This window comes from Acartia tonsa, chromosome 9 (genome assembly GCF_053477335.1).
Source record: "Acartia tonsa isolate MP-2025a chromosome 9, ASM5347733v1, whole genome shotgun sequence".
NCBI lineage: Eukaryota > Metazoa > Arthropoda > Copepoda > Calanoida > Acartiidae > Acartia > Acartia tonsa.
The window spans coordinates 21,017,238-21,161,416 of NC_137268.1; the positions used below are offsets into that span (position 1 = coordinate 21,017,238).

The following is a 144,179-nucleotide window of genomic DNA, read 5'->3' on the forward strand; positions in this document are numbered from 1 at the left end:
ATTGAACTAATCTATTTTTTAACCTCGGTTTATTAAAAATTTTAAACTTAAATATTTTGTCACACAAAAAATATGGGTTCATATATACCTTTAGAATCAGAAAAATATTACGAATCCATTCTAAGCAAAATTGAAAAAAAGTAAAAACTTAAAAATATAAAAATGGCCTAAAATATTACATTTTTACAGGCAACACTTAATTGTAACTATTAAACTAGCCAATCAAAAATCTCAAAAACTGACAAATCAAGAAGCTTCAACTCAAAACTTAACCAATAGAATTGACAAAAAAAAGGATAATGTTCATACAATATATACAATAGATACTACAATAAAAATAGTGATACTTACATACAGGGGCGTCCAAGCTTTTTTTTTGGGGGGGGGGGTAATTCGTGTTTGGGGGGGGTAAAATGGCGCGCGAAGCGCGCCGAAATTTTTTTTTACCCCCCCGAAATTTTTTCCCCGGGGGTAAAATTTGATTGGGGGGGGTAATTACCCCCCCTAAAGTCTGTTGGGGGGGGTAAATACTCCCCCCAAATCTGTTGGGGGGGGTAATTACCCCCCCCAAACTAATTTACCCCGGGGGTAAAATTTTTGGGGGGGTAATTTAATTATGTAAAAAAAGCACCACCTAATCTATTAAGTTAATAAGTACTATCTTATAACATAAAGTAGTAAGTAAGGTTTATTTGACTATAGCTTCAGATTTCATTACTTTTAATACTGAGTTCTCCTTTTTAGGAAAGCTTCACATAGATCCCATGATGGTTCCACACTATTATAGGTCAATCCTTTGAGTGGTTTTAGGCTATTTTTCTCCTCACTTTTTTACCCTTTAGAAAACACGAGTTCTTAGATGCTAAGGGCGCCACTACTATTCAAATATATAGTAGTATCTCATTCTTTAGAACATAAAAATACAATAATCAACTCACTAACCAATGAACCAATATGATTTTACTTTAAAGTGAAGCGTCTTATAGGTCCTGGTAAGTTTTATAACTAGTTTTGAGACACCCTGACATCCTCCCAAAAGAAATCGCCTATAGAAATTCTTTTTCATTATTTAATGAAATATTTAATTTAGTTAGGTATCTATTTTATGGAATCTTCAGTGCTTTACAATTACATCATAGATCCCCGGGATGGTTTTAGCCCTTATAAAGGCCCAAGCAAATAAAACATGATCAAACTATTAAATTTTTTGTTATCATGGTTAAGAACTATTTTAACTGGTTGGACAGTAAAATTTTTTTTTTAAGAACATTCAATTTGGGGGGGGTAATTACCCCCCCCAAAATCGTTTGGGGGGGAGTAAATACCCCCCCCCAAAATCGTTGGGGGTGCCTACGGCACCACCAAGGTAGGGGTAATTTTTTTTTGGGGGGGGGTATTGTTCACAAAATTTTGGGGGTGCCTACGGCACCCCCAAAATCGTTTGGGGGTGCCAAATGGCCCATTACCCCCCCCCTTGGACGCCTATGCTTACATAACATGTAAAGAATAAAAAATTATGAACAAATATGCTTCAATCTGTTTATAAACTTCAAAACAATGCAGTTAAAATTGCATTATTGTTTCTTGTGTTTAAAAAATATCTGTTACAGTGTATGTACATTTGTTTAGGTTTTGTTCAGGTTTTGTTCAAGTCAACCCTTTAAAGCCAAAAATTATGATTCTTAAAATAAACTTATAATTTTTATTATAATTTTATAAAACTTTTTCAATTTTGCTTAGAATGGATTCGTATTATTTTTCTGATTCTAAAGTCATATATAAACACATATTTTTTATGCCTGTGAGAGAAAATATATTAGGTTTAAAGTTTTGATTAAAACGAGGTTAAAAAAATAAATTTTTTTTAATAATTACTCAACAGAATTTAAAAAGTAAGGTGTCAAATTAAAGATCTTACTATTTTTGTTCATACTGGCAATTTTCTTCTTTTATTTTGTTGCGTTTTAGTACCTTAAAACCGACTTAATTATTTTTTTTTTTTAAACTTAAATTACTTCAAAAATAAGAGGTCTACAAAAAAAACCGATTTCATATCTGAATTCTATGGAAAATTTTACATCTACTACGTACTGAAAGCACCGGCTAGCTATTCTAAATAAAAAGCAAAAAAGTTAAGACGCCTTCTTTGTAATTTTTTCTCTGTAATAATTAAACTGACTGTTAATTTTGTTGATTTTATGGAACTTTTTAGATTTCAGACATTCTGAAACAACCAGTGGTCTTGAACATAAAGCTTAGGCCCATTAAAAGGTCATAAAATGATTTGTGTAGCATTCCCCCCCCCTGCCCTTAAAAAATTATGCCTTTTTCAAATTGCTATGAAAAATGTTATTTAAAATGTTATCTTGAACAACAGCCAACAAAATCACATTTTCCCCACAATGTTATGGACAAACAGCCAGACAAATTTAATATTAAAGTAGCCTCAATGTTAATACGAAGTTCGGTTTCCAGGGCTTACGATTATTCTACTGTTATTTTTATCTATCACGCAGCAACATTAATGGATATAGAATACGTGGATATATTGACAGAGGAAAATGTGTCAATTTAGGTTGCTTATGTGTACCTCATTTATTGGCCAGTTCGTTTATCCAATAAAATTGGAGAGGATGGGAGTATCGTTATTTTAGTCACCTGCCAGTATCGCTTTATTCGAGTACATGAAGATCTGGTACAACATCCATTTAATAATATATCTATATATGTTACATGTTATGTTTACATTTTTATTTGATAAATAGTTGCAGCTTGCATTTGGGGATAACTAGTTATAGAGTCTTGTGATAGTGATAGATAATGACAAGGATATTTAGGTTCATACAATCAAACAGTTCAGTAATAAAAAAACAGCTTTATTTTGTCCTAGAAAAGTGCACTAACGTCAAATGTTGTAGTATAGGACTGCCATTTACACATCCAGCAAATTTACAGTGGATGTGTTTTCGCCAGTGCAATGGATGTATTTATGACAAACTGAATTTTTACAGTATAAATGACAGTAAAACCGATTCTCTTGCCATGCATAAATACATCCAACACTGGCATTTACACATCCATACTTTTTCAATTATATGTCATAAATACATCCGACACAGACATTTATACATCCATAGAAATTTAATGTAAAATGATAAGAAAACAATACATTTGTACATTAATTGTATATTATTTGAGATATAATATATTTTTATCAGGTTAAAATAAAAAAGAAAATAAAGATTTAAATTATAATATATTGGTCAGGTTGAAAAGCATTATGTGATGGATTGTTGTGATGATCTTGATCTTTTAAAGGTTTAAATAAGGCTTTATCATAGATTAACAAGAATGAGCATATCCGTAATATCAAAGGATATAAAGACACACTTATATCCTCTTACTTAATAAAGGATATAAATTATATAATATGTAGAGACAACCATACTAATAGGAAAACAGCGGTGCTATTTTAAAAGTTTAATTAATGCTATATAGAGTAACAAGATTAAGCATATCCGTAATAGCAAAAGATATAAAGACACACTTACAGCCTGTTACTTAATATAGGATGTAAATTAAATAAGAACTAACTTTTTATCTTTGTGACATAACAAAAATGCATCTCTTTTTTAGGGGTTTCCTTTCCCCCTCCCCTCTCATCCTATATATAGGTCGACCAAAATCACCACTTAATAAGTAAATCCCTGTACTGGGTATCGATAATACTTCTTTCGAGAAAAAAAACATCATCTTGTATTTGGAATAAGTTAGTTCCACATCTGGATTTTCATTTAAATCAAAACATGAAATTTAAGTATCAAGTAATGGAGCTTCTACATTTGACTGCTATGTGACTGGTGCTAATGTACAAATATGTCTCTTAAGATAGGCATTACTATAGTACTATGAACTAACAATGAATATCTAAATTATCATTTTATATAGAAACTAGCGGCTACGCTCCCTAGAAGCCTCTAGGGGCACTGGTAGGAGGGGGAAATGTCGACTTCCTCCTATTTTAAATTTGAGTTTCAAAAGAGTTTTTGAAAAATATTTTTAGGGGGGAGGGGGTTAAGACACCCTCTCCAAAAATAGTTTAAAACCTTCCCAGGACCTATAAGAAGATTCACTGTAAAGGAGAACTATATCGGTTCAGCGGTTAGCGAGATCCTTCGGGACAGACAAAAAACGCTTGCTACTTTATATAATAGGATAATTTGACCACTTGCTCAAAGGTTTTGATGTTTTGTTGGGAGCAACTTGAGAAAAAGGGAAGGGAGTAAATAGGGGGAGAGTAACTAAAATAGGGCATAACATTTTAAACTATACTGTACATAATCTAATTGATTGTAAATAAATATTCATAGAAATTAATCTAGATGTGTATTTGCCAGTGCTGGATGTATTTATGACATATAATTGAAAAAGTATGGATGTGTAAATGCCAGTGTTGGATGTATTTATGGCATGTGAAAAAGGAAGAAAATATTTTGCCAAAAATACATCAACTGTAAATTTGCTGGATGTGTAAGTGCTATAGCCCCTTTCATAAATATCAAAATGAAAAATTATAATATTAAAACCAGTTTTATGATTTGATTTTATTATTCGTGGAAAATCGTCTGTAATACGATGTTATACATTATTTTTCAGTGTCCAGTTTTAATCCAGCGGATTTTAATGTTGAAAAAATGTTGAAAAGGATATTGTTTAAGGACATACTTACATTTTTAGTGCTTGATTTTAGATATGCTTCGCTTATAATATTGTACTTAGTTGTCCTAGGAACCATATTCAAAATAAAGTATAAATTTGACAATTATATCATACATATATTTAAAAGTTGTTGTAAAAAAGTTAAAAAAGAACAGTATGTTGAAAATAGACGTACGAATAACGATTAGAAAGTTGCTATGATTTCTAAATGATATAAAACTATTACAGGAATTATCATACAAACAGGGGCGTCCAAGCTTTTTTTTTTTTTGGGGGGGGGGGGGGTAAAATGGCGCGCGAAGCGCGCCGCAAATTTCTTTTACCCCCCCAAAATTTTTACCCCGGGGGTAAAATTTGCTTAGGGGGGTAATTAACCCCCCTGAAATCTGTTGGCAGGGGTAAATTTAGTTTACCCCCCCAAAATTTACCCCCGGGGTAAAATTTTTTTGGGGGGGGTAATTTAAATTTTATTAAATATATAGTATTAAAAATGCGCGCGAAGCGCACAAAAATTTTTTTTATTAGAGATTTTTTATTTTTTTTTGGGGGGGGGGTAAATACCCCCTCCTTAATGGTTGGGGGTGCTTACGGCACCCCCAGGGTAGGGGTAAATTGTAAATGGGGGGGGGGGGTAAAATGAAAAAAAATTTGGGGGTGCCTACGGCACCCCCAAAATCGTTTAGAGGGGTAATCGCCCCATTACCCCCCCCCCTTGGACGTCTATGCATGTAAAGTATGAAATATAAAGGACAATTGTAACATGTTTACTTTAAATTAACAATAATAGCAATCCGTTAAAGACGGACAGACCTATCCTGATTATAGAAAAGATTCACATTAAAAAATAGTTATCAAGTACGACGACATTTTTCTACAATTTATTTGTTTTCAGATAAAAATGTGTCAAGAATCTACTGCTGAAAAAATTCAGGTATTTTTGCATTTGCAGAAGCTTTCATGGCGTTAATTGAGTTTAGTTTTTTTTCTGAATAAAAGATGGTAACCCGTCATTTTTAATTTCCAAATATAACCCGAGCTTTGTAGAATTTTGTAGGTGAAGATTTTTAAAAAAGAAGTTGTGGTTGTTTTGTCTCATTTAAAAGTTAAATTTGTGTAAAATAGTCTTCCTTCAGATAAGCAATCCCTTGTATACGTACAATTACATCGTCATTTACATACTTAACAATCCGATGAAATAATAGAAATTGTAGAGTACCTTCGCTCCCAAAACTTTTTCTTTTTAGATTGTTGATGTATCAAGAATAACCAAAGAAAATCCAACCCAGGTTTCTATCATATCAAAGATGTTTAGAGAACATAAAAAAGAAAAAGAGAAAAAAAAGAAGAATAAGAAAATGAAAAAAAAAATTACATATCTGTAATAAATGTCTTTTGTAGCATAACCGACAGACTGACAGACAGAGTAAGTTGTATCTTTGATGCTCTTTGGTGAGGGGACTATAATTATAACAAGGATGACAACATCCATAACATGGGCATATGTCATAAGATTCTTCACTAAAAATTTCAGCTGTCTAACTTGTATAGGGGCCGAGAAAATCACATTTCCCCTATAGCGTTACGGAATGACGGACTGATGGACGGACAGACGGACAAAGTGAATTTTAGAGTAGCTTCGCTACTAAAAAGAGGGGGAGTAAAAAAAAACTGAGATGATTTTAAGAATTTTAAGAGATAATAATAACTGCGTTGCCACTTTTACACATTTGTTGTTTGTGGAGCTTCGCTGTTATGGATGGTGTCATTCTTGTTCTTATTTAGGAAGATTACAAAATTGTTGGAGAATCTATACACAAAGCATTTGTTCATTTAGGTAAATTTTTAAGGACAAAATTATAATTGAAATGTCTTGCAGTATGAAGTTTTATTGAAATAATATTTCAGTTGCTATGTTAGATAGTGAACTGAAATTTCGTGTAAAGTTTTTTTCTGGCTAAATCATATATGATAATTTCGTATAATTGTGGTATCCGCCGAGGATAAATGGCAGACACCGGAGTTCAATTAGATTACGGCAGTGTGACAGACGTGGACACCTTACTATAGAGAAGCTACGCTTCTCTAGCATTCACTAGATAATAATCAACATCTATTTCAGTTGTCACTTTATTGAAGGTTTAAAGGATACTAAAGCTATATACAACAAACAATAATTACATGGATAGGAATAAATAATCATAACATAAAAGCACTATAATACATATACAGTGGTCAGTTTGGGGCAATAATGATCCCCCATCCCTGAAAAGGGTGGGGGAGAATTAAGAATACAGTTAACCATAATAAACATGACAGATTCAATCATTAATTTTAAGCATAGGGAGGGGGTCATCAGACCCCTTCCCCAGGACTCGGGGGAGGGCCATTGACCCTCCACCGAACCCCAGATCAGGGGTGCCATAGGCATGGCTCACGGTTGCCGAATACCACAACTCTCCCCTCGGAAGGCTGGGAGAGGGTTTCCCTACCAGACTTCCGACAGTGGTTGAGGCCTTCGGTCCGCTCCTTAGGGCTAAGATATGTACAAACGATAATGATTCAATGGAATCCTAGTGGTGAGTGTTTCTCAGGGTTGATGGGCTCCCAATGTGGGATAGAAGGCAGAGGCTGGCTTGGGTTGGACACGTTGGTCAGCGCCAGCAGGTGTCAGGTTGGCTGGTGGCACAGGTGTTGCTGGAACGGTCAGCAGTGGGGCCTGCTGGTTGTTGTTGGCAGCGGCTGGGGCGCTGGCTGCCAGGTTGATCGTCTGGGCAGCGGCCTGTCCTCCTGAGGGGCCGCGGGGTCGGCCAGAGTGCGGTCCTGGCCTACCTGGGCGGTCATGCCCGCTATCAGTCGATTGCATAGACACCATCTCCTCGGCTGCTTCCCTGCCAATGGGAATGGCATCCCAGTCCACTGAAAAGTCCCGGGACTTGGCATGGGGGAGCCTGGCTCTAGCCATAGCTTTCCTATACAAAGCTGGATGGTACAGGAACACTTGTGACATCGCATTCAGGGCTGCTCGGATGCCTCCTTGTGCTGCTGCCAGAGAAATGATGGTTAGGTCCCCCAGCAGTTTGAGGATCAACAACAGCAAGCACAGTATGGCTGCGCCATCTCCCCACTCGTGGATAGCTTGCCTAAATCCAGCCCAGACATCCAGGGCGGCCTCTCCTTCCTCCGCCAGTCGGTCAATGTTGTAGGACACTATCCCATGGTCTCCTGTGGCCAAACAGCTGCCTTGCTGAACGCAGGAGCCATAGGATAGGCCGGTCAGCATGGCGCTCTTGTATGCTGGGAACGCCAGCAGTTGTTGCCAGTCGTTCAACTCAGCCTGCAAATACAAGCCCCCTGAACTGAAGTCATCTAAGGGCTCTGTCAACAATTGCTTAGGCGTATCCAGCGGGGGTGGCCTCTTCTTAGGAGCGGGGGTTAGCTCTATCCAGCCTTCCTCCGCGTGCACCGTCAGGGGGTAGGTGGAGGAGCAGGGAATCTTGGTGGCGTGTTCACTATATACTCGTGTCACAGCGTCTACAAATCCTGTGGGTTCTACTGGCACTTTGTCCCAACACTCCTTGTGTTCGCGGACAACGTATTTATGGCGTTGGCAGGTCAGCTGCAGCAGGATGTCTCCCCTCAGTACTGAGAACGTGCTCCCCTGGACACGCACCGGGTGGGCCGGGTCTAGTTGCTGGAGCTTCCAGCAGTTGGCCGCTACTTCTTCTGCTGCTGTGCTTTTCATGCGCGTTTCCAGGGTAAACCCAATATAACCTGCATGTATTTGGGCTTGTAGGGGGACGTCAACATCCCTGGCCGACACTCTGGGCAGCGCAGCCGCTGCTGGGTCAGCTGCCACGAACAACGCTGGATGGTTGGTGGCATGGGCCTCGAAGTCGCAGTTCACAATCGAGGTGGGGTTGGTCATGTTGATGAAAAACTGGGCCTGATGGTCAACCAGGTATGCATCCATCACTAGGCTGGGCTGGAGGCTGCGGATCAGCCTCAAGGGGCAATCTCTCCCCAGGTGGTCCCACACGTAGGTTGCTTTCCCAGTGATGCAGGACAGCTCAGAATGGGGACACTCCAGGGTCAGGTGGTCAGATTGGGACTCCACCCGTCCATCCTCTACCACATAGGTCTCTTCCTTGACCAGCAGCCGTCGCTCCTGGAGCACTAATTCATTGCGGTACAGCTGGCCCTCGAAGTGGACGTCCTCCCCTTCACAACCAACCCCCTCAGGGCTGTTGACGAGGGCGCCCACCATGTCGATGGTGAAGAACAGGGGATGGTTCAGCTGGAACGTCAGTGGCTGGGTCTTGCCTGGCAGCGTGTAGACTCGGTTCCTGGGCCCAGTCAGCTCTACAATCGGCCGCCGTGTGACCGTCATAGTGGCAACGCTCACACTTGGCAGAACGGTCACGGCGGGGCTGGGTGCGTCTCTCCTCTAGGCTAACTTCCACAGGCGTTGGGCAGTCTCGAGCTCGGTGGCCTCTCCCCTGGCAGCGGAAGCAGCGGCCTGGAACCTTGTCATCTGGAGCGACCTTCCCCATCTGGTGGAGACCCGGAGCCAAGGCGCCAATCTCCATTGGCTCCGACTCATCATACTGGGGCAACTGGATGCTGGCAGATCCAGTCAGCCTGTCAGTAGAGTCCACTAGGCACACACCTTCCTTCAGTTGCTTAGTGATCATGGTGACGGTAAACATGGCCTTACGAGTGTACTCAGGTACACTCGTAATTTCATGTCCCATCATGATGCGTTTTACATTGGCGTTATGAATTCCACGATTTAATTCGTCCACCAACAACTCAAGATCCTCATGGCTGTAGGCGTCCCGATACAGGGCACATTTAGTGGATATGTACGCCTGTATCGGTTCTGTCGAGTGTTGCTTGTAATCCCTAAACGCTTGTTTAAGCGTTTGGGATTCAAAAGCAGGACGAAATAGCATTTCACACTCGGCCTTGACCTGCTCGTAGGTCAAGGCTTGGCCTGCCTCGCCAAACAGATGGGACGCCATTTCCGCCGCTTGCCCTACCAGTGACAGTAGGAGGGCGTTGCGGCGGTTGAGGGAATCATGAGGTGGCACGCGGTAAGCCGCCCATGACATCTCGAGTCTGCGGATATGTGACGACCAGGATTGCTTGGGCGGCCCTCTATACTCCAGCAGATTGCTCAGCATCAGCTTGCGGTACTCGGCTGGGGCCGGCTGAGGGTCATCCTGGAGCCATCCTGGGGCTTGCGGCTGGTCCATCGGGTCAACGGTTCAACGGCGGGACACAAAGTTATACAGTACTAAAAATGAATGGTTTGTCACTTGAGGCTTCCTAGCCTAACAGCCAACACTGTTTGTATCACTAGGTTGGTAGTTTAGTTACAACTGTATAACTTAGCTGTACTTTGGCACTAGTTGGGTTCTGAGGTTGTAGAATAGGTAGATGTTGAGGGTATGAACTGCTGTCAGGAACTGATTGAGTTTTCCTTTATCACACTAGAGCTAGAGGGAGGGAAGCTTGTAATTCTTTATTTGCTAAAATTACCCCTGTTGGATGCTATGGAGTAGCTCCGCTCCGGTGTGTGTGTGTGCGTGAAATCTCCTGTCCTCGCAACGCGCGTACGCACCGTCAAATCCGCGCACACGGGGAAAACGCGCACTTTCCCTCAACTCGCTCTCTCATTGGTCCGCTTTGTCCGTTGAATTTATGATATTTCCGCACTCTGTTGCGCTACCCGTGAAAGGCGCTCTGTGTGCCCGGTCGCTAGCCCCACACTACAGACGGACTTAGTCTAGTGTGGGTAGGAAGGGGGGAAGCGCGTGAGGGGACGGGGGTAACTCCGTCCGTTCTCCCTGTGAGGGAGGGGGGGTAACTGTGTGCTGGTGTAATAGTGCCTTTTCTTCTTAATCCTAGGCTTATCTATTATATCACCCTGATTGTATTTGCCTTCAATGGAGGGGGGGCTCCTCCCCTTCCTCTGGAATAAGGGGTGTATTGTTGTTGTGCTGGAGGTTTGAGGTGATTTGATTGTGTATCAGGGTCTTTATTATATTACATCTAGCTTCTATTTTTGTCCTTATCACAATTACATAACAGATTTGTTTACTAACCCTGTTCTATTTTTAGCTGTTATCACAATACACAATAAATCCAAGCCTGTTCTATTTTTAGTTTTATCACAACACAACAATTTGTTTGCCAAGCTTTGCTCATAAATCTATTGTTTAGCCATCACACCAGGGTGGTAATCCCTGCAAATGTGATATAATATCTGTTTTTCTAGATGGGCGGCTGCGTTGTAGCCTCTCAGGATACTTGGAGTTGACGTAGTTTTCTCTGTTTTGGTGCACTACACTCGTATGTTGGCTCGCAGCTCGCAGCTATGTGGCATGTTTCAGCCTATCAGCGGCAGGGAATGTCCCGTCCTGCTAGCGCCGCTGATCCAAATCCGGCTGATGGCGGCAGGGAATGTCCCGTCCTGCTAGCGCCACTGGTACGGATCCTGCTATCTCTCTCAGTAAGTTGGCCTATTTTCAGCCGTTTACACTTATTTGGCTTGTTTCAGCCGGTCCGCAGGCCTGTTTCAGCCCTTTGAGCGCTCGATTCTCCGTTAGATGTCGGCGCTTCTCGCGGTTCTTTGTCAGGTTTCGCTGTCTTGCTTCCACAACTGCCGGATGCAGAGTTAGACTTTGCTGTCCAGGGTGGGTAATTCAGGTTGCTTGTGTCAGTTTTGCCAGTTTCACTGCTGGGAGTACCTTGGCCTCAGATGCGCGTCTGCTCTACACTTGTGGTTTGCCGTAATCTCACACAGCTGTCACCAAAAGTTGTGGTATCCGCCGAGGATAAATGGCAGACACCGGAGTTCAATTAGATTACGGCAGTGTGACAGACGTGGACACCTTACTATAGAGAAGCTACGCTTCTCTAGCATTCACTAGATAATAATCAACATCTATTTCAGTTGTCACTTTATTGAAGGTTTAAAGGATACTAAAGCTATATACAACAAACAATAATTACATGGATAGGAATAAATAATCATAACATAAAAGCACTATAATACATATACAGTGGTCAGTTTGGGGCAATAATGATCCCCCATCCCTGAAAAGGGTGGGGGAGAATTAAGAATACAGTTAACCATAATAAACATGACAGATTCAATCATTAATTTTAAGCATAGGGAGGGGGTCATCAGACCCCTTCCCCAGGACTCGGGGGAGGGCCATTGACCCTCCACCGAACCCCAGATCAGGGGTGCCATAGGCATGGCTCACGGTTGCCGAATACCACATAATGACATGAAACTATGAGTGGACCATTTAAGTCCTCCCAACCCTTTTTATTTAATATCGCAGAATAAATGTGTTCCTAACCATGGATCTAATGGGATAAGACAATAATCGATAAATTGATGTACATCCCCAATGATGATAAACAAATTTACTATTCTATAGATTGTGATTAGTGTTTGAAACGTTTGGACCCTCGACTTAATGAACCAATCAATCAAAATTCAATAAAATCAAATTAAAAAGGGACTAGTGTAATAAACAGCCCAATTTGCTAGCCCCTACAGTCCCCTTCTATTCATTGCTTAACTTAACCAAAAATAACTCTATTTATATTTTACATTTACGGTTAAAGTTAAGGTACCAATAATGTTTTTAAGGTTTTGCCTATATTCAAAATCATGGAGTTGAAAAAGACACAATAGTAAATGCTTTTAGGTAAGATTTTTTTTCCAGTAGATTAGAACCGGTTCTCAGCTATACTGAAAATAATATAAAGCATCGTATTATAGACATGTTTCCATTAATATCAAAGTAAAAAGAAATATTACAGTTCTGTTAGCCTTGGCCTTCGGCCCCTTGGGCCTTAAAAATTGCTAATAGCATCGGTAATTTAAATACAGCTGAGTCGCTACAAAAGTAAAGAAAACAATTTGCTGGCAGACGAAAAAGGTCCCCACTACATGAGCCAGATAGTTGTCTGGATTATACATCTATACTTATACATTCATTGCTAAAAAATATATTATTGTAGTTGTTCTATGGATTTTTTCAATCTACCAACTGAGGTTAAGGAAAGAACTTCTAAAGGATTAGATCTGCAAGGTAATATTTTAACTACTAAAGAAACCTTCTCCATAAAAAATCGGCGCTCTTACACAAAGTACACTCTTCAGCACAACCCCCCTCCCCCCCCCCATCCTTGTTTCAAAATAAATAAAATAAACAAGGGGACAGGGTATTTTTTTATTACTTCAAGTCAAGTAAGGTTAGGTTATGTTAGGTGATGAAAAGCCCCGTAGGGTAAGGTCACCGCAAGTATGGGTACCGCAGAGTTAGATTCCCCTGAAGAGTTTAGACAAAGGGTAAAAACTACCCCAACCCCTGATTTTATTTTTAACAGGAAGAGGGGGTTTTTGAGTGCCCGACCTAAATATCAGTATTTTAACAAGGACATATATTTGCAAAGGTTGGGTAAAAGAGGGCTCAGAAATATTTGATCAAGATGAGAATGGACAAATAGCAGAACACGAAGTCAGGTATACATTCACAGAGGATCACAACAACTTTCAGTGGTCGAAAAACAAGAACACATTATTGGAAAACACAAAAACTTTCATATGCATTCTTTATGTTTTAATATTTACTTGCGGCTTCGCCCATAGCCTAAAAATTTTTTTGGGGGGAGGGGCGGGATATTCGAACTTCCCTTCTTTGATTTTAGTTTCAGAAATTTTTTTGGCGGTGGTATTTTTCATTTTTTAGGGGGGGGTTGGGGGTGTCCCTTAGCTTAAAACATTCCAGAACCAGTAGGTATGTTCCCTAAAGAGTAGAGCTTAATCGGTTCAGTGATTACTGAGATCTTAAGCTTTAGACAGACAGACATCGTTCTACTTTGTATTATAGATAGTTTTATAGAAATACTAACAGACCGATTGATCTAATTAATCACACAGAAAATCATATTTTCAAATAGCGTTACGGACTGATCCAGACATACAAAGTGAATTATAGAAGGACCTCATTACTAAATATTAAAAAACAAATATATTTATGTCTATAAGTAACACAGCATAAACATCCTTATAACATTAAATTTTAATACAGTAAAATAATTTAGTTCTTTTATTTTGTATTCAGTGAATGTAAATTGGAGAAAAATTTCCTCCACCGATATTTTAGGGTTAAATGAATAAAAAAAGACATATTTTACTCAATGTTTTCTCTGGCTTCGTATTCTCCGTTGTAATTTAGATTATATGTTTTTTTTATTCTGAAGTGTGAACGCAATCTGTACTTCCAGCCCCCAATGGCATTCTATAATTTTGGAAATAACAATTTGCTGATTTTTTTCCTTTCTTGCAGGGAGACCTATGACATGAAAAATATTTCTGGTGGAGGAATATTTCCTGACACTGGTTGCCCGACACTAAGACCTGCACTTACAAAGGTGATTTCATATAACCTGGACAATTAGGTACAACAATAAATTAATAATTTATAGATATATAACTCAGACAACTACATGGGAACCTTTTTCGACTGCTGGCAAATTGCTTTCTGCCCATTTGTAGCGACTTGGCTGTGTTAGTATTTCTGACTATATTGGCTGATATTCAAAGACCAAATTGAAAGTCGGTACAGGGTCCACGGGTTGGGGATACATTTTTTTCTTTAAAATCTTCAAAAATTTATTTGAAATACTTGTTGTTATGAGAAAAAAAACTTTGGGGACCAATATAATTCCTTTAAAAATAACTTTAAAAAAAATAAAATATATCTATTTTTATTATTAGTTGACAGAAGCTTCTGTAAGCCTAACATCCCGACTGTTGAAAGCGTTGTCCGTGGCTTTGAATCAAGAGTTGGACTATTTTGACAAGATGCACCTTGGCATGATGGCTCAGGTCAGGGATAGGACAATGGACAATCAATTAAGACCTCCCCCTTATATTTATCATTAACATTATTGGTGGATAAGCTTGAACATTTAGAGAAAAATGTTTTTCTTATTTTTTAACATTTCATAATTTTTTGATTTAAATTTTAAATGAAGGAGAGTTCAACATTTAGTGGCCGCTAAATGGGGGGGGGGGGGTTGAGGAGAATGAGATATAAAACAGATCTATAGCACGCCAGGCTACAATTGAATCAAGACAAAAGTAAGTGCCGAGCTCTGGGACCTATGTATGGTGAAATTAGACATAAAACCATGATGATTCCAGGTAAAACCAGAATATTTCAGCGGGATCTTTTTGAGAAAATTAGATTTGAAAATTTTAGGTTCAATTTTCACCCCCTAGGAGTTGTCGTATAATCATGACAAGAAAAGCAAAGATTATTTATTTAAAATTTTTAACAACTTTGCTTTTATGAAGTCTTTCATAAAACCTCTCTATATATGATTTATTTAAGGCAGAATTTCCGTGACCTTAGCAAAGCAAGTGATAAAAATGGCCATTAATTAACTCCCTTCAGGAGTGGTTTTATAAAGAACTTTATAAAAGCAAACTTGTTCAAAAATTTAAAAAAAAATCTTTGCTTTTCTTGTCATGATTATGCGGCAACTCCTAAAGGGTGAAAATTGAAATTGAAATTTTCAATTCTAATTTTCTCAAAAAGATACCGCTGAAATATTTTGGTTTTACCTAGAAACATTATGGTTTTATGTCTAATTTCACCATACATAGGTCCCAAAGCTCGGCACTTACTTTTGTCTTGATTCAATTGTAGCCTGGCGTGATAATATAGTTGTATATACAGATAACCACCTCCTTTCCTGTTTCAATCACCTTTTTCGTCTGCTATTAAAAGGTTTTTAGCTTCTTGGCTGTGTCAATACACACCACACCATTGGTTGATTTATAATGACCTAATTGAAGGTCCGCACAAGGACACTGCGATGGGGAGATACATTTATTTAACCCTTTCTCCTTCTAGTGTTTATTTAATGATATTAATATAATCAGGCACTTTTCATTAAGACTTCATCTACCATATAATTGAAATAAATTGATTTGTTTTAATTTAGGGAAGAATAGATTGTCCAAATGCAACAACATTGAGATCTCTGCATTATCCACCAATTAGGAATACCAATTTAACAATTAAATCTAAAGAATGAAAATTATCTACATCTTTATATAAAAGTCTGTGCTTGTGACCCGAAGGATCTCGCTAACCGCTAAGCTGATATAATAGGTTTAAGTGGCATAGACACATAAATAAGGAAAAAATGCATACTAAACACAATTTTTAACGTCCACAGTTTACCTAAAAAACGAGTAAGCCGTAGAGAAATTACGTTTTGTAACTTTTTGTAACCAGTTGGATTTACAAATTTATTCTGCAATCCACCCGTTCTTTTTTTAAATGTAGAATTATTTCTGGGTAGAAATGTTAGGGGGGTAAAATGGCGGTAAAATGAGGTTTCAAAGGTCTGAGGGGGTAATATAATGCTGTTTTTTTTTAATTTTGAGTAGAGTAAAATAAGTGGTATAACAATTTTGATTTTAATGAGTTTCTCGACGGTTTGATTATTTATTTTGGTTGAAAAATTGCGTATTTCTAGTTCTGAAATGATAAAGCCAGGTATAATAAGGTAAGAATTTTTTTAGTTGTAAAGCTTCTCTATAAGTCTAATAGGTCTGGTTATTATAATCTGGTTAAATTATAATAACGGTTAAAAAGTTACTTAATTACATCTTCAAAAAAATGTAAAATTTTAGGGTTATATCACTAGCCTCGATACTAAATAACATTATTGCCAGGGCTCTTAAAAGATAAGACAGCTAAGGATAACTTGATATACACACCAATGATATTCAATAAATATACCATTTATTGGATTAAAATTATTGGTTGAGAAGCTTAGAAACTACGTGTTCAGAAGGAACCGATCTAAACTCAGAAAAAAAAGTACACAATTTTTTTAAAGCCAACGAATAATATAATATGATCATAAAACATTGAGTACCAGTGTACCCAATCCATGATAATTGATCATGTTATTGCAGATGTGGAGAACATTCTGATTATGGAACCATCACCCTATTGTACCAGGTTATTTTCCAGATATCCGGCCGGTTACTGGATATTTTACATCATACACGGGCGGAGCTACTGTCTATAACACTTTAATGCCAGGTCCAATAACAAGGATAACTAAGGGGAGCCAATCTTTCCCCTTCTGTCCAAACACCCGGGTTAAGTAGCACCCATTAGACAACCAACTCTTAATGGCACACCCATCCGATCTGTGCATCAGAATTAGATGCGACAGTTTTCGGCCAAGACACTCCAAGACATTACATTAATAATTATGAAGGACATCCAAGCTTTTTTGAAGGGGGTATAATAAGGGGTTTCAAAGTTTAAGTGGAGTAAACACTTTGTTTTTATTATAAAATCAATATGACTTAACCCAAAGTAATATTGATTTTTACTAATAGTGTCGTCTTTAAAAACTTGTTTTTTAGGATAGTATGGGAAGCTTGGAGGTAAAATCTGTGGAAAATAAATGGGTACAAGCAACGCCTATTCCAGGTTTTATTTTTTAATTAAATACTTTGTAAATCAAAAACTAAACCACAGAGGATCAAATATTAAAAGAGAAAGCAAATTGTCTTGGTTCTCTGTTGAACAAGGAGAACAACATTCATGAAAGCGAAGGTCAGCAAAGCAGACAGACAAACGAACATGGATAAATAAATATAAAGTTTATTTGAAATTCATCAATATATATAAGTCTAAAGAAAAACCTGTAAATTTATTCTATCCTTACTTGTATACTGGATGCTTTATACGAACATACTTACATTTTAGGACGTAGAGATGATTCGCTAAATCTGCCATGTACCCGATTCGCTCATAAATTAGTGTCTAATTGTATTACAGATTACTGTTATTTCCCATATGTCTGGTCTTAACCAATGGACAGAACATTTTTTATCTGTTTAAAATTATTTCACTCATGTTTTAACATCGTTTTTTTTAGAAACAATTTTGATCAATGTCGGGGACCTTCTTGAAAACTTAAGGTTTTTCATCAAACCAACTAATATTAATGTAGCATTTTTTAATAATCTTACTGTATAACACTCTACTGTTCTTATTAAAAACTACCTGTCTTGTCTGTTTCCGTGATTTTTATAATCTACTTGAAAACTAATTGAAAAGAGAAACCCTTCCGTATTCAAAAAAAAAATAAGTAGGACTATTTTTCTTGTGCTTGTTTTTTGGCTTAAGCAAAGATAGAAAGTATTATCCACCCCCCCCCCTCCCTCCCTTATTTTCATTTTATTTTGAAAAAGGGTTGTTATTTATGCTTCCTAGGCACTTTAAGGGAAAGCATCAAATTTAAATATCTTGCAGAATGATTGATAGACAATGGCTGATAAATTTATTTACATTCTTAATTATGATTCACAAAATTAACTAACCAATCTAAATTCAATAAAAAATCCCAAGGTTGTTAAGCCGCCAACGAATAAGGAAACGTTATTATAAGACTTTGGGGGCTAGTGTACTATTATCAGCCTAATGTCCCCTGTCTTTTCTGTATCCCAACCCCTTAAAGGTTTGATTGAACATAAAATGTTAAAGCGGAGGAGAATACCCAGCTACAAGGCACAGAGTTAGAATACCCCAAGAAGAATTAAGGAGAGTCCAGATTTTAAAAGACTAAAAATATGCGAAATGCCTTTTCTCAAAACAAGAACAATTTTATAAATAAGTCACTTTGCATAACCAAAATTAAAACATTCTATTAAGGTATTTTGTTTTTTAAAAACAATTTAAGTTTTTTAATTTTTTATTTTTGACAATTGAAAAATCTAAGGATTCCTCCTATAATAGTATTGTTATAGTCTCTAATAAAGTAAAACTTGTAGCGGGCTAAAATAACACCTCCTTTACCCCATCCACTTTCCCTCTACTGAATGAAAAAAACTGACCAATTAATAAGGTCCATGTTAGTATTCGTAACTGACGACAATAATTCCCCTGTCGTAATATCCACATATATTCTACATTCAGTATTAGTGTGATGTTAAGTAATAAAAGACTTTTAATGATTTTAAAAAATCTTTTAAAATGCAAACTACAGGAGAAAATGTCGACGACAATCAATTGCATTTTTTGTACATCCAGATGATCATGGTAAGTCTTAATCATTAAATTGGGGCTAAAATAGTTGTATAAGTATAGATATATAACCCAGACAACTATCTGCCCCAAGTGGTGGAGATCCCTTTCATTTGCTAACACATTGCTTTCTGTTCTTTTGTAAGGATTTGGCTGTGTTGTGTTCATTTTAAGACGCTATAAGATGATTTCAAAGACCCAATACAAAATCGGGACAGAGTCCAAACCCTGTGGGCAGAGTTACTTATAGCTCTACCCCCTCTATTATTTTACTTTAATATATATTAATCATTTTATATCCACGGAAAGCTGTTTATAATACGATGCGAGAAATAACTATTCTATCATATTTAGTTTTGATTGAGCCGTTGGAAGGACCGAATGAGAAATATAAACCGATCACTGCTATACAACATCTAGGTAAATTGAGTAGGATTTATAAATAAACAAAATCAATACAAATATAATAATATATCAATAGTAGTCTGATAGATAGATATACACAGGGGAAACAATTCTAAGTAAAAATTTCCCCTAACCCCCTTCCCTTTTTTCTCTCCTTCTTACTCACTCCACTACACTTACATTTTTATATTCGAAGAAAACTGGATATAATACGATGCTAGACATAATTTTTCGCATGGATGAGAACCGGTTCTAATCCATTGGATATTAATCGGTTTCAAATCAATAACAGAAATAATATTAGTTAATGATAGTTTCATTTTTCAGCTAACAGATTTGCAGCAACATATGGAGATGATTTCAATCTTTCACAAGAAAAATAGATCTTTCATTGTATGCAGCAGATGTGATTTTGTTTCACTTGTCGAAAAACTTCCCGTACAAATTATTTCAAGAAAATTAAAATACATTTTTTATTTCTGTTATTTACTTTTTTGTACTATTAAAATATAAGAATAGATGGGGCACGAACTATATGTAACTCTATCTACGGGGTTGGGACTTTCGAATATCAGCCAATATCGTCGAAAATATTAACACAGACAAGCTTCAAAAGAGCAGAAAGCAATTTGTTAGCAGACGAAAAGGGCCCCAACAACTTGCACCAGATGTTGTGCTGTGTTTAAAATAATTTAATCATCTTACAGAAAGAATCATAAATATTAAAATAATACAAAGGTTTAAAAACCAAAAAGCAAATACAAATAGCTTATAATAATTAGAGTTAGTAACATTGTAAATAATCTCACAGTGAGTTAGGTAGATAAGTTCAAAATTAAAAATATAACAAGTTGATAATGAGTTGGTGATCGGCGGATTTTCAATAAATTTTAATATATCATGTAGACATGTTAGATAAGCTTCAGTTTAAAATTTGAAGTCTGTAATTAAGTCACAAATTTTAGAACTAGAAATACTTCATCTTGATGACATGGAATTTAAATTCAAAGGTTTTACCGAACAGAAATTAAAGAAAAAAGTGAAGTGAATGTAAATAATTTCTTTACAAGTGAAAAACTATATGTTTACATTTACACTTTTATAATTCACTAATTATACAGCATGACCCTCAAAAAAGTATTTTTAAGCATCTGCAGCCCTTATTTCTCAATGAATTATAAAAAAATGCATATGTCCTTGTTCTCCACGTAAGTAGATATAAAAATATTTTTTTTACCTCCATTAACACCGGAGATTTTTAGAGCTAAAGTTTTGAAAAAGTGACTGAGAAAAAGAATTTTTTTTTGTTTCTCTTATTTTTTGGATGGTTATATTATGTTTTTCTGGCAACTGAATAATGAGACACAAAGAAAAACAAGTTAACTAATTATTTCTTTTTTATTCCACAAAAAAATATAAATTTTTAATGGCAAAAAATACTACTGAATGAATTGATTATTTGCAAATTTTAGGTTATTTATTAACCCTTATTTGAGAAAAGGATTAATTTTGACAGTTGCTCCGCCTACTTTTCTGACATCTCAATAATTTAATAGGGGGTTAATTAAGCTTTTTAGACAAAAAAATCATTATGTTTTAATTTTATTTTCTTCATAACTTTTTTGTTATTAAAGTTAGGATTGTGAAACAAAAACAATTTTCCTGCTATTGTGGTATTCGGCAACTGTGAGCCATGCCTATGGCAACCCTGACCGGGGTTCGGGGAAGGGCCAAAGGCCCTCCCCCAAGTCCTGGGGAAGGGGTCTGCCGACCCCCTCCCTATGCCTAAAATTAATGATTGATTCTGACAGCCTTATTATGGTTAAGCTGTATTGTTAATTCCCCCCACCCTTTCCAGGGATGGGGGATCATTATTGCCCAAACTGACTATTGTATATGTATTATATTGCTTTTATTTATGATTATTTATTCCTATCTGTGTAGTTATTGTTTGTTGTATATAACGTTTGTAATCCTTAGACCTTCAATAAAGGAACAACTGAATAGACTCTGTTTATTATTTAGTGATTGCTAGAGAAGCGCAGCTTCTCTATAGTATAGGTGTCCACGTCTGTTCACACTGCCATAGTCATTTGAACTCTGGTGTCTGCCATTTATCCTAGGCGGATACCACAACTTTTGGTGACAGCTGTGTGAGATTACGGCAAACCACAAGTGTAGAGCAGACGCGCAGCTGAGGCTAAGGTACTCCCAGCAGTGAAACTGGCAAAACTGACACAAGCAACCTGAATTACCCACCCTGGATAGCAAGGTCTAACTCTGCATCCGGCAGTTGTGGAAGCGAAATCTAGCGAAAGACCACTAAGTGTGGCGGAACCCGAGCTGCGGAGAGTAGCGAGATCGGACGAGAGACTGCGGAGAGCAGCGAAACTTGACGGAGAACCGCGAGAAGCGCCGACATCTAACGGAGAATTGAGCGCTCAAGGGCTGAAACAGGCCTGCGGACGGGCTGAGACAGGCCAACTAAGTGTAACCGGCTGAAAATAGGCCAACATTTACTGCAAGAGATAGCAGGATTCGAACCAGCGGTGCTGCAGGACGGGACATTCCCTGCCGCCACCAGCCGGATTCGGATACACGGCGCTGCAGGACGGGACATTCCCTGCCGCCGACAGGCTGAAACAAGCCAAGGATTCGAACCAGCGGCGCTGCAGGACGGGACATTCCCTGCCGCCGACAGGCTGAAACAAGCCAAATAGCTGCGAGCTGCGAGCGAACATACGAGTGTAGTGTACCAAGCAGAGGAAACTACGTCAACTCCAAGTATCCTGAGAGGCTACAGCGCAGCCACCCATCTAGAAAAGCAGATATTATATCACATTGTAGGGATTACCACCCTAGTGTGAAGGCTGAACAATAGATTTATGAGCAAGGATTGGTAAACAATTTGTTGTGTATTGTGATAAAAACTAAAAATAGAACAGGCTTGGTAAGCAAATCTGTTGTGTATTGTGATAAGGCCAAAAATAGAACCTAGATGTAATATAACAATGCATTGATAAACAATCTAACCCCCCAAGCCTCCAGCACAACAAATACACCCCTTATTCCAGCGGAAAGGGAGGGGCCCACCATCCATTGAAGGAAATACAATCAAGGTGACATAACAACAAGCCCAGGATTAAGGAAAAGGGCACAATTACCTCACCACACAGTTACCTCAAACCCACAGCACTCCCCCCCCCTCCATAGGGGGAACAGACGGTTTTACCCCGTCCCCTCACGCGCTTCCCCCCTCCTACCCACACTTGACTAAGTCCGCCCACGGTGTGGAGATAGCGACCGGGAGAACAGAGCGCCATTTACGGGTCGCGCAGCAGAGTTCGGGACGCATAACAAAATTCAACGGATGAATAAGACAAAGCGGACCAATGAGAGAGCGGGTTGAGGGATAAGTGCGCATTTTACCTGTGTGCGCGGATCTGACGGTGCGTAAGCGCGTTGCAAGGAAAGGATATTTCACGCACACACACACACACAAGGAGCGGAGCTACTCCATAGCATCTAACAGAGATATTTTTAGAAAACAAGACTTGCAAGCTTCTCCCTCCTATCTATAGTGTGATAAAGGAAAACCCAATCAGTTCCTGACAGCAGTTCAGACCCTCAACAGCTATCTACCCCTACCAGCCTACTCTACAACTCAGAAAAAAACTAGTGACAAGTACTTTGGGTACATCTAAGTTACATCTTTGTAGTTAAACTACCAACCTAGTGATAAACAGTGTTGGCTGCTAGGCTAGAAAGCCTCAAGTGTAAACCATTTATAGTATTGACTTAAAACATTCGTGTCCCGCCGCTGAACCGTTGACCCGATGGAGCAGCCGCAAGCGCCAGGAGGCGACCAAGCCCAAGGATGGCTCCAGGATGATCCCCAACCGGCTCCAGCCGAGTACCGCAAGCTGATGCTGAGTAACCTGCCTGAGTATAGAGGACCGCCCAAGCAATCCTGGAGTTCCCACATCCGGAGACTCGAGATGTCATGGGCGGCTTACCGTGTGCCTCCCCATGACACACTGAACCGCCGCAACGCCCTTTTACTGTCACTGGTGGGGCAAGCGGCGGAGATGGCCTCTCATCTGTTTGGCGAGGCAGGCCAAGCCTTGACATACGAACAAGTCAAGGCCGAGTGTGAAATGTTATTTCGTCCAGCCTTTGAATCCCAGACTTTGAAGCAAGCCTTCAGGGATTACAGGCAACACTCGACAGAACCTATACAAGCATACATATCCACAAAGTGTGCCTTGTATAGGGAGGCCTATAGCCATGAGGACCTTGAATTGTTGATAGACGAATTAAATCGTGGCATTCGTAACGCTAATGTGAAACGTGAAATGTTGAGTCATGAGATCGCCTCGGTACCTGAGTACACGAGGCGAGCCATGTTTACCGTCACAATGATCACCAAGCAGCTGAAGGAGGGTGTGTGCCTAGTGGACGCCACCGACGGGCTCACGGGATCAGCCAGCGTCCAGTTGCCCCACTACGATGAGTCGGAGCCAATGGAGATTGGCGCCTTGGCTCCGGGTCTCCACCAGATGGGGAAGGTCGCCCCAGATGACAAGACTTCAGGCCGCTGTTACCGCTGCCAAGGGAAAGGCCACCGAGCCCGAGACTGTCCGACGCCTATGGAGGTCAGCCTAGAAGAGAGACGCACCCAGCCACGCCGTGACCGTCCTGCCAAGTGCGACCGTTGCCACTATGCCGGCCATACGGCGGCCGAGTGCAGAGCCGACTGGGACCAGGTAGCCGGCCGGAGGCGCACTGCGGACAAGGGCGCTCCCCCAGGAAAGCCCAGCAGAGTAGCCAACATGGAAGGGAGCGCGCCCCCAGCAACACCCCAGCAAGCAGCCGCCCCCAACGCAGCGGGCCGAGCCGACGGAATGCCGCAGTTTGGAACCGTCCCAGCTAGAATCAACGTACTGGGAGGAGCGGCTGAACCCAACCGGGTTGGCCTGGGCTTCAGCCTCAACCACCTGGGGCCGGAGTTTGTGCAGCCCAACAACATCGCCGAGCCAGAAGTCCTGAGGCCCCAGCCCTTCAGCCTCAACATGATGGGGCCTGCCCAACCGAGCCTACCCAGCAAGAGTGGAGGGGCGCTACCCAGCGTCACTGAGACGGTGTACGGAGAGGACCTGGCGGCCGTTGAACGAGAGAAGCAGGAGGCGCTAGCCAGCACATCGGAGTCGATGTATGGGGCGCCATCTGGCGCCGCCACCTGCGATGACTGGGGGGTGCTATCCAGCGCCCCCACCCTGGTGCCTGGGGCGACAACCGTCGCCGCCACCGAGAAACCTGGATCCTGGAACGAGCCAGCAGCCCCAGAGGAAGGGGTGACACCCGTCACCCCCAGTCAGCCAGCGCCACCAGCCCGTAGGGAGAGCCCAGCCATACACCATCCAGCGCCCACTGCCAGCCGAGGGAACCCAGCTGCCCATCATTTCCAGTCGAGCCAGGATAAGTTAAATTTGACAAATGTATTGTATCCAAAGTATTGTAACCCTCCAGCCTTGCCTGTGCCTCCTGCACCAGAGGCTGGGGAGATTGAAATTTGGGGATATAAGGACTTGCCTGTGCCTCATGCACCTGAGTTCCTAGGGCAGGGGAGGGACATAATCCAGGGCGAGCCTGTGCCACACGCACTTCAGCCCCATGCCACTGGGCATGCCATGGACAAGGGAAGGGACCCCTTGGGGCTAGGGGAGCCGACACCCAGGCAGGCGCCAGTCGCCTGTCAGTCTGTCATTGGGGAGGGTATCGGGATGCCCCGGGCACCCAAAGATAACGCTCAATGGAAACTTGTATCTAGCCAGGAGCAACCCAGCCGTGTCCAGCCCCAAGAAGCAGCCATGGCCCGAGCCGAAGATCCCCAGCCGCGTGTGCAAGGTCGATGGCTGTCTGGTAGTTTCTCACACTGGTGGATGGTTCTGTGGGGACTACTGCTCGCAGCCGTGTGGCCTACAACTAGCTACGTCCTGGTAGGGTGGGACTGCGCCAACCCCACCCACGTCACAGCCTACAACAAAGAGAAGATGTGTAGCACGGAACCGCCCTTGGGCCACGAGGTACATGTCCTGCAACAAGTCAAGATTAGGGAAACAACAGGATATAGCTGTCAGCTCACCGTGTCCCAGTGGACATTTAGGTGTGGGGTATGGGGTCACCTCAAGGTGATCTCGGTCCCCACCCTCATGAGGCCAACCAAGATTGATCCAGAAACATGCCGAGACCTGGCCAGGAACCAAGTCTACACGCTGCCAGGCAAAACCCAGCCACTGACGTTCCAGCTGAACCATCCCCAGTTCTTCACCCTCGATTTCGAGGGCCAGCTGTATCGCAATGAATTAGTGCTCCAGGAACGACGGCTGCTGGTCAAGGAAGAGACCTATGTAGTGGAGGATGGACGGGTGGAGTCCCAATCTGACCACCTGACCCTAGAATGTCCCCATTCTGAGCTGTCTTGCATTACTGGGGAGGCCACCTACGTGTGGGACCACCTGGGGAGAGATTGCCCCTTGAGGCTGATCCGCAGCCTCCAGCCTAGCCTAGTGATGGATGCGTTCCTGGTTGACCATCAAGCCCAGTTCTTCATCAACATGACCACCCCCACCTCAATAGTGAACTGCGACTTTGAGGCCCATGCCACCAACCACCCAGCATTGTTTGTGGCAGCTGACCCGGCCGCGGCAGCGCTGCCCAGAGTATCGGCCAGGGATGTGGATGTCCCCCTGCAGGCCCAGATATATGCAGGTTACATTGGATTTACCCTGGAGACACGAATGAAAAGCACAGCGGCAGAAGAAGTAGCGGCCAATTGCTGGAAGCTCCAGCAACTAGACCCGGCCCACCCGGTGCGTGTCCAGGGGAGCACGTTCTCTGTGCTGAGGGGAGATGTACTGCTCCAGCTTACCTGCCAACGCAACAAATATGTTTTCCGTGAGAGCAATGAATGTTGGGACAAAGTACCAGTGGAACCCACAGGATTCGTAGACGCCGTGACAAGGGTGTATAGCGGCCACGCCACCAAGATTCCCTGCTCCTCCACCTACCCCCTAACTGTGCACGCGGAGGAAGGCTGGATAGAGTTAACCCCCGCACCTAAGAAGAGGCCACCCCCGCTGGATACGCCCAAGCAGCTGCTGACAGAACCTTTGGATGACTTTAGTTCGGGAGGCTTGTATTCGCAGGCTGAGCTGAACGACTGGCAGCAGCTGCTAGCGTTCCCAGCGTATAAAGCCGCCATGCTGACCGGCCTGTCTTATGGCTCATGCGTTCAGCAAGGTAGCTGTTCGGCCACCGGAGACCATGGGATCATGTCCTACAATATCGACCGACTGGCGGAGGAAGGAGAAGCCGCCCTGGATGTCTGGGCTGGGTTCAGACAAGCTATTCACGAGTGGGGAGATGGCGCAGCCATACTGTGTTTACTGTTGTTGATTCTCAAACTGCTGGGGGATTTAACCATCATTTCCCTGGCAGCTGCACAAGGAGGTGTACGGGCCGCCATGAATGCGATGTCACAAGTGTTCCTGTACCATCCAACCTTGTACCGTAAGGCCTTGGCCAGAGCCAGACTCACCCATGCCAAGTCCCGGGACTTTTCAGTAGACTGGGATGCCATTCCTATCGGCCGGGAAGCAGCCGAGGAAATGGTGTCCATGCAATCAGCCGATAGCGGGCATGACCGCCCAGGCAGGCCTGGACCACCCTCTGGAAAGCCCCGCGGCCCCTCGGGAGGCCAGGCTGTCGCTCAGACGGTCAACTTGGTAGCCAGTGCCCCAGCCGCTGCCAACAACAACCAGAATGCCCCGTTACTGACCGGCCCCGCAGCGGCTGTGCCCCACGCCAACCTGACACCTGCTGGCGCCGAGCTACGTGTCCAACCAAAGCCAGCCTCTACCTTCTATCCCACGTTGGGAGCCCATCAGCCCTGAAAATCACCACTAGGATTCCATTGAATCATTATCGTTTGTATATATATCTTAGCCCTAAGGAGCGGGCCGAAGGCCTCAACCACTGTCGGAAGTCTGGCAGGGAGACCCCCTCCCAGCCTTCCGAGGGGAGAGTTGTGGTATTCGGCAACCGTGAGCCATGCCTATGGCAACCCTGACCGGGGTTCAGGGAAGGGCCAAAGGCCCTCCCCCGAGTCCTGGGGAAGGGGTCTGCCGACCCCCTCCCTATGCCTAAAATTAATGATTGATTCTGACAGCCTTATTATGGTTAAGCTGTATTGTTAATTCCCCCCACCCTTTCCAGGGATGGGGGATCATTATTGCCCAAACTGACTATTGTATATGTATTATATTGCTTTTATTTATGATTATTTATTCCTATCTGTGTAGTTATTGTTTGTTGTATATAACGTTAGTAATCCTTAGACCTTCAATAAAGGAACAACTGAATAGACTCTGTTTATTATTTAGTGATTGCTAGAGAAGCGCAGCTTCTCTATAGTATAGGTGTCCACGTCTGTTCACACTGCCGTAGTCATTTGAACTCTGGTGTCTGCCATTTATCCTAGGCGGATACCACACTATATTCATAAAGATTTATTAGGTTTTTTAATCTTAAAAATTTTTGCCTAATAAGTAAGTTTTTCAAAATATCATTAAACTAAAAAGACTCAAAAAATATGTGTAAAAAAATGCTTTTTACTCAAAAACTAAATTTTTTATTTCATTTTTGTATAAAATTTCTGCTAGTAACAAAAAAAAAAGGATTTCTACCTTAATTTTGCTAAAAAAGTCGTTTCATGTTAAAAGTTACTTTTTCCTCAGTCACTTTTTCAAAACTTTAGCTCTAAAAATCTCCGGTGTTAATGGAGGTAAAAAAAATATTTTTATATCTACCTATGTGGAATACTATGGAGAACAAGGACATATGCATTTTTTTATAATTCATTGAGAAATAAGGGCTGCAGATGCTTAAAAATACTTTTTTGAGGGTCATGCTGTAAATTGTCATATTTTTTTCAGTTGAGATTTATCTTATAATTGTCATTTTGTACAAGTAATAATAAAATTATAAAAGGCCTTTTAAAAATTATAATACTTATTTTTATTGGTCATGAAAATAAATAAAGAGTTGAGATTTCTTTGTCTTTTTAAAAATATTAATATTATATTTAAGTCTTTACTATTTCATTAAAAATATTATGTAAGGGTAGGTATAAATTAAAAAAACAAACAATACTTCTAAGAGAAGACATTGCCTACACAGTAGCAAAATATGATTTTATAGAAAGAAAATAAAAGTTCAAGCTCCATCCTTTCAAATCTTTAATACATTGAGTGAACTTTATTGTCAACCTCATTTCTTCGACATAAAACGAAAAATATTGATACAAAATAATAGAAACACTCAACAATAGAAATAATTGAGAATCCAATACACAAACCTAAACAAAAATTCAATTAAGTAATTATGTTTCGTTATTTCCTTCCAACAGAAAGTGGATCACAGACATAATTTAAAACATTTATTTTTAATGTTTAATTTAGGCTAGGTTAAGTAAATGTTTTGAGTTCTTCAAGAGGCTAGGAATACATTTTTTTGAAAAATTAGCAATATGGGGGGGGGGGGATATTATGCGATCCACTTTGTTAAGTTAAGTAGCATTTTTTTGTTTCTTTTGTTGGTTATTAAGAATATTTGTGTGTCTGTGTAGTGTGTATTTATCAGTTAGTAGCGAAGCTACTCTAATATTTGGGTTAAATCTGTAAGTCACTATTTTCACCGCAATATTTATGTAAAGAAATAAAATACAGTTTGCAGCAATTAACTTGCACAAAAATTCTAACAGCCCTCACATTGGTAATATGCTTAGACATATTAAAAAGCATATGTCTTCAGTAACTATCCCCCTCCCTCCACTTCATACTTCTTTCTAGTATTGCATCTGCCAATGCTTTAGTTAACCCTTACAGATCGGGGGGGGGGGCTCAAAGAGCCCCCCCCCTCTAGTTTTTTTAGTCTCATTTTTTTTGTAGGTAAGATGGAGAGCTGTAACTTCATGACTTTTTAAGTTTAGTAATTATACGTCGGCAAGAGTTGATTTTATTAAGATATCTGGTCTGTGTCGGTCGTGGTGTCCGGTCAAAGTCGGTTGGGTAGCAAAAAAAAATAGAAAAAATTCTAAATAAATCTTAATTTCTACATTATGACTTTTGTGTATAAGGTAGAAACCTAAAATTTTTTTGGTGAATACTTAGATATCAATGACCATCTGAGAAAAGTGGTGTTATGACCGTTTGACCGCTCCCTGACCGACTTTATGACCGATTTTTGTCCGGCTTTTACTACAGACATATATCATGAATATCGTGGCTTCTATTACAGCTAGAGACCTATAATTTTTTTTGGTAAATCCTTGAGCAATAATAAACAGATAAAAATATTAATTTGCGCCGCCAACCGCCGTTTTACCGCCGTAACCGCCGAAAATGGCGGTTTCCGTTATTTGCCGTTTTTCGGCGATGATCAGAAAAAGTAATTGTTTTGTAATGAAAAATAAAAGTTCGTCCTAAAATTTGGTCATCCTAGCTGCAAAATTGGCCGCTCTACAGCTGTTTTAAAATTTAGCGGCTGGCCGCTAAAAAGCGGCTAAGGAGCGGTCTGACTGCTATGACTAGAAAAAGTAATTTTCTCTAAAAATTTACATGAACCACCAGAAAAAAATTTTACGTCTTTATCTGTACCAGGAGCCGAGATAGAGGGGGGGGGTCTTTGAGCCCCCCCCCCCCCCCGATCTATTAAGGTGGGAATTGGGGCCCGATCTGTAAGGGTTAAATAAGAATTGAAATGAAATTTCTTACCTATAAGACCTCCTGCACTGCCTAACATTTGTAGGATTGATATTCTTTCAGATCTTAATATTATCAAAACTTTATAATCAATTAAAACATACATTCTTAATTTAAATGACTCTAAACGCCATTTAAGATCACTGCCCATGATATAAATTTTAATCTCTTCAGTGAGAAGCTAATCGTTTTTCAAAATATTTGGTATTTTTATTTAAGATGAAATTTTAATATCAAAAGTTGGTTTACCTTGTAATTTGAGTGTAATAAGGATCTCCAATGAATAACTAAAAGATGTATATGTTGAAATAAATTGTAACATGTGAAATAGTTATTTATCGCATCGTATTATAAACAGCTTTCCGAGTATATTGTATGTTTTTATATTCGTAGAAAAATGGATATAATACAATGCTATACATAATTTTTCAGTATGGCTGAGAACCGGTTCTATTTCACCAGATATTAATCGATTTCTAAGCGATACTGAAAAAATTATTCCACCTCTTTATTGATTTATCCAGAGATAATTGTAATTGTATGTTTTTATTTGTTTACTTTTATAAATTTTTTCAAATTATTCTCAAATGCAATATTTTTTTTAAATTCAAAATTATGTCCCTTAGCTAATAGAATCAAAAACGGTCATGTAAAAATTTTGCTAAGCATATTGTTTTTTTAGTATCAATTAAATATTCTATAATTTACCTTTACTTTTAGTAGATTTTTATTTGCATAATCAAACACTGCTTTCTTGTATTCCTGTATTAAATTTATAGTATAGATGTATATAACCATGATTCCCCTGTTAAGGATTTTTTTTGGTCTGCTAGCAAATTGCTTTCTGTTCTTTTGTAGTGACTTGGCTGTGTTGATATTCCCTACGCTATTCCTAATTTCTAAAGACCTAACTGAAAGTCAGCAAAGGGTCCTTTGGAAGGGGAAATACAGTTATCTAACCCCTCCCCCTCTAGTGTTTTACTCTACAATTCCTGTAAATAAAGTGCAGATTTTTTTAACAATTTGCCAATTTTGGTCAATTTTAAGAATATCTGCACAAATGTTTAATCTGCTATTTTGTCTGCCTTAATTTTTCTAAAATTGGCTTAAATACACCTAAGTTTTCTTGCTCTTTTCAAATGTTTCAGCTGAACCGTTTTTACATTAAACAGATATACATCCTATTACTTTAGATATTTGCTGTCAGCTAAAATTGTTACATACCTCATCTAAACTGTTTATATCATAACCAGGATTGGATATATTCTGGAAAAAAATCATTTTTATTGGTCTTTTGCTTATTTTTTTGATTGTTTAAACAATAAGCCCCTATCTTGCTAGCCATTACAACTAATAAAATTTTTTTGGTTTATTTTAAATGGACAGCCCAAGTTAACCCTCAAGTGAATCGATATAATGCAAGGTATAATTTTTTCACACCTAGACAAGATCTTGCTTATTAAGTTCATTCTACAGTCAGACAACCTGCTAGTTGTCTGGAAGTCTTTGCAACCGTAGATAAAAATTGGTTATGGAATTAATTCTGTCGTCGAATATAAGCTTTAATTAATTTATTCTTGACTTTAACAAAGACTTTATCATACAAACAGTCAATGTCTTATATAATTTCTTATTTGAAAGATTTTAAATTTCAAATCATTTTACCTTGCAAATGTTTGGATATCTGCTAAATATGTTGCAATTTTGACCACTGTGAGAATTAAATACCTCTTTTCGGAATTCATTCTAAGCAAATAAGAAATGTATAACAACAATAAAATAGAACGGATGTTTTTTTTTAAGATTTAGGATGTATCTGTTCAGAACGAATAAACTATAAATTTAGGCATTTAGGAGTTTCCTATTTTCAGTTTTAATATTAGGATTATTCCTGTGTCAATTGTCATAATTATAAATTCCATTATATGCATGTTGATCTTTTAATATGATATAATGCTAGTTGTTTAGCATCTCTATAATTGTGTCTTAAAAGTAATTGCAAAATTAGATTTTTTATTCTTGAATTTTAGAGCAACTAATATTGAGTTCTTAAGTTGTTAATGCTTCTGACATGTAGCCGACAAACCAGTGATCTTAAGGGATAAGACAATGGACAATAATTTTATATAAATCAGCAATAATTGATGATAAACTAAATTACCCTCTCTGTAGATTAAAAATATTGGTTGAAAAGTTTAGGACCAACTATTCAGAGATAATAAAAGTACTCAATGTTTTGAGTCAACGAATAAGATAAAGCGGTTAAAAAACTTTGGGTACCAGTGTAATATCCCCTCCCATTCTGTGACAAACAAACTAATATATGATAAACTCACCTTACATATCTCGTCCCTAACTTTCTGTACAACCAGACAAAAAGAGTTGGATCTGTAATTAAAATTAGTTTTTATAGTATTGCAGCTGCTTTATAATTTAGATTGGTAGATTAAAATAAGTCTATTTTTGTACCTTTTTTATACCAAAATTTGGGATCTACTGCAGTTCGCGGTAAAATATTGCTGGTAAGCAATATTTCCAAAAATCTATAAATTTTAAAGGCTGCAAGCTGCCAAACGGCTGAACGTACAGATCATGCCCGCACACTGTTTTAAGCAGCATAAGAAGGCCTACAAATAATCTGGAATAGCCATAAATCAATAATGGATAATTATCTCGCAGTGCAGAGAAATGCGCGAAAAAGACCTATTTTACGCGTTTTTTCTTCAATGAAGCTTTCCCTGTGCATAATTGGATCTTGGCTATTCCAGATTATTTGTAGGCCTTCTTATGCCGCTTAAAATGGTGTCCGGGTATGATCTGTACGTTCAGCCGTTTGGCAGCTAGCAGCCTTTAAAATTCATAAATTTTTGTAAATATTGCTTACCAGCAATATTTTACCGTGAACTCATGCAGTAGATCCAAAATTTGTATACCAAAATATAATTGAATCAGTTATAAATTAAAAATGACATATTTGTTCTGCTACATAGGTAAAAACAATAAAACGATAAAAATGCTGATTTAAAAAAATGGATGTAGATATTCCGACATTGGAAAATTGTCAATATGGATCACTATTTCCCCGTCATTCATTGGCCAGTTCGTTCATTCAGTAACAAGGGAGGGTATGGGGTAAAGGAAGATATTGTTAATTTTTCCCTCTGCGTGTATCACTTTATCAGGGGACCATGAAAATCTGGTATAAAAAACATAATTTCTTTACCTTTCCGGAAATGTTTGTTGACTTGGATAAACTCCACTTGATGTTATCATTGTCTCTGTCTGATATTCACATGCCTATATCACATATATATAATTGGTAACAAATGCAAGACATAAACAAACGTCTGTTGAGAAATCTTTTTGATTCAATTTGGCCAACTAACTGCCAAATGCAAATTGCCTAAAACCTGATCAATACATATTATTTTTGGACAATTTACAGGTTTTGCTTGGGATTATCTTATGGGTTGGTGTAGTAAGTATTTTATCTAAAGCTAAAGATCTTGGAAATTGCTGGCCAGAATGTGCAGTGCTTTTCTGAGGGGCTTAATAGACATTTCGGGTTGGTTTTATTTTCCTGGCCTCCGCCATCCCATCGAGGTTAGTGGTAAACAACTATTTATTGTAATAAAAAGGCGATTTTTTAAAAATTAACTTAACCCGCTACTTTGTTTTCTTTCCATGACCCGGATTTAATTATCACCTGATAACAAGGAGAATCTTTATTAGTTTTTGTGTTATAGGTTTGTTTCAATCCTTTTCTTTCACTTCCCCAATTATTTGTCCAATTCTAAAACAAAGAGGGTCATTTTTTTAGCTTATCATCTGTAAAGTTGTGCTTTAGCGTTTAGTCAAATGCGTTTATTAAGTCAAATGATAGCACACATGTTTACAAATAATACGCGAAATTACCCTCTTTTACTATAATTAATAACTTCTAAAACAGTAAGCTTACAATTTGATAGGAAATGTTCATGTGCCCAGGCACAGATAGAGAGAAAACAATCTAAATATTTTTACTCGTTTGCCTGTTTTAGTTATATTTTTTCAACTATGCTACCAGAACGAGCTGCTGATTTTAATAGATTGTCATCTTTGTTTAATTTACCAAGAAGATAATGCCATTGAAATTAGAACATTTGTGTACAATCAGTCAACATTCTAGCACATTTTCATAAATAATTATTTTATTTTTGTAATATCAAATTGTTTACTTTGTAATTTTAATCCTAGATGCATAGTTTTACATCGAAAATCTTTAAATTTCCTGCCTTAGCAGTGTGGTTATGATTAGGGCTCGGCAGCCACCTGTAAGCCTTAAGAAAATGGATCAATAGCTTTTAAAACTTAAGAAAATCAACCTTTTACAATTTATAATTATCAGCTGGAAGTCTTAACCTTACCCACATAAGGAAATCCCTCTATTAAAAAAAATGTTTCAAAGCATCCCAAGTAGTTATTTAAGGCTTAGTCGCGGCTGCCGAGCCCTGGTAATAAGTCTGTAAATCTGTGAAATATTGATTTACCCTGACACAACGAAGATCTTGGCCTATACAAGCTGAGTAAGTTTTCATCAACTCTGCAGCCGCCTAAATAATATTGTCCATTAAAAGTTCGGGAATTTCTAATTATTTAATCTCATCTTATTATTAATTAGGTCAATCACTCAAAATATAATGCATGTGGGGTTACCTAAAACTCATAAATTTAATATAAGGACAATTTAAAAGGCTTAGGAAAACACCTAGACTACTTCCCTTTTGAGTAACAAAAACTGTAATTGGAAATCAGGTTATATTGTTTTTGTTGAATCTAGCAAGTAAAAGATCTTATTATAATTAATCAGATTTTGAGAAGATTAAGAAACTTGTTATAATTTTTTTTGTCAATATATAGACCATTAAAAGGCGCCTACCCTATTTAAATAAACTAAATAAGGGGGGGAGGGGTATTCTTTTGTTTGTTCATTACGTTAGGTCATATTAGTTTAGGTTATATTTGGTACTGGGTAGCTTTAAAATATGAATTTACCTCATTTTTGGATTCCTTCAAAAACTTTGCAAATGCTGGCCGACACCCACATTCTTTGGTGATTTTAGTGACAATTGAGTCATACATACAGGCGGATATAGTATACATAAAACCAGTTCCCTGGATGAGATTATTTTTTAAATTACATCAAAAATTAGTAACTTTACTCCTATTTCTAGCCCCTACGGGGACTCTAACCCTGCGGGGCCAATTACCTAACCCTGTTGGGCAATCACCTAACCCAATATAACCTAACCTAAAATAACCTATAAAAATGCCATTTTAAAAATACGACGAATCGCCCCTTAAGGGGCGTTGTTACGAAAGGGACTATTTCCTTGAATTTTTAGAAGTAGCCTGGGATAAGACAATAGCTGATAAATAGATGTACATACATTTCCCAATGACGACACACAAAATTACTCAACTAGTAGTTGAAATGTTTAAACACTTACTTTGAACCAACGAATCAAATTCAAAATAAGTCCCAAAAGTTTTGGTGTCATTTTTCTGACATGGCAACAACTTTTACCTATTTTACGACCAATTTATTTTTAACCTTTAGCGTTGTAAGTGCCAAGCATTTAAATTGTAGCAGTAGGAACATTTTTAAAGCCTTCAGTTATGACGCAACTTGGACAGAGAATAATAATACTGTTACAAGTTATTTACATGATTGTAGTATTTAGGTTCAAAATCTTGTGAAGTGTAGCAGTTTCTTCGTGGTGGCGGGTAGGCAAACAGTCCAGAGATTAGTGCTGAAAAAAAGTACATAAAGAGAGGTTAGGTTAGGTTAGGAGTTAGGACCAGGGGCGTCCAAGCTTTTTATTTTTTTTTTGGGGGGGGGGGGTAAACATTTTTTAGGGGGGGGGGGGGGGTAAAATGAAAAAAATTTGCACCCCCAAAATCGTTTGGGGGGGGTAATCGCACCATTACCCCCCCCCCCTTGGACGCCTATGGTTAAGACCTATTTATTTTGGATAAATATATGTTTTATCCCTTAAACATGCAATTACATTGTTTGTAATTAGGTATATTCCCCCCCTGGATATCTGTAAGTGAAATTGACCCCAACTAGACTATTCTTTCATAAAAAAAACAGCTGATCACCATGTTTTTGCTGCGAATTAATGCATTTCAATCTCTTTATTTCAAAATCAAATCATTTCAAAGTCGTAGTGCAATTTTATTTGCCGCGAAAATTTCTTTTTCTTTTTGTCACAAGCCAATTTGATCTCTTTTTAATTACGACCTTTCTTACACATTTATTTTGTAAACCCTAAAAAGAAAATATGGTGTAAAATGACATAAAACCTACCCTGATCTGTAACAACCCTGGTAATCTGCATAACAATTCTACTCTCAGTTCCAGGTGAGATGAAAAATCCTGAAAATTTTTAAATTAGTTCTGTGTATTTTTAGATTTCATTTTGGTTTTAAATTAAATGTTTGGAATAAAAGGCAAAGTCTATTATTTTGTATGCGGTAATACATGTGCCAATTAATTTAAACTTTTAAAAATGTGTTTTTGATGTCTACAATGTGCCTAAGCCGTAGGGAAATTAATGGTTTATGAGTTTAAAATAAGATTGATGCCTAGTCCTTAAATTAATTGGCAAAATTTTGTAAGTACCCAAATGCGTCAATTTGCAGGTAAGGGCTGTCAAATTTAGGTTTCAATTAAGGTTTACTTAGTTTGGGATAGTATTTAGTTGACAACCGCGAATTCGGTTTTAGAATTGAAATGTATGAAATTTGTAAAATTTTTCCTCACTTATTTTTAAAAGCGAAGCTTTTCTATAATTAGGGTCGGTCTGTCCGTACGTACGTCCGTCCGTAACGGATAGCTTTTTTCCGTTATTTTAGGCATGTTAGAATTGTCCTATCGATTTCAAATTTTGCATGGTGATTCCTTTAGTAGTTAGGTACGATTTAGAAAGCGTAGCAACTCTATAATCATTACAAAAATTTCCGTACGTCCATTTTAAACATGTTGACAACAAAGTATATTGTTATAAGCGAAGCAACTCTATAATCAAGTCCTAGATATGTAAGTAAGTCCATAAACATTATCCTGTATAAAGCAGTTTTTCAACAAATTTACTTACAATTTTGCTTCGACTCTTATACATTTATATTCTGATTATTCATTTCTGACACTATATAAGTGTTCATGTCCTTTTGTCCTACCGCTTCAGTGCTTCGCTTTTATGGATGTTGCCATCCTTGTTTTTGTATTTTTAATGTCAAAGAAAAAATAAGAATATTATTTTTGGGACTACAGACTGAGAAACATCAAGGATGTAAAGGTATATGACAATATCCGATAAATTGAAAAAAAGAGCGTTGATAAATTTAAGAAGTTACAGTAAGTATTTGTTTTAAAGTACATCCTTAATGATTATACACAAATTACCCTTTCTGTATAGATTACAGTTAGTGTTGAAACGTTAATGGACCACTAGATTAAAATTCAATAAAAGTCCCCATAAATGTTAAGCCAGCGAATAAAAACGTTATTACAATACTATGGGGACTAGTGTAATAAAAAGCCTAATGTCCCCTCCCTCCATGAAGAAAAATCCTACAAATCATATGAAAGAAGAAATATGACAACACTTTCTCTATCTCATGATATTGTCAATACTGTATTGGCATATTGACAAGGAGGTAGGGGACATTAGACCGTTACTTACACTAGTACCCAAAAGTTATATATTCATGTTTTCTTATTCGTTGCCATTAAACCTTTGGGTACTTTTATTAAGTTATGATTAGTTGGTTCACTACCTGAACGTTTCAACCATCACTTTTAATCCACATAATGGGTAATTGTTTATCATCATTGGGAATGACTTTTAATTTACTTTCCATTGTATTATCCTTTATAATCCCTGAATACTGAATATTTTACCTTTTTGTCTGATAACAGGTCTGTCTCTCACATCAGCTAAAGCTACAACAACCCCTGAGAAAGAAATTTTATCAACCAAATTAAATAACAATAGAGGGAGAAGTGGTTAAATAACTGTATGTTCCCATCCCGAGGACCCTGAACCGACTTTCAACTGGGTCTTTGAAAAAAGCGTTGGAAATATGGATCATATGAAGGAAATGAAGTCATTCCTAAAAAGGACAGAAATTCCCTTCCAAAAAGGACATAAATCATCTTCCTTTTTCTCAGATATCTCAAATATGGACAAAAATCACTCTCCTTTTTCTCACATATCTGAAAAAGAGGATAAAAATCACCTTCCTAAATCTCACTTTATCTTCCTAATTCTAAGAAAATTAACCCAATACCTCTAAGTTCTTCCTTATTCTCAGATAGCCTACCTTATTCTAAGAAATTCTTCCTTATTCTAATAAGATCTACCTTATTCTAAGAAATACTTCCTAATTCTATGACAATCTACCTTATTCTAAGACATTCTTCCTTATTCTAAGAAATTCTTCCTAATTCTATGAAAATCTACCTTATTATAAGACATTCTTCCTTATTCTAAGAAAATCTACCTTATTCTAAGACATTCTTCCTTATTCTAAGAAATTCTTAGTTATTCTAATAAGATCTACCTTATTCTAAGAAATACTTCCTAATTTTATGAAAATCTACCATATTATAAGACATTCTTCCTTTTTCTAAGAAAATCTACCTTATTCTAAGACATTCTTCCTAATTCTATGAAAATCTACCTTATTCTAAGACATTCTTCCTTATTCTAAGAAAATCTACCTTATTCTAAGACATTCTTCCTTATTCTAAGAAAATCTACCTTATTCTAAGACAATCTTCCTTATTCTAAGAAAATCTCTTCCTAAATCTCACTTAATCTTCCTAATTATAAGAAAATTAACCCAATACCTCCTAGTTCTTCCTTATTCTCAGATAGCCTACCTTATTCTAAGAAATTCTTCCTTATTCTAATAAGATCTACCTTATTCTAAGAAATACTTCCTAATTCTATGACAATCTACCTTATTCTAAGACATTTTTCCTTATTCTAAGAAATTCTTCCTAATTCTATGAAAATCTACCTTATTCTAAGACATTCTTCCTTATTCTAAGAAATTCTTAGTTATTCTAATAAGATCTACCTTATTCTAAGAAATACTTCCTAATTCTATGAAAATCTACCATATTATAAGACATTCTTCCTTTTTCTAAGAAAATCTACCTTATTCTAAGACATTCTTCCTAATTCTAAGAAAATCTACCTTATTCTAAGACATTCTTCCTTATTCTAAGAAAATCTACCTTATTCTAAGACATTCTTCCTTATTCTAAGAAAATCTTTTCCTAAATCTCACCTAATCTTCCTAATTATAAGAAAATTAACCCAATACCTCCTAGTTCTTCCTTATTCTCAGATAGCCTACCTTATTCTAAGAAATTCTTCCTTATTCCAATAAGATCTACCTTATTCTAAGAAATACTTCCTAATTCTATGAAAATCTACCTTATTATAAGACATTCTTCCTTATTCTAAGAAAATCTACCTTATTCCCTCAAAGTCTTCCTTCTCATCACATATCCTTCCTTTGTCTCAGATAATTTAGCTAATTCTTGCTAATTAGACCAACCATTCCTGGGATCTTAAGCTTCAGACAGAAAAACCTTACTATTTTCTTCATATTCTACCAGGAGATGAGAACAGTCTGTGTTGCAATAATTTTATGTAGATCAGATTTTTTCATCCAAATAAAAAAGCTAGCTTTTTTTAAGAGTGAAAAATAAGAATGTTTTTAATTTAATGACAAACTAGCCCCTAGAGACCTCTTTAATTTTAGTGGGTTTCTAATTTTTTTTTTTTTTTTGGGGGGGGGGGAGATTTTTCCTAGGGGAGATATTTGTTTAGAATGTGTTAGTACTCTCCCCCAAAATAGCTATAAACCTTCCTTTGTCTTATAAGAAGCTAAACAGTAATGAAGAACCATACTGCTTCTATATATAATATTAAAAAAATATTCTTATAAAAAAGGTAGCTTTTAGAAATTAGTAAAAAAAACGTCCGTCAGCTTGGCTAGCCTGGACAAGAATTTGACACAGCACGGCCGCCTACATGGTAAGGGAGGGTGTGTATTTTTCATGAACGAACACTAACCCACAGACATACATTTAAAATAAGACCATAGACTATGTATATTTAGAATTTTAAGAATTTTAATGGATAATTAATTATATTGTTAGTGTTTTATTTCAAACTAGCGGCTACGCTCCTAGAGACACTTTTAGGGGCACTTTAGGTGGTGGGAATTGAATTTAATATCTCCATTTTCTATAGTAGTTTAAAATGAAAAAGTGAAAAAAATGAAGGGAAGGGGGTTAATTTTTTTTGTTTTGGTGGGGGGGGGATCATACTCATCCCCACATTTTTCATTCTTTTTTTTTTATTTTAAATTAAAATTTTTTGTAAAGGAGTAATATTTTTCAAGGTACGGTGGTGGTACCCTTCTCAAAATAGCTATAAACCTTCTCAGGATCTATGAGAAGCTACAGTGTAAAAGTGAACCATATCGGTTCAGCGGTATCTAATTATTTTTAAAAAACTTTTATATTACATATTCTATATTTATACATTGTCTTTGATATGTTGTCCTTGTCCCATGCCGAAACAGAGAAATCAACCTATAATCAGGAATTAAGAGGGATAGGACAATGGATGATAAATCAATTTACTTAATTTATTAAATAAAAAGTCTCTAAAGTTGTTGAGCCCATAAATAAGAAATTGTTAAAATAAAACTTAGTGTACTCTGTAATAATCCAGGGAGGGAGTGAATATTGAGCTGTTTATTACACTGCACTGGTCCCCAAAGTTTTATAATAACGTTTTCTTATTCAGTGACTTAAAACTTTTATTGAATTTTATTGGTTTGTACATTAAAATGAGTGTCCTGTCCATTAACGATTCAATTCAACCACTAATTATAACTTACAAAAGGGATAATTTTATGTTTAATCAGTGAGGATTTACATCAACTTATCGGCAATTGTCTTATTCCTTGGATCCCTGTTAATAGTAAACGATTTAACCACCAATTATAACTTACAGAAGGGATAATTTTATGTTTAATCATTGAGGATTTACATCAACTTATCGGCAATTGTCTTATCCCTTTAGATCCCTGTTAATAGTATGTTTGCGGAATGAATAATAGAACATATGGGTTAGTGAGGGGATGAGTGATGACCAACATCAGAGCTAAAGAATTGTTGATTTTCGGATATTTTTATAATTATAAATATATGTTCAAAAGATATAAAGGATAATGAATTTTTCTTAATATTCATATTACTTAATACCAAAAAATAAAATATTTCTTAATGTCAAAACTTTTTGTATTTAGATTTTAGTATTGGTCTTTAAAAGCAACAAATTGGGTCGAGTTGGGTCAATATTTATAAGGATGGTTCGATTTTTAAAGCTATAAGTACCCTATCTTATTGACATAGAGTTACATAGAAAAGTTGTCGCCAAATTAAGTTGCTAACCTGTTTATTGGTCAGTTTATTCACCATAAAGAAGGAAAAGAGATAGGGTAAAGGGGAGAGGGGATAGATAATGTTTTAACCATCTACAACAATGATTTTTTAAGAGGATACAAAATTATGGTTCAACTTCCAATTAATTCTATATTTATTCACGTGGATTAATAGTATTTTAGTTAGTTTAGGTTGCAATTTCCCTTCGATTTTATTTGGTGTACCATTTTTCCATTAGGAGGGGAGGGAATAGGGTAAAGAATTGGGTGGGGAAGATCGTTATTTTAGCCCGCAAGAGAGTTCACTCTATTAAAGAACATGAAATGTTTCGTGTAAGATATAAGTAATAATAAATCCATTGTGGTGAATTCAAAATTTAAAAAAAAATTGAAAATTGACCCACTCTAATTGCCCTTGAATTGATTTCATAATTATCAGCTGTTTGATTTTACCGACGAAAAGAATAAGTTGCCAACTTTCTATAGAGTTTGTACCACATAAATAGGAATGTGAAGAAAAAAAACATTACATTGGTTGAGACTAGCAGCTACGCCACTAGAGGCTTCTATGGACACTTTGGGTAATTAATCAAATAAAAATGTCTGACTCTAAGCCTGGGATTTTATTTTTGAAAAGGAAAAGATTTTTTTCTGATGGTTAGGGGGGAAATTTTTTTCTTTAGGCAATTTTTCTTGGGAGCTCAGACAAACATCCTGTTACTTTTTATAAAAGGATTGATAATAACATATAGTTATTGAAGAAAATTATCAGTAAAATATACAAAATATTTTAATTTGTTTTGAAATTATTACTTTTTTGGTCTTGGTCTAATATTTTATGTGTTGGCTAGAGAAAGATTGTAAAGACTACTTGTCTTTTTCTGTTATCCTGTTATTATTAGGTTTATTTCTCTGCAAAATTATGTTAATTATTAATAATTTTATGAATAAAAACATAAACACTAAATGTCAAAAGATACAACCAAAAAATATACTGAATTTTCTATTATTTCTTAAGATAATTTCATACTTCTGACTGGGGTTCCTATTAAAATGTACTTTATGAACATTCCACCTACTAAAGTACAAACAAACATTTCAGGTCAAAAGATACAACTCAAACTTATCCTACACATCTTGTTCTGATATCCCAATTAAGATAAGGAAATATATGTGAGAAAAACCAAGATTTTGAGAGAATAAGGAAGGGGAAAAGGCAGAATTTATATATTCTCTATACCTCTATTTCAGTTATGATATCCCAATATAAATTAGGAAAATTATCTGAGAAAAAGGAAGAATTAGGGGAATTAAGGAAGAACTTCTTAGAAAAAGCTAGGTTATCTGAAAATAAGAGAGAATTAGTAAGGAAAAGGAAGAAGTTCTTAGAATAAGCTAGATTTTCTTAGAATAAGGAAGAATGTCTTAGAATAAGGTAGATTTTCTTAGAATAAGGAAGAATGTCTTATAATAAGGTAGATTTTCATAGAATTAGGAAGTATTTCTTAGAATAAGGTAGATCTTATTAGAATAAGAAAGAATTTCTTAGAATAAGGAAGAATGTCTTAGAATAAGGTAGAATTTCTTAGAATAAGGAAGAATGTCTTAGAATAAGGTAGATTTTCTTAGAATAAGGAAGAATGTCTTAGAATAAAGTAGATTTTCATAGAATTAGGAAGTATTTCTTAGAATAAGGTAGATCTTATTAGAATAAGGAAGAATTTCTTAGAATAAGGAAGAATGTCTTAGAATAAGGTAGATTTTCTTAGAATAAGGAAGAATGTCTTAGAATAAGGTAGATTCTCATAGAATTAGGAAGTATTTCTTAGACTAAGGAAGAATTTGAAGGAATAAGGTAGATTTTCTTAGAATAAGGGAGAATTTGTTAGAATAAGGTAGATTATCATAGAATTAGGAAGTATTTCTTAGAATAAGGTAGATCTTATTAGAATAAGGAAGATTTTCTTAGAATAAGGAAGAATGTCTTAGAATAAGGTAGATTTTCATAGAATTAGGAAGTATTTCTTAGAATAAGGAAGAATTTGAGGGAATAAGGTAGATTTTCTTAGAATAAGGAAGAATTTCCTTGAATAAGGTAGGTCTTCTTAGAATAAGGGAGAATTTGTCTAATTAAGGTAGAATTTCTGAGAATAAGTAAGAATTTGGGTAAATAAGGTAGATTTATTAAGCATAGTTGTAATAGTGAGGAAAAGGAAGAATTTCTAAGAATTAGGAAGAATTTGTAAGATGGTGGACAGAGGTCACCTTCCTTTAGTGAGAATTTGTAAGATAGTGGACAGAAATCACCTTCCTTACAGAGAATTTGTAAGAAAAAGGAAAGTAAATAGCCTTCCTATACCCAAGGAAGGGAATTTCTGTCCTTTTTAGGAATGACTTCATTTTCTTCATATGATCCGGAAATATTAACACAGCCAAGTCGCTACAAAAGATCAGAAAGCAATTTGCCAGCATACAAAAGGGGATCCAGGTAGTTGTCTTGTTATACATCTAAATCTATATATTTGTTATCAAGAAGCTGCCCTATAAGCCTCAGCTGCACAAAAAGTCACTATTAAGCTGCACCAAAGCCTCAAATATGCCATTGTCATACTTTGGTTTTAGGGTAGAAAAAAAGTAATATTTCAGTCCCATAATATGCTTTTCTGTTTTTCAGTTTTAATTAGAGTCCGTGGAACTGGAACCGATTAATTTCCAATGGATTAAAAAAGGTTCAGAAACATATTGAGGGAAAAATACAGTCATTGGCGTAAGGAAGGAGGTGTAAACAAACACCCCCATTAAATAAGATATTATAAAGAACGGATTTCCCTTTTTCCCTCCTCTCCTAAATGTTCAACAACAACCTGGTAAATCGCTGTGCATTTCACTAAATTCAGCATCAAAGCCAATAAAACATATACCAATATATATCTATTTTATTTTTCGTGGACAAGTGTTTATAATGCTATGCAATGATTATCTTTACCTTTTGATCCTCGCGGAAAATAAGAATATTCATAACTTTCCAAGTCCAGTAGAAATTGTATTCCATTAAAATCTCCACTACTGCAAGCAGATAAATATTTTCAATAGATAGAATATTGTTTTTAACATTGTTAATTCTTTATGGCAAATTCACTGGATATAAAGTGTTGATCTTTTTGAAAAAAAAAAACAGAATTTCTTGCTTATTTTAGATGAGGTAAGTTTTTTTTTAATAAAAAATTGAAGGGTTGGGGGTGGGGGGCTGGGAGTCTGTTTGCCAACTCCTTAATTCGAGGGATTATACCAGCTTTTTCAAACAATTTTGTCAGTTTATTTTATGGACTTTTGTTTGGTCTTTTTAGCAGTTTTTTGACACCATGAAGACAAAAAAGCGTTTGATGATCTTCAGACAAAAGTTGGTTTACAAAATAAAATTAATCACCAACCTTGCTCCTCGAGGCGTGTTCAGGTACTGATCCACCGTTGGAGGTACTATTAAAAATAATTCATATACAAATGTTTATAATAAACCTTTATCTTACACAAGTTAAATATAAATTTTTAATTATCTGTTTTTTGTAATATAATATGAACACTGAAGAGTATTTTTATAAGTTGAAAGTTTCAGACCCAATTTATCCGACGGGCAGTACCCTGTCAAAGAAAAACTGCGCTATTAAAATATTTATTTCAAAATTTACTTACTAAATTCTTTTTGGCTTGCATTGAACATAAACTGAGCATACAACCTAATTTATTTAAAAATTAAAAATGGTATTATTAAAGTTTTCTGTGGATAGGAGATTTTAGTTTAAAATTTCTGTTGTTGATATGCCGGAGTTAATGATCTTATGGTTTTTGGTAGGATTTGTATTTTATTATAATAATAATTAGTTCTATTCATCTGATTTTTGGAATAATTGTTCCTTGGACAACAGTGATATAAATGCTGTATCTATATAATCAAACATTAAAAATGTAAGTACATCCTTAAAGAGTATCCGATATTTGCACAATTTTGCAATAAATTTGTGTTTAATTTTGATTCTGCTTATTCAGTTCTGTCGCCATTCAAGAATTGTGGTTGGTTTGTCCTTCCTTCTGATTTTAGAGCTACGCTTTTATGTATGTTTTCGTCCTTGTTAACCCACATCTAATTGAAATATTTTTGCGAAGCTACTCTACAATTAAAGCTTACCCACAGCACATGCCATAGTCAGTGCTTGTCCTAAATAATGATTATATAAAATATTAAAAGTTATTTTTTTATTTACAACTAGTGGCTTCGCCCCTAGCCTCTAGGGGCTTCGCCCCATGAGGTAATGGAAAGTTAACCCTCCAGAATAATTTTATAGATATATTTTCAAAAAAGTTATTCTTTGCCGAATTACTATTTGGTAAAATTAAACCCAGATTGTGCGCCGTATATTTCGTACGGGGTGAGCATAAGCGAGTACCCCCGTATGCGGCGCAAGCTCCGATAGTCCCACTGATTGGACCACATATACACAAAAATTGAAAACTCTCCTCTGTAAATTTTATTTAACACTTATAATTGCAACAACTTTTTAAAGATGTCAATTTTTAAAAGTTACAAAAACCCCAAAAATTTTTTTTAAGGAAAATATTTTTTTTTTTGGGGGGGGGGGGTTTATGGGGGCTTCGCCCCATGCTGCAGTGGGGTTCCTCCAACCCAATTACTGGTTTTTATTTACAAAAATAAAATAAAAAATTTTGAAATTTGGAAATGGGGATTTTTTTATTTTTAGAGGGGTTGGGGTGTCCCACCCTCCTAGAAAAACCTAGCCTAAAACCACCAGAGGACCAGTAGGTATATTCCCAGAAGAGTAGAGTCCAATTTGTTCAGCAGTTACTGAGATTTTACAAAAAATGTTAAAAAAAAATTTGAGGAGGGGTGGTTTTTTTAGTTTTTGGGGGGGTTGGGGGTGTCCCACCCCCCAGGAAAATAGCTTAAAACCATCACAGGACCAGTAGGTATAATCCCTGAAGAGTAGAGCCCAATTGGTTCAGCGGTTACTGAGATCTTAAGCTTCAGACGGACAGACAGACGGACAGACGGACAGACATCAAGCTACTTTGTATTATCTATTATACAAAGTAGAATGATGTCTGTCCGTCCGTCCGTCCGTCCGTCTGTCTGTCCGTCTGAAGCTTAAGTTCTCGGTAACCACTGAACCGATCGGATTCTACTCTTCAGGGTATATACCTATTGGTCCTGCGATGGTTTTAAGCTATTTTCTTGGGGGGTGGGACACTCCCAACCCCCCCAAAAACAAAAAAAATCTCCCCCCCATTTTTTTTTTTTGTTTACAAATTTTACGAATTTTACGAATTTTACGAATATTACGAATTTTACGAATTTTACGAATTTTACGAATTTTACGAATTTTACGAATTTTACGAAATTTACGAATTTCGCGAATTTAATCGCAAAATATTTTCCTGCTGGGTAGGTGCGAAAATTTGTGATCCGTTCTGCTGGGTAAGTAATAGAAGATGTAATTATACCTCTTGGGGCACAGCCCCCAGAGGCTAGGGGCGAAGCCACTAGTAGATGATAATAATTTATCGCAACGTATTATTTCTGCCGAAGGTCCGAGCTAACAAAACAGAGTACAATATATGTATTAACCAAGTCATAAACTGTAAGAATGTCCTTAAACAGCGTCCTATATTTAAGCATTTTTGTAACAAAATTACATTAAATTTTTTCTAACCGTCTGATTTGAGAGCTTTGCTTTTGTGGAATGTGGAAGCTTCCATAAAGGCTAAGTAATATTTTTTAAAACTTAAGTTTATTTTTTTAGATAAAATATAAATTACTGTTGAATTTTCATTCTGTATCTAGTGACTTCATTCCCCTCCTCATTTCTCTTTGCAGCTCTCAGTATAAAGTCAGAACATGGCTGAGATAATTAGAACAGATTAAATATTGGAAAAAATATATAACATGACTCTGAATCAAGTTTTTGTCTTGCTAGAAGGAAACCAGTACCTACCTGTGCTGAAAATCGTGTTGTACGGTTTTTCAGAAGTTTTCAGGGGAAAAAATGAAATCAACATTCACTTGCGGCAAAATTTCTCATGTAATGTTAATAACTATTTTTCCATATAGCTTAAAATACAATTCATTTCTGCTGGATTAAAACCTTAACACCGATTTAAATAAAACTCAATAATGGCTGTGGCCTTTACCCGCTACTTTTCAACCCATATATTAATTTAAGGAATATAAATAAGAAGAATCTCCCCTTAAGGAGCGTTGCCACGAAAGGGACTATACCCAAGAGTTTTAAAAATAGTGGAGGGTCTTCTTTCTTTCAACCACCCATTCCATTTTTTACCTGGGCGGTGACAGGACCCAAAGGATCCGTTCTGTTCCAACTATGCAGCCTCTCCAGATTATCAAGCTTATCATCAAACTAATATAAAAGAACCATTAAATTGATACATTCAATAGGTGTTAGTTAGACTTAAAGGCAGCATTTGATTACAGACATAACTGATTCAAAGTAAAACGTTTCTATAATTATCAAAAGCTGAGCTTTTCTATAATTTGCAAGTTTTTTTTTAATTATATAATTAGGCTATATCTTTATTTCTTTACATGAGTCATTGTTCGATGTTATACCGTTTTCTTTCAGAGCTTCCCTTTTATTGATGTTGTAATCCTTATTTTTTTATGTTTACATCGTAATGTAGGAATAGAAAATATTAATTTACATCAATTCATATTTTTTTCAAATACCAACATAAACATATATTGGGGAAAAACCTACTTGAATTAAGCCTTTGTTTGATTTGATGTATCTTTTTTATATTGAATATTAAGTATTTTTTATACATTCTGTTATTATAAATGTCATAATTGTATCGTAATAGTGTGGTAATACGACAACCAGACGGACGGGCAGTTTACAGAATAAATGTGGGGAGGGGCTCAAACACGCAGCTATCACGCGCCCCTCACGCGATTATACAGCTGCCCCCACAGCCTGTCTACCGCCGGGAGCTAAGCCCTTGCGTCCCACACCCCCTTCAAACCTAACCATTGTTATAATCTGTTGTATATATATAGTAAACATTCATTGTAAATATTATTCAGTTAAATACATAATTTCTGTATGACTAAATCCTGCTAGTTTGTTTTGGTAGAATAATTCAAGGCTAAGGCTCGTTGGACTCGAACTCGCAACCCTGTGAGCCGAAACGTTCGGCTTACCACAATAGTACGATCCATTAATTTTTTAAAATACCTGTTTCAATTCCTCGGATCCATTTAAGGTTACCTAAAATATAATTTTTAATTATTTGGGTAGATCCTCTATAAATGATCTAATCAGTAATAATGTTAAATTTAGTGGTTATTATCCCGTAAAACTTTTGTCATTTGTAAATTAGGTCTTATGTTGTTAGGTCTTATGTTGTTAGGTCTTTTGACGTTATTTCTTTTGATGTTAGGTAATTTGTACTTCAGTTTTTTTTTTATTTAAACCTTGTTAGTAGCGAAACCACTTTTTATTTCTTTTTGTGTGGCAATAACAATATGTGAAAAATTTGATTTTCTCATCATTTTTTTTTATTTAAAGATTTCTTCTAGCAAAGTATCCAGTCCAGTATATATAATTTACTTGGTCTGTCCGTCAATAAACGGTTTCGAGGTTTCGATGTTTAGATCACTTATATTCGATTCTTATGAATGTTGCCATTCTTGTTTTGTTGTATAAATAACAATATTACGAAAGAAATTTGACTAATACTATACAAGAATATGTATCCTTATAATAAAGTAACAGGATGTTTGTCTGTCTGTCTGTACCTAAGGATCTTGCTAATTGATGAATCGAAATGGTTTTCCCTTGTACGATTGTTTCTAATAGGTTTTGGGAAGGTTTATAACTACTCTGGGGGAGGGTTTCACCAACATCCCAAGAAAAATTACCCTTAGAAAAAAAAATAATCCTCCCCTCCTCCAGTGCCCATAGAGGCCTTTAAATGCGTAGCTGCCAGTTATGTATAAATACAAAATTATTGTATCTTCAACATTTTCTGCATAGTTTTATAAATTGTTCATTATTGAGACAACACGTTATGTAAGAATGTATCTTGGACTAGCATGCAGTGATTTAGAAAAAAATAGTAAAAGATTTAGGGTAATTTTCAAATTAACCCTTGCGGGAAGGTCGTCTGATTCAAGAGGCTTTCTTACTAATTTTCTTAAACTGAGAACCAAAAATCTATATTTTTTCTAAAAAATATCTTTATTTATACTTTTGTTTGGAGACAAATTGTCAGAAACTGTTATGTAAGTGTGATAAAGGAGATGACGTCACCGAAACTGTCCCAATTTTGTATAACTTTTGCGGAACAAGTTCCAATTACGTCATATTTTTCTTTCCCGAAAAAGGGAGGGGGGGAAGAAAATCTCTTCTAAAGAGATGGGGAAAACCCCCTTTTCTCCCATCTCTTTTTTCTTCCCCCCTTCCCTTTTTTTTCTTTCCCCCTTCTCTTTTTCGGGAAAAAAAATATGACGTAATTGGAACTTGTTCCGCAAAAGTTATACAAAATTGGGACAGTTTCGGTGACGTCAAGGAGATATGTAAATTTGCTTATAATCTTTACTAAAATACATATGAGATTCGATATTGGGAGTCAGAAAAAAAAGGAGCCGACTCGCGGAATTTGTATGTAGAGACAAACTATTTTTCTTTTCTTTTTGTTGCCCTATCCCTGTCCCTGTGAGCATGCTGGAGTGCAGTTTTTGAATTAGATTAACTCGACTCTATATACAGTAGCTCATAACAATGATAATTATTGCAAAAAAAACCGAATATTAAAATAATAGATAATGATATAGAATTGTATATGGATATATTTAGAGGAGAAAATTTTTCCTTAATTTAGGTTAATATACACCTTATTTATTTGTCAGTTTGTTCATTGAGTAGGAGGGGAGGGGATGGGGTAAAGGAGTTGGAGAGGGAGTATCGTTAATTTAGCCAGCTATGAGCAATACTTTATTAGGGTAAGTGAAAATCTGGTGCAACTCCATCACGGTTGATTTTTTATTAAATGAATAAGTTAGGGTACAATGTTTGGCACTTTCAATATAAGTAAATGATAATAACAAAGCCACAGAATACGATAATACCTTCAGAAAAATCGATGAAAATAGTTTTTATACTAAATTTTGTTTTTTTTATATTTTTTCTAAAATGTCATGACAGAAGATGTAAAATGTCGTCTTAGTTTTTTGAAAGGATTAATCTTCTCTGAAATCTAAATTATCAAAATATTTTTTTTGGTAAATGATTATACGATATATGTCAAACATTTTATCAAAAAGAAATATTTAAAATTGTGAGGTAGAAACCTGAATAATTTTTCTTGTGGAAATAGCTTTCTGCAAATGTTGATAAACATATGTCTGCTAGCATTAAGATGTTTGTACTGCCAATACACGTTGGGTTTTATTTAAATAATTTTTTTAAAATGTTCTTTTTTTTACCTCGTATACTAATAACGAAAATCTGATTCACTTATAGTCGGAAATTCATTATGAAACAGGGGACATGCACAAAATTTTTGAGCCCTGATCGAATAGGAGCTGAGATAATAGGGGGGCAGGCGCCCGACTGATAAGTGTTAAATAGAAGTTGATTGAATATTGGTTGGAAAAGGTGATCATTAACCACCCCCCCCCCCCCCCCCCACCCCCCCAATCGACTAAGACTCGCCTACGGCCCGATCTTTTAGGATTGCTTTGTAATTCACATTTTTGAAAGTCTTTCAACAGTATACACAGCAAATTCTCTCTTTTTTAACTAACTTTCCGAACAATATACCTAAAGCATTTGAATTAACAAAGGATATGCTAATATTTTTACCATTCAAGTTTATTTAATATTCTAATAAATAGCGCAACCCTCCAAGTTATGGCTACTTTTCATGAACATATGATCTAAAGAATAAGCTCTGACGCAATGTCATGTAAGGATATTATAATATTCATTAAAAAAATTGTTATTTTTGCATATATGTTACATTTTACAGTGTTTTGTGGCTCAAAAGAAAGACAATTAAAATTTATTTCATATTATATAGTTTAAATTGCATAAGATAACCTAGAAATAGTAAAAAAGTCCCTTTCTTTTTTTGTCGTAAAACAGAAATTAACAAAGATTTTTATTAAAAAACACCTTAGTGTAAAAATTAAAAATTCTAAATATGGTCACAAAAAGATTCAATTAGTTTATTAAATGTTTCATTTTCAGCAAATGACGATTAATCTCTATTACAAAGAATAAAGTGTAAAAAGATATTCTCGTTTTAATTTTAAGCAACTTAAAATGCATTTTAATACCTTTTAATGATTTATTTTTTAAAACATCATTTTATAAAATGTTATTGATTTTTAAAGTTCTATATTAGAATGTTTTTAAATTTTGTTAACATTTTGTTTTAAATGTAGAAAATTGGTAATTCTAAACATTCAAAAAATGATTTTATTAAATTTTCATCACTTAAATTGCATGTTTGATGAAATTTTCAACTGATAATACAAGAAAAATCGTTTAAGTTTTATTATATTTTACTTTGAAATGTTAAAAAATATAATTATTGTCAAAAATGTGGAAGTTATACTTTCCTCAAAAAAAGACCTAAAACATGCAAATTAACACGTGTAATGAGATTTTTTTTCTTTCAGGTTTAATTTTAAGTAATTATTGATATTTTTTGTAAAAAGGATTTTATATAAAAAGTTTTAAAACTCGAGTTATGTAGTGGTTCTAAAAAAGGTTGCGAATTTATGCAATTTTCTTGCAAAAAAAATTTTCTAGGATTTTAAAAATAGCATAGGGTGTTATTAGACGTACTTACAGATACAATTGCTAAGTCATTTTGGCCAAACACTAAAATAAAGTTTTGACATCTGAGGGACCATACGTGGATCCAAGTAATTACATATATATCGATTGTTAATAACAAACAATTTTTTCCTACTCTAGTATCTTTTTAATTATACAATTTAATATAATCAAATTTGGAAAAAAATATTTATTTTTTTTTCTTATCATATAAGCAGAAGAATGTTGTAAAAGTGTAATATTAAAATAGCGTTAACTATGTATATGATAGCAGTTTTGGTTCATATGTTGAAATAGATTTGGACTGATAAGAACTTTCAACTGCAGGCCAGTGTGACGTCATTTTTTATATAGGCACTATAAAAAGCTTCTTCTAAATTTACCGACTTATACTAAGTGACTTGTAGAAGAGCTTGGCAACTAGAAATACATTTCATGTTGAGAACTAACTAAGAAATAGAAGAGGAAAAGGAGAAATAAGATATCTTGCAACCCAACTTTAAAAAACTTACATGCAACTTTTGGAATTTAATTTTAGCAAGGATGATAACATCCCACACAAGCTGAATAAGTCAGAAAAAGGGATAAATACACATAAAGAGTTGTAGAGAGGCAGTATTTTAATTTTTAGTTGGCAGATATTTCTTTCTAATTTGATGTAAAGTACCTATTTCAGACAAGAAATCTAACTACTTTTAAAAGTCGATATATAATTACTTGGATGTTGCCTGAGATTTTCATATACTCCAATAAAGTTATACTCCCAGCTGGCTAAAATGACGATAACCCCCATCCACCCCCTTACCCCATCTCCTCCTCTCCTACTGGATGAGGTCCATATTACCAAGGTAAACTTCCCCTGTCAGTAAATATCAATTAAAACAGTTATTTGCTTCGACACCAGCCTCTTTATTTAAATTTGAAAGTTAGGTGGGGTTGGTTCCTTGCGCTATACCTTCTGAAGGGGGGGGGGGGGCTGGTAGGGTTGTTGTGTTTCCCATTTCGCTAAACAGCGCTTACTAAAACTGAGGACACACAGATAGACGCCCCATTACTTACACAATTCACATAGCATATATAATAAATTTATTGTTGTTCTAACTTACCCCTAGATGCCCTTCCATATAATAGTCAATCAAATAAGATCTGAATAAAAAAATATATATTTTTACTAAATTATTTACTAAGTATATTTGCGATTACTTTTATTTAATGAAATCTTCCAATTTTTAACATTTACAAAACGGCCTGCTTTATTGCATCAAGATTCATGACAGATCTATATAGGAAATAAACGTCTATAAATGAGCTCGAGTCTTCCAATGGTAAAGTGTTTAAAACTCATAGTGCTCCAATAATCCTCATTAAACTCTCATTGACCAAAGCGATAGGACCTTTATTTTATTTGTTTATGGAATGAATTAAATTTTTTCACTTCATGTAGATATTTCAATTACATTGAAGTATTTAATCCTTATTTCATAAATAAAAAATATATGTTCATAATAGAGTAAATCTAAGAAAACTGTATTTTAAAAGAATTCGATTGTGGCGACACTTCCTTTGTGTTAAAATATTAAAACTAAAATTTTAATCATATTAACCCTTTGGTGATGGTAATGTGAAAAAAATATAATTTAAAAAATCTTTTTAAAATCATTTAAATTAATAAATATTAGTTATGAAAATTTAGATAGTAATGGCGGGGAGGAAAATTGATTTATTGAGAAATAGATAATAGATATGTACTTATAGAAAACTAGCCAATAGCGATATAGTTATATTGAGCCAACTCTATTTTTATGATATAAATGATACGAGGTTTGTTTATCAAATAATAATGTATTAATTACAGATGTATAATAGACTATATAAGTTTGAAGGAATTTTAATTAATATAATAGATTTGAAATCTGCATAAAATTTTAAGGCTTTTTTTTATAAAATTCGTTTTTTATATAATTCTTTATTTAAAGGCGCAAATACGATTTAAGTTAATTAATTTTGACATCTGTGATTGGTGGATTGAAAACTATCTGCGCTCTGATTGGAGAAGCCTAAGTGTCGTACATCATTCAACCAATTAGAGCGCGGGTAGGTTTCAATCTAGCTTTCCTATTGGTCAAAATAAATTAACCTAAATCGTATTTGCGCCGTTAAATAAAGAATTAAATAAAAAACGAATCTAATAAAAAACCCTTAAAATTTTATGCAGATTTCAAATCTATTATATTAATTAAAATTCCTTCAAACTTATATAGTCTAATGTATAACCCATACAACTACCAGGATCCAGTGTTAAGGACTTTTTTCCTCTAGTAGCCAATTGCTTTCTTCTCTTTAAATACCTACTTGAAAGTTGGTAGAGGGTCCACGGAAACGAGACATACAGTCATTTAGTGAATCCTTTCCCCCTCTATTGTTTTACTCTAATTATCAAACAATAAATAGGTTTTTTTACTTGAGTTTAGTATCTGTATCAGTAAATCCTGCTTGTTTCAATAAAGACCGTTGCATCTTAAACAAAATATATAATAATAAAATAATGATGAAATATAAGGTTTTGATAGTATATGTATATTTAGGGCATATATGTCTGCCCGACTGTTTATCAACGACCTACGAGCTTTCTTCTTTTCAAAAAGGTTTATAAGCGGGGATCCTAAGGAATAGGGCACTGGGGAAACAGCATATAGTCAAATGACGTCATACAATACAAATGACCAATGATAGGCCAATATGAATTGTAATTGACGAATGGTAAAATGCACACTGGTCTATCATTGATCGTTTGTTTTGTATGGCGTCATTTTTTATTAGGCACTACTGTTTCGACAATGGGATAACATTTAGATAAAAAAGTTTGAACGCTGCGTTTGTATTGTTCAACCCAAGCAAGATTTGAAAACGTTCTCAGTGTTTTTAGTAGCGAAGCTACTCTATAATTTGAAATGTCCGTCTGTCCGTATGTCTTAGTTTGAGGGAAACGTGATTTTCTCGGCTGAAATTTTTTTACAACATTTCCATTATAAAGGAGCACAATTAACTATAAAACATCAATGGCGATAGGACCACTTTTTAGCAGGTTTTAGGCTATTTTTCTCCATATCTTTGGTGTTTATGGTCCGATTTCCAAAAAATTTTCAGTTATAGTATAAAAATTAAATTTCTTGTCGTTTAAAAAAAAAAAACTATGACGGTCAGACTGCCTTTAAGCAGGTTTTAGGCTATTTTTGTATTTTTCACATTTTTCTCCATAACTTTGGTGTTTATGGTCAGTTTTTAAGATTTTTGTAGTTAAAAATATTAAATTTCTCGTTGTTTTAAGCATTTAGTATGTAATTTGCTTTGACCGTCAGTCTGTTAGTCATAGTACTGAAATATAAATATTAAGAAATTAAAAACAAATGTTGAAAAGGTTTTGGGAATTTTTTTCCTAATATTCATGCTTTTGACAACTAATCTTTAAATTCTTATACATATTTTATGTGCTTCGCTACTTATGGATGTTATCATCCTTGTTGAAAATGGATACAACAATTATCCAGGACCTAGGAGAACCAAAAGAGTCAAGCAGTTACCAAAATATTTCTGTAACAAACAGGCTTCCCAATTGATCATAAGGAAACAAGGATGACAACATCCATAAGTAGCAAAGCACAAAAAATTGTGGATGGGAATATGTTAATTGTGCTCCTTAATGATGAGAATGTTGTCAAAAAGTTTCAGCTTTCTACTTTTTATAGGAGCCGAGAAAATCACGTTTCCCCCAATTCATTAATTACGGACGGACAGACGGACGGACGGACATTTTGAATTATAGAGTAGCTTCGCTACTAATAATATACTAGACCTTATTAAAATTGTCATGTACCTGATTAACATTACATAGGATAACAGATGGAAAATAAACATCTTTCAAAGATGCAGTTGTATCACTTATACTAAAATAAAAATTGTTTGCAAACATGCTTAGATTTATAAAAGTGGAGCTTAATTTAAGGCATGTTATAATTGTTTTATCAAGTTCAAACTTTGCATGATGATTCCTGTAACTGTTAGGTTTGATATAAATAGCGTAGCAACTCTATAATCGCTCCCACAAAGTCCGTACGTCCATTTAAAACATGCTGATTCTAACTTTTTTGATACAATTTTTATAATATAATTATGCTATTTATATGATTTTCAAAACAAATGATTTACAATTTATAAGTGTTTATGTTCGTTTTTATGGATTTTCCTCCTTTTTTAAATTACTCAACTTATAAGTTCTAGTTTTCAAAATTATAGATAACATTCTTGTCCTAATTATGGTTTGAGGAGCTAAGCTGTAAAATCTTAGAAAATTCCAAATGTTGAGCATATCAAGAAGAAAAAAATATTTGGATTTTTTAAATCAGTCTATTATCATTGCTTTATCGGTGTGACGATTATGAATTTTTATTATTAAGCTTTTTTTATTACATTAATTGGTTGGTTAGCGCAATGAACAGATAAGTATCTCGACTTCTTAAAGGATGTTCACCTGGTGATGGGAGTAGAACTTGTGTACTCATAAATATTCGACCATGACAACCAAAGTGCTAAAACAACAAAATTAAGTTATTAAACAAGCAACAAATAGAGGCTGCCAAGGATGTCCAAGCTTTTATTTTTAGGTGGGTAAAATAAAGGTTTCAAAGGTTTGGTTGGGTATTATAATGTATTTTTTTTTATTTTGAAGTAGGGTTTAGGGGTTTCAATGTTTGAGGAGGGTAAACCCCCTTTACCACCACCCTTGGACGTTTATGGCGGCTGATATTCAACAAAGCCTAAAATATTATTGTTATTGCGTTTTAACATTTATGTGTAATAAATAATATTGTCTATTTATAAAACTAAAGCAGAATGATTGATAACACTTGAAATAAACATAATTAATTATTAACTTTCTAGGAATTTTGTTATTTATTCTTTCAAATACAGTACAAATTATTTTGAAATATTGTATAATTTTAGTTTCTCGTATTCATTCGAAACCAATTCTAATCCGGTGGATAAGAACCGTTCTCATCCATACGAAAAAAAATATGTCTAGCATCGTATTATATCCAGCTTTCTACGAATATAAAAATGTACAATCATAAGATTAAAACAGTTTTTTAGCCCGTGCCTTCGGCATTTCGGGGTTAAAAAAATGGTTTTAATCTTACAATTGTACATTCTATATCCTCGGAAAGCTGTTTATAATACGATGCGAGAAATAACTATTCATTCTTTCCTTTTAAATAATGTATTGTATCGTATTATGTCTGTTTTCTACGAAAAAAAATGTAAAATAATGATATTAAAACCAGTTTAAATAATTATACATTTTTATATCCGCGAAAAGCTGATTATAATAATAAATCTGGACTAAAACTTTAGTAACCAGTGTAATAATGTGTGTGCGAATGGGGCGTTTGTCCATAGTTAGGTATGGAGACCGCTCTTCTATAAGTACTACTAAAACCTAATTTTAATGCAATACACATAGACATTCTCATCGTCGGTTCGTTTGTTTAGAATGCTTAACCCTCTATTCCCACAAGTATAATACGAATTTGGTTGAGCTGGTGGAAGCTCAACAAAAGACCCACGCGAAGTATTATGTTGCTTTAACCTAAGAATAAATGGTTGGTTTTGATATTCGATCAGAATTGTATAAGTATATTAAGTATTAAGGAAGGAAAATGTTTTTATAAAGTGTATTTATATCACAAGTGCATAAGTTAAGTATGAAAATATTTACAGGATAAGTGTTAAAATTATAAGTAGAGTAGGACAGAAATATGCCCTAAGTCCCAAGCAGTGAATTGTGCTAAGTGTTAGAGTTCTAACATAAGGCCTGAGCTCAATTCATGCTAAGTACTAAGGGGCCTAAATTTAAACTACAATGCATGCCAAACAACTAAGTCATTACCTTTTAAAGCCAGAAAGAGAAGTTGATGGTAGGAGAGTTAGTAAATAACTGAATAAATTCAAGAGGTACATGCTATAACATTAGCTCTGGACCAGGATTTTAGTGTTTGTCTGTGCAATTAAATATCTGTGTGTTAATATGTGACGTAAATCAGGCATGGTTGTAGGCATACATATTTGAACTAGTTGTTTGTATGATTACATTAACTATAAACATAATATCTTTAATAAACATATACTATTAGCAAATCACATACAGATTACCATGAATAGGCTAGCGTTACCCATATATGGTGTCATATAGGTAAGGATAGGCCTATGAATGCATAAATTGATACAAATAATGCCTTGGGCCTAGCTAAAGTAATTGTGTCTTGCCCCTGAGTGCTACTAGTTAATTGCAGGGCACGTGTCAATCAAAGGTTCATAATATGATCTATAAAGTGTTGACTTTATATCAAGCATAGATAGATAGTTGTGGATGCGAAGCATTTCTGTAAAAGTCTCATATGTACGTTCAAAGAATTTGAAAATTGAGGATCGCATCTCCAATGGGGGTAAGTTGTTAAAAAAAGAAAAAAGAGAAAAAGAAAAAGTTTAGTAGTCCCAGTATATAGGCATATATAATAAACTATAAATGTATTCCAAGCTAAGCTAAATACGCTTTCCATTAAGAAAGTATGCTTTGCGTATTTTCATAGCTGGGTATACAAGATGATAAACCTCCCAAATAGAATACATTCTTTTCTTGAGGGGTTTAGTTTTATCTAACATTGTCACATCAATAAATGTTTTTGCGTTGGTTGTTCTGGATAGTTCAGCTTCTTCTGATGATGAACTAGGTGGTGAAGTGCTCTCGTTCGAAGTGTAGGTTGAAGTTGGGGGTGAGGTAGATATGTAGCCAAGGGCGTCCACTTGTGCTACCTCGTTACCATTCTCGTCCAAGGTGATTGAGTGATTTTCCAGGTCATAGTAGAGTTGGTTGAGGTCATTTGTAGAGAGGGATAGTGTGCTGCTGGAGCTAATGTCACTATCGGTCTCCACTCTACTATCTTCTCTGGTATTCAGGGCTGTATTTAACAAGAAATTCCTGATGGTGATGGACAGGTTCTCTGAGAATCCATCGTACTCTGGTGTGGTGATAATGTTGTTGTTCTCGTCTATAGTGTCAAGGTGTTGACAGGAACACAACCGCAATCCGTCCAAGGTAGGGTGGTGGTAGGGCTCCAATACTCCATGATCATCTAGGTTATCTCCAGGCTGGTCCATGGTAGATCCTAAAAAGAGTTAGTGCGCGTGCTCCAACCGGTTCCTTGGGGTATCCTGGCTATGGTAATCTAAACAAAAGAAGTTTTAATAATCTTTTATTAATCCTTTTATCCCTGGGATATTCTAGAAATTCTTTTGTTACAGATAGGCCTATAATGGATTGGTTAGTTATCTCTATTTCTGTTAAATATAACTGTTTCCTGAATATAAACAATATTTTATATAAAAATGTATAAGTACAATTAGTATTTACATATCGTATTATTTTCTTTGGTTACATTACTCGTATGTATGTAAAAATATAAGATTTTACTAACAATAGTTGGTAACCCTTTGTTTGTATATTTTGTATATGTACATATGGTTTATACCATTGTTGGCATTAGCTGTATTTATGTTATTTTTAACATGAATAAATTTTAATCATTTTAAAGACTAATATCTTACATTACGTCGTTGTCAAGTGTACCTTATAGACTTAATATCTACAAAATATATCGTTCGACGTCCGTAATTAAATTTTACGTAACAATAAGTTGTCAACCCTTTGTTTATGTTTGGGCGGTCAAAAGTGATAGGGGTTGGATTTGAGCGAGGTTATAAAAAGCTGGCGGCCCAGTAATTATGCTCATTTATATAATAATTGTCTTTGCGAGCGGAGCTTGCGTTCGAGTGTTTAATTTTACCGCTAAATTCCAAGAGAATTTATATAAAAGTGATAAAATATAGTAACCCGTTTGTTTTATATGAATGTTTTTATGTTATAGATCGTTGATATGCCCATTATTGCATTCGTTAGCCGCTATTGAAGACTCAAGATTCTTATTTTCTTCGTCGATAAGGCCTTTATCACTGTATTTTTAAACGAAAGTGAGTTAGAAGCAATATGGGTACATCTTCAATATATGACAATTTTGTTTTATATAATATTTGTAGTTTTGATAGGACATATCTGAGTCATCAGGTAAATTGATGTACCTTGTTTTGTTTACGTTTTCCGTCTGCAAAAGTTAAATTCGTTCATCGTAAACAAAACTTATATTGACACAGATATGTTCCATCATTCTATTCGTTTTAACTTTTGATTACAGCGTTCCCCTTTTTATAATCAAAACTTATTGAGTCCTGATTCAAATCTTCTAAAACAATTTTACTATAGGGTTTAAAATAAGATTTTCTTTTTACTTAATTCAATTATAATGACGCTAATTGATAGGTTATTTACGTTACGAGTAACTCAACCATATTTATTTTAAAATGGTCGCTTACAAAAATTATATTTAGCTAGCTTTATCTAAAGTGTTTTTAAAACATCATTGAAGATATTCAGATTTAGCTAGTACATAAGTTTTTAATTGCTTGATACATCATAATGAATATGTTTTTGATAGCTCAGCGATAGCTATTTTTAAGCGTTGAATCATGTAAAATTAATTACATATTCTTTAACTTAATTGAATCTAATAAAACAAAGTTTTAATGTTTGAATAGCTTAACGATAGCTATTTTTAAGCGTTGAATCATGTAAGATTAATTACATATTCTTTAACTTAAAGAATTTTACTTTTAGATGATAAATCAAAGTTTTAATGGTTAGGAGGTTCAACCATAGTTGCTTAGAATACAAAAAAATTATTCGTGTGTACAGTCTTTTTCATAAAATTAACTTTACTATATTGCCTTTCAGAATCTCTAGTCCTCTATTTTAAATTTACATTCGCTCATAATGTATATACCTGACAGTTTGGACGCGCATCAGAATATTAAGGAAAGATTCGAGGAATCAATGAGAGCGGCTGCGGCCACTCTTGCCAATTCCTCGTTTCTTGAAAACTCCTTAGACGACTCGAGTTCAGTGTACAGCGACCAGTCTGGGATGCCAAGCCTTGCTGATGTCGATGACTATGGGAGTACAAGTACTTTTGATACAGTAGAGTCCGAAAGGGATCAAGGGGAGATGTTTGGCAACGAGCATCTCTCACTGATGCTTAGTAGAACGATACAAATCATCTGGTCTCTCCTCAATTCGGTGATGCAGAACTCCTGCGGTGACATTGGTGACGATGTTGCCGGAGGTGATTCTGGGTCTGCCGAGTCGAGGAGAGACCAGAAGACGAGTCTGGACACATTCAACATGGATGGCTTAATTAACATGTTGTTGGGTTTAGGCTTGTTTTCATGTGCTCTCATAGTGGTCTTCTTCGGTGCTGTAGGGCTTGAGACTCTAACAAGATTAGACAACACCTCAGACAGGTCGCTGGCTCGCTGGATAAGAGATGTATGTACGCGCCTCCGAAACATAGGCGTCAGGACCATTGAGCTTCTTCACTGCGGTAACAGGACCAACAGGACTAGATCTGGGGCTATGTCGCCAACTGCGGAGCCGTCGGACACCATGTATGAAGCCGCGTCCTCTGAGATTGATGATATTCTGTCAGATACACAGGTGAGTTTTCTTCTGTTGTATATTTCTTTTCTGTTTTGTATAATTTTTTCTAGCCACCCGTTTTGCCTAATAAAGCATCATGTTGTTGCAGGGTTGTTCTGTCCTATTCTCACTTCCTCAACGTTGACTTTCGGCTCTTCCATATATATCGCTCACCGTTTGTCGTCGTTTTATGTCGCCAGAGAAATCCGCTCGGTTACCACAATTAAATTGAGATACCAGTTAACCTTTACTAAAATCTTAATTAGCAACCTAATATTATTTCCCTCTGGGAAGGTTAAGAGTTTGCTCGTGCCGCACGTTTCTCATTGGGGGTTTAAATGTTAGATCAAGACTTTAATGTTTTCTTTTTGTTTTAGGCTCCCTCTGCTAGTCCATCGACTCCAGCAGAAGTAAGGTCCAGAGTTGGGCTGTTTGCCGTACACCGTCTGTCTGCCACTGAGGATCGAGTTACTGGAAGTAATGTGCCTGCGGGATTGGACACATCGACGGGAAGCCCTGGCTTCCGTCCGTTGATCTTTGATCAAACAGAGCGTTTACATGTAAGTATCCATGCTTTAGTTTTTCTATTAATTTTCAGAAAGAGGCTGTATATTTGTACACGTATCTAGAGGTATTTGCAACTAAAATTCTTTTATTGGTAGAATATTAATCTTAAAATGTATGGTTGCATAAGCATTTTTGAACCGATCTAAGATTTTAATTCTAGTATAAAATGGGTTGAATTGCTACCTAATCATATAGCTTTACAGGATTTTAGGCATTCTCATTTCCTGATTTTCCTAGATTCTTTGTTGGCGTTGCGATTAAACTAATAAGATCTATTATATTTTAGGCGACCAACTCCATCCCCCTGACGCAGTTCTACACCAATATGGGGAGGTGTAATCGGGTCAGTTCTGAGAGGACAGCTGAGGGATCCAGCGACAGCTCTTCCTTGAGCTCTATTATGTGCCTTAGTCGCATTGAATCTCCATCTGCAGCTGATTTGTCTGTGGTAAGTTTGATAAGCTCTTATAATTTTTCTCCGTTGCAAAAATTACGTAACTTAGACTAGGCTGTTTAGCTCAGATAGCTATGCGTTTAGACAATAACTTTACTTTAACTATGGTGTAACTCCTTCCTAATAGTTAATATCAAGATTCTGGATAAAGTATTAGTGATGTATAAAAAAATGTCTCACAAACATATATGGATAAGCGTTGATACATTCTCTGGTGAACATTTATTAAAATGATTGTCTAATAATGTCCCTTTTCTTAATTTTAGGATGCGGCCAGTTTAGTCCCACTGGTTGACGATATCGAGGACGCCGATCTCCCGCCCATTAGATTTAATGCGGTGACTGATGAGATCGAGTACCCCACTCCACTGCGGGTCCTCAGTTTAGAACGTTTGCGCCGCTCCATGCGTACTCCAACTCCTGCCATCTTGGAAGAGATAACATCAGCGGAGAGTAGCTTCAATTCAGCTACGCATTCCTCAGATAATAACAGGACAGAGGATTCCGGCGTTGAGGGAGTCCCTCGACGTCGGGGTCCCACGTTCCCTAGACGTACGCCGTAAAGTGGCGCTGTTAGCTTGGTTGAAAATATGACATACAAATTTTAAGACAATGACCAGTTTTAGACAACATGTGACTAAATTTACAGATTTTCTATTCTTATGTAACTAGTCAAAATAGTAATCACTATGAAGTAAAGACTTTTGTTATTAGACATTATGACTTTTTATACTGTACAAAGCCAAACATTAATTTACACTTCTGCCATTATATTATGTATATATATGTTTAGTCTGTAAGGATATTTAGTATGTAAGGAAATGATTATAAGGTTGTATTTTCTTTATGCCCATAATTTAAAACTTCATTCAATTCTTAATTACTTTCTTCGTAAGCGAACTAATCCTTTTCTTTTCTCAATAGTATATTAACAACTGTAATTACAGCCTTATGTCGCAGTTTATTCATTCTTGTTAGCTTGTAAGGGTCATGTATATATAGATATTTAATCGAACTCGCACCTCAGTACCTTTTCTCTAAATTTCATTTATATCCATCCCTGTGCATTAATCGTGAATCTTAATTGTGCTGTGATATAGAGAGGACTTGTAAATAGCATATATATTTTTTTTTGTAACCAATATCTAAGTAGACCGAAAGACTGACGTTAGACAAAGTTATTTACATACGCTTATTCAAGTATTTTTAAGAAAACTCATGTAAAGACTGTTTGTGATTCAAGTAATTAAAGTAATATCATTGATTGGATGATCTCATTAAGGAAGTTTTATTTAATTAGTAAGGCTTAGAGTAAATAGCGTTTCCCTTTTAAATTTCAATACAATAGTCATAAAGTTTAAAGTCTCAAGGTAAAATGTTCTTATGTCCCTTTAGATTTAAAACTAAGTCTTGTTTCCAACAAGTAGAGTTAAATTTTTGGCTCCCGTTGGCTTGTTATTAGGCTATGTGCTTTTTGTATGTACAAATTCAACATTTAGCGTTCAATTAATCGTATTAGCAATCTCGAAGTTTTATTATGTGCCATTATACAGCTTATGTCCAAATTATATTAACTAAGATGTTAAATTGTCAGAAAACTTCTTACTATCATAATGTTTTTCAACTACTGTAAAAATAAAAGTTTATGTTCTGTTTTCAACATTGATTTAATTTTAAGTTTTCACCAGAGAAAAATATTTGTCAAAAAAAAATTTTATACCTTTCTAAAGATTATTTACTTTTGTTAAAATAAATATAGCAATTTTAAGTAGCATATACACTGTTATTTACTGATTTAGTATTTGTTGTGTACAACTCCCGTTTACGTAGCTACTCTATAAGTATTATTGTCTGTTCCTTAATTTAGTTAGATGCATAATTAAAGTTTATTGTTACAAGGTGCTTAGTCTAGCTTACATTCACTTGGTTTATGATAACTTTTATAAATAACAAAATTTCTTGCTATGTTCTTTTTGATATCTCAACTATGATTTATGCGATTAAATTCCTATTGTTTTCAATAATTACATAGAGATATATGAGAATATAAGTATTTTACATCAATACACATATGTACAAGAGGTTTTATCATATGCAAAACTTTTATATCGTTAGGATACGTCCGTACATCATTGTTAGAAATCAGATTATAAGAATCAGTTTTAATCTAGTTTACTCTTCGTGGATAGTGGGGAGAGTACAATGTCCAGAAATGAGGAGGACTGTGTCTCTCAGATTCTCTATTTGGCGTGCTACTGCCCGTAATTCGTCTGTTATAGTCTGTCGGCTTCTATACTCTTGCTGTCTATACCGTATAACCAAACGGTTGTATGCGTCTCTATAAGTGTTTCTAAGTATTCGACAATGCAAGTATCGTACAATACGACTAGGTTGGCTGATTCCACAACTAATTTTAAACGATAACATTTCTTTAATCATCGTAAGCAAGTTATAACAATATTCTACTAGGTTCGCGAAGGTCTCATGTAGAATTCGTTGTGATCTAGGCATAGGCTTTCGGAATCTAGTTTGCATTTTATAGCTTTTGTAAAATATTCTGTTAAGACTTACGTGTTATGTGATAACTGTAGTACTTCACAAGGTTGGTGATTTCCTCACTTGTGGATATGTTATAGTAAACTGACTCAATTTCAGGATAAAATTTAAGTTATCGTTATTGTTTACTACTACTACTAAAATTCTGAGTGGGCGTTTCCTGTCCGAAGTTATAATTAAAGTTTTTGACATATTTTTTGTATGTAGAGTGGTTATAGTTTCTAATAACTAATCAACTCATCACAATTCAAGGCGTATATATATAGGTTGCCTATTAGTACTGTTATGTTTGTACATTTTGTACAATTTGTATTAAATGTTTTAAATAGTTTTTGTGTATATGTCAGGGTGCGTATTTGACATTCGTAACATTCGTATTTTTGTACAATCTGTATCAATTGTTTGACTCTGTTTGCCTATACAGAATCAAAACTCTCTATATGCAATTTTTTTTGTAAGTGTTTTTGAAGGGATCGACTCTTTAGTCGACGTATATTGCATATAGTAGGTCTCCCCTGCTGAAGAGAAAAGATGTATATTTTACCACTGGATATATAACCTTGAGTGGGAAAATTTACATGAATATGATAACTTAGTTATCAGATTAGAATAACATATTATCATATTGTTCACAAGTTTACAGGGTAAATGGAAATGTAAATTATGGTTGTGAACTTGTGCCATTCCGAAATCTGACATGTCTATCATTTATTTTCCTAAGTCGTCGACCTCCGGTAATAAATACGGAATCGAGTGTCATGTCCTCATCGGCACTTGAGTCCTCTATGTCCGAATCAGAGTCTAATGGTTTCTTATTTTGTGACGCTTCTTTTCGTGTTTCTAAGGGTGAGTGTGCGCGTATTCCTGGTTGTGGATCTTTTGAATTAACCGGGAATATAAGCGGAAGTGTGTCATTTTTAACTAATGTGGCTATCTCTTGATTTGTGAGTTTATTATAAGGCTTTGTAATAATATCCCTTATTTCCTCTGGGAGGGTGTCAAAATGTTCGTCCATAGGCTTGAACTTTTTGATTTCGTTGAAAGAGTATTTAAATATTTCAGTTCTTTTGTCTGAAATTCTTTCAAGCTTGCAACTGTTAGGGCTTACATCCAAAACTCTATAGGGTGAAATATGATAGATAGGTCTAAGATTGGGGTTAACACCAGGTGTAATAGTGTTATTTCTAACCAAGACAAGATCTCCTATATCAAATTGTTTGTGTATGCGGGTTTTGTTAATATACTTTAGTCTTGCCTCCCTTCCCTTTTCAATAGCTTTTGCTGAAATGTCCAAGTTTTCTTGTATACCGTCCGAGAGGTCTTGCACATAGGCTTCTGTGCGAGCTATATCAGGGTGATATTCATCCGGTTTTATTGCTCCAAAGAACAATTTAGACAGGGAGCTACGTGTCCCGAATAATAATTCCATGGGTGAAAATCCAGTTTTTGGTATTTTAGTGCAATTATATTGTCGGACTATTAACGGTAGTAGATATACCCATGAGGTTTTTGAGTCTTGTGCCAAAATTTTAATGATTGGCCATTTTATTACTTTGTTGCTAGCTTCCACCAATCCTTTAGAGGGTGAGAAGTACGCAGTAGAATTCAAAACTCGGATGCCAATAGAAGCAAAGAATATCAAATTTTGCTTTTCTAAAAATGATTTTGCATTGTCGCACAATATTTGTCTGGGGGAGAAATTAGGATAGAAATAAAACATGAATTTGTTTATAAATTCACGGGATGTGAGTGATTTCATGGGATATGCAAGAATCATTCCTGTTAGTTGGCAGACTATAGTGAGGATATGATTATAACTACGATATGGGGGCAAGGATTGTATATAGTCAATACTTACACATTCAAAAGGTCTTGAAATTGTACTATAAGTTCCTACTTGTTCTAGTTTTGTAGATGAATTTTGAAGTTGACAATTTAAACAAGATCTAGTGTAATTTCTAACATATTTCTTAAGGTTAGGGTGGAAGAAATTTTGCATATTCAAAAGCATTTTAATTTCTCCACTATGTACTAACAAAAGATGAGTATAGCATACTAATACTGGTAATAGTTTGGTTGGGAGATAAACCTTTAAATCTCCTTTTATTTTTGTAAAAAGAATCGTGTCTTTAAGTTCGTAGTTCTGTCTTTTATAAGTGGAGGTGTTTGATTTAGAGGTTAGACAACGTGTGTAAATGTTAGAGTATTCCTCTTTTTGGTTTGCAATTATATTTTCTATGCTAATCCTTTCTTTTAGGATTTCCAAAGGTCTTAGTACTTTGCCTATAACTCTATGTTCTGCGGCAAGTGAATTTATGGTGATTTTGGGTTTTTGTTGCTTTGGCTGTGGGGGTTGTTCATCATAACCCAAATAGTCGGGGTTATCCATAATGAACTGTGTCCATTCTTCAATAGTCCAAACTTTATATTGGGGTAAGTTATCTTCAAACCCAGATTTAACAAATTTAGGTAGGGCTACCTTTTTAATGCTTGGTAAAGTAGCCTTATATGCCCTTGTTAAGAAATCTGCCAAATTGTCTTCTCCTCTCAAGAAAGACATTGTTAGCTTCGGTATTAGAGTTAACAGAGTGGTATTCCACCTTTTCAACTTATTAACGGCTGTTAATGCTTTAGGATTGAAGAGATAGTAAGCACACTTTGCGTCTGTTAACAAAGTACATTCACAGCTTGGACCTATTAGAGTTCTAAACGAGTTTGCTGCATAAATAATTCCTAGGATTTCAATGTCTATGATATGTAATCTTGACTCAGCAACGGTAATTTTCTTTGAGGTATATGCGATAATTTCAAACATAGATGCTAAAGATTTTAAGTTAAAGCTATTGGTTGATGAAACCATTGCGGGTCTTACTATGTGTTGCTCTTTGTGTCCATATAGTAAAAATACAAAAGGGGGTTTTGTTTTGTCTGAACAGTGTTGAGTGACAGGTTTGGCACCCTCTATATTTGTGATAACTATCACAGGACGGTACATAGCTACACTAAGAGCTTCAAATATGAGTTGTTGCGGATCTAGATATACATATCCATGCTCTAGTTTGCGAATAAATTCTAAGAATCTATCCCTATCATTATTAAATACAAATTGAATATACTTTTGTCTCAACATCGTAGAACGTATAATTTTTGATGCTCTTTGCAGGATGGTGGTCAAAGGTGTTTGAACTTTATTTAGTTCTAGAAGCAATTGTAAAGATATCCCGAGACTATTGTGTACAGTGTCTTCAGGATAGCCCAAAGTTTTACTAGCCAAATATTCAAACTCGGGTGGTCCATCTTCAGACATACGCTTAGCATAATCCTTAATGTTTTCACCTTCGTTCTGCAAAGGTAGGGGTAAAATTGGTAACCTATTATCATAAATAACATGGTGTACAGGATCATCGAAGTTTAGCCCAGGGGGTAGGGTTTTAGCCTGTAATTCTGGTGTCACTATTTGCGCTAAGACTGCCGAATATGAGCCAGTTGAGGTGCCGGCTGCGTCTGATAAGATGATCTTAGGTGCCGATAAGTTAACTAATTTGCTAAAAATTGGTCCTGAAGCTAAAGCTTTCTTAATGTCTTCGAATGCTTGTCTTTGTTCTGGAGTTGGGACAAAAGTTTTACCTATTCTAGTAGATGTAAGTGAAGTTAGAATATGTGTAGGAGCCATAATATCAAATCTTAAATGTTTATGCATACTTTGTAGTACTCCCATAAAAGATCTCATTATAGTAATATCAGTAGGCATGGGAATATTTAGAAGTTTTTGTACTCGCCTTTGATCTACACAGCAATAATTATGTGAAATGAAGAACCCAAAGAAATTTACCCTACTTTTAAAAAGTTGTGATTTCTTTAAACTAATCTTTCCTTTATGCGTGTGTATTCTCCCCATAACTTTCTTCAAAATCTTAAAATGTATATTCAATGATTCTGATCTAGTTTTAGCTAGTTCAGTTGAGACAATGAAATCATCGTAAATGTGTTGGACTTCTGGGATAGGTGAGTATACCATTTTGGCTAAATCACCGTTCATTACAACATTACCATTATCAGCATAAACCAATTCCCAGTGTAATATCTTTTCCATAAAGCGTGATAGACTTTCAGGTGAAGTCTTAATGCCGGTTGGTAAGGATGCGTGTCTAAAAGCTCCTAATGGGGTTGCAAACAATGTTAGGTCTCTGCAAGAAGGTTCTAGCGTTATACTATGAAATGCGTTAGCCATGTCACTACTACTATGCACAAATTTATCCCTTAGTGACTGAATCAAATTTTCTGCTGTGGGTAGCAGTGCAGGTTCAGACTGCAGACAAGGATTCAATTGTTGAAAATTTACAATTAAACGAGGACAGCTCCCCTGATCCGACTTTGGAATCAGATAAGCTGGGCTTGCATAGTTGTTATAGGAATCCCCATCCAAATTAGCTCTTTCAATGGTCCCGTTCTTTAACAAAAACTCTAAGATAGATTGCATTTGCATTTTCTCTACGGGTGATAAGTAATATAATTTCTTATGCTGGGGTAAAGTTTGACCAGGTTTTAGTCTAATTGTATAATTGCCCAGATATTTACTCATGTTACCTCTATCAGTAGAATGTGTAGATATTATATCAGGGTAAGATTTTAGGAATATGTCTTCTATATAATGTCTTACCTCTGGTGGATAGTCTGACAGCACCACAAGATCCTCTGGTTTAACAAACTGGTCCTTTGGCACACTATAGCCAGTAGGTTCTGTTACATAGTCCATAAGGTTATCAGATTCAGCTATATGTTTTAAGCCAAGTTCAATAACGTCATCACTATTCTCAAAGAGTTTATTCTTTTCAGGATCTGGTGTAGTTAGAATTTCATCAATATTAGAACGGTAGTCAGATAAGGCTACTCCTGGTACTGGAGTGTCATTGTTTATAGCTGTAGGATTCGGTATATATCCATCAGCTAAAGGAAAAGATCGTTCTACCAGATTGATGGCGCTGTATTTTGGTAGCTATAAGAGTTGAACTGAGTGGTTTCTGGTGTCTAGTGAGATCTGATTGATGGCTGGAGCCGTAGCTTTTTCTGCGTGTCGCTCCAGGGCTTGTACAATCTCATCTAGCTCAGTTGTCACAGATACATTGTGTAGGAATGATTGCGTAAAATCAAAGTCTGTGGTGATCTCCTTGACTACAAATTGGTTGCTTGGTTCCAAGTATCCGGTGATAACAGTGTTAGTGATTGCATGTTCAGTGACATTTGTTATCATTGCTCTTCCACTAAGTTGTCCTCGGTTGTTGACAGTCAGTTGCGTTTGTCCAGGTTGAATTTTAATTCCTCCATTTCTATCGTTGGCAATATGGTCATCGCTGAGAATGACTTTTGTTCCAGGAGCTAAGTTGAAGAAATGGTTGATGTTCATTTCTATAGTCTGAGTTTCATTAGGATCAATTTTGTCTATTGTCCCTGTGCAGAGTTGTAACTCATAATCAGAACAGAACAGGCTATCTAGTACTCTCCCAGGATGGAACATAGAGTATAGATATGGTGCTGGCGGGTGGTTGTCCGCAACGAAAGTCAACCCTAATTGGAGATCTCTAATGCCATTCATTCCGATGATCATAGGTGTGACATTCTTGTGTTCCTCAGGTACAATCATAAATGGTACTGGTCTATAGATGCCTGAGAATTGTGTGAGACGAATCATGAGAGTTATTTCTCCAGCTACTGGGATTTTGTGTCCAGAATAGCTGACAAGAACCATGTCACTCTTTTCCAGATGGTTCTTAACCTCATTTTGTTGTACTCCAAATAACATACCAAAATAGCTGGTTGACATGATATTTCTGTCTGCTGCTGAGTCAAATAAAGCTGTCATGTATACATCGTAGTTTCCATTTGACATACAGCCGGAACAGTTCAGGTACATTTTCCTATTTTCATCCATGATAGCTGCAGAACTATCTACCGCTAAAATCTTGGGGTCATTAGGATCCATTCGAACGGTGATAGCGTTAACCCTACTTGTTCTGCCACGCTCTTTGGATTGTCCATTGGCTTTGGCGTCAACCCATTCTTCATATGCCTGTTTAAACACACCACCAGGTCTCACTTTACCACTATGGTACAGTTCCATCATCGCTGGTCGTCCAGGGCATAGGTGTTGAGCGTGGTATAGGTCTTTGCCATACTTCTTGTGACAGCTCGGGCAGTATCCGGATGTTAGTGCTGTTTGATATTGTCGTCCTTGGTCATCGCACAGTAGTCTGCATCCATCTGATATTTTGTGTGAATTTTGACCACATGCACCGCAGTAGCGCTTATTGGATGTTCCATAGGAGATATGATAATCTTGTTTGGTGTTCTTTTGTAGTTGTCTATCTCTATTATCCCTGTTTTCTCTGTTGTAGGTTTTAGGATAGGCTGGTTTAGCAGTAACTTCTCTAACTGTTGGCCTTTTATAATAGCTCGTCGTAGCGGCAACTTTAGCAGGCTGTTTGTCTCTATTCATTCTTGTATCCCTGTCATGTGAGTAGTTGGTGTTGTTTGTCTTTTTATGAAGCGATAAATCTCCATTGTAACTGGCTGATACACCATTCTGCTGTAGGTCCAGATCTAGGTCTTCAGTTCTAGGATACATGGAAGCGGTCAACTCATGATATGTAGGGGATCTTCCAAGATCATGTGTGAGATTGTGATGGTTTTCAGATGCTATATTGCGGCTATTTGTTGGTAAGCTACGTTTGAGTGCCTCCACTGCAGTTATGTTGAACACATTCTGTCTTTCCTTCTTGTCTGTATAATGAACAGCGGCTCTGCTGGCAAGATTCTGAATTGTACTGACAAGCTTAGGGAATGACATGGCTTTGGTTCCCTTAAAGGCTATCAGCTTAGCTTGAGCTTCCTGTGGGCTGATGAGTATATCATACTGTAGCAGTAAGCTATTGTAGACACTTTCAATAGATAGTCCAAGATTGAAACTCTGCTGGATGGTAGTATATGCTTCGCCAGTGGTGGTCCTAAGCATAAAGGTCTCAAATTCTGATCTTGAGAGGTTACATAACTCCTGAGCAGTGTTCATCTCTGATAGGTAATCAGTAATGTAGGGTGGTTTGCCGTCTCCTTTGAAGCAATGCTTGAGAGGGAAGGTTCCATTGGCTAACTTAAGCTTTTGATCGTTGCTTAGGGTGCTCTTGCTTGCATAGCTGCTTGGTGGATTAATTCCAGTTTGGTTGGTGAAGTTACTGAAGTGTCGTTGAGTGCGTTTGTCATTCTCCTCCTGTACAATACGCTGGGCCTCTAACTCAACTTCACGTCTTTGTTCCTCTTTGTATTCCCTCATACTCTGTGTGTAGTTGGTACAGAAGTTCCTCATCATTTCTGAGTCCACACGTAGGTTGGGGTTACAAAGTCTTATTGTATCCAGGAATTGTGGGAACAGGAAATTTCCCAGAGGATCTGATAGTGTTGCTCTAACATATCGATCTCTGATCAGTGCATCTGGTGAGTCCTCGCGCATGGGTATGGATCTTACAGATTCCGTGTCTGGTTCTGGCGTCTTGGTTCTCTCACCATTCTGTTCTGGTTCCTCCTGGTTGGGCATTGGTTCCTCTCTTCGTGTATCATCTCCTGCAGAAGCTGCATCAGCTGACGGAGTTCTTCTTCCAGGCGTCGTCGAGCGTCCTCGACGTGGAGTGTTCGCCTTTTCAGCGTTGTCATCTTTCTTACTTTTATTAAATAATGGCATTACAGCTAGCTTAAAGCTTTTAAACTTTCTATGAGTTCTTTAAAGAAGCTTATGAGATGTTGTACTATTTTAGGATTTAAATAGCAGAGGTACAAGAAGAAACTGACTAATGCGCTTAACGTTAAAACAATCAAAAATTGTTTACAATAGCAAATTTTTCTTTTAAAGTTGTTAAATATAGATGAGTATGTATTGTTTACTTCACCTACAGTTGTTTCTACGTCGTGAATGCTTGCGTGTGAGCTTTGAATCTTATTCTGGAGTGTGCGCTAATGCACTCTTATCCTTAATTAAGCTCAACTGTAGAAACACTTCTACTTAGATTTATTCTATATTTGCTTATAAAGCTAATGTGGGTTGGTTAGCTATACAAATTAGCTATAAAGTTAAATAGGATGTTAAGGTTTGCAGCGAAGTTAATTTGGGTATGCTAATATACTATCACAAATTAACTGTTATTTGCTTAGGCGTCGACTTTTCCTAGCAAATGTTATTGTTGAGAAAAAAAAAAAAAAAAACAGCAATTTATAATCCTTGTTGAATTCTTACTCCACTCTAAGGATATGTAGCTTACAATCTGCTTATTCCTGTAAGGCTTTATGAATATAACTTACTAAGGTTCACTCCCAAAGGATCGTCTATATTCTAATAGTATTGCAACGGTTTTGCCTGAATATCAAAGATCTCGCACCCAATACTTATAGTTGTATTAGGGTATGCCTACCAATCCTACTAAGTATTATTCGCGAATTATTATGGGGCTTCACTTGTGATTTCAATCCTTATAACTATATTATTGAGACTCAATTTAGATTGTCCTATATATATATGAATATAATCAGTTTGTTTTCAAGGTTATTATAGACCGGATGTGCTCCACTTAATTAGTGAGAACACAATATTCTATGTGTCTTACTGAAGTGTGATATCCTACGCAAGGTGATCAATCTATACGCTGGAAGTTGTCAATCAAACTCTTTAAAGTAGACTACAAGGTTGGTGTTATTGCTTGGTCAAATATTATTGAAAATCAAATTAGCTGAATTAGTGCACTTTTTTTTCTAAAAAAGGTAACAATTTTAGATTATAAAGATTATGAACTATATGTACACACTTTATTTTACTTGGTTATAGACTTTATGCTAATAATCCTAAGTAAAATTAAATTTTCTCAATGGTATAAAAAGAAAATGTTCTTTCTTTGTTTTAATCCGGATGTTTATAAAGACAGTAGAGTACTTCCAATATTACTTGCTACTTCTTTTAGAGACGTCCCAAGACTCCCAAGATAGGCTGCTGCAACCTTTTGCTGCGTTTGGTTACTAGAACTTTGTCTCTTATAAGTGTGCTTTTAAATTACATATAGGGCTTAGGTTGTTGACTATACTTTTAAATCACTAATATTCACTATCACTAATGATTGATGGTTTATAACTCTTCTCAAGTTGTCTGTTGAATTCTGGCGGCACATGAAATAGAAATTTTAGCATTAGCAAAGCAAGTAAAAATTTAGTTTTCATGTCCTACTTATTATTGAGTGAACTGTTTATTGTATTTATGTATGTGTTTGTAAGGAACATACAAACAAAAAAGATTTTCTAAGTTAAGATTGAATTAAAAACTTTCTAAGTCAAAATAAAATAGAATCACTCTAAGTCCAAAGTTGGAAAATTTTGACTAAGTCCAAAAAGTTTCTAATGAAATTATTCTAAGTACAAAATCAATAAATTTTGGCTTAGGAAAAAAAAATCTAAAAATATCTTAAGTACAAAAAGTTAGCAAATTTTGACTAAGTCAAAAAAAAAATTTTCTTATTGAAATTATACTAAGTACAAAATTAGTGAATTTTGACTAAGTCCAAAATCTTTCAATGAAATTATGCTAAGTACAAAATTAGTGAATTTTGACTAAGTCCAAAACCTTTCAATGAAATTATGCTAAGTACAAGATTAGTGAATTTTTCTTGAGACAAAAGAAATAGAATTACTCTAAGTCCAGACGTGGAATATTTTGTCTGAGATGAAATTTCCTAACAGTTCATTCACAAAGCTACTTTAGAGATTGCCTATAAGTCAAAAGAAATAGAATCACTCTAAGTCCACTATTGGAATATTTTGACTAAATGCAAATCTCGCTAAGTTAAGGATTTTAAAATTATAAAGTATTAGAGTGTTAGAATTATCCTTCACCAAAAGAAGTAGAATCTCTCTAAGTCCATAATTGGAATATTTTGGCTAAGACAAAAATACTCTAAGACAAAATTTTCTTTTAAGTGTGGAAAATGAAATTTGTTAATCTAGTTGGAAAAATCGTAATTATTACAAGTCCGAATTTTGGTAAATTTCCAACCAAGTTCACAATTTCATAAAAATTACTATAAGTCCAGAAATTCGAGATTCTCTCTGTAACAAAAGAAATAGAAACGGTGCTAAGTCCAAAAGTGGAATATTTTGCTCAGAGTCTCAGGAAGTCTCTGGAGTTATTTCTCTGATTGCATACAGCAATTTGTCTACACTTATATCATTCCAACCGATCGATGTTGAGAATATCTTTGAGACTTTGAAATACTTTGTTTAACTCAAAATTTTAGAGGCGATAGTTATTTTGATACATCCGCATATAAATCAGAATTGCATTAAGAATATAAGTCCTAGGCATGTATAAGTAAGTGCAAATCTCAGAAAATCGGTTCTAACGGCACCAAAGTATTAGTACAGTTTAACTTGAGTATAAATGCTACAAGTTTGTAATAATCTTTTGGCCCTTTACTACGACTCAAGAGTACTAACTGCTTTCCGCATATTGTTTCAGAAACATGGCTCCAAAGACAATATGTATCCCAACTAACAGCGTTTCCCGTGTTCTATAGGATTTGCTCCTAAGTTTTCATTTAATAAGGCAGTTCAAAATGGTCCTTTACAAATAGTATTTTGATAGCTTATAAATGAAAAGTTACTCCATGCTTGATTCTTAATAAGTTCTGGTTTAAGTATCAAAGATTCAAGTATTTCAACACTTAGAGAATTTCCGAATAAGTAAAAATCATACTAAGTCCGAAGATTTATATATATACTCCGCCACCTAGCACAACTCCTAAATTTCAAAATTCTGACTAAGTCCAGAAATCAAAATTTTGCACATAGCTCAATCATAGATTATTCCAAATCAAGTGTTTTACTAAAGAGAGGCGGACATGGAGGTGCCGGTGTGCTGGTATTCTCTAGGGCCTCTAGAGTGTCAACCAGTGCGAGTGTCCTTATAGGGCGGCGACCAATGGCCACAAATATGCTAGCATTCTCTAGGGCCTCTAGAGTGTCAGCTAGTGCAACTGCTCGTACACGAGGCTCTCAATTGCATTTGTGTCGTGCCTTTCAGTCCCTATCTCTTCAAACGCCTCATAGTCCTAACCTTGCTCTCAAATAGTATCACAGGTTTTGGTAAATCCGATTTTGCCATAACTACAATTATTCGATTTTGGTAAAAATACCTGCCTTAGGCGGTTCGGGTACGGTAAGGAAAAAAAAGAAAAAAAATTTATGAAGTAAAATTTTCCAAGATACAACCGGTAAGTTGCACCATTGTGTGTGCGAATGGGGCGTTTGTCCATAGTTAGGTATGGAGACCGCTCTTCTATGAGTACTACTAAAACCTAATTTTAATGCAATACACATAGACATTCTCATCGTCGGTTCGTTTGTTTAGAATGCTTAACCCTCTATTCCCACAAGTATAATACGAATTTGGTTGAGCTGGTGGAAGCTCAACAAAAGACCCACGCGAAGTATTATGTTGCTTTAACCTAAGAATAAATGGTTGGTTTTGATATTCGATCAGAATTGTATAAGTATATTAAGTATTAAGGAAGGAAAATGTTTTTATAAAGTGTATTTATATCACAAGTGCATAAGTTAAGTATGAAAATATTTACAGGATAAGTGTTAAAATTATAAGTAGAGTAGGACAGAAATATGCCCTAAGTCCCAAGCAGTGAATTGTGCTAAGTGTTAGAGTTCTAACATAAGGCCTGAGCTCAATTCATGCTAAGTACTAAGGGGCCTAAATTTAAACTACAATGCATGCCAAACAACTAAGTCATTACCTTTTAAAGCCAGAAAGAGAAGTTGATGGTAGGAGAGTTAGTAAATAACTGAATAAATTCAAGAGGTACATGCTATAACATTAGCTCTGGACCAGGATTTTAGTGTTTGTCTGTGCAATTAAATATCTGTGTGTTAATATGTGACGTAAATCAGGCATGGTTGTAGGCATACATATTTGAACTAGTTGTTTGTATGATTACATTAACTATAAACATAATATCTTTAATAAACATATACTATTAGCAAATCACATACAGATTACCATGAATAGGCTAGCGTTACCCATATATGGTGTCATATAGGTAAGGATAGGCCTATGAATGCATAAATTGATACAAATAATGCCTTGGGCCTAGCTAAAGTAATTGTGTCTTGCCCCTGAGTGCTACTAGTTAATTGCAGGGCACGTGTCAATCAAAGGTTCATAATATGATCTATAAAGTGTTGACTTTATATCAAGCATAGATAGATAGTTGTGGATGCGAAGCATTTCTGTAAAAGTCTCATATGTACGTTCAAAGAATTTGAAAATTGAGGATCGCATCTCCAATAACCAGCCAAATGTCCCCTCCCTCCCTATATAATTATAGAGTAGCTTTGCTACATATAAAAAATTAAATCTTACCTAACAATATAGATGCAATTATAAATATACCCCAAAATATTCTCCAGATAATTCCTAAATATGAAAAATAATAGATCATGTAAAGAAGAAGTTTTTTCAGAGCTGGATCTTTAAATCATTTTAGTGGTGAGCCAGATCGGGGTGCGCCGAATTTCAGCCAATCACAGCGCGGCATTTCTTAAAACACTGTGCTCTCATTGGTGGAAAGTTTGCTCACCCCGATCTGGCTCACCACTAAAATGATCCAGCTCAGAAAAAAAGCAGGAATCACCTTCCTAAGATTTGACCTCAGATAGACTATGCATGAGCTAGAATCGATGATAAGGTGTCTATAGAAACGTGTTAAAATGCTTTACAAATAACTCGACACAAAATAGGGTCTATTTATGATATTACTTTGTTTGTTTAAATCTAAATCGTCAGACGTTTTAGTCGTACAAAGAGCGAAATATTCGTACAAAGTATTTTATTTATCAGAGATAGACCCTAGAATGTGTTTAGTTGTTTGAAAAATGAATGCCACTTTTTAAGATCAAATTCTAGCTCATACCTAGCCCATCTAAAGTAAAATCTTAGGAGGGTAATGTCTGCCCTTTGTCGGGAAAATTTCGTCTTCTTTACATGACACGAAATAAGTACCTTAAAGGGCGAATATAGGTTTGATATGATATGAGCTTATATGAAAAGTGCCATTTCATACTTTTAGAATATCTATACCAAATTTAAAAATTCAAAAAAATCCTTAAGTAGATTTTGCAATTTTCTGTTTCAATTGAACATATGATAAATGAGATTGCCGACAAACCGTTTATTTTAGCCCTTTCAAAGACTTTTTTTTTGACTACTTTACTTATGTTCATTTAATTAATACATTTGCATGCATCTTTTAAGATCATAAAATCAATAATTTTCGTAATTTTAAATGTAATTATTTTAATTACAAATAAGCGTACGTAGGTGTGACGTCATTGACACGTCACCATTTCTTCTGCGTAAACAATCGGGTAGATATTCGTTACTTAACGTATTTTCAATGAAATTATTTACCCTTACACTTGCGTGGTTATGCTTCAATCAGCTGTTTACAATAAACAAACACTACGACACTTTCCTTGTAGTAAATAGTATTTCGTAATCAACTGGTGACAATAGTGTCGCTGTTATTTTTATTTTTTTTTTAATTTATTATCCTGTTCTAAGTATTACATATTTCATGTGTGATCTGTTTTTTACTCTATTAGTTATTTATTATTTTGATAGTAATAAAACTATTTGTTAGGCCTTTTTAAAAAGCCGAGTCTTAATATTATTAATTTTTCAACTAACCTCGTGTCCTTCCCCTTTCTCTCCCCCCGTCTCCCGCTATTTATGTGAATTGTTGTTTGTAAGCTACATCCAGCAAAATCTAATTTATGTTTACCCTAGTTATTCCTTTTTCGTTAAGCTCTGATACTATATACCCAAACTACCCCACCCCCCTTCCTTCCCACCCCCTAATAACTTAGGAGGTCATTGCATTGTTGAATGGGTTATTTTTCTTGCAGTCGCAACCCCACACTCTCCTTACTACCTTGTCCTCTTCCTTTCCATATCCCCTCTGACTCTCCCAATCCTTTTTTAGTAGGTTAGGTTCCAATTAGTCATATGTTAAATTACGATAAATCTCCGTCAGTCTGACCTTGCATAGTTTTCTTTATCTTGAGAAGCGCAGCTACTCTCTTGTTCGAAAAGTGCGTCTGTTTGTTTATTGGAAATTTAATTTATAATAATTATTCAATACTTTCTTATTAGCGTGGCTACTCGATCTTTATTCGATAATCGGGTCTGTTTGTCTGTCTGATTTTATGTCTGTTAAATTACTCCAATTTTCCATCAGTTTGATTCATTGTAGTTTTCTTTATCTTTAGTATCGTGACAACTCTTCTATTTGAAAAATCCATTTGTTTGTCCTTTGGAAACAACTTAAATTCATTCTAATTATTCTATTATTTATACTTTTTCTTATTAGTGTGGCAACTTTTTTTTGTATAATTTCGTCTGTACGTCCATCCATTTGTATGGTTCTGTTCCACTACTCTAAATTACTATAGGTCCGGTCTGATTTACTGCAACTATGCGACGTTCTCATTATCCTTAGAAGCACGGCTAAACTGTTTTAAAAAGTTCATCCATTCGCCTGTATATCCGTGAAAACTTTTAAAATCCATTATACAAAATTATCAAAAACATACTATACATCTAGAAACATTAACCCCTTGACGTTTTTTAAAGAGTGAAGATGCTCAATAGTTTAAAGATAGTATCTTTCCTATATGAATTTCTATGTCAATATTTTTTTTCTGGTATGTCTCATTATTTATTTGCAATACTCTAAGTTTGTTTCGGTCCTCTATTTTCTTGATTTTTTAAAGTTTCTTGTTGTGTTTGGCCACTCAGGGATATTATCATCCTTGATTCTAATGGGAAATTAGGAAAAGGTGGTAAATAATGTATTTGTGTTTGTGTCATTTAGTTTTATGGTTTGCTAGCTAAAAACTATCGGCTTAAGTTTTTAATATGGTTGAATATCCTATCTATAATACAAAGTAGAACGATGTCTGTCCGTCTGTCTGTCCGTCTGTCCGTCTGTCCGTCTGTCTGTCCGTCTGAAGCTTAAGATCTCGGTAACCACTGAACCGAATGGGCTCTACTCTTCAGGGAATATACCTACTGGTCCTGTGGTGGTTTTAAGATATTTTCTTGGGGGGTGGGACACCCCCAACCCCCCCCAAAAAACCAAAAAACCCCCCCCCCCAATTTTTTTTTTTTTTTTTTTTTTTTGCAGGAGATTTCCTTGGGCCTTTTACGAATTTCACCTTAATTTTTTTTTTTGATCACCTCTTGGGGCAAAGCCCCTAGAGGCTAGGGGCGAAGCCGCTAGTCCAATTATATAAAGTAGTAAGCGTTTTTTGTATGTCCTGAAGGATCTCGCTAACCTCCGAACCGATATTGTTCTCCATTACAGAGAAGTTTCTTATAGGCCCTGAGAAGGTTTTAATCTATTTTTTGGGAGGGAGTCTACACCCACTCCCCTCAATAATTTTTTTTTTACTCTTTTGAAACTCAAATTTAAAATGGGATATGGTCGACTATTCCCTTGCCTACCTTAAGTGCCCCAAGAGGCTTCTAGGGGGCGTAGCCGCTAGGATTTAAAATAGGAATCGTTGGAAAAAACTTGATAGGTATCTGCTAATGCTAATGCAGAATCATATTTTTTTTAAAGTAAGCTACTTTTGTGTATATTCCCCATACTATAAGATATTTTTCTAGCAATTTTTATCAAACACTAAATGGATTTTGGTTTAAGGGTGATGGCAAAATGCTGTGCACTCCACTAATCAAAATCAGATAGCTCTCAGATATCAAAAAAAATATTCTGTTTCTTTAGTATAAAAAGTGCAATCGCTTGATATATTTGTTAATGTTATGTATAATTTATTTTTAATTTCAGATGTTCTTAAGATTACCTAATACTTAATGGAAATGTTATGAGTAGTTGAAGTCAAAAAACCTGGATAAACAAAGTTCATTATTTTATTGATAAATACAGGTCAGGATAAAGAATACTTTAAACCCTTTATAATTTGAAACAAGAATGTGAAAATCCATAAGTAGCACATAAAAAAAAATCATGGAATGGACAAAATGATATAGAGTAGATGTAAGTTGTCATAATTGAAATAAAAGAGAGAAATGAGATGCAAAAACTCAAAGAAAATCACAAGTAAATTATCAAGTAGCTTCTCTATTAAAATAAAGTTATTAACCAGTCAAAACATTTTTTTATTTATAGTTTAAAAAAAACATAAAACATAATATTTTGTTGGGGGCAAGTTGCACTTCCTTACCCGATAGCGTTATTAGTCTGTTTTTTTTTACTATATACACAAGCAGCACACACACACTTACTACTTCATGATATAGGATTTAAATGCGAAGATTTTTTACAATTATAGTTGGAACGTACATATATATATTCTATGAAGTAAAGCAGTAAGTTTTTTTGTCTGTAGCTGAAAATTTCTATTACTAATAAACTGATGAGTTCTCCATTTTATGGAAGCTTTTTTTAGGTCCTTAAATGGTTACCTATAGGATATTTAATTTTTATATCTAAGTTTAGTTTTAGGGTATTTTCCTCTTTCCAAATTATTTAACACTACAGGATGCACCCCTATCATCTGTATTCAAAGGGGGGAGGCGGATGTGCCACTTTTTGAAACCAAAACTAAAAGTCAACAAAGGAACTCAACTAAAAAAAGAGTTACAGGTCTGAGATTTTGCATGGCAGTTGCTTTATAGAGGTACAATATGGAACTGTGAAGAAACGGCGGCGCAACCGCCGAAAACCGCCGAATTTTTTTTTGCAATTTCTCGGCGGTTTTCGGCGGATGCGCCGCCGTTTCTTCACTGTTCCATATTGTAACCCTATAAAGCAACTGCCATGCAAAATGTCAGACCTGTAACTCTTTTTTTAGTTGAGTTCCTTTGACTTTAAGTTTTGGTTTCAAAAAGTGGCACATCCGCCTCCCCCCTTTAAATAATTGACTGAAAATAGCCAAAAACCATACCAATGCTTGAATTTGAAAATCAGATAGCTTCAAACCATCTATGTAAAGATTGTCTAAAATTTAGAAGCCAATGCGAGTAGTTATAAATATTTCAAGCTACAGACAAAAATATCTTATTACTTTATATAAAAGGATATTTGTGAAAACTGAGCATTTATATTAATTGGAGGTTATTAATTCAACTATCTTGTAATCGATGTGTAGATGGCACTTAGAATTCGAATTTCGATCTGAAATTTTGCATGAGTAATCCTTGGTAGGTCTATTTTCCCTTAATCAAACAAAAAGTTGGAAAAGTAACAGCTGGCGGCTCAACCGTTTAGCAAATCCATCACAAAACCTATCTCAACATTATACTCTTTGCTGCTCCAAAATGTTTTCAAACGGTTCTAGCCGGTAGTTGCTGGTACTAGAAATCTAAAAAAAAAATTTTTGTACCTTTTCACATGATTTAAAGTATAAATATGTTTTAAAAAGTTGATTCCTACGTAATTTATGACAGATTTGCCCTAAAAATAGCCAACAAAAACGGCTGATCTGTTAGCTGTTACTTATTCTACTTTTTGTTCGATTTAGGGAAAATTGACCTACCAAGGATTACTCATGCAAAGTTTCAGATCGAAATTCGAATTCTAAGTGCCATTTACACATTGATTACGAGTGGTTCCATTAACCCCCCCCCCCCCCCCCTTAATATTACTAGAAAGTCTTAAGGTACTATTGCAACTTTGATTTACCTACAGATTACAATTATTGTATAAGTTTTTTTTCAGTTTAAAATTGAATGAATTCTCTAGAAACCATTTGATTAAAATTGTGTTATTTTTTTAAGGTGACGTAGCTAGGTATGCTGTTTACTGTTGTATTTGTCTGCCAGTGGAATCCACCAAAAATATTTATTTTGGATATTAAGTTTCAGGTATACATCTTATTTTTAAAAAAAGTTGATTAGCAGCAGGATGACTAAAAACTTGTTAAGATTTTATAAAGTTTTTTTGCTTTTTGGAGAAGTGGACATGAATGTTTTCACTCTAGTTAAGATAGTTTTAAACTTACTAGCTAATGTGTTAAAACACAATATTTAAAGCTGAGGCGTGTAGAAGGGGGTTTTATGTAACCCCTGGCAAAATTAGGTGTATGGATATAACCCTCCTGATGTCCGCCCCTCGCTAAAAGAGCCATGGTGTGATAATGTCTAGTTTAATAATTTTAAGGGGGCCATAAAAATAAGGGGGATGGGAGTTTGTACACTTATACCCCATATTTCATTTTTGCACTTTACTTCTAGGGGCTTGTAAGCCCAAAACTTAAAAATTTTGTATTTTGGGGGGTTGTTTTACCCAAAAAGCCCCTATAAGGATAGTGCAAAAAAAAATATGGGGTAGCTAATCAACTTATTTATGTAAAAAAAGGTTCTATTAAATAATTCGGCTTGATATCTTAAAAAATAAGATGAGAACTTAAAATTTTAGTGTTTGTGGGGGGTCTTTTGCCCCACTAGCCCCTAGCAGGAAAGGCCCAAAATTAAATTTTCAAAGGTAGATTCAATCATTTAAGAGAGTTTACAAAAATAATTAGGTTGATAACTATAATAACAAGCCCAAACGGCCAGGGCAAAATTTGATACTGTATTTTCTTTTCCTATAAATGTACAAACTCCCCCCCTCCCTTATGTGATATAGGTACAATTTTAAGTGTGCTTCTTTTTCTTTGACTTTTCATCATGTTGTTTTGCAGTGGGAACGGGGATTTTTACATCAAAGTAGGTGTATCTACCCACATGACAATTAAATAATGCCACTCAATTTTGGTTTAAGACAGGTGTCAATATTTTTGGCGCGCACCCTCCTTGACACGCCGCTAGTTTAAAGCTTCCAATGTTACATATTAAACAACCTTTTTTTTTTTAGGAAAGATAAATGCGAAGTCGGCATCTTTCATCACAATCATTTGACTGAAAATTATCATTGTTCAAACTGTTCAAAAGATCCTAACGGACATGCATATATATTAATATTTTATAGTGTTTGCCTAAAGTATGTGCTTTCTTTTCTTCAAAGATAGTTGTGTGCAAACAGGAGGGAGGCGGTTGTGACACTTTTTAAAATCAAAACTAAAAGTCGAGGAACTCAAATAAAAGATAATTACAGCACTGAAATTTGGCATGCCAGTTGCTTTGGAGATGCAATGGGGAACTGTGAATAAACAGCGGCGGAACCGCTGCTATGGCCGAAAACTGCCTTTTCCCTCCGTATTTTTTTTTGTCTTTTCTTACCAAATTACCTAAACAATTTAGAATCATCTAAAAATTTTGAATCATCAAACAAATATTTTTTCATAAAAATTACAATTTAAGAATAAAAAAAGTAAGTTGTCTTGTCTCAGATGATTTAAATTGTTTAATTTGGCTATAAAGGCAAAAAGTTGGCAGGAAACGGAGGTTTTCTGCAATAGTGGCAGTTCCGCCGCCTTTTCTTCACAGTTCCTATGTAAAGCGACTGCTGTGTCAAATTTTTAAGTTTTGTTCCTTTAAATTTTATTTTTGAGTTTAAAAAAACCCACCCCCTCCTTTTATACTTCCAAAAGGCACAATTTTACATAAAAAACTTATTTTGTATTATTTTTTTCAATAGGTAAGAGATGCCTAGTGTAGTGTTTTATATTGTTAAACTTTTCAAATATTATAAAATTAAACATTTAGTATATCTTCTATTTGTTTTTGTTATTTTAGGATTTGAAATAAACTAATAAATTCAAACAATTTCATAATTAGTAATATACCTAGTTGCTGTATAATTTACTTTTTACTTATGTCTGTTTCATTTGTGTGCAGCGTCGGGACAACCACCCCAATTGTTTTTTTTGCCGAAGCCAAAAACATGTTATTACTTATCTCGCCCATTTGGAATTAATTGAGCCCATGGTTTTGTTTCAAACCATTTTCCCTTTAATCTTATTATTCTTAAATTATTAACGGCGGGGGCGGTTGTCCATCCAAAGTTTTTATGAAAGATTCCAAAACTTACGTAATAAGTGACTCAACCTAAAAGATTTGACTTAGTTATCTTTAAAACTATGGGAGTAGTACCTAAAATAAAATTGCTGGTATTGCCTTTACTAATTTCTAACTTTCACAGATTTGAACCAAGCACCTTTCCAGCAAGGATATGTGTTTTATTACAATTGTGGCCTGGTTCAGGTTTATGTTATACACAGTTAATCGAATGAAAAGGTTTCAGTTCGACTAAGGTTTCATGAGAAAAAAAATATATTAATTATTTATTGCATCGTATTATAGACAGATTTCCGCAAATAGTATATTGATCCCATGCAAACCAAAACTGTTAGGTGTTGAATTATAATGTTATTTAATAATTAATTTCATTATTATTTTAGGAAAATGTCTATAATATAATATTCAAAGCCACACTGGAATAATTATTATCTAATTTAGTAGAAAAAATTGCCAAAATTGGTTTTTTATTTCAATATCTTAAAAAGAAAATAAAACAAAAAAAATCCTTTATTGCTAAAAAATACTTAAGTACATCATCCACACTAATTAATAGCGAAGCTACTCCATAATCACTTTGTCAGTCTGTTATTCTATGGAAAAAAATTTAAAAAACCTCTGACTGGGTTTAAATTTGAGGATTATTCCAAATTGACACATAGCTACTGGGTCTTGATATTCCATCATAATGCAGCATATTTCAGTATAAAACATTCATGGTGGTCCATCACCTTTTATCCACTCTAATCTTTTACTGATTTTCTTTTGCTTAATAATACACTTTTTCCATATGTATGTCCATGATTTTTTGTGATTCGCTACTTATGAATAGAATATTCAATAATAAAGTTTTACGCTGCTGGAATGTGGTTAAAATAAGTTGCTCTTATTTATGAACAGTCCCCTTATTTATCAAAGATATTCGTTACCTAAAATATTAAAGGGGTAGTTTCACGAAATGCATTTGAACTTAATTTAGTGAACTGCATATTTATATGGCATATATTTGAAAGAATTTCAATTTTCTACTCATAGTTTTGAAAATATAATGACTTGAAAATCGTCTTTTTGTGATATATGCAAGTTAAAAAGACGATTTTCAAGTCATGATATTTTAAAAACTACGTCGTCGAAAATTCAAATTCTTTCAAATGTATGCCATATAAATGTAGTTTAACCAATCAACCAGGAAAAAAATATTTATTTTTATTTTAAATCGATTTAAGATCATAAACATTTCCCAACTTTATTTGGTCAGGACTTAATTTCAGGGAAACTATTTTTGACATGGTGTGGTTGTTTCTCATCCCGATACATTAAAATACTACCTACACATCAAATAAAAATCTAACAATTTCAATAACCGAAACCATGATCAATTATAAAGTAGATATTTAAAGCATCTCATTTTCATACAATATTAATTGTAGGGTTGGGCCGGATATCCGGTGTGGCCGGATATCCGGCCATTTTAAATATCCGGCCGGATACCGGATATTGAAACTATCCGGCCGGATATCCGGCAATATGATCTTTTATATTTTACAACAAAAATCTCTGTTTTTTTAAATCTTAAATGGCTGTAATTTTTTTTATCATTGAAGCTAGTAGAAAATTTTTTTCTGAATATGTTTATCTTTATGTAAATTTTATATTAGAAATCTCAAAACATAAATTTTTGCGGTGGCAGCAGTACTTGGCAGCTGCCAGCCGCAAACCGACGGTTGGCAGGTAAACGGCAACGGATTTTATGAAATTGTAATAAGTCATGAAGATATATAAAAAAGCTTAAGTTTAAAATTTGAAATCTTCAAGTAAAAAGTTGCGGTCACAGAAACCGTTTAAAGATTTCTGGAGACCTGGAGGTTCAGAACTTGCAGGATTATACCTGGAACCTGAAATCGACTTGAACATCTATATTACATATGAGGATGTACGACTATAGGATATTTTAGAATTAGATAACATGAAATGCTTTGTTTAAGTAAAAAAATATTTTTACTTTTCACCTGAATGACCTTACCAGATTTGCTGGCATCCTGTGCCCGCCAGGAAGGAGGTATTCAAAATTTTCAACTCTTAGTTATGTTTCATACCCATATTTCGAAAGTCACTCAGTTGTAGCCCTCTACCTTTTATACACAGAAAATGGGATAGAAAAAAACAGAGGGGGGGGGGCAGGCATTTAACGCCACCTCCCCGCCCATCCTCCAATCGTTAGGGGTTGGTATTACATATTGAGGTTAGTAATAGTTAATTAGATTTATTTGCTAAGGAGATTTAATAGTTACTTAATTTTTAAGTTTTAACCTTAATCCTATTATATAAAGTAGTAACCTTTTTTTTATATCGATATGGTTCGATATTGTTCTCCTTTTTAGGTCCCAGGGTGGTTTTAGTCCGTTTAATTTTTATAAAAAAGTTGTTGTAAAGTTTTAAGTTATTTTTCTGCACTTTCATGTCCTTTCTAATATCCCTAGATACTAGGGACGCAGCCGCTAAAAACACCAGTTTATGAAGAAATTTTTTTGCTGGTATTTTCCCTTTCGTGTCAACGCCCCTTAAGGAGCAATTATTCGTATTTTCACAGTAGCTTTCCTCCTATTTCTAGCCCCTCGCAGGGAACTCTAACCTTGCGGGGCCAATTGCCTAACCCTGCGGGGCAATCACCTAACCAAATATAACCTAACCTAAAATAACCTATTAAAAGCAATTTTAAAAATACAACGAATTGCCCCTTAAGGTGCATTGCTACGGAAACAAAAGTTGTTAAAAATGGTTTCCACTGCTGCTATGTGAGATGCGCGACGTAAATAGTTAGAGTGGGGGGAATGCCTTGGCCCAAAACAGGCGTGATTTGTTACCATGCACAGTTAGGACTTCTGTTAGGACTGTGCATGATATAAGTTGGCCTATTTTGAGACATGACATTCCCCCAACTGTAACTATTAAAAATGTGCTTCTAACATAGCAGCAGTAGGAAACATTTATGACATCTTTGGTTATGAAGCAATGTTGAGATGAGATTCAAGCTCTTAACCTCCAAGTGCGTAGCAACTCTATAAACATTACAAGAAAGTCCGTACATCTGTTCAAAATATGTTGATTTTTAACCTTTTAATAATTTTTTGTTTTATAATTGTACTTTTCAACTGGTTTTTGGAATAATGATCATGATTACTGTATAATACTATGAAAGAAGTGTCTGTAAAATCAAAACACGCAACTATTGCATTACATGTTGCGCATTCGCTTGTTGTCAAGAAGGTGACAGGTTCAAATCTCAGCCCGACACCATGTCATAACTAAAGACGTTAAAATAGTTCCTACTGATGATATGTCAAGTGCTTAACATAAATATTTAGCATAGGCTGAATGTCTTGGCCCAAAACAGGCGCAACTTATTACCATGCAGTTAAATCTTCTCGAAGGTCGTGCAATCAAAGGGTTGGTTGTCTGTAGGACGTTTGGCCTATTTATGCACTTTAGTACCAAAATTTGGTTCACAGACACACCAAAATAACACCTAATGGTGTATCCCGTCTTCAAGAGGTTATTTAGATTATTAAATAACTATCCGTATAATCAAACCAAGCCTTAAAAATGTAAGTATGTCCCTAGACAATATCCTGTATTTATACAGTTTTGTAATAAATTTAATAAAAATTTTGTTTAGACTCCTACATTTATATTGAACTTATTTAGTTCTGACACAGTTCTTCTATGGATGTTATTTAAATGTTTGTTTTGGCCCGCATATTCATCGTTGCTAGCCATACTAGTGTCAGCTAATATCAGTGAAACTAAAAGAAAGGTGTAATTTGATACCATTAGTAATAGAGTAGCTACAAAACTACATAGATATAGAGCAAGCTTAGTATTATATTATTATTTATAGCAATTACATATTTATTATTGTTTATTGGAAATCAAACATTATGATGTATGAAGAGACTACAGTTAGCAAGAATTGGCCAAGTCACAGCTTATCTTCCACAGCTTATCTTTGCATCATTTCAATCTTAATAAAATAAAAATATTGGATTTGGTGCAGTTCACGGTAAAATGGTTTGGGATCGTTTATATAAACAAAAAAAATATTTATACTTTTAAGGCTACTCGCTGATTCTTACAGGCCTTAAATAACTTATAACTATTTGCGGGCCTTTGGAACAATGCATTGAAAATACAATAGATTTTATGCTTTTTTTCTTCACATTACTATCCACGGAAAGATGTCTTTTAAGCTAAATGTCGGATCCTTTAGTTTTACACTGTTTAGTTAAGAATTCCCAACTAGAATTCAGTCAAATCAGCTTATACTAATAATGAAATTTATTCAGAAAAAAAACACAAAACCTATACAAGGTTTTCAGCTGTCGTTGGGGGGCAATATATAGTAAAATTGACGACCTCTCTATTTGCCCACCAAATATTAAGTTAGGATTGGCAATCAATCCAATTTTTGGACCAGATTCGGATTCTTGTGAGAATCCGTCCAAAAATAAAACGGATTCTCCGCGGATTTTTTGACGGATTTCGGATTCCAGCAATATTTTAAAAGGTTTAAAAAAAAATAAATTAAGGTATTAAATTATACCAGGCACTGGAAAGAATCTAAAGCTGCATTTTTCATATTTTCTGAACTCTCCACTTGGTGGTGTAGGTGGGGAAGTATGGGGGGGGGGGGTGATCTTTAATAAATTAATAGGGTTGTTTTTAATCATTGTCAATTTATCGCAATTTATCGTCCATTGTCTCATCCACTGTACATACCTTGATAAGGATGACATGGATCCATGATTAAACCATTCTTCTCTGTTTCTTGCACTTCATGGCGAGCTTCAGCACAGACTTGTCTTTCTCATGCAGCTCCAACTCTATTTTCCTGATAATAAGGGTGATTAGGTCCATAAGAAGCGCAGCAATAATACCTAAGGATGAACGTTTTTTTTCTTTAGGTACTCTAATACAATCATGGATTGACAAAAATTCGTTATATAGCAGATTTTGGGTAGTCCTAGAAAATTAAGACATTTTGAAAATTTTGGTACCCATTACCCCCACCCCCCTCCAACACCCGAGAATGATATTTTTTATAATAAGGTTAGGTTATAGGCTAGGGGGCAAAAAAAATAGTTTTTTATCCGTGGAAAGCTGTTTATAATACGATGCAATAAATAACTATTATAGCATCTTATTTACACAGTTTCTCTTAGCTGAATAATTATGTACTTTTTTAGCATGTTAGTAACGCAACATCCATTAATATTAAATACCTAGCAAAGCACAACAATATTTAACTACTATAGTTGTTCAACTCTCACCCCCGAATCATAAATTAAATATGGGTGGTCGTCGACAGCCCCTCCCTCCCTCTATTTTTATACATTTTTGCTTTGAATAAAAGCTGCTAGTAGAAGATAACTTAAAGTCTTTTTTTCTCGTACTATTTCGGTTTAATAAACAAACTGTTGATATAAGTGTTAAAACAATTTTACCTGGAACTATTGGTAAATGCTTCTACAGGTCAAGGATAATGTCTGAGACACCATGGAGGGTCCACCAACTGAATAAAGGCTTTGAATGTTCTCTTTTCTGGCTAAAGTCTCTCATACAAATTCCTGTAAATAAATTATTTTAGTTGTCAGCTTATTTGTTTAGATTATATTCATCCCATTCCACTAAATTTAACAGAGCTGGATCTTTAAATCATTTTAATGGTGCACCAAATCAGGGTGAGCCAACTTTCCACCAATGAGAGCACAGCATTTTATGAAATGCCGCGCTGTGATTGGCTGAAATTCGGCGCACCCCGATTTGGCGCACCATTGAAATGATTTAAAGATCCAGCTCATGATAACAGATGAAAAGTAGGTAATAAAAGTTAGGTTTTGATGTTAATTTCACTTAGGAAACAAAATCTATTCTGTAGTTTAGTTGGGGCCAATAAATCGATTAATTTTATTTTCATTCAATTGTCTTCAATAAAATACAATACATGGTTTTTAGTCATGGGTTTGACTTTGAACTGGTTTCATTCCAGTGGAATTTAGTCATAATTGGAACTGTATTAGAAACAGGGTGGCATCGTTATCATTTATAATATCTGATGGATTAAAACTGGTTTTAGCCAGACAGAAAAAAACTTGTATCATATTGCACTGTAGATAATTTTTACTATTAAATGAAAATTATTTTATTAGCCTGGGATCATTGAGACAATAAAACGGCAATAAATCTTATGTGTTGTTTATTCAGTTTATTATCAACGGAAAGCTGTCTGCAATTTTGTTTTCAGCCGCCGCTATGAGGCTGTTTAGCCCTCACATTCATTTCAAGGTTGCCGTGCTTATAATGCAAAGATTACGACCATAAACAAAGAAAAAAGTTCCGTTTATTACGTTTGTTAAATAAGACAGGCGCATACTGAGAAGAATATAGTAGCCACACCATAAAAGAAAATATAGAATTACCCTAATAATTTAGAATGGATTTTTAGGATTATAAACGTTGATAATTTTTGGTTCGTCTTGTAAAACTTTAGGGACCAGTGAAAAAAACAGCCTGATGTCCTCTTCCTACCTGTATACGCTACATTTAAAAAAAAATACCTAATAAAAAGTATAGTCGAACTTGGCCTGACACACACGACACATATAATAACCTACAACTTAGTTTGTTTATGTTATGTATGTGGTAATGTCTGCTAATTTACTCTCAACTTGACTTTCATTTGCGTACGGGGGGGACAAATTTTCTCCGTAAATATTTTCCTAGTCTTCAATAGTAATATTTTCCTACATAATCAGATTTTCATTAAGGTCTAGGAAGTTTTTTTCCAGAAACCTTTTTCTCATTTATTTGTACTGCAAAATAACAACAGTATTTAGGCAAACTCTACACGCATCCTGTTGTGAATATGGGTATTTGAATATTTTAGGGAACCACTCCTCTGACGTCATGAATTGGCCCAACTTGGCTAGGTTTTTAGCTATAACGGCCTTATCCAATGGAATATCTTTATTTGCTTGAGTTATTGATAATGTATATACTTGCACCTTTGATATAAGCTCATATCATATCCAAACTATATTCGCCCTTTAAAAAACACTAGTGGCTTCGCCCCTAGCCTCTAGGGGCTTTTTTCTGAAGGTTCAGGGGAGAATTTTAAACTTTTTATAACTCTTTTTATATTGATTTTTATATTTTAAACCTGTGAATTTTTTTTTCTTTGTCCTTAGCCTTTTTGGGACTTCGCCCCTACAGGAGAAAGAAGTTTTCACAATCTTTTGAATTTGATAAAACAAAGTTTAAATGAAGAAAAGAAATTTAAAAAGATGAAAAATAATTGAAAATATACCTAAAGAAAATATAAAAAAGTATAAAAAAATATATACAAACATAAAAAACATTAAAATTAGAAAAAAATATGAAATTTTTTTTTTTTTGGGAGGGGGGGGGGTAAATTTTCATTTTTGGGGGGGTTTGGGGTGTCCCACCCCCAAGAAAATAGCCTAAAACCACCACAGGACCAACAGGTATATACCCTGAAGAGTAGAATCCAATCGGTTTAGTGGTTACCGAGATCGTAAGCTTCAGACGGACGGACAGACGGACGGACAGACATCATTCTACTTTGTATTATAGATTTTTAAATTGTAAGATTCGCTATTTTGGATGTAGACATTCTTGTTGGAAGCGTAGCAACTCTATTTGCCCATTTATTCATATATACCTACGTTACAACAAATATATTTGAAAACGTCATAAAAAAAAAATGTTGGCATATTATTGCTGCGCCAATGAAATATAGAAAAAATGTAAAAATATTGCTATAAAAAGTACATTGCAGTTTTTCCCAAAAGTCAATATTCAATAATTAATTTAAATTTTAATTAAAGTTTGTTTGACGTTCAATGCATGTATTGGATTTAAAGGATAAATTTTCTTTTAGAAAAAATGTTGATTTGATACAGAGAAGGTTAAAAATAGGAGAAAAAATCAATATATTATTTGAAGTTAACAATAGCATGTATGAAAAAAGAGTCTTGAATTATTAATAAAATAAATCAGGAAATTGGTTAAATTTAGTAAAATTAGTAAAATTAATTGAATTTTAATAAAAAAATACTAAAATTTCACAACTCCTTCTAAGCTAAAGTGCTTTTTCGTGTCAGAGTGACATAACATTATACATACGGATATACCCTAATTGCAGAGTAACTTCGCATGACTAAAAAAATCTATATAAAATCAAGCTTATTAACCTTACTTAACCTAACCTAACTATATCTAATTGATATCTTGTGAAATAGGCACAATTCTATTTGAACTATATCCAATAATATGCTTCACTGTTTTTTCTGAAATAAGTATGCTTATTGTTGCAGCGCTTGTTATGGACGTAAATTTTACCTGTTTTGACTAAATATTGAAACCCATGAAGAGATGTGTTTTCACAATATTCTTTGCCCTGCTCTCTCACTAAAATTAAAAAGAATTTTGTACAGTTTGAACTTATCAAAGCATTTGATAAAATAGGACAGTTATGATTTCATAAACTGGAGCCTATGAGGAAGGGATACGCCACGAGATCTTATTTTGGTGCATCTCTGAACCGAATCTTGTTTAATTGATTTGACAACCAACCCTTTGATTGTACGACCTTTGTCTGGAAGTCCAAACTGTGCATGGCAATAAGATTCACCTGTTCTGGACATTCCCCCTACTCTAAGTATTTAGGTCGCGCACCTGACTTAGCAGCAGTAGGAACCGCTTTTAACGTCTTTGGTTATACCTTCCAGATAACAAGCGGATGCCTCACAGTCACGGATTAAAATGTATTAGCTGTAAGTCAAATGAGAACAATCAAATATCGCAAATTCTCTTTAACTACAATGATAGGGCGGTAAAAATGGCAGCTAATAATAAAACAATATCTTAAAAACTAGATATATCTGTATATTGTTGAATATTAAACAACATAATAATATTTACACAAATAAAAAATGTATGATCTGAATATTTGAAAAATATAATGTATAACAAGGTTTATATCAATTGTAAAATAATATACAAGTTAGTATTTTCAGTTTAGTAATAGTTATTTCTCGCATCGTATTATAAACGGCTTTGCGCGGATATAGAATGTACAATTATAAGAATAAAACCAGTTTTTCTAGCCTCGAGGTGCCGAAGGCACGGGCTAAAAAAAATAGTTTTAATCTTATGATTGTACATTTTTATATTCGTAGAAAGCTGGATATAATACAATGCTAGAAAAAGTTTTTCCGTATGGATGAGAACCGGTTCCTATCCACTGGATTCGAATGAATACGAGAAATATCTTTATTTAAATCCCTTACTTTTGCTATTATTATTTTATTAATCCACTATACATACACTTCTGGACTTCTTCCCGAGGCGAGGAGTTTATTCTTAGTCAAATGAATGTTTTATTCTAATTGTATGAATAGTATCAATCAATCTATCTATGGAATATTACTATGCACAAAAAAAAACATCAAATTAAATGGCACAAAAATATTTTCATTCCAATATATATGATTTTTTGGCATTTTCCTTTTTTTGCCCTCTATCAAGCATAGATGCATTTTAATGCTTGATAAATTAACTCCTTATTTGGCTTTTGACCCTTAACAGTCGGGCCCCTTGCCGCACTTTAATCGGTCGGGTTAATTTTAAATTTGAAGTCTCTAAGTCAAAAAATGCGGCCACAGGAGCCTTTTAAAAATTCTGGAGACCTGGAGGATCAGGACTTGCAGGATCATACCTGGAACCTAAAATTGACTTGAAACTTGTATGTGAATCTTTCACATACAGAAAATGAGATAGAAAAAATCGGAGGGGGGGGGGGGCGTTCAGCACGCCCCCCCCCCCCTACCGTTAAGGGTTTATATGCTACTAGAGACTTATTATGTCGATCAAAGGTTGGTTGATTTGAGAGGTATTTATAAAATGTTAAATTTTATTCATATGAGGACTATTTGTATTGTTTTGTTTATTTAATAATATTATGTAAACGTAGGATACATTACAATACAAAGACAAAGAATACTTTTTGCTTAAGGTTCAAGATCTCTTTAATCTTTTAATACATTGAACATCATATTAACAGACCTAGAGTCGTAACCGGAGCTTTAATAGAACCAAACCTAAGTATTAGTATGGTAGTGTCCTAATTTGATTTAGGTAGGTGGCTTACAAATTATCACTGCATAAAACCGTAAGTGAGCGCCTTAACTACTTATTTTCTTAATGGAGGGGGGGGGGGGAGGTTACAGGTTTTAAATAAAATTAAAGGAGACTACTTTTTTTTCTCAATTTGCAAATAAAAGATCTGAAAAAAGTTCCACGTTTTAATCATAAAATTGTTTGCATAAAAGGAAATGTTTGTGTTGAAATGAGAAAAATTACAGATAGCAAATATATAATAATAGCGAATACGCCTATAAAAGCCTCTATAAAAGAGGGGGGAAGGGGTAAGTCCCTTTCCATTTTCAAAAATGATTTATAAAGTAAAACTTATAAAAAAAATTGGGGGAAATTATTTCTTCGAAGGTTGGACATCCCCTTGCTCAATATAGTTAAAAACCTTCCCTGGTCCTATAAGAAGCTTCAATGGTTAGAATAACCACATGGGTTCAGTGGTTAGCGTGATCCTTCGTTACAGGCATAAATAGCTTACTAGGGTAAAACCAGGATGACAACTTAACATTTTTGAAGTTGCGAAATGTAAAGATGCCTGTCTTAAATGCCAGCCGAGTTAATAACATTTCCCTTTTAGCGTTATAGAAAAACAGACGGACCAAATAAATCATAGATTGAAGCGCGTTGGACTGAGGAAAAATACCAAAAAAATTAGGCGTCTATCTTTAAATTTAAACTAATTAAATAGTTTTGACTAAAAACAATTTGAAGGTAAAATAGTTTTTCTAAATTAACCGTAAATCAATAAAAATAAAGAGTAATTTTTGATGATTCCCTTTTAAGTAAATTGTTTTTTTAAAAACGTTTTATGTTTCTTTGTGAGAATTTTTTTTATTTTTTTTATTGCATTACATAATTGTTTTTCGAATAATAAAAACTTTAAAAATTTATTTTCATGAAATCATTTGCAAACGAGGATGACAAAATCCATAAGTAGCGAAGAATAAAAAATCATAGCTTGGAATACGGACGAGGAGATGTACAGATCTTTCTCTTTGAAATCAAAAGTATAAATATTATACAGAAATAAATTGAGAAACCTTTAAACAGAAAAAATACGTAAATATATGTGTCTATATACAGAAACAAAAGTCGTGTGGAACAACAGAAAATCTAATTTTGATACTATTGGTAAAAAAACTTATTGAATATTGAAAAAGTGCTAATCTTCTTTAGAAGAAAATGTTAATTTTAAGTATATTTTCTGTATTTTATTATTTCTAACGCTGCTTTACTTAGATTTTACTTATAATATAAGCTCAAGTCAAAGTCCTAAAACTATAATAGTTATTCATCGCATTGTATTATATACAGCTTTACGTGGATATTAAAATGTAAAATTATATATTTAAAACCAGATTTGTAAACCCTGATAGGACAAAGGCCCTGGCTAACAAAACAGTTATTTTATAATTTGTAATAATTGTGTAAAATACGATACTATACATTATTTTTCAGTATGGCTGAGAACCCGTTCTAATACAGCGGATATTAATTGAGTTTGAAGCAATACTGGAAAAGTATATATAACCTACCTATTTCCCAAATTTCTTCCATCTTCTTTCCAGAAATATTACACATTTTTAATCCTTTATTCTATTCCATATCTTTAAAGATTTAAAATAATCTCTCTTTCATTAAACTTTTATATCATTATATTACTGTTAAATGTTCTTTTCTCTTTCTCTATCTCCTCTATTTTTTTTTTTTATATTCTTAAAAAGCGCATGATAATTTGATCTACCAGGTTTTTTGAAAATAAAATTTTTAAATACTTTACTTTTGATATTTGTACAGTATTTAGTATTTTAGATATTAAACCTTAAAAGATACTTTTTCGTGGGTCTTACTGTATATTATAGTTATATCATCAATGCCAGTATGATAATAACTGCCTGTACTTGTAGACACAATAAATATGAATATAAATATGTTATTACTGCGCTTCATATGGATATAATTGTCTTGTTTATTAATATTTTTTTATTTTAGTTATATCATCAATGCCAGTATGATAATAACTGCCTGTAGACACAATAAATATGATTATGAATATGTTATTACTGCGCTTCTTATGGATATAATTGTCTTGTTTATTAATATTTGTATATTATAGTTATATCATCAATGCCAGTATGATAATAACTGCCTCTAGTAGACACAATAAATATAAATATGTTATTACTGCGATTCCTATGAATATAATTGTCTTGATTATTGATATTTTTATATTATAGTAATAGTTACATCATCAATGCCAGTATTATAATAACTGCCTGTAGACACAATAAATATGATTGTGAATATGTTATTACTGCGCTTCCTATAGATATAATTGTCTTGATTATTGATATTTTTATATTATAGTTATATCATCAAGGCTAGTATGATAATAACTGCCTCTAGTAGACACAATAAATATGATTATAAATATGTTATTACTGCGCCTCCTATGGATATAATTGTCTTGATTATTGATATTTTTTTATTTTAGTTATATTATCAATGCCAGTATGATAATTACTGCCTCTAGTAGACACAATAACTTTACCTATAAACATTTTCATGGGTAAATGGATAACGAAAGTGTGTGCCAAAAAATGTGTCCTTTTTTAAAATTTAAATTGTGTAATTCTAATGATATCATATCATATAAAGTAGTAAGGTTTTGTGTCTAACTTGAGATTTAAATAACTACTGAATAGATTTTGTTCCTCTTAAATGGAAAGCTTCACATAGGTCCAGGGATGGTTCTAAGCTATTCTATTTTTTATTGAAGCCTTGAAATATGTAGGTATTACCAGGAAAGTCCTCATGCCCATTTAAACATGGTTTAACATTCATCTGTTACACGAATTTTCCTTTATTTACCTTTTTTTCCTTTTGAAACTGTATAGTTACGGATTTAACCAATATCCCATTTCTTAACAATAGTTAACAAGAAAATTATTTTGTTAAATTAAACTATATGTTTTTATAACATTTGGTACCTAGACATAAATTATTATAATTGTTTTTTTTTTATATGAACGTCTAATCATTCAGAGTTTAACAAATCATAGGTTTTTTTGTCTATTAAAATTAACATTAACACTTGTAGAGTGTCAGAACTGAATGAGCACAATCTTAATGTTTAAGTCTAAATAAAACCATAAGTAAATTTTTTTGCAAAACTACTTCAATACAGAATTCTGTTTAAGGAAATACTTACATATTTAGAACTTCATTATAGAGATGTTTCGCTTATTTCTTTATACCTTTTTGTAATAGGAATTAGTATTACAAATAACAGATGAATAAGATAATTACATCACATAAAAACTATCATTAAAAAAGGTTAAAAATGGACGCATGGACTTTCTGGTAACGATTTTAAGTTGCTTCTAAACGCTTTTTAAACTGTACCTAACTGTTATAGGAATAATTATGAAACGTTTAAAATCTATAGGACAATTCTAACATGTCAACTATAGGAGCTAACCGTTACGGACGGACCGACCCTAATAACAGAAAAGCTTTGCTTTTAAAAGATATTATGGGTAAAGTGACTTTTTGTCCCAAAAAATAGTAGTAAAGGTGGGGGGGGGGGGGGAGGCGTTGCTTTCAAAGTAAATTTATAAAATTAGGAAAATGGCAAATGAATGCCTAATTTTTAAACCATTTGTTGTGTATATAATTATAATTAATTGTTATGCAGTCACACAAGAAAAATATAATTACTCAAAAGTGTTATGCTTTTCAACGAAGCTGCTCTATGGTTTAATTATTTCTTAAACATTAGTTCCAACCTTTCTTAATAATTGAAATAGACAAGTATTTAGCAAATGAAATTTAAACAAGCCCGAATTATACGTTATTTAGCGCAAAAGTATGTATTATCCTCCAACTTATTGTACAATAGTAAGTTGTAAAAAATTACATTTGTAGATAATTTAATATAATTCCATCGGCTCTAATCTCTAAGTGAGGGTGAAAAAGGTCAGTAAAATAGCCTAAAACCACCCAAAAACATTTATAAAGCTTCTCTGAAAAGTACATTCAATTCGGATCACCAATTTTGAGATCTTTGGCTTCAGACTAAAGTAACCTTACTACTTTAATTAAGACTAGCGGCTACACCCCTAGAGGCCTCTAGGGGCACTTGAGGAGGAGAGGGTCGAATTTAATAATTCAATTTCTTATTTTAGATTATAAAAGAAAAAGTAAAAAAAATTTACGTTTGATGTTTGTTTTTCGTTGAACTCTCTTTCTAAAATTGAGAAATTTTAAAAAAAAATTAATTTCTCTAGGGAGGGTGGTGGTACCCTCCCCCAAAATAGTTATAAACCTTCCCGGGACATATGAGAATCTACCCTGTTAAGGAGAACCCGATCGGTTCAGCGGTTAGCGAGATCCTTCGGTACAAACACACAAACACACAGACACACAAACATCCTGTTACTTTATTATAAGGATGGCATAACAAGGGCATTTCATAGTAAATATTTTGGACTTTAGTTCATTATCAGAAAAGAAAAATTAGAAGAAACATTTAAAACTGTAACTGCTAAGTAAATGTTTTTTTAAAAGTTTTAATACTAATTTTTTATCCTAACTTTTTAATATCTTCGTTCTTGTCATAAATATTTATAATGTTTATGTTTAGTGGTAAAAATACTGTTGTGTGCTTTCCACTATTAATGGATATAGAATACGTGGATATTGTAAGAGATCATTGCATACCCTGATAAAATATATATCACAGCTGGCTAATAAAATGATAACCCTATCCCTTATGACTTTACCCCATCCTCTCTCCTGAGTATGGAATGAATTATTGACCAATATATTAGGACTATGTGAGCAACCTAAATTGACGACAAAAATTTACCTGTCACAATATCCACGTATTCTGTATCCAGTCCACTATCACATGATAAATAGATAGATATAAATATCAGAGGTTTAAATGCATACAAAATTAGACCTAAATAAGGATGACAACACCCATAAATAACGAAGCATAATGTGACTACTCTCCCGAACTTTTAATTTTAGTTTTAAAAGAAAACAATTTCTCTTGGGGTGGTGGGTTGTGGTACACTCTCCAAAAATAGTTATAACCTTCCTAAGGTCTCCGAGAAGCAACACTTATCAAATAGGCTCAGCGGTTAGTGAGATCCTTCGTTTCAAACAAACAGACATCCTGCTATTTTTATATGATGATAGACAGCTGTTTTTAATTTTAAACTGTTAATATAAATAGCTATAGATAGATATACACATAGAAAGGTAGATAGATAGATAAATTTGTATGAAAGTTGAGATAGGGGGTGATGAATAAACCATTGCGACAAACACAAGAATGTAAATAATCAAAGTGTATAAGCTAATTTGGAAAATAAGGTAAGATGGTGTTTAACTGAAAGTGCCTGTCGAGCAATATACCCTAATAAAACTTTAGTGAATGGTTAATAACAAAACGATAAGATAGACCTATATAGTTAGTCCCATTGGACTAACATTCCTTTCAACTATTGCAGAAAACCAACCCTTTGATTGCACAGTCTTTTTGCTTCCTGTGCATGCTAATGAGTTGCGCCTGCTTAAGGCTAGGGAATTCTCATTACTCTTAATTACCACGCATCTGACATAGCAGCAGTAGGTACAACTTTTAGTGTATTTAGTTATGAAGAGGTTTAGGCCGAGATTCGGACTCATTACCTCCCCAACAACGAGTGGATGCACTATGTGTTACCCTTATAGTCGCGGATTGTTAGATGCAAATAGAAAGTTGAAAGAAATGGAACTAAAGAAAACAATTGTGTCTTTTTCTTTCAAATGCACTAGGTAAGTTAAAATAGCAACTTAAAGAAAACCCACCTTTACGTGGTATCTTTCATATTTAAGGCTCAAGGAATTTCCTTTACTCTTACTATTATTGTCATGCATATGACATAGCATCAGGAGGTACACTTTTTAATGTCTCCTTAACGCTAATAGTCAAGACTCAAAATCGTTTCACAGAATACAAGTAGGTATGAGAAGCAGCTTATAGTTCTTAATAAAATAAGACGTTATACAATACAAATGACCAATGATAGGCCAGTATACATTGAAATTGGCCAATGGTAATATGTGTACTGGCCTTTCATTGGCCATTTGTCTTACATAATGTCATTTTTTTATTAGGCACTATAAGATGCTTCTAGGTATGAGGAAACAATATATTAAACAGTTGCTTTACTCCAGAGTTTAGATGTAATAAATCTTGTTGTTAGGTGATGTTAAAACTATCAAACTTTTTCTAAGCATAATTTGGTTCAAGGAAAAAAGCAGGGACTAGCAGCTGTAGTTTGAAGCAAGCTGCAGAATAGTATTTTAACTGTTTTGGATTGAACATATGGATTAAAAAGTATTTAAAAACACGGTTGATAACGTCCATAAAAGAATAATACATTACGGTTATTAAAGTAAAATAATAGAGAGGGTCAGATTAAACAACTGTATGTCCTCACCGTTGACCCTGTACCGACTTTCAATTTGGTCTTTGAATATCAGCCAATAGCGTCGGGAATATTATTAGGCCAAGTCGCTACAAAAGAGCAGAAAACAATTTGATATCAGACGAAAAAGGTCCCCAACACTGGATCCAGGTAATCATCTCGGTTATAGATGTATACTTTTTAGATTTATTTTACAAATATATATGATAATTAACTTTATGTTACAGAATAATTAAAGTGAAAGAAATGCTGAGTTTCTATTATGATTTTACCATGTTCGAATTGATACTAAAGCCATCCGCCATAGATGTGTATAACCACCATTGTTGTAGAAAAGTTTTGCATATGAAAAACTAGAGTTGGGGTCGATATAATTATTTCGCTATTGGCTAGATTTATTCAATGTTTTATTTACTTTCTTTTGGTTGTCTGAATTCTGACTATTAACCCTATTCTTCCATTATCTTCTCCCGGACGATTTCTTTCTTTAAAATATTTTAGGATCTTAATGTTTTTTTTTATTTCAAATTATCATCATGAAAGGGTTAAAATGTTTAGTTAACTGTTAAATTTTAGTTAAATATCTAAACACATTACGCACATATCGCTAGTATCAAATTATTTAAAAACTAAATTTTCTTTTATTTACTATATTATAAATTTTAATTTTCTGTTTTATGGATAGAAATTGAATACTTCAATATAATTCAAATATCAACATGAAATAATAAAAATGAATTTATTCTCCATACAGTAAAATAATGGGTCTTATCGTTCTGGTCAATGAGAGTTTATTATGCATTATTGGAGCATAATGAGTTTTAAACATTTATCATTTGGAAAACTTGAGCTCATATATAGACAATTATTTCCTATATAGATCTGTAATGGATCTTGGTGCAATAAAGCAGGCTGTTTTGTAAACGTTAAAAATTGGAAGAATTCATTAAACTAAAGTTCCCGCAAATATAAGTATTAAATAAATGATTTTTAAAAAAAATCACAAAACCTTTTTATTCTATAACTATGAAATATCTTTTATCCCTTTACAAAGGAAAAAATATCAATTATAAATAGAATGATAGAGTTTTAATGAATCAATGAATCTGCCATCGTCCTTTCCCTTACTTAAAAACCAGACAATAGCGAAATTTGTTCTTTAAAGAGTATTTATACATAAAAGCAAATGTTTTAAGTACTTATTTTAACAATTTTATGTTTATTATTGCCTGTAAGTATAAGTATACATTATTGTGTACTTTTGTTATGTTTGACGCATTAAACAAATTTTATTAAAATTAAGAGTTGTAATACCTATTTTTAAATGTGATTGTTTATATCGGAGGCTATGATATGGTAATATAAAGAGCCACATAGATATCGGGCTCGATTCTTGAAATGACAACCAACCGTTCATTTGTCTATAGCGTGACACTAATAGTGATGGAAAGGATCAAGAATGCTTTGGTCTCTAAAATATGAAAAGTTAGGATTTCCTGACAAAGGTCGTGCAATCAAAGTGTTTGTTGTTGGTGTTACTTAAACTAATATCCTATAGTGTACGTTAGAGTATCGCATCCCAGTACAAGCAGATAAATGCATTCAATTTGAAGGGGAACCCGCCCAAAAGAGGTCAAATGAGATCAATTTAATCGTGCCAATGTTTTGGCTATTGTGTTACATTTTTTTTATGTAGATTTGAAGAAGGTCTTGAGGTATATATAACCTGGTAAATTGTATTTGGAAGTTCGGAGATAAGATGAATCCTAAACGAAACAGCTACAAATACAAAACTAGGATCGACAACACATATTTCTAAAATTTAATCTTAAAAACAAATAATCATAAAATGACAACATAATCCATAAAAAGCTAAGCTCTGAAAAGGTAGGACAAACGAAAATCAACACTAGTGTCAAAACTGAATAATCAGATGATAAATGTATAAAAGTCGAAACAAAAATGTGAGCAAATTTGTTGAAAAACTGCTTAAATACAGCATAATTTTTTCGGACATACTTACATTTTTTGGACTTGATTATAGAGATGATTCGCTTATAATATTGTACCTTGTTGTCGTAGAAATCAGAATTCCAAAAATCAAATCAATGGGATAATTTTATCACATACAAATTCATATTAAAAAAGTTAAAAATTAGCATGTTTAAAATTGACGTACGGACATTCTGGTAACGATTATGGAGTTTCTAAAGATATTCTAAAATCTTTTTGATTTCTCCTTTTTGCAAAGGATGGAAAATATGTATTTCTAATTTTTTTTTCATGAATATAAAAATCTATTTAGTCTTAATTTTTCTTTTTCTTATATTCTTTACTAATGGCTATGACCCCTAGGATGGCGTGGTCGACCTTCTCCATCTCCCACTAACAATTAAAGTTTAAAAATTAAAGGGGAAAAAAGGAGGGACCTATGACAAGCTACACTGTAAAGAGAATCATATCAGTTCAGATGTTTGCAAGATCCTTCGAAACACACAGACATCCTGTTACTTTTCATAAGGACATTAATGTACAATATCCCAAAGTGAAACTTGAAATCTATAGAATTACATGTTGAAAAAATGTAGTCATTCATTCATTCAAAATGTAGAGTTACTTTTCTTGAATGAAATAAACGCTTGGACACTTAACTTCATGAACCAAACAATAAAAATTCAATAAAAGTCCCCAAAGTTTTTAATCAAACAAATGATAAAATTTTGGGCACTAGTGTAATAAACAGCACACAGTCCCTCCATACCTGTTTCTCCAGACTGATGCATTCTCAGCAGTCAACACTAATTCATTTTTAATACAAACACACACATACAAACACTCTCACATACACACACACACACACACACTTATTTATATATAGGTTCTAAAAAAGACATAATATAACTAGATGGTCCATCAGACCCTGAGATTCGTCAAACTTTAAAAGGAATTCCTAGCAGACAAACACTTTTGTTTATTTTTTACATTTAAGTATTACAAGCGACTATTTTTTTTAAGATATGATTTCTAAGTTTATTTTATCTTTAAGGAATTCAACTGTAAGTAGATTTAACTTATTGTAGGTTTATCGTGTGCTTCATCCCATACTAGGAAACGATATAATCTAGCGAAGAAAAAAGTTTATCTGAGAAATGCGACTATTTATAGCAGGCTCATTATTTGAAAAAATAAACCCTATATTAGCAAAATCTGTACACAATTTCAACCAATACAATGGCCGGGTTGCTCATCAATAGAATAAGCCCTATCTTAACAAAATCTGTACACAATTTCAACCAATACAATGGCCGGGTTGCTCATCAACCGTGATCCTATTGGCTGATTTAGAAAGTATGTCTCTAGGTTATCTCAATTGTTCAAAATTAGGCAATACATAATCCTTATACTAAAGTAACAGGATGTCTGTGTGTGTGTTTGTGTGTCTGTACCGAAAGATCTCGCTAACCACGGAACCGATTGGATTCTACTTTTCAGGAAATATATTTACTGGTCATGTGGTGGTTTTAAGCTATTTGTTGGGGGTGGGACATCCCCAACCAACCAAAAAAAAAATCCCCCTCAATTTTTTTATGCAGTTAATTTAAAAAGGGGTGGTTGCAACTTGCAGCACCAGAGTTACTTAGTTTTTTTTTAAAATTATCTCTTGGGGCAAAGCCTCTAGAGGCTAGGGGCGAAGCCGCTAGTAATAATATATCTCAACAATAGCATTAAGAAATAAATGTAAATTGCATCATAAGGCTCAGTTTTTTCCCCTGTCTAAAAACAAGAATTAATTTTATTGGTTTTGAATTACTATTGTAAATAAGATATGTAACTCTAAACCATGTATATTTTAAACTAGTTTTCTATAAGTACAATGTACATATCTATTTATCTATTTCTCAATAAATCAATTTTCCTCCCCCGCCATTACTATCTAAAAGAAAGAAGTAAATATTTATTAATTTAAATGATTTTAAAAAGATTTTTTCAATTATATTTTTTTTCACATTACCATCACCAAAGGGTCAATATGATTAAAATTTTAGTTTTAATATTTTAACACAAAGGAAGTGTCGCCATAATCGAATTCTTTTAAAATACAGTTTTCTTAGAATTACTCTATTATGAACGTATATTTTTTATTTATGAAAAAAGGATTAAATACTTCAATGTAAATCAAATATCTACATGAAGTGAAAAACTTAATTCATTCCATAAACAAATAGAATAAAGGTCTTATCTCTTTGGTCAGTGAGAATTTAATGAGGATTATTGGAGCATTATGAGTTTTAAACATTTTACCATTGGAAGACTCAAGCTCATTTATAGACGTTTATTTTCTATATAGATCTGTCATGGATCTTGATGCAATAAAGCAGGCCGTTTTGTAAATGTTAAAAATTGGAGGATTTCATTTAATAAAAGTAATCGCAAATTTACTTAGTAAATAAAAATATGTTGTTATCTAATTCTTCTTAACGATTCAATTATTTAAAGAAAATATTAAATATTTCAAGTGTAATCAATACACCAGTATTTTTATTATTCAAAATAGATTTATTAATATTCTTCACATCTATGAGAAATTTTTTTATCTAATTTTTTTTATAATAACGTATTCTTTTTCGTTGGCATAACAACTTTATCGAATTGTGATTGGTTACTTATTAGTGTCCAAACGCTTCAACCAATAATTGTAATCTGCTGGGGGGGGGATAATTCAGTGTATCATCATTGGGGATGTTCATTAATATATCGGCCATTGTCTTATCCCTTTAGATCCCTGTATAAAAACCTAGATGTATAAGATAAAAGCCTTGAGCGGGCTACAAAAACTGGTTTTCATAAAGATAATTGTACATTTTTATATTCGTAGAAAACTGGATGTAATAAGATGCTAGACATAGTTTTTTCATATTAATAAAAACCAGTTCTAATTGACTGGTTTCATATACGAGAACAGTTATTTCTCGCATTGTTGTATTATAAACAGCTTTCCGCGGATATAGATAAAACCAGTTTTTTCCCGCATGGAAATTAAAGGAACAATGCATGCATACGTCGCAATACTATTATTTTCCTCCATGTAAAAAAGCGACGCATGTGCACGCATTTCAGCTCATACGATGCTTTTTTTATTATTTTTCTCGTTATGGTCTTTCATCGTACGTGTTTTTAAATGCATCGTGTTTTGGACCAATTTTGCGACGGAAAAATAAAAAATGCGTCGGGTTTATTTATTCGTGGAAAAAATAAAATGATGCGTGTGGGTGCGGGCTAGACGCTACAAATTATTAAATCCTATTGTATAAAGTAGTAAGCGTTTTTTGTCTGTCCCAAAGGATCTCACTAATTGCTGAAACAATATTGTTCTCCATTATAGTGTATCTTCTTATAGGTTCTGGGAAGGTTTTAAACAATTTTTTGGGAGGGTGTCTTTAACCCCCTCTCTACATAAATATTTGTATACTCTTTTGAAACTCAAATTTAAAACAGGATGAGGTCGACTTTTTCTCCTCCTATCTTAGGTGCCCCTAGAGTAATATATATGCAGTATTTTCTAACAATTTTTAAGTAATTAAGAGTAAATGGATAAACTCATTTATAACTTCTAAAATTGAAAGAAGAGAGTTACATGTTATATATCTTAACATGACTCAACTATGATCCTTTCCATGCTATACTAGAGTTGATTAAATGTGTTATACTGTTGTCTATAGCTTAGATTTTGTAATGATTTAAAATAAAATATTTCAAAGAATCAAAAATGCAATGAAATGTGAAACCAATTTAAATAAGATTTACTTATTTCATTTTTAAACAACTATACTTACATAAAAAAATCAAAAATAATACAGTTTTTTCTAAAAAGTGAGAGACACCTACAGAGAAAATTAAAACTATAAGGTAGAAATTTGTTGAAATCCATTTTAATAAAAAATTTGAAAATGTGTGAAGTCCCAAAATTGTATCGTACACAATAAATCATGCGACACAAATTTAGAAAAATTGAGGTTAGCATAGGCTGTTTTTCATTAATACGTTAAAACTATTTCATTTAAAATTAAATGTTTTAAATATGCTACAATTTTTTCAATTTAACGACATTCATATGCAACGTAAAAGTTGCTATTGTTTAAAACTAAATTACAAAAATCAAATTAGTTACATTTTTTTTATTTGTCAACGTTTCTGTGCGTCGTGTGTGTTGTAATTTTTATGTAAGAAAATGGAAAGGTGTAACAAGTAACAATTTTATTAAATTATCGCTGCATTAATGGGGCAATTGCGTTACATTTTCTTAAAAACTGACGCAATACTTATAATGTAACGTATGTATGCGGTGTTCAGCCATCCTCCATGCGGATTTTTGAAAAGCTGGGTTATATTCGTAAAAAGCTGGATATAATACAATGCTAGACATAGTTTTTTTTTGCATGGGTGAGAACCGATTCCTATCCACCGGATTCGAATGAATACGAGAAAATAGATTCTAAAAACGATTCATGAATATGAATTTTAAATAACAATCCTAATAAACATGAAACAAATAGGTATATTATGTTTTAATGTAAAACTCTGAATATACAGCTTAAAAGTTTATGTGCTACAAACAGATTTGATTGGAGGTTAATTCTTATACCTTATTAACTGAAAGAGCCTTTAATCAGCCTAGCAGTTAGTGAGATCTTAAGCCTCATCCAGACAAACAGACAAACTTACATTGTTCTACTTTGTATGGCAGATAGCTAATCTATAAAAATCTTATTTGTTAAAGCATTGTAATTATTATATTTATAGGTGTGCAACAACAAAAAAAATATGCAAATTGCTATAAGCTCTAGTTTTTGGAAACATAAGAACTATTCATGTGCTACACGTTTAGGCGCTACATGTTAAAATGTCTCCACTGACTTAACTTGACTTGAAAGTAAATCGTTAAAGATTAAAGTAAGGGGAGTGCAAAAACGTGTACATTTTTAAAAAATATTTAAACAATTTGTGTTTTATAATTGTGGATGTACATCATTTTATCGGACATTGTCATATCCTTTTAGATCCCTGTGTAATAAGTAAAACTTTATTAGAATAGACCTCCAGGCAAATATTAGCTTTTACAACAAATCTAATTCAATTTTACGGTCCTAAACTTGTGTGTAAAATAGCTCCATACAAAATACAAACAAAACTATAATTCTACATGGATCTAAAGGGATAAGACAATGACGTATAATTCAATATACAGCATACCCAATAATGATAAACAAAAAAACCTTCTGTATATTAAAATTACTTGTTGAAACGTTTCCACACCCGACTTAATGAAGCAGCCATTCAAAATTCATTATAAGTCCCCAAAGTTGATTAGTCAACGAATAAGAAAATGTTATTACAAAACTTTGGGGACTAGTGTAATAAACAGCTAACGTCCCCTCCCTCCCTGGTATTTCTAACTTTCATATTATAGTAATAGATGGTCAAACAATGGAGATGTTTATAAAAATGTTGATTTCTTTACTATTTGTTTTGATCATTTTAAACAATAGGTAAATTAATGGATGGATAAATTTAATTGCTGATATTTAAGTAGGGAATTGGAACCTGAAAAAAAATTTATTCGTTTTTTTTTGTGTAAATTGTTTTGCTATTTATTATGATTATAGAAGACGACATATGAATAAAGAAATGATCATTTTTTAAAATTTTTTTTGTCCAAGTTTAAACCTTTTGGACTTTGAATTATTTTAAATTTATAATGTTTACAAATATATAATTAAGATTAAAATTCCTATAATTTATTTTGGGATTTGATAATTAAAGGGAACTCCTTAACACTTATTACAAAGAGTAGAAAAATATCTATATAATGTATCTACCAAATTTTGCAAATTTACAAATAAATTAACAAAAGTAATGTATCTATACACTAATCTCATAGAGAAAATGCTATCCTAAAAAAAAGTAACTATTTATTTAAGGTTTTTAAAATAAACTGAAAAAAAATATATTAAAATTATTTTAAGTAAATGAATAGTTATTTCTTGCATCGTATTATAAACAGCTTTTCGCGAATATAGAATGTAAAATTATAAGATTAAAACCATTTTGTTAGCCCCGAGGTGCCGAAGGCACGGGCTAAAAAAACTGGCTTTAATCTTATAATTGTACATTTTTATATTCGTAGAAAGCTGTTTACGATGCTAGACATAGTTTTTTCGTATGGATGAGATCCGATTCTTATCCACCGAATTCGAATGAATACGAGAAAAGAATTTCTGATATTCAGGTTTCGATAAATGTGTTATGTAAACTGCATTCATAATCATATATATGTATATACTTACCTTAAAAAAAAGATTGCTAATAACATTTTCTCTTCTTCTATTTATAGGAAAGTGTATCAGGGACCTTAAGGGATAAGACAATGGCTGATAAATGAATGTACATCTCCAATAATGTTAAACAAAATTACCCCTTCTGTAGATTACCATTAGTGTTTGAATGTTAGGACACTCAACTTAATGAACCAACTAAACAAAATTCAAAAAGTTCCCAAACTTGTTATGTAAACTAATAAGAAGTTATCATAAAACTTTTGGGACTAGTGTAATAAACAGCCCAATCAAAGAAGATTTGAGCCCAATGTCCCCTCCCTCCCTGAAAGTATATACATTATTTTGATCATTCTTCACTGACACCATGCATAAACAAGGATATACAAGTTAGAAACTAAATTGGAAAAGGATCACAACATCCATGAAACGAACATTAACCCTTGTAGAGTGTCTTAACTAAATAAAGAGAATATAAATGTATAAGACTAAACTAAATTTTAAGTAAATTTGTTGCCAAACTGATTAAATAGAAGATATTGTTTAAGGATACACTTATATTTTTAGGACTTGATTATAGAGATGCTTCGCTTATAACTTTGTACCTTGTAATAGAAATCAGTATTGGAAAAAATAGATGAATATATTTATTATATCACATAATTTTTTTTCTTGCAAAAAGGTTAAATATTTAAACAGACATTTTGGTAACGATTATAGATTTGCTATGCTTTCTAAATCGTACCTAACTGTTATAGGATGCAAAGTTTTAAATTGATTCGACAATTCTAACTGTTGTTGTTTCATATTCCTTTTTTTTTTCTTTAAACTTGTATATCATCTATTGCAAAGGCTATCCAATATTACCTCTCACGAGATTGTTTAGTCCTTTGACACTGTATATAATTATTATTTGATCTGTCCTTAATATTTTATTCATATTCAATTTTATTGTTTGTATATGAATATTTAATACCTGTATTATAATACTGTTATTATTTTTACTTGTTATGTGTGTCATAAAATAAATATCTAATCTAATCTAATGTCTAAATTAACAAAAAGAGCTAACCGTTGCACGAAAAGAACTAACCATATGGACGGACCGAACCTAATTATAGAAAAGTTTCGCTTTTAAAATAAACTAATTGCATGAGTTTTGTAAATAAATAGACCAAAAGTATGAAAAAGGTAAAAAATACTAAGATTGGATTTATAAAAAGAGCCTTACCATAAATTTTAAGTAAGGGATTCTAATCTTTAAAGAACACGTTTAGCTTATAAAAAATGTAAAATGTGATGCAGCATACACAAATAGCAAATATTCCGCTCAATTTAAACTAAATTGGTAAATCACACACATAGAGGGGATACTCATGTTAAAATTCAATTTTGCAAAAGGATGTTTTTCAGAGACTTTACATTGACATAGAGCAGAAATTTTAATTATTCGAACATTAATGAATATTAGTTGTTTGTTGCATTTTATTATATACAGCTTTCCGCGGATAATTAAATAAAAAATTATAAAATTAAATCGAGTTTTGTCATCCCCAATGGTATTAATTTTTGGAATTTTTAATTTAAATTTCCGTGGAAAATTATCTGTAATACGATGCTGTACATGATTTTTTTAGCATGGCTGAGAACAGGTTCTAGTCCAGTGGATATTAATCAGTTTCGAAGACATACTGGAAAATAAATCAATAGACTTGTCATTGAAAAGTTAAGTTTTATTCAATATTTTAAAATAAATATGGAAAACTTCAAAGAACAATTATAAAAAGTAATGAAGTTATGAAACCTTTTAACAACATTACATAAATTCAAATTTTCTCTTCTTGCTCCAAAACTGTCAAATTTTTTCAATCATTTAATACCTATATTTGCGACAACTTTTGTTTTATAAATTCTTCCAATTTTTAACAACTACAAAAACCCCGCCCCTCTCGGAGAGCCTCGAACCCGCAACATACGGATAAGGTAACCAACATTCTATAAATGAGCTATGAAGGAGACCAATTATCAGTGATGAAAAAAGACAAAGTAGACAAAAATTAATTCTTATAGTATACATTAAAATTTTACACACTTTTATGTCTGTCATTGTAGCTCAGGGGTAGAGATGAGGTTCCCATATATCCAAACACTAAATATCATTTTCACTCTCTGAGATAATAAAATATATATATGGTATAAGTAAAAAATATTTTTAAAAATTTACATTATATCAAAAAGCTATTGCATGCCAAAGTATATAAGATTGAAACAAATATTGTTTCAGTGGTCAGTCTTGAACCACCCACCTTGAAACTTGACATCTGAAACCTGACGCCTTAACCAAAAGAGCTAATTCAGCATGAGACCACAACTATTGTTTTACAGCCTTAGTTAACATGCCTAAGTATATAAAATTGAAAAAAATATTGTTTCAGTGGTCAGTCTCGAACCACTCACCTTGAAACTTGACATCTGAAACCTGATGCCTTAACCAAAAGAGCCAAATCAGCATGAGACCACAACTATTGTTTTACAGTCTTAGTTTAAATGCCAAAGTATATAAGATTGAAAAAAGTATTGTTTCAGTGGTTGGTCAGGAACCACCCACCTTGAAACTTGACATCCCCAACCTGATGCCTTAACCAAAAGAGCTAAATCAGCATAAGGTAACAGTTACTGTTTTACAGCCTTAGCTTACATGTCAAAGTATATAAGATTGAAAAAAATATTGTTTCATTGGTCAGTCTTGAACCACCCACCTTGAATCTTGGCATCTGAAACCTGACGCCTTAACCAAAAGAGCTAAATCAACATGAGACAAAGGTTGTTGTTTTACAGCCTTAGTAAACATGCCTAAGTATATAAAATTTTAAAAAATATTGTTTCAGTGGTCAGTCTTGAACCACCCACCTTGAAACTTGACATTCCAAACCAGACGCCTTAACCAAAAGAGCTAATTTAGCATGGGGCAATGATCATTGTTTTACAGCCTTATTTTACATGCCAAAGTATATAAGATTGAAAAAAATAATGTTTCAGTGGTCAGTCTTGAACCACCCACCTTGAAACTTGACATCTGAAACCAGACGCCTTAACCAAAAGAGCTAAATAAGCATAAGACATCAGACATGGTTTTACAGCCTTGGTTTTCATGCCAAAGTATGTAAGATTAAAAAAAAATATTGTTTCATTGGTTAGTCTTGAACCACCCACCTTGAAACTTGGCATCTGAAACCTGACGCCTTAACCAAAAGAGCTAAATCATTATGCCTAAGTATATAAAATTGAAAAAAATATTGTTTCAGTGGTCAGTCTTGAACCACTCACCTTGAAACTTGATATCTGAAACCTGATGCCTTAACCAAAAGAGCCAAATCAGAATGAAACCACAACTATTGTTTTACAGTCTTATTTCAAATGCCAAAGTATAAAAGATTGAAAAAAGTATTGTTTCAGTGGTCAGTCTTGAACCACCCACCTTGAAACTTGACATTCCAAACCAGACGCCTTAACCAAAAGAGCTAAATCAGCATGAGACAATGAATGGTTTTTTACAGCCTTAGTTTACATACCAAAGTATATGAGATTGAAAAAAATATTGTTTCAGTGGGCAGTCTCGAACCTTTTAACTTGAAACTTGACATCTGAAACCTGACGCCTTAAACAAAAAAGATAAATCAGCATGAGACAAAGATTAGTGTTTTTTAACCTTTTTTTATTAATAATTAATATTTGGTATAAGTAAAAAATATTTTTAAACATTTACATTATACCACTTAAATATCAAAAAGCTATTGCATGCCAAAGTATATAAGATTGAAAAAAAAATATTGGTTCAGTGGTCAGTCTTGAACCACCCACTGTGAAACTTGGCATCTGAAACCTGACGCCTTAACCAAAAGAGCTAATTCAACATGAGACAAAGGTTGTTGTTTTACAGCCTTGCTTAACATGCCTAAGTCTATAAGATAGAAAAAAATATTGTTTCAGTGGTCAGTCTCAAACCACTCACCTTGAAACTTGACATCTGAAACCTGACGCTTTAACCAAAAGAGGTACATCAGCATTGGACAAAGATTATTGTTTTACAGTCTTAGTTTACATGCTAAATAGAAAGAGAGAGAGAAAGAAAAGTACATATAAAAAACATAGATTTCATGACAAAGGAAAAATAAAAAAAATAAAATAACGCAGCATTATTTATATAAAAACCCACCCCTGTTTATGTTACAACATGTTGCAATGAACACAACATGTTTTCAAAAACATATTCATTGTCGTCTTTTTCAAAAAAATCTAAAGAGGTCGAAATAAAGTGTATGAATTAAAATTTCAGTTTGTAAAGGTTATTAGATCAAATTTAAATTGGTTATTAAACCATGCCAATATGAGGTGGCTTTTTAGAAAAAGAATGCCACAAAAGGATTTTATAGTAATATAGAGCGTATTTTATATTGTAAAACCAAAAAAAGTAAATAAAATATTGAATAAACCTAGCCAATAGCGAGATAGTTATATCGAGCCAACTCTAGTATTGAATGTAAGAATAGATTCTTCAAATGTCATTTGTCTTATTTAATCTACAATAATTCAATAATTCCTATTATCTCAACTCCTATTAGAGCTAGAGGCTAAAATTTTGTGCAAGTCCCATGTTTGATAATGAATTTCCGACTATAAGTAAGTCAAAGTAAAATTTGGCTTCCTGTACCCTTTTATTTAACAACCATTTCTTTTAGGTCATTTAAATTAAAACTTCAAACAGCTGTAATTTTCTTATTTTTGATGCTAGAAATACAATTTTCTAAACAAATGTTTCTTTTTATGTAAATTTTATATTAGAAATCTCAAAATATAATTTTCGGTGGCCACAGCTGTTCTTGGAAGCTGCCAGCTGCCACAGTCGGCGGGAAAACGGCGGCGGATCTTTATGCAATTTTAATGTTATGCAGACATGTAAGGAAAGCTTAACTTTAAAATTTAAAGTCTCTAAGTCAAAAATTGCAGTGACAGTAGGGTTTTAAAGATTTCTGGAGACCGGGAGGATCAGAACCTGCAGGATCATACCTTGAACCTTAAATTGACTTCAACACTTATATTACATATAATAATTTACTAATAGTGGATATTTGAGTAATTTTGTAAGCTAAAATGCTTTGTTTAAGTCAAAAGAATATTTTTGCTCTTTACCTGGATGACCCAGCCAGGTTTGGTGGCATCCTGTCCCCACTAGGACGGAGATATTTAAAAAGTTTCATCTCTCAGTTATGTGTCATACTCATATTTAAAAAGTCACTCAGTTACTCAGTCACACACAGTAAATGAGATAGAAAAAACCAAATAGGGAGGGGGGGCGTTCAACCCCCCCCCCCCCACAACCGTTAAGGGTTAAGAAAATTTTCAAAAATAACAAAAAATAAAACCTCTAAATACATTGAAGCAGAATCAACAAGATCTACAACGTTGTTATGTTTAGTCTCTGACAAAACTCATAATGGCATCAGATCATTGAGTTTTAAAATAGATTTTCAGATAATTTATTTTATATTGGTTGGATAAGGGTAATGTGATTTTAGCCAGGTTAAATATGTAGTAAGTCATAATTAATTTGAAAGCATTTAAAAAGAGTCAAAATTGTCCAAATGGCTGTTTTGTTTTGCTTTTTTATTTTTATTTTAATTCTAAAATTGTCTGTACTTCAGGGCTATACATGTTTTTTTTAAATTATTGTTCAGAACCAGATCTAATCCATCGGATATTTATCGGTTTTGAAGCCATACTAGAAAGGATTTTATCTAGTATTGAAATTTTGAAAAAGAATTGTATTTTAATATATATAAATGAAATTGACTACATAATTATGTTTCTAAGCGAAGAGTATACAATTATTTCAAAGATTTAAATTTATTTAGCACAATTATTCCTCTTACAAAATGAAATCTTTTAAAATGGATAATCTTAATCCTGGAAAATAAGCAAAGTGTTCTCTTATTAGTTAAATTGTCTTCCTTAGATGGATTAATTTGTATCATATGTTTAGTATCAACAATTCAGAACCAACCAGATTTACTCAAATAGCATAACTCTGTCAAAAAGGCTTACAAAACAGACCTTTTTCAATCTAAGAAATTTGTCTTGGTACTTTCATAGTGTGTTCCTTGCGGGATCGAACCCCCACCTAATTTTACCTAAACCTTACTAGAAATATGAGTAGAAGATGACTTTTGTAGTTTGAAATCATATTATCTAAGTAACGAAGCGCGGCATAGCCATATGTGTGCGCCCCACGCGCTTTCTTCCTTTGTATTGTTTATACCATGGGCTCAGCATGTTGTGTGTGACGAAAAATCATGTTTTGTAATAAAATGCGTGGTTTGCTGTGCTATGATTTTACCTCTAATACTTCCTGGCTTGATATGAATTAAGACTGGTGAGTATTCTTTCTTTTTAACCTTTGAATTTTGAAGATTAAAGTGATTTTTTTTGGTTTAAGATATAGCAAATTGATTTCTTTATTTTTTCATTAAAATAGACCAAATCATTGACTTATTTTTACCTACGAATAATTTTATATATTTTTAAAATGATTCTGTTTGAAATTTATCAGTTTCTATTAAAAAATATGCACGTTTTCTTATTCGTTGAAACATTTTTAATATTTTGTATTAATTTTGTTATTATTTTTTTAGATCCCACCGTTTCATAGTGGTAAATACACTATTTGTAACTGAATCAGTGCCTTATTCATTGGAAGTAGTGAGGTTGATTGTGCTTCTGCACTTTAAGATCTCGTAGACGGCCACGTAGGCCTAAGTACCGAGATATTCGGCCCAAGTACCGAAACAAAATTGAAACAGTTTCTTTACAAGCCAATGTAATCAGTTATGAAATATCTTTCTATTACATGGAGAATTTTAAAAAATATGGAATTTGGGTTTTAGCTTTTAGATACAAGTATACCATAAAATCAATATAAAACTCTCGTTTTATACCTTTCTACCTTTATTGGGTAGATTTTGAAAAACTAATACACTTTACATGCGACCATTTTAACACAAGAACACCCACAAACATTCAAACACACACAAACACAAACTTTTTACCAAATTTCTTTCAATGAAGGACGAAAAAAAATGTCTGAAAAACAAATTGTTCTAATTAATAAAACTGTATTTTCTCACCTCTCACTCTTTCTCTCTCCCACTCGTACCTTCTCTCCCCCTCTCTGTCTTTCTTTCTCTTATAAATTACTTAATTTGGCACTAAGGATTTTTTGTTCAGACAAGGTCAAATGAAATGATTAAAGAGATTGCTAAAAAATACTTTAGAATAAATATGCCTTAGAGAAGATTTAAATGGTACTAAATTACTAACTTTATTGACAACTAGCGGCTTTGCCCCAAGAGGTAATTTTTTTTTTTTAAAATGGAGATGCAACCACTAATACAATGAAAAATGGGGGGATTTTTTTTGTTTTTTTTGGGGGGGGATTGTGTGTGTCCCAACACCCAAGAAAATAGCCTAAAACCACCACAGGACCAGTATATTTATTCCCTGAAGAGTAGAATCCAATCGGTTCAGTGGTTACCAAAATGTGGTAAAGGGACGGTTCAGTGGCAAAGGAACGGACAGACAAAAAGACAGATGGGCGGACAGACATCAAGCTACTTTGTATTATAGATAATAAACTACCTGTTTATGAGGAGAAATGCAGTTTCCCTAAAATAGTCTAGAGACCCAAGAAACCCCCACTTCTGTTGTAATAAATTGCAAATACGAGGAACTTGGTGGAGATTTTTTGTGAGTTTGTATTTTTACATATGGTTAGGTTAGTTTAGATTATGTCGGGTACAAAATATTTTTTTTTTTGATATAATAGCTAAACTATATTTTGACAATGTCAATTTGCTTTCTATATTCTTTGTATTAGGAATTAGGCTAATGAGCTGCAGTAAAAAAATCCTCTAGAGGGTATGAACCTGATCTATCATACCAACTTTTGTTTTCTGAAATACTTCAACTATGCACATTTTTAAAAGTGAAGCTTTTCTATAATTTGGGTCGGAATTATCCACAAATGAACATTAACAATTGTACAGTGTCAAAACTTGATAAGCAGAATATAAATGTACTAGTCTAAACAAAGTTGAAAAACTGTTTGTATTCCAAAAATAAGATGATTGGGATAAATTTATAACATAAAAAAATATGATAAAATAGATAAGAATATCATGTTCTAAATAGACGTACGGGTAATCTGGTAACGATTATAGTGTTGCTATTGCAGGAATCACTTTGTCAGGTTTGATATCGACGAAGGACAAAGTAAGTTGCTACATGCTCATTAAGAAAGGGAATCTTCATAAAAAATCCCTATTACCTTTTGCTACAAAAATATTAATCTTTATATTAATATTTGAGTATTCTGTTATACATTATCTAAAATGACAAGGGTTGTAAAATGACTAAGCAAAAGTTGAGTATTAAGATGTTCATACGATCTGTAATTAAATAAACCCATAAAATTTGAATGGTGATGTAACAAACCTGTACTTTCCTTAAAATTGCCTTTCGAGCAATCCTCCCCTTATTTTTGTAATAAATATAAATTAAGGATGGTGGGATATTTTTAGTAGCGAAGCTACTCTATAATTCACAATGTCCGTCCGTCCGTGATTAATGAATTGGGGGAAACGTGATTTTCTCGGCTCCTTTAAAAGATAGAGAGCTGAAATTTTTTGACAACATTCCCATCATTAAGGGGCACAATTAACTTAACAACATCAATGGCGGTTGGACTGCTTTTTAGCAGGTTTTAGGCTATTTTTATATTTTCCAAATTTTCCCCATATCTTTGGTGTTAATGGTACGATTTCCAAATTTTTTCAGTTAAAGATATCAAAATTAAAATTCCTATCATTTGAAGAAAAAAAACAATGACGGTCAGACTGCCTTTTTGCAGGTTTTTAGCTATTTTTATATTTTTCACATTTTTCCCCATATCTTGGGTGTTTATGGTCCGATTTTCGAAATTTTTTCAGTTAAAGATATCAAAATTAAATTTCCTGTCGTCTGAAGAAAACAACAATGACGGTCAGACTGCCTTTTTGCAGGTTTTGGGCTATTTTTTTTATATTTTTCACATTTTTCCCCATATCTTTGATGTTTATGGTCCGATTTTCGAAACTTTTTCAGTTACAGATATCAAAATTAAATTTCCTGTCGTTTGAAGAAAAGAAACAATGGCGGCCAAACTGCCTTTTAGCAGGTTTTTGGCTATTTTTATATGTTTGACATATTTCCCCATATCTTTGGTATTTTTGGTCCAATTTTAAAACTTTTTTGCATTAACAGTTTCAAATATTTTTTCCCATTGTTATTTGCATCTAGTATGTAATTTACTTTAACCGTCTTAATCATACAAAATAAAACAAGGTTTCGTGTTTATTTTCTCCAATAAATCTATTCTTGATTTTAATAAATACACTTTAAATCTACTTCTACGTATTCCCATCCACAATTTTTTGTGCTTCGCTGCTTATGGATGTTGTCATCCTTGTTTTAATTCTAAGAATAACTTATGCACGGACTCTTAACACTGCAGGACCTACACCTGCGGAGCCTCTTTTACCCTGCGAGGATTACCAGAACAATAACCTAATATATGCAACCTGACCTTAAGTAATAAACAAACTAACAAAAAAACTTTCCTCTCTAAATACCCCCCCCCCCCCCTATAAATTAATTTATTGCAAAATAAAATTTGCTCGACAAAACACTTTGGGGAAATACGTTAATTCATAAGTTTAAGAAAGATAGGAACAGAAAAAAAAGTAGTAAATATAAAATAGACAGACAAACAAAGATAAAAAGCAGCATCACTTTTAGGTCTTTAAAAAAGGTAAATTTGTTGTTTTCAACGAAATCCAACGAGTTAAGCTTAAACAGTTAAATTTCACAGAATTATTTTCAGCTTTTTAGAACACAACAAATTCAAATTTAAAAAGTCTACTTTTACTTTTTTAAAGTAGAGCTTTTCTATTAAAAGAGTCGGTCGTATGTGCTTTTTAGATAGCCGTGTTCGTTAATCTATGCATGTTTTGGTCGTCCTATTGATTTAAAACTTTGTATTATAATTTCTGAAACAGCTAGAAAAAAAACTTTCGAAACTCCATAATCTTTACCATTTTTTGTGTATGTTCATTTTAAGCATGTTGATTTGAAATAATATTTTGATATAAAGTTTTGGTTATATTCGGTTTGGCAAATTTTTTTGTGATAAGGCATCATATTTAATATTCTACAATTCATATAATACACAACATAGTTACATACAATTTTGTCATCCTTGTTTATATGTATTTCTAGGTCTACTAAGTTTTTACTTTTTTTACTTTGAGAATGCTAAATAGATGTGTTTTTTTACCAGTAACATTTGTAAGAGCTAAGCTTTTCGATAACTACGTTTCGTAATTTAAAATTATACAGTTGATTTCTATTACATTTAGATATTATTGTATGTATTACAACATAAGCATACAAAATGATAATAATAGAATGATTACACATATTTTTATGTATAGTTTGGTACTTTCATAACCTGGGTTGGCCGTTGCATAAGCTGAAAATACCAGTTTAGGACAAACATATCCAAATAAATTTTATAAGGTTTCTAGCTACATCGATTTTTAATAAGATAATTATATTGGGTATATACAATACATATAACATATAAATAGGTTTAAACAGAACAAACAAATAAATAAATAATATGGTATTAGCAATGCTATTTACACTATTTTGGAAGAAAATTTTAATCAATTAATTTCACAAAATTGATTTCCATTTTTAGAAGCGCAAGCTACTCTATAACTGGATCGGTCAGGTCGTCTGTCCGCCTGACAAAGTCAGTAAACATAATTTAGATTTTCTCAGGAGTTGTTAAAGATAGATATCTGATTTTCTTAGTGTAGATTCCTCTATAAGTCATGTTTGACTGTTTATAACATTGACAGCACGACTGCTTTTTAGCCTCTTTAACATTTTTAGTTTTATACTATTTATAAGCTTTTATTAGTGATAGCAATCAAAACTTTTTCTTAGATTTCCCTCTTGACGGGTATGTTTTTCTCTTTTTTAACGCGGTGGGATCAATATTTAACTGCATTTTTGGCAAAAATATATTTTCATTTAGTATGAATAAATAATTTATTATAAAATTAGGAGAAATGCCTTGACCCAAAACTTGTTTAACAGTAAGGACTTCCAAGACAAGTGTAATAGTAAAGAACAACAGTGTAACATAGGTTAACCCTAATTCTTGAAAATATAGCGGATCATGGAAAAAAAACAAAGTAGCGGGTATCGTCGTATTTTCACGGTTGCTTTTCTCCTTTAAATAGCCTGTGCTGGGGGCTCTAACCCTGTGAGGCGATCAAGCTTCTGAGAAAATACGACGAGACCGCTACCCGTTTTCTTTGCATGATCGAATATACATAGCTATACCTAACTTTTACAAGATTATTGATCCTTATCTCCTTGTCTATATTGAGTGTATACTTTAATCAACTTGTTTTTCTTTTTCTAACATCTTAAGTCTATATAATAGATAAAAGATATTATAATATAGAGTAATGAATTTAATTTTTTCATGGAAAGATGAATTAAATACATTCGGTCTTTAAATAAAAAAAATATTAATTCTATTGTTTTAAATCAACAATGGGGAGAGTTTTATTAAAAACCTTCAATACAGCAATTTCAACTTTGGGTTAAATTTGTTAGAACCAGTTTTGGTGAGGTGGGAGAGGGAAATAAATCTAAGAACAAAATAATTTAAAGATGGGATTCCTAGTTCTGGTACCGATTATAGAGATGCTACGCTTTTTAAATCATACCTAACTACTACAGGAATCATCATGCAAAGTTTGAATTCGTGTGGACAATTCTAACATGCCTAAATCATTGAAAAAGCTATCCGTTACGGACGTACGGACCAACTCTAATTATAAAAAAGCTTCGCTTTAAAAATCACTTGAATAAAATAATTATATATCATATAAAAATTCTAACAAAAAAGGCCTAAAATTTTACATATTTTTAATTATCCTACGGATTATATATTTCTAAGTTGCATCTGGCTATTACAGAAATCATGATGTTCGTTTTTAAAGGCAACGTTTTTGCTTAAACGAACAACCTCGTTTAATCCTACTCTACTAAATAACTCTAATAATTTGTATCCAGGGATTTAACAGATAATACAATGGACGATAACTTGTAAACCCTGCAATCCTATCAAGATTTAAGTCTCCAAGGTTTTTAAGTGAACGTTAGAAGAAAGTGTTTATAAAACTTTTGGGATTATATAATTTACAGTCAAATGTCCACTAAGTCACTGAAATTAAACCTATGTAATAAATAAATAATCTTTATTAGTTTTAATTGTTTTAAATGCTTGCTGACTGCATGCAGGAGCTAGTTATTATCCTTTCTAGGAATAAAATCCTTAGACTCTATAAAATATCTATATCCTTAAAGTAAATTCATAGATGTATAACATAGATAACTATCTGGTTCAAGTGGCGGGGACCTTTGTCGTCAGCAAATTTTTTCTGCTCTTTTGTTATTTGACTGTGTTAATATTTCCGACGCTATTGTCTGATATTCGAAGTCGGAACAGGGTTCCCACCCCGTGGACATACTTTATTAGCCTAATTATTTTAAATTGATTAAAACCAGAATATCATACTCAATGTAGCTCACTTTTATTTGAATAAACATAAATGGTCGTATTACAAAAGAGATAACAAAAGTTATAAAATATCTTTTTAAAATTGCATTGCTTTTTAGTAAGTTTTTCTTGAAGTGCAACATCCCTGAAACATTTATTGTAACCGAAATGTAGGGTATTAGGGTATATTTTAGCATAAACGTATTATTTACTTAAAAGCTTAAAGTACTCTTATATTACTGTTAAAAATAATTTTAGCAACTTATTAAAATATGATTTATTTTTGATAATTTGCATGCCTATTTTACAAAATGTGCCTGTGTATCTTTTAGTTCAATAGATATTTCTGCTTTGATATAGATTTTTTTCATCAATATTTTTTATCCATCGTACTTTTGGTCATATTCGTACTTTGAAAGCATAGCTACTCTATGACTATTGTCGGTACTCTTAAAAATGTCTACTGCTAGACATAATTATAATAGATACAAGTGTTTAAAATATTTAATACTTTTATAATCTAAAATTTGTTTATGATAGTTATTATACATTTTGACAAAACAAAACATCTAGCTGCATTTCTGCCAGTTGTAAAAATGGCGAATTTCTTTACAGTGCTTATAAAAAATGACGATATACAATACAAATGACCAATGATAGGCCAATACACAGACTAAATTACATATACCAGGCCAGTATACATTTTAATTGACAAATGCAATAATGTCATTTTTATAGGCACTATAATAAGCTTCAAAAATGGGATGCATCCCTTGTTAGTCAATCAGATTAAATCCATTACTCTATAGTACTGCCATCATTAGAACTTGTAAAGTAGACCGACAGACATACAAAAATACGGCAGGAGTAGCATTGCTATTACTTCACAATCATTCAATAGAACATTGTAAGTTAATTGTTGCCGCGCTATGTATGTACACTAGCGGCTATGCCCCCTAGAGGTCTCCAGGGGCACTTGAGGAGGGGGGAGTCGAATTTAATAAACCAATTTTTATTTTAGATTTTAAAAGAAGAATTTTAAAAAAAAATTTGGGGAGGGTGGAATTTTTTTAGGGGGGGGGCTTTCCCCCCCCTAATTTTTAATTTTAGTTAAAAAAATAAAAATTTTAGGGGGGGTGGGGTTGTCCCAACCCTCAAGAAAATAATTTCAAACCTTCCCGGGACCTATGAGAGGCTACCCTGTTAAGGAGAACCCAATCGGTTCAGCGGTTAGCGAGATCCTTTGGTACAAACATAAACACAAACACACAGACAAACACACAAACATCCTGTTACTTATTATAAGGATAATTGCAGTCTTCTAAAGGGATAAGACAATGGCCGATAAATTGATCTATGTTACAAAAAAAAATCCCATCTGTAGATTAAAATTCGTGGTTAAACGTTTGAACACTCAACTTAATGAATCAACAAACCAAAATTCACTAAAGTCCCCAAAGCCAATGAACAACAAAAAGTAAATATAAAACTTTGGGGAATAGGGAAATTAACAGTCCATTGTTCTCTCTCTGACATGATTATCATTGTAGATTTTTATACTTTGCTAAACCACATAAACCTCCCCGGCCATGTGTTAATGCTCTACCTATTTAATTCTGTCCAACTATTGTAGCACAAATTACAACATTGTTGTTTTGATTAGGTTCTCTGTAACACATTCTTATACTTCCTTCTTACATGGAGTTCCAAAAATGCATCTTTGTAACGGAGTGTCTAATAAAAATATTGTATTTTATAAAAATATGTACTAAGCAAGCCCAACCCAAAAATCTTTAATTATATCTTATACTACTCTTTTAAATAGCAAAGTTACTCTATAATTTGAAATATCCGTCTGGAATGTTTTTGTTAAGACATGAATGTCTCACCCACCCCACCTCCCCCTCCCCTTATTTCAGACAGACGCCAGTTTTTCCTATGAAGATTCCCCATACCAAATAGCTTTTATTATATAGTTTGTCGCTCATCCTGCAAAACGCAATTCATAATTAAATATTCTATTTGTATATAAAAGTTTTGTAATAAAATCCCATTACGAATATATGCTCAACAACTCACTTAGTTTGCTAGTCCATCGTTGATTTTTTTCTGCACTCCTAATTATGAATGTTGTCATCCTTGTTCACTTACGGTCTATCTTTATTTTGCCTCTATGATATTCTCTATAGATTGTAATTAAACTCCATTGTATGACCCAAAAAACTAGTGACAGTGTTACTAATAAATTATTTTGATGATTTCTGTAGTAACTCTAACTTTATCTTATTTTAATAGTTTAAATACTTCTAAACTTATCAATTACTTATCCAATACGGTGTATTTCAATTTAAAAAGCAATCAAGTTTAATTTATTAAGATTAATCATTTTCAAAAAGAACATTTTCATTATTAATAACACAAAACCAGAAATCAAGGATGATAACATCCATAGTTGCTTTTATTACTTGGTACCTTATTTAATAGAGGAGTTTCATATTTTTATTATTTTTTTTCAGCTGAAGAGGTTTTAAATTTTTTTAATAAATCTTCGTTTGTAGAATACTTGCATCTGAGCCCCTTGCATCTAAGTGCTCCATATTCGAATGGTTAAGGAAAAGACAAGAACAGCATAAAACCAACCAAATCTTCAAATTGGAAAATAAAATAGCTTAAACCCATTTCGGAGCCTATGTGAAGCACCCCTAAAAAGGAAAACTCAGTCTGTTTAGTAATTATTCAATTAGTCTTACTACTTCATATAATTGGATTTAAAAGCAAACTTTTAACATTTTTTTATATGAATTTCTAGCGGCTTCGCCCCTAGCCTCTAGGGGCTTTGCCCCAAGAGATGATAAAAAAAGTTAAGGTGAAATTCGTAAAAAAAAAGTAGGAAATCTCCTACAAAAAAAAAAAAAAAATTGGGGGGTAGTTTTTTGTTTTTAGGGGGGTTGGGGATGTCCCAACCCCCAAGAAAATAGCCTAAAACCACTACAGGACTAGTAAGTATAATCCCTGAAGAGTAGAATCTGATTGGTTCAGTGGTTACCGAAATCTTAAGCTTCAGACGGACGGACGGACCGGAGAGACGGACAGACGGAGAGACATCATTCTACTTTGTATTATAGATAGAGTAGCTATTCTGTTGGGAGCATATTTAATTTGTTTTAGCAGACTCACTCAATCTTTTCTGGTCATTTCTGCGTGAAATTTGTTTAATTTGCGGACAACAAAATCCAATAACCAAACTCAAACATATTTTAAAACAAGGAAAATTTTCTAGTGTTCAAAATTTGTTAACATAATAATATTGCACATAAGCCTCACAAGGGCTTTAAATTATTTGCTAAAGTGACGGATTACTATATTTAGAACTGGTTTTGACATGCTGCTATATTCAAAAGCAAAAATTACATCAATTCATAACAGATAGCTCTAGAATTTAATTAGGGCATGTTAAAATTTACCTTTTTACAAACTTAATATGATGATTCCTTTAATAATTAGGTACTATTTTTTGTTCTTTTTAATGGAATTTTCCTTATGATTTATTTATCTTATTCAATTGATTTTTGGAATGAGTAATACTAGAACTATTACATGGATCTAAAGGGATAAGTAAATGGCTGATAAATTGATGTACATCCTTAATGACGATTCACAAAATTACCCCTTCTGTAGATTTAAAATCAGTGGTTAAATGTTTTGACACTCAACTAAATGAATCGGCATCTCTTTAATCAAGATTTATACCGCATTTTTATGTTTTTAGCTTTGCTTTTTTGGATGTTGTTTTTATTGTTTATTGTTACAGAACAATGATAATCCAATGTATTACAGTAATAAATATAGAATACGATAGATATATATAGACAAGGGAAAATTTGCCTTAGTTTAGGTTGATAATACGCACCTTATTTATTGGTCAGTTCCTTCATCAAGTAGGAGGATAGGCAATATCGTTTTTTTTCAGCCAGCTGGGAGTATCACTCTATTAGAGTACATGAAAAGTACTTACCTTATATTTAGCAAAAAAGGACAATTAATGGTACTTTGACATAAGGAAAGCGTTTGATAAACTACAATTGTATTTAGAGAATAGTATTATAGACAGCTTTCCGTGGATATTAAAATGAAACATTATAAGATTAGAGACATTTTTGTTAGTCCAAAATGGCTTAAGACCCGGGCTATCAAAATTGGTTTTCATTTTATGATTTTTTTAATATTCGTGGAAAATTGTCTGTAACACGATGCTATACATGATTTTTTAGTATGACTGAGAACCGGTTCTAACACAGCGGATATTAATCAGCCATACTGGACATATTCTTCAAACTTTCCGAGTTGAAGTAACATTACCCGTTTCATACATTTTGATTTTATCGTGGTTTACATAAATTTATGGTATCTATTTAAAGAAGCAGAATAATTTTGTTTAAATAGAGTTAAATTCTTGTCCAATTGAAAATTAACAATTATGGAGTTAAATCAACCCACATGCATACACTTAACGTACGGATCTAGTGCAGTTCACGGTAAAACGTTCCTGGTAGCGATTATATCCGAAAATCGAAGTTCATAATTATTGACTTGGGATTCAATAATGAATTATTACATAAACACCGCTTCTTATAGCTGTTATTCATAGAGGTAAAATGCATGGGCACCGGAGAGCTAGAGGAGAGGGGAAAGGGAGAATGAGGGAGGAGAGTGGGAAAATGGCGCGTAAATTTACAAAGGAGATGAGAATTTGGCGGGAAAAACCATGGGGATGTGATGCTTTTCTCTCGGAGTAAAATTGAGTGTGTGTGTGTGTGTGTTGGTGTGTGTATATGTGTGTGTGTAATGTATGGTAAGGTAAAGAAATTTCAAGTTTATAATCAGTGTTTACATTCCATTCAGAGGAACAATTCTTGCGCTGCCAAGTGCCGTAAAATTTTCTAAAGTGAATTTCATTATAAAAGATAAGTATTTTAGTGTAAAATAAAGTGCATTTTTAAAATGAATTAGGTAAAAAAAAAAAATTTTGTTTTCCTAATTTTATATTTTTCATCTAACTCATTACATATTGCTATTTAAACATTTGAATAGTTCTTAAGATTAAATTATTAAAAAGCATTATTGTCATTTTACTTGTAGAGCTACTATTTCGCACGTCGATTTATACATCAATTTGCATTGTATTTCTAAACTAGCATTACCCCTTAAATAAATCGCTGTGCATGCCACAAATTGAAAAGCTGAAAATATAAAAAAATATATGAGGAATTCCCAACTTTGGGCTAGGGAGGAAGCAACCATAATTGCTATAAAGAACTTTTATTTTTGTTTTTCATATTTTCGACCTTGTTCATTAGACTATAAAAGTTTTAAAGATTTTAATCAATATAATAGATTTGAAATCTGCATAAAATTTTAAGGATTTTTTATAAAATTAGTTTTTTATATAATTCTTTATTTAAAGGCGCAAATACAAATTAAGTTAAATAATTTTGAGATCTGTGATTGGTGGATTGAAAACTATCTGCGCTCTGATTGGAGAAGCTTAAGTGACGTACATCATTCAACCAATTAGAGCGTAGGTAGTTTCCAATCCAGCTATCCTATTGGTCAAAATTTATTAACTTAAATCGTATTTGCGCCTTTAAATAAAGAATTATATAAAAAACGAATTTTATAAAAAAAATCCTTAAAATTTTATGCAGATTTCAAATCTATTATATTGATTAAAAATCTTTAAAACTTTTACAGTCTATTGTTCATCCTCTTATATCAATTGTGCAATTAGTGGTTTAAACTAATGTGTCTAGAATATCATAATATGCTTTTCTATGATAGAACTTTAAATTGAATTATTAGTTTATTTTACTAGCGGCTTCACATTTATCATTCTTGTTTATTTACCTATTTCATACATTTGAAAGTATAAAGTAGCGGACAGATAAAAGGGGGCCATAAATGTTTCGTGGGAATGTCGATTTAGTTTTTAAAAGAAGTAATATTTTTCAAAGGAACAACTTCTCCCGGGAGTTATGTACCTATCCAGGACTTATGCGAAGCTTTATAGCTTTATGGTATAGGAGAACCATATAGGTTTAGCTGTTAGCGAGATACTTCGGTATACAAAGATAGACATACATTTAAATAAACATCCTGTTACTTTTATATAAGGATTGTACTATTCCTAAATCCATTATACAGAATATATTTTTTGTTTGTTTGTTGTTAGCTTTAATGATCTGCGCTAATTGGTTGGATTCTCAGCTTTTTTAGTAAGCTGCCGTTAATGGTGCAATTATATTAAAACTTTTTATTTAGGTTTCCGTTAATGATAGTAACTATCAAAAAGAAAATTGAAAAATATAGTTTTACAAAAGATTAAAAAATAAATAATTATTATTTAAAAAGTGTCCAATTTGACTGACATTCGGATAAACTCTAATTATAGAGTAGCTTCAAGACTTAAAATTTAATGTATCATAACTTCATGTTATAACGCACCCATAACGATTCTTTATATATATGGCATTTTGAATTCATTAGCGTGCAAAAGTCATTATGATTTTTCACCCTTTGATAATTATTTATTTTATAACCGTACCTGTATCATATAACAGAGTTTTGTACTATTATTTGAAAGGGTTAATAACTTAATGTTAAAGAAGTAAATGACTTAATATAGATGTTGCATATTCCAGACAACTACCTTCCCGAAAAAACAAGGACCCTTTAGCATCAGACGTAAATGAATTTCATTAAATTTTACTATATTTACTATATGTTTATTCGCTACTGATATTTTTTTGTTAGTGCAGTTTTTCTACGTTACTTAGTATTAGTAGCTTTTTGTTGTTTACACAGTACATTCCTCTCTATGCACACTCAAACTTTGTCCTGTTCACACAAAAAGACCTGTACAGACTATTCCACAAACACACAATTACATTGACTGTGCTTGTGTCACTCAATATCTGAATTTAAGTAAAATTATTTACTTAATATGTCATAAAATTGTGTATTATATTAACTGTATTACAGTTTATTGTTTTTTTCACAAAGTTTAACGTAGCTGCGTTTCTTGTGGACATAATTGTCCTTGTTTACGTATGAAATGGTGTTATGGTATAAGTTTATTAAGAGTGGTGCCAAATCAATTTATTCATAATTAATCTACCAACTTAGTCCCTGTGAAGGGAGGGAGGGAGGGGCTACTAGCAGAGCAATTAATATACATTCCCTTCTTTCCCTGCTTCTTTCCCCTTATATCTCAATACATTAACGCTAGGCTTAATGATTGAAGGAAAAAGATTAATTTATTGTTCATTGCTCTATCACAGAATCCTTTATCCTTGTGCCTTAGGATATAGAAAATATACACATTACAAAGATGACAGATTAAAAAAGCTAGAACTCTAGGATATTTTCAACCAATTACCTGCCAACCTAAATCCTATTCAGAAGGGTCTACACTCCTCTGATATTTTTTCTGGTCCTTGACAAAACACCTGAGCATGCAACTGTTCTCAAACCGAATATGTTCGCAGCAAAAAGATTATACTAGATAGACAGACGCACATCATCATACCTCTTTAAATGCATTTAAAAAAACAACATATTTTTGTTATTGAAATGGTCCTTTTAAAGGCATGTTTGATACCAAAAGAAAAAAAAATAAACATTTATTTATCGCATGTATTTTGGACAGCTTTCCGCGGATGTTAAAATAAAAATTATAAGATTAAAATAAAACTGGTATTATTTTTATTTATTATTTCAGTTTTCAGCAGGGGTAAGAACCGGTTCTAACCCTGTGGATATTAATCGGTTTCAAAGTCATACTGGATAATTTATCACTTAAAATTCTTATTAATCTTAATTTAAATTTGATAATTTGATGATAAATTAATTATTCTGAAATTGTGTGTTAATTAGAACTAAGTGAGTTTGAGATTTTACAAATTTACAAGTGGATAATAGCCGATAGATAATGGCCGATAAATTGATAAACATTCCCAATAATGAAAAAAAACCTTTTTGTAAGATTACAGTTAAAACACTTAATGGAACACCAATCAAAATTCAATAAAAGAACTTAAAGTTGTTAATAAAACGATTAAGAAAAAGTTAGCATCAAATCTTTGAGACTAGTGTAATAAAACAGTCCAACGTCCCCTCATTCCCTGGATAACAGCTGATTTTGCTAGATTATCTAGATATAAAATGTAAAATATTATTCAAATTTTTATAAATCCTGATACAAACTGGTAGAATATTGAAATCGAAGCTTTCTACAGATAAGTATGTCCGTTTAGGGACTTGAGTGCCCAAACGTTTTTACCACTGATTGTAATCTACAGAAGGAGTAACTTTGTGTATCATTAATTGGGTTGTACATTAATTTATCAGTTATTGTCTCATCCCATTTAGCTCCCTGCCTTCGGTTACATAAAATAGTATCAAAGTTGTAATGTTTATTATTTGTATTTTATTTTTAAGCGAATTTAAGCAGTAAATAAAATTTTTACGTCTTTAATTTTGCCACGGTTTTTGCCTAGGGTTATAAGAGAAGACAATGGGTGATAAATTGATGTACATCCCCAATGACGATAGCCAAAATATCCCCTCTTTAGATTACAATTAGTAGTTTAAAAGTTTTTGATAATCAATCTAATAAACCAAACAATCAAAAGTACCAAAGTTTTCAAGCCAATGAATAAGAAAACATTATTATGTCACTTTGGGGACTATTCAGTTCAACATCCCAATGTCCCCTTCCTCCCTGACTTTAACCAAAACACACAATATCATCAATTTTAAATAAGAAAAAAAATAATTAATTCCATTCTGAAACCTGGAATGAATATACTTCTATGTTGAATAAAACATATGATATATGTAGATATTAGAAATTGAAGAATTTGAAAATATTTGAAAGTTTTGTATAGTGGGGGTATAAGAGTTTTTATCATTTTCTTTTCAGTTTAAAGTGGACACTTTTTTCACCTTTTGTCATTGCTAAAATGCTAAAATTTGATAAAAATAAGAAAGTTAGTTCAAATGTTCTTTAAACTAAATTTATTAGGATATAAGTACCAAAGCAATTAATTAATATTATTTTAGATGAAAATTACTCCAATATCTTACTTACACTTAATAGACAGGAGAAATAGAAAATCATGAAACCTTTTTAGGTGAACCTTTTCTATCATTTAGGTATGTCCGTCAGTAACGGTCAACAAGTTTCGTTGATTTAGACATGTTGGAGTTGTCCTATCGAGTAAAAACTTTGCAGTTAGGTACAAATTAGGAAGCGTAACATCTCTGTAATCATTACCATAAAGTCCTTACGTCCATTTAAAACATGCTGATTTTTAAAAAAGTGATTCCTAGGACAACAAGATATTTTTTGAAGCAATTAAATCCTAGTATGTCCTTTTGCTGTACTCTGTATTTACGCAAATTTGCAACAGATTTAGGTACAATTTTGTTTAGACTTACATATTAATGTTCTGCTTATTAAGTTCTGAAGCTCTACAAGAGTTATCATGAAACCTTTTCATAAAAACACACACCATTTATTTATTTTATAACATGACCTACAGACCAAAAGACCAAGTAAACTTTATACTAGATGCTCACGAGTCACAGGTATATGGGGTATCCACAAAAATATTCATTCGTCTATCTTAAATAGAGGCCAAGAAAAACATGTATTTAAAAAAATGTATTAAACAGACATACAGACAAACAGAAATATAGTAGTTCATTTCGAATTAAAGAGTAACTAAGCTTTAAAACAACTTATGTTTGTATCTATCGCTTATTATTTTTTCTGTTTTGTGTCTTACTTATATGGCCTGTATGAAAACAATGTGTTAATACACATTACTGCATACTTCCTACCTTTTAGTAAACTGCCATTTGGGAAGAAACATTTTATATAAATTAACCATATCAATACAATTTTAATGTATATATAAATGTATTTAATATTTATTTATTAAATTCATTTATTATTAATCTACATACTCCTTATTATAAATTTGAAAATAAAAGGGGGGGGGGGGTTTACTAAGCCCTACTAAAACTATGTTAGACTAGCTGGGTTGATAGGAAAACTGGATCCAGAAAGAATAATCATTCTTCTCTGTCTAGTTTTTAAATTCAGTCATACAAATATACAGAAAGAAATTTTCTTATCATATTTTGTGGTATAATTTTTGTATTTTTGTTGATTTTTATTTAGTATTTCATAAAAATATAAAGGTAAAATTTTAAAGTTATTTTTGTAATGATATATGATTCTAATTAAAATTAATAAAAATAGAATAAGTAATTTTCTTTATGTTAAATTACAATAAATAACCAACTTATGTAATGTTTAGAAATATGAAGACTTTTGTTCTGAAACGGTTCGGTAAGAATTTCCGCTAAAGAAAATACGGTTCCGAACTATAAGATGGAATATATTTACATCACATTGACTTTAACAACACATTTGACAACAGGGGTCTTTACACTAAGTCTATGCTAAATAAAAACAGGTTCTGAGCCATACGGAAGAATATATTGCTTTTTCAACAAGTTTACTTTTTAAGCTTTTATATTTAAGCACTGTATGTACCCCTATTTTTAAATATCCTAGCAGGGATAGGGCACCGCTGTATTGGTCCTGCAGGGTTAGGGCCCCGAAGGTGAAAAAAAACACCTATCCCCTTTTATTTTATATTAATTGAAGAAAACAAATTTTGTGTAATAGCACAAAAAATATGAACAAAATCATACTATTTTCGTTTTAACGTCAAAAGTAATTTTATGGTTATACATATAATTATTTTTAAAAGACTATTTGACAAAATTAAATGTTACATGCTTGACTTTCAACTTAATTCTGACTTTCTGACCTCTTATTTGAACTTGTAAAGTTTTAACATAGTTTCTTATACTTTCCCTACCTACTTTGTCAAACTATCAGCTCAAATACATGTGTCTTTTTAAAGCAAAGCTTTTATATAATTAGGTTAGGTCCGTTCGTAACGGTTAGCTCTTTCCGTTATTATAGACATGTTAAAATTGTCCTATCGATTTTAAACTTTGCATGCTGATTCCTCTTACAGTTAGGCACAATTTAGAAAGCGTACCAACTCTATAATTTTAAGCAGAATGTCCGTACGTCCATTTATAACATGTTGATTTTTAACCTGTTTAACAAAAATATTCTGCTTTTTTATTTCTAACACTCTACTAGTGGTAATGTTCGTTTGTCCTACCGTTTCAGAGCTTCGCTTTTATGGAAATTGCCATACTTGTCTTTACAAGTTGTTGTTTGCTTGTCTGTCTTCAAATATGTGTTTTTATTTAGATCTCTTAAAAGGCTAAAATAATTCTCTTCTTAGTTCGCGATTTTTCTATTTTTCTGTTTTTGTAAGAATTTTGGTTGGAGATTTGACAAATGGTTTTTTCTAGACTTGACTTTTTCATCAAACTTAAAATTGATTCTTTCTTGGAATTTTAAACTGTAAAAGCTTTATGATTATTGGTTGATACAGTACTTGATCAATGAATTATTTTTGAAAGCGAAGCTTCTCTATATTTAGGGTTGATCCATATGACAGTCGGAATCAGATAGCTCTTAACGTTAATTTAGCCATGTTAGAACAATCCTATTGATTTAGATACAAGTAAGAATATGCAGCACTCTAAAATCAAGTCCTAAAAATGTAATGTTTTATATTTTAGCTATATATATGGATTCAGTTTTTCTTGTTGATTTTTAAACTTTGATATTTCTATGCATTGCTGTTTAGAAAATATTTTTAAAAATTTATAAAAAATATTTCTACTCCCTCCTTATTTTAAAAAAATATGGAGGGGTTAGTTTTTATTCTATGCTTAAAATACAAAAAAAGAATTATTTATGCTTTCCTTCATGTGCCATTTGTGCACTGACTGAACCCCCCTCCCACCTACTTTATTTTAAAACAAATTGAAAATAAAGGAGTGGCCGGGGGGGGGGGGGTTCTGTGCCCAATCCCTTCGGAGCCTATACCTTTAGTGTTCTAAGCCTGCACTCCTAATCCAGTATCAAATATAACCTAACCTAACCTGACATCAAGTAATAAACAAACAAAATAAATTTAGATATTTTTTTTTAGGGGGGGTGTTATCAATGCTCAACAAAGTGCTTTGTATGAATGCACAAGTTTTCCTATTATAGAAAGTAGAAGCCTTTTTTTTGTCTGAAGCTTAAGATCTCAATAACTACTTAACTGACTGAGTTATCCTTTTTAGGTAAGCTTTACATAGGTAATGTGCTTGTTTTAGGCTTTTTCTTTGTTAGATTTAAGTCTTGGGAGGGTTCTAAATTTTTACTTCAGATTCTTAGAATACAGAGCCCTTAGACGCTAGATGTGTATTCGTTTGTGCTTTTAAAAATTCGCTGAAATAAAGGCACACCCCCCTCTCTCTATCATTCATCATTTAAATGTTGGAAAGAAATTTCACTTCTCCAATTCCAGTAAAATATGGTCCCGACCTTCATACAACAAGGATGACAACATCCATAAAAACAAAACTCTTCAAACGGTAGGACAAAATACATTAAAACTTTTTATGTATACGTTTAAAAAATGGTAAGTAAATTTGTTGCAAAACTGCTTAAATTGTACTTTGTTGTCCTAGGAATCATTATTCCAAAAAAGCTAATTATATTACATTAAACAAACTTACGGACCGACACTAAATACAGAAAGTCTTTGCTTTCTAAAATAGTTTTTTTTTTATTTAGCGTATCTTATCGATAGCTAAATATAAAACGCTTGAAGGATAAAATTTTAATTATTTTGTTTAAACTTTTGTTTATAGTTAAAACGAAAAATATAGTTGTTTAAAAATATTTTTAGTTTTTTTTTACTGTAAGAAAGATCCAATTGACATTTCCATTAAGTTTATAATTACAATTTTACCATAAATTACTTTATTATTTTACACTTAAATATTCAATTTTTATTGAAAATTATGTTTGCTTTTTTGCTGCACTTAAATTTAGATAGTTTTTTCTTATTCTTTAATATCTCTAAATCGTTTAAGTATTATTTCAATACACAGTGTATTTAATGCCTATAAATGTAAAATATTCTTTATATTTTTATCTATAAAAGTTTGAACATCCTTTTTAGATATTTCATGGAAAACTTTTAACAACTTTGTGTTCAAGTTATTAGCAGCAAAGTTACTAGTTAAGCTATTGTCATATATCTATATAAGTGGACGGACAGACGGACGGAAAAATAAAATATTTTAACTTTTTTGTATTAGTTATAGGAATCATCATAATATAACCCTTTTAGCAGACCAGACATTCCACTTACAAAATCCTAATGGACAAAATATGAATAGTAGTAGTCAGTCTCAACAAAATCATTTACATAATAAGAATAAAGTGACATGAATTGCAATTTTGGAAGAAAGAAAACATTCAATTATCTCTTATATTAATTACTATATCATAAATTCTTTGTTGATAACAATAACATTATAATACTATTTGCAATATAGAAGAAATAGTCATTATATTTTGTTTTATACTTTTTTTGCTTTTAGGTTAGGTTAGGTAAATAAGGGTTAAAGTTCTCGAAAACAATAACAAACTCTAAGATTAAAAATCATCAGGTAGAAAATAAAATTTATTTTGGGTTTGCGGCTGATATTTCTTTGAACACTTTATTCCTTGTTTTCAGTGTGAGCCCACATTATGAAGAGTCGATGCAACTTCTTTATAATTTCTCATTTTACAAAATACTTTCATACAACCATTTCTACTATTTAGTTCTAATCAATACTTTCAGCAATTATCATTTAGTAAAAGAGGTTGAATGTCCGTTTGTCTGTTTTTTACCTTAAGAAACCGCTTACAATTAAGATTCTTATATTCACTTTGTTATGCTTTCAATCAAATTTATGGTAGGGGATTTCAAATGCTCAAAAAAATTGCCCCTGATGACCATAGCATCTAGGGGCTCTGTATTAAAAGGGAAAAGAAGCTAAAGAAAGACAGACAGACAAACAGACAACTGTAATTTGTAATTAATTAATTTTATTTATTTCTAATTGAGATAAAGTTATTAGTTGCTACTTTGAAACAATGAGAAAATCCTCTAAAATTAATTAAGATGTCTCAAGTAGTGGATCTTTTGAACAATCAAATAATTGTTTTATTTTGTTGATAATAAATTGTAATAGGAAATCTTTTAAAGTTATAAGATGTCTATAAATGCTTATACTAAAGTAAAAGGATGTTTGTCTGTCTGTGTGTCTGTACCGAAGGATCTCGCTAACCGCTGAACCGATCGGGTTCTCCTTAACAGGGTAGATTCTCATATGTCCTGGGAAGGTTTTTAACTATTTTGGGGGAGGGTACTACCACCCTCCCAAAAGAAATGACAAAAAAATTGAAAATTTTCTTAAAATCTGGGAGACTTCAACGTAACATTAAGAGGTATCCGTAACATAAAGAATTATCGTAGACTTTAACAAACAAAAACATTCAAAGTGCCACTAGAGGCCTCTAGGGGCGTAGCCGCTAGTTAATAGATATTGTATTAGCGAAGCTCTCTATAAGTTTAAAATTTGATTTTCTGTCTGTCTTCCTGCAATGCAATGCTAGGAAAGAAGGAACACTCAATTAATAATGCAAATACCTCCATTAGCTCTTTTCGTTAATTTAGACATGTTAGAATTGTCCTATCGATTTCAACCTTATCTTGAAGATTCCTAAAACAGTTAGGTACAATTTAGGAAGCGTAGGAACTCTATAATCGTTACAAGAAAGTCCATTAAAAACATGTTGCTTTTTAAACTTTTTAGCAAAATTTTGTTTGTGATATAATTATGCTATTCATTGCTTTTTTTGAATAATAATTCTAGGACAACAAGGTACAATATGTTAAGCGAGGAATCTCTATATTCAAATTCTAAAACTGTAAGTATGTCCTTAAAAAGTAGCCTGTATTTAGGCCGTTTTGTAACAAATTTACTTCCTATTTTGTTTAGAAATATACATTTCTTATTCTGCTTTTTCAATTCTGACGCTTTACTACTGTTAATGTTCGTTATTCCTACTGTTTCAGAGCTTTTATGGATGTTGTCATCCTTGTTTTATTACATTATATTACAAATTGTAAATACTTACCAAAATAAGTAAATAATAATAATGTATGTAAGTAAGTAAAGTGCACTACACAGTATACACAGATTTTTTTTTACTTGTAATAGGTATGAGGTATTATGATGAATTAGGAATATTTTAGCAAGGGATACATATTATGAAGAATCAGACGAAGCCCAATCTGCACCACTTTTGAATCCAGTGATTGCATAAAAATAATGGATAATCCATCTCTTTTTTAGGGATTTTCTAATTTCTTTCCTAATTCTCCGCTTAACTTTCTCATTTTTATGACATCACATGAATAAAAAGTGGTGCAGATTGGGCTTCGTCAAGAATCAATGTAGGATCTATAGCTCTAATGGCCCTAGTTTTCAAAGTACACTCTTGAGCACTAGTACTAACCTTCCCCCCACGGCCCCCAACCTTCTTATAAATTGAAAATAGGAAAGTAAAGTTTTTCATTTATATGTTAGAGTCAGGTTACGTTAGGTAATATTGGTTACTGGGTAGAGAGAGGGAGGGTGGTATTCAATCTTAAACAGCACTGTGAAGGAAAGCTTAGATTTTATTCTGAAGGGATCAACTTTCCCATCTGGAGATTAAAGATTTTGAACTAGATAATTTAACTTTTTACAGCTTTAGCTGCTCTGCTTTTGGTCGCATATCATAGCAGCTATGGCTGCAAAGAGCATATTGTTCAATTGCTTCTTGTTAAAAAACTGTTGCTTGTTAAAAAACTGCTGCTCAATGCCACGAGGTTGCAAATGAAGCTTCTGAGCCCTCATCAAGTCATCATTTAAAAAGTTTTACATTTTTACAGAATGCTCCTTTTATATCTATGCTGAAAACATTTGTTTTTAGTATAATAATCTTTAAATATTTGTATGATGTGTGTATGTAATACATACTTAATTTTCTTTGCTTATGAAGCATTGTACAATGCATTCTTTAAAAACTGCAGGAAATTATTCTTTGTGGCGCAGCTCCTCTTTAACAAGACTATGTCTGAACCTGTGTCCGTCACTCTGTCACTCTAAATGTATGACACAACATAAATATGTGGGAGTGTACCCCGCCTTATCCTCATGGGTTCGCGATCACGAGCTTGGTAGTCAGACAGACTTTTAACCACGACTTGCAGGTAAGCTTTGCTAATCTGCCTATAACTATAATTAACAGTAATTCAGATTGGATGTTTATTGTGAAAGGGCAGCTTAAATACTAATGGTTTACAACATAATATAATAACACATGGATTAAGGATACACATATTAGAATAAGAATTACATAGTAAAAGATATCATAATAGTTGGTTGCTATACAAAGCTGATCGCCTCTCTGAGCCACGGAGGGAGAGGCAGATGTATAACTGAATGAATAAAACATAATAAATGGCAAAAAAAACTATACAGAGGCAAATACATTATATTGATCTATTCACAATGGCTTCTCCCATAGCTAAAAGGGGAATCAACAGAAAATTAGGGACAGTGCTGAGAAGCGAAGCTATAATATAAGTCGGGCAAAGTAAAGGTGTCCTACAAATACACTTAAGATTGCAAGGTTTCGTACATTTCAGAACTTTTTTTGTGAAACTCAGTTTACTGTTTTTTTTATCCAAGCTACAGTCAACTTTAAATAATGCGCTTCTTGTGGTCATAATTGTTCTTGTTTCACTAAAGCCTTTTTTTCTAGAATATTCGTCACTTGAGAAAAAAATATATTATGTAGAATTTTCTAGGTATTTTTATTATCGGTAGGAGTAAAAAAACAATAAATTAAAATATATCATTATGAATATATCAGAGAATTTTTACATTCGTGTTATGGGCAAATTTGAGCCCTTTTGGGAAACTTTATTTTTGTTTCAAAGTTCAAAAAGGGTTCAGGAATACCAAAGTGTTTATAGTTTTAAAAAGGACATTTTAAGCATATACAATTGATCTCATAGATATCTTGCAAACTTTTACTAGGAAAATCAAGTTTTTTTCCTCGTATTGAAGTTGGATATATGTAAATAAATCAAAAAAGACATACAACATTGCAGTAAAAAGACAGGGCACCCAACCGCCATCTTTAAAGAGTGACAGCAAGAAATACACCGCTCTAACTGCTGAAATACTGTCACAACTAGACCATTACCCAAAAATTGAAGCCTCCAGTTTCAACAACAAGAGTTTTAGGCATTTTAAAATGCCATTTTAGGTATATGAAAATTTCGAAAGTTTTCCTTGCGTCAGAAAATGAATTGCATAGCCTAGAAGCAAAATAAAAAAAATTCTTGCAGGCTTCCTTTAGATCTTAATTGACTGCGGCAGCTGATTGATGAAAATAATACATTTAGCTGCGACTGTGGATGGTGAATTGTTGACAAAATGACAAATGCAGCTGTCCCAAAAAAGTTGATAGGCTAGAGGATGCATATTTTATATGCTTTTTTGGGTATAGTCCTTTTCACGACATCCCTCCATAAGGAGCGATTCTTCGTATTTTTAAAATGGCTTTTTATAGGTTATTTTAGGTTAGGTTAGGTTATATTGTGTTAGGTGATTGCCCCACAGGGTTAGGTAATTGGCCCCGCAGGGTTAGAGCCCCCCGCAGGGGCTAGAAATAGGAGAAAAGATACTGTGAAAAATACGAAGAATCGCTCCTTATGGAGGGATGTCGTGAAAAGGACTATACCCGCTTTTTTTACTGGCAGCTTTGGAGACGGCTACTAATTGTTTTTTTTTTTAAATATAAGCAGCAATAGATGTCAAATATGGCTGCAGCTATAGTACCTTGTGAAAAAAGCCATGTGCTCTGTTTGTACCAATAAATTATTTTCTCGTATTCATTTGAATCCGGTGGATAGGAACCGGTTCTCATGAATACGAAAAAACTATGTCTAGCATCGTATTATATCCAGTTTTCTACGAATATAGAAATATACAATCATAAGATTAAAACTAGTTTTTTTAGCCGGTGCCTTCGGCACCACGGGGCTAAAAAAACTAGTTTTAATCTTATAATTGTACATTCTATATCCGCGGAAAGCCGTTTATAATACAATACGAGAAATAACTATTATATGGACGAACAACGTTACTCACAATAGTATACTTTAGCATTTTTCAATGATTTGAGATATCTTAATTTTAATACCTGAATTGATAAGCTTGAATCAAGTTGCCGTAAGGAATTGATACATAATTGGATATAATGACAGAGGAAAATTTGTCGTCAATTTAGGTTGCCCAGCTCATATATTCGTTCCTTCAGTAGGAGAAGAGGGGGTGGGGTAAGGGATGAATTTAGTATCGTTAATTTAGCCAGCTGAAAATACCATTTTATTAGATGAAAATCTGGTGCCACAACCAAGTAATTATATATCGATTACGTTAGGATATATTCAGAACAATATTTAATGCCCCACCCCTCACAATTTCACTTATGTTATATGGTTAATACTGCCATATACAGACAAAATATTGCAGTAAAAAAAAGCCTGCACACAATTTATGTCTAAACAGACAATGTTACAATTTTCCATAGTATTATTTTGAGTGCAACGTACCAATATGTTTAACATTAAGTATTTGTCTCGATCATACATATATACTTTTATCGATGAAACAATGGACGATAAGTTGATACACATCCTCAATGAAAACAAGATTATCACTAGTGTAGAGGAAAATTATTGGTTAACAAGTTTCAACACTACTAGTTTTGAACTAACCAATACAATTTTAATAAAGGTATCATGTATCAAGTATCAAAACTTGTTAGTTTGATAAAGTAGTTTGAAAATGTTCTATTGCTTTTTAAACAATCTAGTTTGAATGTTAACAAAGTCTAATATGATTTAGTTTATTGTCTTAACTGGTTTTGTATTTGAAATGGGAGGAAAACGGCAAACAAATGGAAAAATTACAGACAATATGCCTATATATAAATTGTTATAAGTACACATTGTCAAAGTAAATCATTTTTCCTCCAACATACACATCCACACAAACCCATACATACACACACACAAACACATACACTAAACACGTACATAGATACAAAAAAGGCCATCTATTTTAAACACTGAACAGTAGAATAGAAAAAAAGCAAGGCTCGGCAACCGGACTGTACGGTTTTAGCCGCAGTTTCGGCATTTGTAGAACTAAAGGGATGTCATGATTATGTAATACAAAAATGATAACGACTAACAAATCATTTTTAGAAAAGCGTAATATGGTATCTTTATGAAAACAGTAAAAGTGTCTGACTATGACGTCAGAAAAAATTAACAACTAACCAATGAGAGGCCGCTATATATTTTACCATTGTGAATACTGGCTTCTCATTGGTTAATTGTTAATTTTTTCTGACGTCATAGTAAGACACTTTTACTGTGGCCTATCTTTATGCTTTTAATACTGAAAAAAGCTGTTGCAAGAAAAGATCGATCGTATGCAACAATTAAAAATGTCATATTGACGACAAAAAACCTTTGTGAATGTTTATTAACACCTTTTCCACAGGGATAATTTTGTCTGTTCTGTTTGACTTTTTGTTTCTGTCCGGGGATCTTAAGAGATAAGACAATGGATGATAAATAGATATAGACCTCAATGGTGAAAAACAAAATTTCCCCATTGGTTGAAAGGATTAGACACTACAAGTTTGGAAGCAACCATTCACTCTTTAATAAATGTTAAAGTTTTACCAAACATGAAGGTAACTTGTTTAATAAGCATTGGGTGCAAGTGTTATTATAGTCCATTGTTCCCTCCCACCCTGTTGCCTTTTCTTTTTGATCTACCATAAAAGAAATTTTGTTTATCATGATTTGAGAAAAAAATCCCCTATTACCTTTATCCTATCCCCATATCCCTGATGTCCACGCACCACGATACAAAAGATGTAATTTTATGAAAAATGCCCCATGGGAAAAATTATGAAACACACAAAAATTATTATTTTCCATAACAGATTATTATAAAAAAAAATATAACATACATTATGTTATTAGTAAAACAAGGATGACAACATCCATAAATGCGAAGCTCTAAAATCAGAAGGAAAGTCAAACGGACAATAACGCTTGTAGTCCTTGGAATCATTATTCCAAGAATCAGATGAATAGGATAATTATATCATACAAAAAGTTATTATAAAAAAATTACTGTTGTTGTCAACTGTTTTAGGAATCATCATGCCATTTTTGAAATCGATCGGACAATACTAAAATACATGTCTCAAATAACGAAAATAGCTAACCGTTACTGATTAACGTACAGATTTACCATAATTATGGAAATAATTCGCTTTTAACAAGGATATATGTATTATTATATTACAATTATATTAATTATTTAGGTATATTATAATTATTCTTATACGAAGTACAGAAGAAAAAAATCTGTAATAAAAAGAAAAGCCATGCGTGATACCTCACAAATACT

General features: G+C 33.6%; 3 protein-coding genes and 2 long non-coding RNA genes across 6 annotated transcripts; 3 read left to right on the forward strand and 2 right to left on the reverse strand.

The window, feature by feature from the left end:
• The first annotated feature begins 5,615 nt into the window (after window positions 1-5,615).
• Window positions 5,616-19,762, forward strand: LOC145328480 (1-aminocyclopropane-1-carboxylate oxidase-like). 2 transcript variants are annotated; one of them, XM_080172183.1, is made up of 17 exons: window positions 5,616-5,650; window positions 5,964-6,005; window positions 6,502-6,553; window positions 12,389-12,446; window positions 12,763-12,833; window positions 13,198-13,267; window positions 14,094-14,178; window positions 14,525-14,635; window positions 15,760-15,819; window positions 16,301-16,329; window positions 16,745-16,790; window positions 17,207-17,273; window positions 17,725-17,767; window positions 18,333-18,387; window positions 18,833-18,887; window positions 19,227-19,292; window positions 19,605-19,762. In XM_080172183.1, exons 1-17 carry the CDS (start codon window positions 5,618-5,620, stop codon window positions 19,658-19,660), a joined length of 999 nt encoding a protein of 332 aa, XP_080028309.1. In that variant the 5' UTR covers window positions 5,616-5,617; the 3' UTR covers window positions 19,661-19,762. The 2 variants fall into 2 exon arrangements, with proteins under 2 accessions (XP_080028309.1, XP_080028308.1); XM_080172182.1 differs by having other exon boundaries at window positions 15,760-15,815; window positions 16,297-16,329.
• An 8,708-nt stretch (window positions 19,763-28,470) lies between these two features.
• On the reverse strand, window positions 28,471-97,630 carry LOC145328481 (acid-sensing ion channel 2-like). Its single transcript, XM_080172184.1, has 28 exons — window positions 97,557-97,630; window positions 94,207-94,275; window positions 78,166-78,219; window positions 57,023-57,080; window positions 56,369-56,438; window positions 54,956-55,011; window positions 53,601-53,640; window positions 48,883-48,915; window positions 47,971-48,048; window positions 47,450-47,532; window positions 45,804-45,833; window positions 45,311-45,354; window positions 45,052-45,097; window positions 44,607-44,686; window positions 38,049-38,102; window positions 36,453-36,521; window positions 35,807-35,892; window positions 35,135-35,254; window positions 34,630-34,692; window positions 33,807-33,893; window positions 33,324-33,397; window positions 32,437-32,488; window positions 31,766-31,846; window positions 31,325-31,366; window positions 30,809-30,862; window positions 30,350-30,387; window positions 30,113-30,165; window positions 28,471-28,695 (listed from the first exon to the last, which is right to left on the reverse strand). The coding sequence occupies exons 1-28, from the start codon at window positions 97,600-97,602 to the stop codon at window positions 28,577-28,579; spliced, it is 1,779 nt and encodes a 592-aa protein (XP_080028310.1). The 5' UTR covers window positions 97,603-97,630; the 3' UTR covers window positions 28,471-28,576.
• Window positions 62,503-64,208, forward strand: LOC145327756 (uncharacterized). The gene is made up of 2 exons (XM_080171312.1): window positions 62,503-63,149; window positions 63,422-64,208. Exons 1-2 carry the CDS (start codon window positions 63,027-63,029, stop codon window positions 63,716-63,718), a joined length of 420 nt encoding a protein of 139 aa, XP_080027438.1. The 5' UTR covers window positions 62,503-63,026; the 3' UTR covers window positions 63,719-64,208.
• On the forward strand, window positions 81,616-85,533 carry LOC145328476 (uncharacterized). Its single transcript, XR_013882466.1, has 3 exons — window positions 81,616-81,754; window positions 83,608-83,694; window positions 84,686-85,533. It is a non-coding gene; the product is annotated as an uncharacterized LOC145328476 (long non-coding RNA).
• Window positions 89,663-91,450, reverse strand: LOC145327757 (uncharacterized). Its single transcript, XR_013882234.1, has 3 exons — window positions 91,290-91,450; window positions 90,565-90,676; window positions 89,663-89,809 (listed from the first exon to the last, which is right to left on the reverse strand). It is a non-coding gene; the product is annotated as an uncharacterized LOC145327757 (long non-coding RNA).
• Window positions 97,631-144,179: the final 46,549 nt, after the last annotated feature.

Coding starts and splice junctions, on each gene's coding strand:
- LOC145328481 (XM_080172184.1), bottom strand. CDS start 97,602: ATGTGTAATATTTCTGGAAAGAAGATGGAAGAAATTTGGGAAATAG. Junction 35,893..36,452: donor CAGGGTTGTTACAGATCAGG/GTAGGTTTTATG, acceptor ACTTTTTTTCAG/CACTAATCTCTGGACTGTTT. Junction 30,166..30,349: donor TATTACACTCAAATTACAAG/GTAAACCAACTT, acceptor GATAATATTAAG/ATCTGAAAGAATATCAATCC.
- LOC145327756 (XM_080171312.1), top strand. CDS start 63,027: ATGGGGAGGTGTAATCGGGTCAGTTCTGAGAGGACAGCTGAGGGATCC. Junction 63,150..63,421: donor CTGCAGCTGATTTGTCTGTG/GTAAGTTTGATA, acceptor TCTTAATTTTAG/GATGCGGCCAGTTTAGTCCC.
- LOC145328480 (XM_080172183.1), top strand. CDS start 5,618: ATGTGTCAAGAATCTACTGCTGAAAAAATTCAG. Junction 15,820..16,300: donor TGCATTATCCACCAATTAGG/AATACCAATTTA, acceptor CGTATTTCTAGT/TCTGAAATGATAAAGCCAGG. Junction 18,888..19,226: donor TGTACATCCAGATGATCATG/GTAAGTCTTAAT, acceptor TATCATATTTAG/TTTTGATTGAGCCGTTGGAA.